We start from the raw sequence: 144,179 nt of genomic DNA on the forward strand, positions 1-144,179 counted from the left end.
GGAAATCAAACTTGGGTAAAAGTGTTTGTTACTAAAAGCATCGACAAAAAGATAAATATTTTTCTGATTAGGAAACAGAAAAATATCCAAGGTTCCATGAAATACATGATTTAGTATTATGTCATTATCTTTTTCTTGTGGTGAAAATAAAAGCGCATGCTTTTTGCAACTGTGATCAAAACTACAATTTCTAAACAATGACCAAGTCAATCAAGGAGGAAAAACAGATCAATGAGTGTTTCTTTTGGTTGTTGTTCAGATATAGTATTCAGATGCATTGCAAAATGAAGAAATTCATTTTAGAAAACTGAAGAAAAATAATTTTGTGACAAATCACCCAAAAATGAACATTCTGTTATCATTCATTCGTCCTCTTGTTGTAATACTTTTCATTCATCCAAACCTGTAAGACTTTTTCTTTCTTTCAGAATATCTACCTTTGAGTTCCACAGAAGAAAGAAAGTCATACAGGTTTGAAACAGCATTTTCACTTTTGGGTGATCTATCCCTTTAAAATCTATGGGTCTTTATGCCACATAATGTGTGTTTGTGTATTACAGCAGCTAGAAATTCGGACTCTTTGGGGAAGCAGGGCTACGGCCTAAAAATACCCCATACACCATCTGCCATTTCTCTGCGCCAAATGTTGCTGGATTAGCCCAGTCTCATTCATTCAGCTGTGCAGGGGCATGAGAAAATGCTTGATAAAAAACAGTGTTGTAAATAAATACTGGCCAGACTAAATAACACTCGCCTTGCAGAAATCAGTAGGGCCTATCAGATTCTATTAAACAAACTAGCATAAGAATATTCAATGCTAAACATTTCCAATTATGTCTAAATCATTGATGCATATCCTGACAGCAAAATTAACTTTAAAAAAACCAACATATTTTAATGACATGCGAGATTCCAAAACCCATCTTAAAGGGATAGTGCACTTAAACATTAAAATTCTGTCATCATTAAAAAAAAATGTATCCACTCCTTTTGTTCATACAATAAAAGTCAATGGAGTTCAAAATAGTGGACCAAAATGTTTTATTCCACAGAAAAAAAAAGTAACAGTTTGGAATGAAATGAGGATGATTAAATGAAATGATGACAGAAATAAAAATGTTGGGTGAACTCTACCTTTAAATACATCCTTACAATAATACTAAAGGACATTAATGCAAAAAAAAAAACAGTGCTGCACAAGACGGCAAAGAGAGTAAAAAAAATAAAAATCTTTAAAATAATTTAAAAGTAATAAGTTAACAATATGCCTGACACCATATTGTAACACTAACCCTTATGAACTCAGAACAAATTACTATACGTAACTGCTTCAGCTGACTGGCTAATCACTCTGTTACATTTTACCTTACCATGAGTGTTCTGCAGTTTTACTGTGTCCCTGCCAGTGCCAGCATTGCAAGAAACATCTCTCTTGCTCTTGTCGATCAGTCCGTCAAACAGATTGCTCCTCTGTGGACTGGGCTTAGAGGCTAATCATTGCGCTTTAGCTCGTCTGTCCTGCTGGATGTGCTTCCAGTGACCCAATTCAAAGGATTTAAAACTGCCAGCATGCATCCACGCCACAAAGCAAAGCTCCTGTGCGGCCGCAGCTGAGGGACAGAGTGCATGAAGGTCTGATATATTAACTATGAGATCATGCAAGATCACTGCAAACTGCACATTATACTGAGATAATAAGATGTGTTTTTGAGGATCTTTGTGTCTCATCTCATAGCCTACGCACTGCCAAACAACTTGCATCTTAAAACCTTAATAGTAATACTGATGCTCAACTATTACAAGACCTTAGGGTGTGGAGCTAAATCAAATGTATGGATTGTCCTCCACAAATAAACTTGATTGATTTATAGCTGTCTGAGAACTTGAACATGCATTTGGCCTAAGGCTGGTCCAGGAGCTTAGTACCTTTTTCTCCATTAGTTGCCATACCTCAAATGAACTGTTCATTTTTCTCGGCTAAACTGGTGGGGTTATACGTGTGTATGGGTTTAGATTAATCAGTTCATCTCAAATGAGCATGCTTATTAAATTCATTTGGACAGACCCTCGACCCCTCGATTTTGACAGAGGGAGCGAGTCTTCTAAACATACACTTCAGACAGATCCATAGACCACAATGCACCATGATTGTGACGTCACAGCAGTTTGCGCTTAATTTACCCCCACTCCACATAAATCTAGTGTATGATATTGGCGTTATTTTGACATTTAACCGCGCATTTAATACTTGTTGTAGCTACCATTAAGGTGACTGTTTTTCAGTTTATTGTATTGTTATTTTCGTTTGTGTTTTTTTATATATTTAATATTTAATTTAAATATATTTATATTTAATATTTGTTTATATTTTAAAAAAAATTAACAGCCCAAACGTACCTACAGGCCTATAGAATGGTGCATAAAACAAATTCATAAGGAAACAAACTGCAGCTCCATAGCGGATTCCAAGTGATCAAGGCAAGTGTTCCATTTAAACACATTTCAAGGGTTCCACCAGAAGTGGGCACTCATGCAACGTAAGCAATGATGTACATCCGAGTGAACGAGACGGAGGGAAGTTAGCGAGGGAAGGGCATAAAAATTTGGACTTAAATGCAGCCATTCTAAGCAATTATTTCCCTCTTATTCTTCCCAAAAGTAGCAGTTTTGGACTTCAGAGTGTCATCTATACATGCATGACGTTTCTGATGCTTTGCACCTTTTGTTTTATTCTTTTTTTCATATTTTTGTTTCATTCTACACATCCATTCGCTGAAATGCAGGCCTTTTATTTATTTAGTTTATTTGAGTAATTTTGTCAATTGCATGACATGACTGGTCATGTGATGTCAACATGTCGACATCCACAAGGAGCGACCCCATAACAGCTTTTTCTAGAAATCAGATGTGGCTGAGTCATCTCATGTAATTGTACATGATTTTAATTACATTTCTCAAATGTAGCTCATTTAGGATAAGTATGTGCAAAACTTTTTAATTAGCAAAAAATTACTATGGTGCACCTTTAAATCCCATTAAACCATTGGCCAGATGAGGTGACGAGGTCTCAAATGGATTTAAACACTACTATTATAGGCTACTACTTCTGTTACTTATAAAAGCATAGAAAAGTGTTTCGACTTTTCTCGTTAAGCACGTTCAAGCATCCTATTGTTGCCTCTGGTGCAATAGCTTACTAAAAACTGATGCACTTCTGCGAATTAGTCTCCATATAAATTGCAGCATTAGATTCCATTATGAGCGCAGCCTACATCATGTTCCGCAACAAGACTGCCATAAGAGTCATGCATTGGCTCTATACGATGATATATTATTATACTAATCATGCATTATGCACCCAATACGACGTCAGCAGAGCGCGGTCCTCTTTCTCAATGTTCATGTTGCACAACCAAATCTTAAGCCCGTTTTGACACTAAATTCTCCATATAGTACCATTAATAAAAGGCTTTTTAATGATGCAGAGTGACATGATTATACAATGAATATACTAGCCTATGTTTCCCACTAAATGGATGACTGATCCTGTGCATGTGCTGGTTTACGTTTGTCGCACAAACACACCTACATTTATCAAATATTGAAAATGTGTATGCTGCATATGCACAAGCTCAAGCGCGTGTAAATGGAAATCTCCACGGTACAGTAGGCTACGCATGTATATCTTATTTATATAATCACGGTGCCGATTGATGGACACAGGAGTAGGCTAAACTAAGAGTTCAGCATCACCATATCCGCAGCCCGTTTCATTCATAAAGAAGATACTCTCCATAGCACTCGTGGTGCGGTCATTCACATGTCTTCTTTGACGGATAGCTATATGTTGGCAAAACGCGTTTTGTTCAGAAGCATATTTCATTCTTAACATTTTTCTTTTTTAATTACTATTTGTTGTCAAAGAAAAAAAAAGCCATAATTATAGTTATTGTTGTCATTGCCGCTAACACATGATGTCCATCCAAAACAGAAAATGCTGCAAGTATTCAACAGTCAAAGTCTAACTGAAATCTCTACTGCTTGCCCGGGTTGCTAATGCAGTGCAATAAAGAAAAGAGGGGGGAAAAGACACAATATAGCCTACCAAAGGCGCTAAATAAATTAATTGATTTCATACGTCGGCGCGCGATTCGACTCACCTACCTGAACTTAACGTAGCCTATCCCGCGTGACTGATCTTTGACTGACAGCACAGATGAATGGCAGACTACGCTAATAAGGTACTAAAGCATTTTAGACTAATAATGAAGACGCGACAGAGTCCAATCTCAACGGCAGTCCTCTCTCTCCATCTCCCTCTCCCTCTCTCTGTATCGCCCTCACTCACACACACACACACACACACACTCCTCCTCAGAATCACCATGGCTTCAGATAGAAGGTGGGAGATTTTTATCATATTGCCTACAGGAGGTGGACAAATTGTAGCTCCTAACAATATAGTGCAGTCTCTCAATTTACCGAATTATGATGAATCCATTCAGTACAATAATAGGCCTGAAATTATTTTAAATGTAAAGCACTGGAACTTAAAATGTCATATAAATGTGAGTTTCATATTATAAAAATACATTTAACAAAATCCACTAATATAACAAAGACAAAACACAAAAATATATAATAAAATGTAAATAAATGTTAGGCCTATATATATATATATATATAGGCCTATATATATTTAACCCTTAAACAGGCAAGAATTTTTAAAACATTTGATATATTTGGGATTTTATGAGTTGTGTCTCCTGAGATACATTGCCTGATTAGGGAATAAAAAAGGACCAAGTCATTAATCTGTTAACTGTTACTGCCACTGTATGTTTACAGTAAAACAATTATATCCCTTCACCTGATCTAATGTTGACAAATTTTAATTACAGTGAAACACTGCGTTCTTTTAATGCTCCTCCCCTTTTGGGCATCGTCATGTTTCATAATTTATGATCAAAACCTTTTCTAATCTTGACAAAACACATATTGTCAGAAAGGTCTGAGTCTCAAGGTTCCATATTTTGTGACAGAAGTGATATTTGGACAGAATTTTATTAATTTGTTATGGCAGAATGCATACAATTAAATTCAATGGAATGTAAGTCACCCGGTGGCTATTTTTGGTATTAGCCTATGCCTATAAACAAAATCTCACGGGAACTTCGATTTTTGTGATATCAACTTCAAATTTGGAACACAACTTGGTTAGATATATGGCTTTGATTTTATAGTAATTTTATAGTAAAAAAATATTTTGTAAAATACATATTTTATAAAAAAGAATAAATATTAAGTACAGTATATTTGATTTAATGTAAGATTTAAACTTCCTTAACTTTTTTATACTTTCATTTTTTAAAGTGCTTTCACTTCAGCAATAATCTGCTGACTGTTTTCTTTAAAACAAGACCAAAATTAGGTCTATATTCCAAAGTATTCTTGAATTACAATCATTTAAGTTTGAATAGTGCATTTTAAATAGAACTAGTTTAATCCCTTTTGTATACCCTAAACAGGCAATGTGTCTCAGGAGACACATAAATTTCAAAATGTGCTAAATAACAACATGAACAACATATTACTTAATTTTCTCCTTCAGCACCTTAAAGGGGTCATATAATGCCATTTTTGTACAAGTTATGAAGGTTTAGGGTCTAAATGAAAACTTTGTAATATACTTTTATTAAAAATTTTAAGAAAACACAAATTTTACCTAGTCAAAAACAGCTCTGTTTTCAGCACGCCGTTTCAGTGCATATGCCTGGCTTTAAATGATAAAGAGCTTCGCTCACTCCACCCCTCTGTTCTGCGGGCTTTGACCACTGATCTATATAGAATAGGCTTGTTTGAGATGCGCCTTGCCTCGCCTGAAATGTAGTCGAGAGTAGGCGGCTGCAGTGAGAGGAGGAGTGAAAAAAGCGCAGGCAAGCCGGACAGATCGCTCTTCTCGCAGTGGATCTGACACGAGATCAAAGGCGGATATCGCGGGATTCACGGGATTCACACTCGTGCACGGTGTTGCTAATAAACTGGATGTATTTTAAGTTTTGTTGCTTGAATATGAAAATAAATATAATGAACAAGACACCCAAGTACTTATTTAATTCCATTTTAAATAGGCATATATGTTTATGAATCATTTTTTCTTTAATACAGATAGGCCTATGTGTGTTTTTTTTTTTTTTTTTTTTTATTACATCACATAGATCGCACTGTCAGAGAGTTTGGGGATATCCACACATTATCTATACACATAAAACATGATATCAGAGTTTTAAAATCAAACATTTTAAAAGAGAACAATACATCACGGTTGTTTAAACCAATGAGCATTAAGCTGTGCCGTCAGCAAGTCGTTTCCCATCATGCTTTTGATCAGCGCAGTCGGTGGAGAGCTATGGCGTTCCGATAGGCTCAAAAATGTAACTTTGTAGCACGCACTCGTCTCAATGAACGTGACGTCTGCGTCTGCCGAACGTGACGTCTGCGTCTGCCGAACGTGACGTCTGCGTCTGCCACATCACTCGTCCGTGTGCCAAACGTGACGTCTGCGTCAAGGGGGTTTCCAGCACATTCCACACACTTATTCGTTCTGTATTATTTTCTCCCACTGATCTTTAATTCTATTTTATTAGCAATGAAGTGATATTACCTTGCTTATACATAGCTTTTTATTATATAGTTAGTAAATATTAATTTACACAAATTATCATGTTAAAATTTGTGTTTGCCATTTTTTCTTGTCAATATGTCCACATATAGCCTACTCAATCATAAAAAGATTAACAATAAAAAGCATGTAGGCCTATGTACTATTCACCACTAGGAGTCTCGTGACCAACACAAAATAACTTAGCCTAGTTGTAAACATTTGGGCTGATTCAACTAACAAATTTGTTATTTGTAATGTTTAATTTTAAAGTTGTAATATTTAGTTTTTAGAGTTTCACCGAAGTTTGATTGACGCCTACTTTTGCCGTGCTTTGCAGCAAGATTTATGCGTGCGCTTGAACATGCATGCACCTAATTAATATAAGAAAAATCTTTAGTCTATGGCTATACTCTAATCAATACATTTATTTTACATTATTTACTTATTTATTGGATATTAGTAATTAGTATCCAGTTATTTAGATTACATTAGTTGAGTTAACATACAGCTAATTAGTAAATGAACGAATAAAATAATAAAATAAAGATTACATTAAGATGCTAACCACATATTTCTAGCATTGCTTGTTCCTACACGAAAAGGACTGTATTGTATCTTCTGTTGTAAAGATGATTGACATTTCGTTAATTAAAAATAATAAGCACAAAATATATAGTAAAAATATTAAATGTAATGTTCTTTATGCGTTTTGACTACTTTTTGTATTTTGTATAATTATATCTCTATGTAATGAAGATAGCCTATTAACAAAAAATATTATTATTATTATTATTATATAATATATAGGCTAATATAAAACTTTTATATTCAATTATAGGCTATAGAACATTTGGAATAAAAATAGGCTGAAAACCCAAACAATAGCATGTGACAAATTTTATTTTTTGCTGTAATGCAGTATATTACAAATCAATTTTCAGTAATATTTTACTTGGTATACATGTTCAGTAACGCTTGCGTTACAACACACTTTTAGTTTTAACTGTTTAATTGTTTTAATTTAATTGCTGTGTTTAGGTGCCATTTTTCATGTTTTCATCACGCAATCATGTTTTTGATGCGGCGGCGCTGTCGATAAAGCACCTAAAAGCTGTCACAAAGAACCGGCAAAAGCAATGATTATGAATATGTCAAATATAGCAAGGAGACATTTTAATTGTTTATTAATAAAGATGAAGTTGACGATGCTGACTCGCGATCTTCAGTATGAACGCGCCAGAGAGAAATGCACATTTCATACAGATTACATAAGCAGAGAGCAGTCTGTTTTCTTTCATTTTTAATTATTCTGTTTACAAGTAGACATTTCAATATAGATATATTTCTCAGGTCTGGGAGGCAAGTATACGCTGAGTTTCGGTTAATTTATGAGACGCGCTCCAGTTCACGCGCGCGCCGGCGCCTCCGTGTCGTATTATCTATTGTCTGCTATATTTACTTCTTATTTATTAAATCCAGATTGACGCCTACTTTTGCCGGTGCTTTGCAGCAAGATTTATGCGTGCGCTTGACCATGCATGCACCTAATTAATATAAGAAAAATCTTTAGTCTATGGCTACTCTAATCATTACATTATTTACTTATTTATTGGATAATTAGTCTCCAATTATTTACATTACATTAGTTGAGTTAACATACAGCTAATTAGTAAATGAACGAATAAAATAATAAAATAAAGATTACATTAAGATGCTAACCACATATTTCTAGCATTGCTTGTTCCTACACGAAAAGGACTGTATTGTATCTTCTGTTATAAAGATGATTGATATTTCGTTAATTAAAATTAATAAGCACAAAATATATAGTAAAAATATTAAATGTAATGTTCTTTATGCGTTTTGACTAGGCTACTTTTTGTATTTTGTATAATTATATCTCTATATAATGAAGATAGCCTATTAACAAAAATTATTATTATTATATAATATAATAGGCTAATATAAAACTTTTATATTCAAGGCTATAGAACATTTGGAATAAAAATACGCTGAAAACCCAAACAATAGCATGTGACAAACGAAACACGTCTGGTTTATTATGCTGCTGCTACAAAAAGTGAATAGGCTAAATAAATAAACAAACAAATGACGTCCTATAGGACATAGCCTAAACTGTTTTGTGTTCATACTTAGCCTTGTGTTTGCAGATTGTAGTAGGCTACCCTATTATTTCGGATATCCGACATTATGTTTTTGTAACCATTTTAGTAGCCTATAGCCTAGTTTTATAGGCCTATTTATAAAAAATATTATTTTTTAATTCTATTCTTCTATTTAAAGGATCTACAGAAACAGTGGTTGTGCGATCGAGTTTTCTGCTTTCTAGTTTACCAAAGTGCTGGCCTTTTAAAATAAATTTTTTTTTAAATCCTATATATAAATCACAGACGCAGACGTGACGTTATAAGACAGACGCAAGTGTCACGTTCATTGAGACGAGTGCATGTTGCAAAGTCATATTAAAGAACCGATCGCAACCGCTGACACACTGCACTGAGCTGTGCTGAGTAGAGTGTTAAACCCGTGTTAGAGAAAAAAACAATTTATAACTTCACTGCTACACGTGAATGACACGTAAACGTCTGACAATACACTTCACTGCCACACGTGATTTACGTGACGTCTGCGTCACGTCTGCGTGACGTCTACGTCACGTCTGCGTCTTAAATTGAATGGAATAAATAGCAGAATAAAAAAAAAATTAAGACGTTGAGTGAGACGTTCATTGTAACGAGTGCATGTTGCAAAGTTATATTAAAGAGCCGATCGGAACGCCATAGAGAGCAACTGCGCGCGACTGCAGAATCCGACACGTGCGCCTTGCGGTCGCGAGAGTTTTTTGACACACGTCAGCATGACATCAGAGCAAGGCGGACCGCACTCGGACACATTTCTAACCGGCATGCATCTCGCGCTGATCACCGGTGATCGGTTCTGCGCAGATTTTGCTCATCTCAAACAAGCCTAGTGACTGGATAGCTCATGACGTCATAAACAGTGACGCCACCGCGCCACCATATTATTATTGTGATTCCCTAGTGAGCTCACGCGTTCTATTGAATCAATAGGAAATATGATTTGACTGAGAAAACATTGCATAACGAGACACCGTCTTTAAATCTAAAGTCTCCCTGAACAGTCTTACAACGCAAACATCCTAAGCATTTAAATGGGTATTTGTTTAAAGTCGGAAATTATTCCTGCTTACTAAAAATTAAGTATATGTGAATTATGAACTTAAAATTTAGCTCTTTCTGATTGTGTTTTACAGATAGATCAGTAGTCTGCTCAAGTATTTGATTAGTTAGCAAGAACATGTCCAGGAAATGCATAGTACAAATTCTATGGGTTAATGTACACCTGTTTCACCTCTTATTTACACCTTATTTACACTGCACACGTCTGCGGCGCGTTTACAGCTGCGACACGGCTACCGGAGCTGATCGCGCCCACAAATCGGCAAATCACGTGGAAATGCTCCCGGTGTGAGTTGACACCGCGTGAATGTAGGAATAAAACATTGTCGGAGCCATAATGCGCCGCAGATGTGTGCACTGTAAATAAGGGGTTTACACATAGGCCTACTCCGTTTGCAGTGCATATTTTTTACCATACCCATGTCAACAGGTTGGAGCTTTCACTGCACGCGGATGCCCGTCCTGTGCGGTGCGTGCAGAGATCGTTTGTGCTGCAGGCGCTGAATTAAAGTGACAGCGCATGGTTCGTGGTCAAACTGAACACGGATTGACATGAAAATATTACATATATGCATTTAATTAAATTTATAAGAAGTAATGCATTGAATAATACGTTTATTGGGTTTAAACTTGAATACGTCTGTAAAAGAATGCATAGTAGGCTATAATTTTTTTTAAACAGCACGGAAATAGCGACAATTGTGCATATAAATTACTATATATGGGCTTAAAGTACAACCTGTGAGCAGTTTTTCAAGATCCTTTGGTGATCTTCGTTTTACACTTGTTGATGCGCAGCGGGTCATCTTAAAAGTGCCGTCGGACGGTCGGAGCTACCTATCTCTGTATAACGGCCGTTGGAGTCCTCTGCTGGTAGGGAATCGTAAGATGGCCGCTCGAACACTTCCGGTGGCTTCACTGCCTGGTGGCAGTTTAGAACCAGAGCCATATTTAACGGCTCTATTTAGAACGTCATGAGCTATCCAGTCATAACGCACGTGGAGTGTTGCCTTGACAACAGTTGAGGGTATATTTTGGAGTAAGAATGGCAGCGGGAGTCTCTGAGGACACATCTGTGCAATTGTATCAGTTTGAACCAGAGTCGGACCTGGACCAAGATGACGGCCGCAAAGAAGTTCGACAATTAAGGCTCGAACAGGACGTTTCTGAATGGTTGGTTAACATAATGTCACTTTGATCTATTTTTGTATGCACTGCCAGGGTACGTTAGTTCATTGACAGATTGACGTTACAAATGGTCATGAAAAACTTTTTTTTCGCGATTTGCAAAGATTAATAAAGGTTAATAAAACTTTACACTCACTTCTTCTGGAGGTGCAGAGGGAACATAAATAGTTGCCACCGATTCTTTTTTCATGAGCAGCTTCTTAGCAAAACCAGCTTTATACTGATCCTCGTTTATAAAGCAGTCTGGTGAGAAATGATTTGCAAACATGAAAGCATTGACGTTGATCGTTCGTGGGGAATATTCCCTTCGAAATCAAAACTCAGCCACTGTGTCTTCAGCGGTTTGGACAGCTGAGCTCGCTCAGTGGGTCTGTTGAAACGCTGCTGTCAATCAACAATCGTGGGAGGGGCGTCCGTTTTATTGACGTCACAAAAACGAACGGCTCAATTTGAGGCAGGGGAAAACATATAAGGAGATTAAAAAAAAAAACACTGGATGGATTTTTATCATTATATGATGGTTGTGTACAGACACTGCCAACACACATTTCAGTACAATCAACTTGTTAGCAGTATTCTTCTTTTTTTCAGAAGAAAAGTAAGTTTAATATATATTTATTTACTTATCTCAAAATCTGAATGTTCTGCACATAGGTTCTGCACCACTGGCAGCCATGTTGGATTTAGGTCAGGCATTGATCACAAAAAATTTGAAGCAAATCATGTGACCAGCATACTCAAGACAGACCAGGCTGTCATAAGTGATAAAAGAATTTGATGAAAAAATCGTTCTAATGCCCCAAAAACAAGACAAAAAAAACGATGTATCTCGTGAGACACGTTGCCTGTTTTAGTTAAATACATTAAAAAGCTAAATGTAAATACTTTGGGGGAAAACACATTTAAATCAACATTTAAAAATAAATTTAAAGAAAAAGTAAAAAATAAAAATTGAAACACTTAAAATACATTTAAAAATATTTAAAAACTATTTTTTGATAAATTAAACACAAGGAGGGTGCACATATCACTATAAAATAAAAAACATACAAATCATGGGGTTTCTTTGAAAGTTTAAAGCCTCAAATACTGTGTACAAAGGATTTCTCAAGTGCTTTTAAATGCATGCCTATAGGTTCTCCATGAGGGTTCAGCCAGCATGGCAATCTGAGGAAACACCAAATGGTGCCTCAAGCACTTTCACATTGTTACAGTGTTTTGTGCACCATCTCGCGAGGTGCTTTGGCTGTGCCTGTGGCCAACAAGGCAGACATAAAAGTGTAGAAGCGTCTCTGTCACAGTGTTTGAATCTTTTTGTCAAATCTTAGCGGGTAATGGCGTAGAGTCCCTTGAGGCAATTCAGTTTTCTTCGTCTGGCAACCAAGGTCTGGGAAGGGTGGTTCATCTTAATCTCAGCTTTATATAATAACCCTTCACAAGGCACATTCTCATAAAAGTAACTGACAGAATATTGTATAAAAGTCTGTATAACAGGTATTGGTATCAAACAGCACAATTACAGTATCAAACAAAGGCAAGGCAGTGTTTCCCCTAGGTTTTTTTTTAAGGGGGGGGGGGGGGGGGGGTGGGGGGGGGGTGGGACTGCTAGTGTTGCGGAGCGGGCGTGTTACGGATACGTGGTGTAAATTTTTAGCAATCAAAAAGCATGTCTAATTAATTGAAATAGTGTATTATGAATCATTAAACGTATACAACATTTAAAAAAAAAATATGAAAAATAATTTCACACTAATTCTGTGTTGTGTTTTTTCTGGTAATAAAATGAAGACATAAAACACAAATTTTATCATTTATCATCAATTTTAATCATATGAAATTAAACTTTTTGTCAAATAACGTGCTGCACAATGAGCTTTACTGTTAAAATTAAAACATAGATTATTCCTTAAATTCAGTTTTGATGATAATTTATTTGGATTAGTGTTAGTATTATTACATTGGGACATATCTAAATTCTACTGTACAACGGTAATATATTTCTGTCAAGTTAAACCGAACTTTTATTTTCGGTTTAACTGCCCCCCCAAAACAATGGTAGGGGAAACACTGCAAGGTATAAGTCAAGAACTTAAGCATTAAATGTGTATATAAACTGGAGTTCATTAAACATGCAGAATCTTTTTGTGTGGAGGGATGGAGGCGGTAGACAACCAAATCCAATCACGAAAGACAGGCTGGGCTGTGCAGTTTGACAATAGCTTGCAGGAAGCAGGAGGCCAGGCCGCAAACAGCGTGTGGATCAGGGATGGAAATTAACTTTTTTGTCCACCGGCCACTGTGGCTGGTGGATTTCAAAATCTACCAGCCACTCAATGTTTTTACCAGCCACTTTCTTGTTTTTAACCGACAATGTGTAACTGCATGTGAAAATTAATACTACAAGAATACTTAAGCAGTTTATTTAATCTCAAGTCTCAATGAAATACTGGCATTTTCTCTTTCTCTCACCCTCGGCCTCATCCACCTAATCTGTCATTTATTTTTGTTTTGATGATAATTTGAGCCAGCCTCCAAAAGTACTTTACCTGTCCTGTGATTTTTTTTTCTCTCTCACACAACACTCTCCAGACACGGATTTATGTGCTATAGTATGTTGGTTGCCTTTACATTAGAATAATATTTAATATAATCTAGATATGAAATGGAATAAATAGCATTCAATACAAAATGAATATGTCTCATATATTGAAATCAAGTTTTATGTGATAAAATATTTGCTTTGTTGTGCATTAAAGCCACATCAGGCATTTAGTACAAAATAATTTATTGAAGCATCCAGATACTTCACCACGTGACAGCAGCTAGGCTCCTGATTGGTTAACGCGGCGCGAATTGACGCCAAAGTTCAGATTTTTCAACTCGGGCCGAGTCGGGCGGCAGACGCGAATTCGCGTCAAACGCGTGAATGCACAAAAACACTCAATAAAATCATGCGCGCGGAACGCGTCTGACACTCGAACTTGCCGCGCGAATGAGGCGTATTCGCATCTACCACGGCGCCCTCTACACCTCATTCGGGCCGTAGGAATTTTTTACGCGCGTAACGCGTCTTTGCATTGATGAAATCACTCGCGCCAGACGCTCTATTCTCGTCTGGTGTGAACGCACCATGATGTTTTCTCTGCAGACCTCTACGCCTGCGATGTAACGCCACATTTTTGTTTGAAGGTGTGCCTCCTCTAAAAGTGTCCGCCGTCCGGGTGAAACAGTATGCTATTTTTATTTACCCGCCACGGTGGCCGGTAGGTGAAGCGAGTTTACCCGCCACAACACAAAATCACCCGCCATAATTTCCATCCCTGGTGTGGATATTAGTCACCTCATAACAATGTCTGTATATTCAATATTCTCCACTCCTTTTATTTCTTTCCCTTGCAAATGAAAATAAATTAAATTGTAAAAACCCATGTCAAATACCAAGCAACCAAACTGAAAATTAGGTTAGGATGATTTAAGTGATCTGTTTGTTTCTTTGACACATTTACATTTATTTTCAATTATGTTTTTTGTCCAATGGGTAAAGATGTATTTCTGTTTCTCTCTACAAATGCAGTATAATGTTATTAAAGTGCCTGATTAATTGTTGGTTTGTCTTGTCGGATTACATCAGACATCACATTAAATCAGTGGTGCTGTTTGTCTCCCTCTTCCTGTAAGAATCAGTACTACACGGTCAAAAAAATAAACGCTCGATTATATTCAGAAAGTGCAAAAGTAGACATTATTGTCAATACTAATAAATATATTCACTTTCCATGTATTTCAGAACAAATGCATACAATCTTGTGTGAATTTATTTACCAATTGCATCCAGGCAGTGCTTATTCATAGACATGGCATTAAACTTTTTGGAGTCCCATCAATTGTCCCTTTCTTAAGCCATTAAAAAAGAAAAGAAAATGATGTTTAAATGGAAACTGTCAGTATTAGTGCTTCAACAGAATGATCATAGGTCAATACAGAACCAGATCTCAGTGAACTCAGATCTACAGTTTGCTTAGAGTAGGCCTACTCACAGGTGCACTGAGACCGCTGTCTCTATTCACATAGTCCTCTTGCAATACAAAGGTAACCTGAGAATGCTGTTCCGCTATAGCTCAGCTTTTAATATGATTAAACAGTCAGACAGGGATTCACACACCCTTGTTTATTTCTTTCACAGAGTCCCCGTGGTATACTTGAATTCCCACTTGCACTACAACTGTTGCCTTCCCTGAACAAATATTACACATACTCAAAGTCATTGCCCAATTAAACAACATTGCACACACTCTGTTATAGCAGATACTTGACCTCTGTATTTGCACACTCTACACTTGCACCGTTAATATGAAAGTGCACATATTATTTGAATTTATTTTATATATTAAATATTACATGTATAGGCTATTAAAAGTGTGTACATGTACTGTAGCTCTTTTGTTTTCATTAATACCACCAAGGAAACATTAAGATCTTCATGCTTGTGCATTCTATTTCTTAAAAAATACTAGTGTAATGGCAAAACAGACTCATTGTACAGTAAGATATAATAGTTATCTCAAGCTAAATATTGAATCTATGTAATTTGGTTATCACATACAGTATATACTAAATATATACTTTCTTATGTAGCATGAGCAGTATGAAAGTACAGTATTTCAAGCAGTGCAAATGTTACTATATGTTGATTTTAAAGGGAAGGGTGCACTGAGAGACTCGTTTAATCAATTAGAAGAACATTTCAAATTACCAAAATAACCACTCAAATTAGACTTTAACAATATAGACATCAACACCAAAGTTTGTTTGTGGTTTCATTTAATCAGATCCTTAAGTTACTTAAATTATTTCAAGATTGTAAACATTTAAGGCTTCAGAACTGACAAAGTAAATTCTTATTGACAATAATTGACAGCCCTGACAGTGCTGGATGCAGTAAAAAGATTAAAAGTACATCAAAATTATCTATTTGATTACTACTTCCAATATCTCCTGTTATAAAGAATGACTCATGAAGCAATGGCCTGTTTTCGTTCACTGATACTTGCAGTGTGAGGAGGTATAATTAGTCTTCTCAAGTTCAGCATACTGAAAGGGTGTAAAATGGCTTCATATTTCTCTGTCCACTATGGGGGAAAAAAACGATTAATATAACAGCTTTGTTGCATAACATCTTAATAGCCAATAGGAAATATTATACTGTGTTTCCTAATCCCCATGTATAATGCTTTAATACCCTATAACTCTAAAATAGAGTTATTCTTGGCAAGGGTAAAGCTGGAGATACTGTATCTCCAAGCTGCCGTACTGGTTTATGGAGTTAAATTTTTAGGTCTCATTTTCTGACCTCAAACCCACAATACTACAAGTATGAATTACTCTAGCAGCAATCTACCAAAATCAACCCCGGACCCCTGTAGTTATGTCTCAAACTCTCATGACATCATCTTGGATTCGTCACCCACAATCTGCATGATGAACCAAACCGAGGCTGCATCTGAAATCACATACTTCCCTACTATATAGTAGCCGAAAAACAGTGTGTCACAAAAGTTGTATGTCTGAATTCACATTAAGAGTAGGCAAAAAACCCTGAATGACCTACTTCTTCCAGCGAGATTCTGAAGTGTGCATAGTATACGATGTCCCACAAGGCCACTGGAGAGGATTTGTGAATGACAGTGAAGCGACACAACTGATGCTGGTAGGTCACATGATATGGGCAACATGGCGAATGTAGTACGTCCAGATTACATTAATACTATATAGAACATATTTTGAATAAGTAATTACTTTTTGACTTCTAAAAAAGTAAGTACCTACTCAAGAGAGCATGCGATTTCAGACGCAGCCATGGTGAGCCGTCAAACTGCCCAGACAGTGCAGAAAGTAGGGGACCCAGGGTGACATGTACACAACTAACACTCAACTAACACTGAAGCCATAAGTGGGCCACCTAGACTCCTACACAAAACTGACCCTACAGGCCACAACTTCAAAAATCTGAAGTTCAAGGTCACACTTTAAAATACCTGCACCTCAGCATCAACCTAGAAGAACATACATGCACGGAACTTGATCTTACAGAAAGGGAAATATGACGCATGGAATTTGACAAATTTAGTTATCATCCACGTGACCCCCAGAGCTAGTCAACATAGCAAATACACCATCATATATCAAAACATGTTGGTCATGATTGAAACTAATACACTGAAAAAGACAAAATTATGAAGACAAGACTATTTAACTTTTCCTGAGACAAAACAGAAGCAACTTAAAGTTCAACTTTAAGTAATATTTGGTGAAAATAAATGAAGACTACTGATATAAATTTGGAGAACATGGTTTATATTTAGGCATAGCTCTTTCCAGTTTTATTTATTAAAAGACAGTGACTTAAACATTTTCTTACATTGGTCAAAGTGCTAAAATAATGTATAGGATGAACACAAAAAATAGTATCCCAAGAACGTTTGTGGACCATTTGAGAAATTTAAGAACATTTAAGGGCCATCCTGGGATGATTGCGCTGCCAGGCTCAGATGCAGTAAAGATGAAATGAATCATTTCAGTGGGTTTTAGTGACTTAATAAATTAAACAAATGTAAACAGGGCTCCTGGTAAAATGATTCTTCATATCCCCACCTTCAAATCACTTATTCTTATCACTGTTCAGCAATGTCAAGCCTGTTGGAAAAAGGCAGAGGAAAACAAACCTAAAATTGGACCATACAGATTGCTGACAATGGCCAAATATCGATTAGCTTACACCAAGTGAACGAATTACATAAGACACAAGCACTAATTTAATAACAGACTGAATATGGATTTCTGAAGAAGTTTTTGTTTACCTTCCCTTGCCACACTCTCTGCTGCACTCTTGGCCTTGCCACTCAAATCGCTGACAACGTTGTCAAATGCTGCTTCATGCTTGAGGAAGAAAGGTCTCACCACACGCGTGTATATGATCTGAGAGCCATTCCATGAGAACGGAGCCATGCACCACAGCAGAAACAGGCACTGAAATATGAAAAATGCAATCCTTTTATTTTTCTTCATAAAGAAATTAAAACTTTATTCCGCAAGGATGCATTCAATTCAACAGCTATGCCTGTGACAGTAAAGACATTTATAATGTTCAGAAAGATTTCTATTTCGAATGCTGTCCTTTTGAACGGTTGTATAACATTTATCAAAATAAATGTTACTTGAGCACCAAATCGGTATATTAGAATGATTTCTGAAGGACACTGAAGACTGGAGTAGGAAAATTCACCTTTGCCATCACAGGAATAAATTACATTTTAAAATATATTAAAATAGAAAACAATTACTGTAAGTTGTAATTTCATATCACCATGTTTACTGTATTTAGCTCCAATAATAATTTGAACTTTTCAAAAACATTCAATCTTACCAACCCAAAACTACAATGCTCTAAAACGTGGTAACATTTGAATTCAAAATTGAGTTTTAAAGTAATAACTGAACATTCCTTGTGGTTTACATCAACACAGCTGGTTATTGACAATTTAGTGCTCGAATAGTCCCTTGGTCTTGACATAAAACTCAACAACCTCATCAAACTAATCAATACATTGATTTAACATCTAACCTGTAACACTTTACACTATGGTATCATTTTGTTAACATTACTTTATACATTAACTAAAACAAAATTAAAAATATATTTTACAACATTTATTAACCTTTGTTAATGTTAGTTAATAAAAAAAATGTCCATTTTCATTTTAGTTCATTAAATAATATTAACAGATACAACTTTTATCTTAAAAATGTAGTAGTAAATGCTGAGATTAACATTAACTAAGATTAGTAAATGCTGTAGAAGTATTGTTGATTGTTAGTTAATGTTAACTTATGCAGTTACCTAATGTTAACAAATGAAACCTTACTATTACTCTTATAAAGTGTTACCATCTCACCACATCCATATCAAACTATCCAAATTCATTAGACAGATCATGCCATAGAGAACATCTCATTAAAAATTATTTTTAATTAGGAATTTAAATTGGAAAAAGTTATCCATATCATGTAAGACCTCAGTTCAACTTAGTCAGCTGCTATTCATTTGTATAAATTGGCTATAAAGCACTCAGTCAAATTTAGAACAAGGATCAAAATTGAAATGAGGCTGTTGGTCAAGTTGGCAGATAGTCAGGCATGCTAAATATACACTATGCAAAACTCAGCATGACCTACATACCAATACATTTACAGTTCTCCTACAGAAACCTAACATACAACAAGGTGGATGGTTTCTAAAACAGATCTCCAACAGGCAAATACAATCAAAGCATAAATGAAATATATATTGATACTGAAACACCATACCTTCCCAGCATAGTAAAAGGGAAACCAGAAGAGGAAGATATCAGAGAAAAATTCAGCCACGCTAAAGAGTCCATAAACCACCCAGTATGTTAGCCATTTGGTGTCGTCATCTTTATTGTTACTCTCTATGGCTTTGATGCTGCATGAGGAACAGAATGAAAACAGACCAATTCAGTGTGGGTTCCTCTCATTATTGTGCTGTGGAAACATACATACATATGCATGTATGTATGCATGTATGAAATCTAAAATCTTCAGCAATAAGCATACTACATTTGTGAAATTTGATGTCACGTATACTTACGAGACATATGCTGGGTATACGAAACCAATCAAGTTGCAGAGGAGAGAGGCACCATATCCAAATATCAAATAGAGTCCCACAATACACACTGCACCTGCAGAACAAACAGAGACACGTGATCACTGCCATTATTCAAATGAAGAACGGCATTTAGGAGCACTGATGACTTTGCATTTGGTCTCATTGTTTACACCTAACAGGATAGAACAAGAACAAACAAACACATTGTTTATATGTGAATGTAAGAGATTTTGTCCCCAATCAGGCTATATAGTCTAGCCACTGCAATTCAGCAGTGACACTTGAAGACTTGTTTAAAAATAACCCTAGGGAGTGGCTATTGGAAGAAGAAATTAGACCCAGAGATGTCTTACGAGAAACAGCCACATCACACATGATTAGAAGGACATTTCAGGTAACCAGTCAATGCATTTGAACCACTGGACCCATTAACGCATCTGATAATGGCACTTTATAGATCATCTGCTTGATGTTTCGCATGCGGTTAAAACAAAGAGAAGTAACTGATAAACCGATGTAAATGCACCAGGGAAATGACAGATAACCCTCGGGGGAAAGCTGTGCATGCAGCATCTGTTCTTGCCACACACACTTGTACATCTATCTTTGTGAGGACATTCATTGACACAATGCAATCTTTGACTCCTTACCCAACCCTATAACAAAGTGCATAACCCGAACCCTTAGCCTAAACCTGGCTACCCTTAAGGCTTAACCTAATTATAACCTTATCCCTAAACCAAGTCATGACCCTCAAACAGGCCTTTAAAGGGGTCTCAGAATGTGAGGACCGGCCAAAATGTCCACACTTTACTTTCTTTGTCTTAGCTTCGCAGGTCTAAAACTCATACCGGGCCTCACAAAGATACAAGTGTAGGCCTACACAAAAACCGGGCCTCACAAATATATTTGTACAAGTGTGCACACACACACACAGTTTGATTCGTGATTGAATCATTTTCAAATCCGGTCTGAACGACAGCATTGTCTGAACTACGGTATTATTTAACGAATCTGAATCGGTTCAATCGAGTCAACAACTGTCCACTGGTAATAAATAAATAAATAAATAAATAAATAAATTAATTAATTAATTAATTAATTAATTAATTAATTAATTAATTAAATTAATATAAAACGGTAACCAAAACAACAGTATAGGCTATTACAAATAGCGTTAATTGTACTGAGAATATAATACCATGTCATGATGTCTGGAACCGCGTAATGACAATCAGAGCGCAAAAGAACATCTGAATCTCGTGTGTGTGTGTGTGTGTGTGTGTGTGTGTGTGTGTGTTTCCAGATCCAACACTTTAATAGAACCGCTTCGGAGAAATGATCGAACTTCCATATTCTACAGCAGACCTAAGTTAGCCTACTGGCAGTTATCAGTAGGCTATGACTCCCAAAGCCCTTGCACTCTTTTGCAACATTCAACAAAGGCTTGACATTTGGATCATAGTAACTTTACTTGTTAAAACAATGAACACATAACAGTTACTTTTCTAAAGAAAATCAATTTTCGACGACGGTAATGGATACCAAGGACTTTAAACTCACGGAAGTCCACCAAAGTCTGACAGCTGACAGTCAAAGCATATAATGTAGGCTAATGGCTTAGGCTACTATCCATGACTAAATAATTAAAGCTGCTTCCAAACGAAGGATTAAAACCAGTCACGTACCTGTTGCAATGTACTGTTTCTGAACTCCAGTTTTTTTCTCTAAAACAGATAGAAAATCCGTTACCACGTTCTTCTGCTTAAAAAATGCTTCGTAACGTTCTGTAATAGTGTTTAACATTTTGTCCCTCCTTATTTATAGTAGTAGGCTACAGCAGCAGACCGTGACCAGAACCAGAATTGTAGCCTAAGCAGTTTTCCAAGCCAAGCAAACTAACTTGGGCAAAGTTTGTCCCTCAGTCTCAGCAGCAGCACGGGACTTAACAGGCGGGCGCTGCGTACAAACTCTATGACAACCAATCGAATCTAATAAAAATATATGATTCCACCTCCCTCACAGCTGATTACGATTCTGCTGAAATGCTGACTAGCTGCGCCTTTGACTGAGAGCACGGTTGCATTGAAAGAAGGAAGGAGGCGTGTAAAATGTTCTCTCTTACAATTTTCCTCTTACTATCTTCATTTTGCCCCCTAAATGCAGCCTTGGTTGTAGGCCTAAGCAAATAGTTGGCCTATAATGCAACGTTTCTAAATTTAAATTTGTTTTTAATGAGTTTTTAGGTTAACTCAAAACTAATCCGCAAGGTTCCCTCAGACCTCATCACTTATCAAATAAATAAAAATAAAACACTCAGAAAACGCACACACAGCTTCTTAAAATTTCACGTTTGAGTTTGTTTGTTTGTTTGTTTGTTTGTATGTAATATTATATTGATTTTACTCATACATTTCAAAACTCAGGAAATTCAAAGGGAACCCATATCTGCATGCCTCTGATATGCGGAACAGCTGGCCTAGATGAAATCCTACATAATGTCAATATAAAAAGTCTGTAATCTTTATTAATCTTCTATTTTAAATCACCTAATGGGTTTTATAAAATGACCTAGCATTCACTGGTCTTTAGCTGTTTATTTCAAACACATCTGACTGGCATTTTTTTAAATGTAGGCCTACCAGAGGAGGGCACTGTTCTCTTCGTTACTTTCGCCATTTAGCTCAGTTACACTGTGTGCTGGTCTCATTTTATGTCCCTAAAGAAATGTTTGCTCTTTTAGAATTTGCATTACTATTTTGATTTAACTTCTACAGATTTTATGTGATATTTCTAAAATTAGTAGGGAGAGTTAAAAATAATCTTTTTTTTTAATGATTGGATGCAAAATAATCTATAGCCTATTATTAAAAAATTAATTTTATTTAGGGTTTCAAGTTTTTGAAGTTTTAATAGAAAAAAAAATGCTTTTCATTAAATAAGGATTGTTTTGCCCCATTCACATTTGAAAATGTATCACTCATATCATAAATTGCTCGTGTAACTCTGTTGTGGTTATACGAGAGTTATACGAGACCCAAGGACCAGATATGATTAATAAAGACCAGGAGTTAGAAGTGCAGTCAATTTAATAAAAATTAAAAGAAATTTTTTACTGAAGATAGTTTGCAGTTTCTCAGCAGAAGTCAGCTTCAAGACTCACAAGGAGTTATAGGCCGCCCCGCTTACAAAGATCACAGCAGTTATACCCTTCACCAAGGTCTAAGCTACGTCCTTGCTTCAGGTTGAATGATTCTGATTGGCTAAGATAACCATCGCGTGGCGGTCGGGGACAGTGCCTCTGGGATGGCAGACCGGGGTGGTGGTCCCTCTTTTTAAGAAAGGGGACCGGAGGGTGTGTTCCAACTACAGGGGGATCACACTTCTCAGCCTCCCTGGGAAAGTCTATGCCAATTGCCAGGGTACTGAAGAGGAGAATACAGCCGATAGTGGAACCTCGGATTCAGGAGGAACAGTGCGGTTTTCGTCCAGGCCGTGGAACACTGGACCAGCTCTATACCCTCTACAGGGTGCTGGAGGGTTCATGGGAGTTTGCCCAACCAATCCACATGTGCTTTGTGGATTTGGAGAAGGCATTCGACTGTGTCCCTCACGGCGGCCTGTGGAGGGTGCTCCAGGAGTATGGGGTCCGGGGTCATGGGCTAAGGGCTGTCCGGTCCCTGTACGACCGAAGCAGGAGCTTGGTTCGCATTGCCGGCAATAAGTCAGACTTCTTCTCGGTGCATGTTGGACTCCGACAGGGCTGCCCTTTGTCGCCGGTTCTGTTAATAATTTTTATGGACAGAATTTCTTGGTGCAGCCAGGGGCCGGAGGGTGTCAGGTTTGGGGACCACACGATTTCGTCTCTGCTCTTTGTGGATGATGTTGTCGTGTTGGCCCCTTCAGACCAGGACTTTCAGCATGCACTGGGACGGTTTGCAGCCGAGTGTGAAGCGGCTGGGATGAGAATCAGCTCCTCCAAGTCCAAGGCCATGGTCCTCAGTCGGAAAAGGGTGGCTTGCCCACTTCAGGTTGGTGGAGAGTTCCTGCCTCAAGTGGAGGAGTTTAAGTATCTTGGGGTTTTGTTCACGAGTGAGGGAAGGATGGAACGGGAGATTGACAGACGGATCGTGCAGCTTCTGCAGTAATGCGGTCGATGTAACGGTCTGTCGAGGTGAAGAAGGAGCTGAGCCGTAAGGCGAAACTCTCGATTTCCCGGTCAATCTACGTTCCTTCTCTCACCTATGGTCATGAGCTTTGGGTCATGACCGAAAGGACAAGATCCCGGATACAGGCGGCCGAAATAAGCTTTCTCCGCAGGGTGGCTGGGCAATCCCTTAGAGATAGGGTGAGAAGCTCGGTCACTCGGGAGGAGCTCAGTGTAGAGCCGCTGCTCCTCCACATCGAGAGGGGTCAGCTGAGGTGGCTCGGGCATCTGTTCCGGATGCCTCCTGGACATCTTCCCGGGAAGGTGTTCCGGGCACGTCCCACTGAGAGGAGACCCCGGGGAAGACCTAGGACACGCTGGAGGGACTATGTCTCCCGGCTGGCCTGGGAACACATCGGTGTCCCCCCAGAAGAGCTGGAGGAAGTATCTAGGGAGAGGGAAGTCTGGGCATCTCTGCTTAGACTGCTGCCCCCGCGACCCAGCCCCGGATAAGCGGAAGAAGATGGATGGATGGATGGATGGATGGATGGATGATTGGTTAAGAAATAGATAAACATAAATTTCCACACATGGACTGATAGACTGAAGCATATCTCCATCGATTATGCGGCTGACACTCGGACCCTGAAATTTAGGCACGTCGTGACCTTCCAGGTCGCAGATCTGGGTTGCTGGGCACCAACATGTCGAAGAAAACAAGCCAGTCAATCTCCAATAATGCCACTTGTTCCTTAACCTGTAACCAAGAATACTAACACACACACAGACGCAGCTTCTTCAAGGTTGGATTTGGCCAGGCTCTAACGATAAACATGAGACTTATGTTTCATGACCAAAACATCCAGATAATGTTCTTTCTCTCAATGAGAGGACACTTTAATCCAACACAGTAAAGTAAAGATTTTAACCAAGAAATGGTCACTCAACTATAGGTTCCAATGACCCTTGTGACCTATAATCGTTGAATATCTTTCTCAAACAAAACGGGTCCATATTTCATTTCTGGAAGCCGGGCTAAATAAGCAAGCACTGTTGCTATATTTTATTTTATTTTATTTTATTTTATTTTATTTTATTTTATTTTATTTTATTTTATTTTATTTTATTTTATTTTATTTTATTTTATTTTATTTTTTATTTAGCTGTCACACTTTTGTCATGGTCAAATCAGCATTAATCCATTTAACCCATTTAATACTCAGCCAGGCCAGTATTAAAACACCTCTGGTACACGCACACTCCTGCAATTAGGTGATCCATAGTTGGGTGTCTTAGTTAAATGAGACTATCATGTGTCTGACTGCAAATCTCCCAACTGCTCGCAATGCAAACAGTGTCACTAAATGGGACAGGTATGTGTATCCTAACTCTTAAAAAGTCATCAAACCAAATTGCAATGGATAACAATGCCACGGTGTGCCGTCAGAGGATGTGCTAATTGTCCAGAGGACTTAATCCTCTTTTCACAGAATTGCGGAAGACTTTATACCTTATCATTAGCACAGCCATTGGCCATACTGTGTTAGAAACTGACATCCTGTTTGATATATCTCTCTATCTCTATTGCTATAAAATTATGTGTATATATGTTTTGTCTGGACAGCATTTCATTTCATTTATTATACAGGAAAGGTTATAACATTAAGGTACAATTTAAATGGGCCTGACTGGTTTCCAGCAGGTTCCTGTTCTGCAGAACATAAAACACAATTTACGACACATGAAGTCAGAAACACTTATACAGGACATTAGCATGGGCTAGACAGATAAAAATGACTAAACACAACAATACAAACAGTGCAAACAGGACTCAGACAATAAATGAACCATCAGTGAGTACAAGTGTAACTGTTTAGAAGAAACAGTTTGTATGCCTTTTTGAAATATGTGATGGATGGTATTTTTCTGATGTGATGGGGAATATCATTCCATTTACATATATTTGACTGAGTACCACTATAACATATGCGTGTTATAGTATATTTTTATTAGACATTTTGTATATATTTGCAGAATATATGAATGACCTCTGTGGTTTCAGGCTGTGATTTACACTTTATGTCTCCCTTTAGCTGAACTTGCCATGACTCTGCACCTGCATAATGATGGTAAGCTCTTCTTTTGGCCTTCAAGATGGGTAACAAAGCCTGCACAATGACACTGTTAGGTCTCACCCTGAACTTCCACCTGCATAATAGTAAATCCTTCTTAGGCCTTCAACATAAACAGGCCATGCCACTGAAGAAGCTAAAAGGTTTGAGAAAAACGGTAGATGCGCTATAATTGAAAGAGTTGGGAAGTACTCAACCGTATGTTTTTGAGCAGACTGATTGAAGATGAAAAGAAGTGACAAACATGTAGATAAGATCATTGGTCAAAAACAGTATAAAAATTAAGAGTTAGGTAATTGTCAGATGGTCAGCTGGCGTCTCGGCTTTGTTGTTTGCTGGAAGTCTAACTTTTGGCATCTGGAACTTCAGCAATTTGTGGTGCAGTCCCATTCACCCTGCAAAATGTTTTTTGTTTCTTTTAGATATTCTAGTTATATTTTTAATATAGACATGGCCTGGTTGGTCTCAACACTCTAATGTGTGGTTGTTTTGACCCCCTGCACTGGACTATCAAATATAAGGCATGGACAGTCCCAGAATAATAATAAAATAATAAAATAAAAAAAATCTTTAAAAAAATAAAGTACACTATAAACAGTGTTGGGAAAAGTTGCTTTTAAAAGTAATGCATAACCATAGTGCATTACTCCCTAGTACTTGTATTACTTAGTTACTTTTTCTCACCTGGGCTTGCTTGTTTTTAATGACTAATATATATATATATATATATATATATATACATATATATATATATATACGTATATACAGTATATGTATAAATGGGGACAAGAGAACTGTCAGTCAATAAATGGAAAAACAAAGTAACTTGCATTACTTATTTGAAAAAGTAACTCAGATATTTTCTTTTAAATTGATAAGTAATGCGTTACTTTAGTTACTTGAAAAAAGTACTCTGATTATGTAATTCGCGTTCTTTTAATTTGCGTGACCCTCAACACTGACTATAAAGTACATTTGGTAACACTTCAAGTTCAGGGTCCAATTCTCACAATCAACTAGTTGCTTATTAGCATGAGCATGAGATTATTACTAAGATATTTGCTGTTTATTAGCCTACTTATAAAGCACATATTAATGCCTACCCTATAGGCTACCTAAACTTAACTACCTTACTATTAATAAACAGTAGAAGTTTACTGAGGCAAAAGTCGTAGTTGTCATGAAACAGAAGGATTCACACAGGTAAAGTAAATAACAGGTTTATTTGCAGAAGTATGAGATCACAACGATGGAAGCAGGTGAGTAACTGAAGAATATTGAGTACTGGATGGATATCTGATAATAACGGATCTTATCTGATGCAGGTTCTGAAATGGGGATCGAGGCCGATGACTGAAGACGGATGAACGTAGCAGATGACTGAAGACGGATGCAGGAAACAGAAGGCTGAAGGTAAATCGTTTAGGAAGATATCACAAAGGTAAGGGGTCAGGTAATGTTCTCTGAGGGAACAACGAGAACAGACAATGGTGAATTGGCTGAGAAGAGTTAAATAGTGCTGGGTGATGATCAGTGAAGATTGGTATTCTGTTAACTGGGAACGAGTGGGTGGAGTGTAGAGTGCTGTCGATGTTGTTGACTCTGTGACAGTAGTTAATTGTTAGTTAATAGTGAGAATTAGACCCTAAACTAAAGTGTGACCAATAATTTCAGGAAAATAAAAACAAAAACATTTACAAAATAAAATTAGAAAAAAATTCAAAACAAGGGACCCAGAATGCACTGGGGCATGAATAAACAATATAGATTCATTGTTTAATGTTTGCCATTTCTATTCACACACAATTGTTCCTGGTTGTGCTGTCACATTTAGCTATTTGTTTTCTTCTGTTTTATGTTGTCTTGTCAGGAATAATTTTTTCATCTGCTCAAAATGATCAGCTAATCACCCATCTCGTGTCTCATGCACCCGTGTCTGATGTTGATGTCTACGTATAGCAAATTGTAAGGCAAAGTGTTTTATGTTCTTGTTTCATAAGTCTTCATTTAGAACATTAGTATCTAGCCTTTTTAAATTGACTAAAGAAATCAGCTTAGAATTACTATTTGCTTTGTTCTGAGTTTGCATTTCAGATCTTGTTTTCCGTTAATATAGGCCTAAGCTCTTTTACCTTTCAGAACCAAAACACACCTCCATTTCCTGGACTGGAGTCCTTCCAATGCTGTCTGGTCATTAAATCAATCCCTGCTGGACACGCTGGTGTCGGAAATGCCTGCAAAGAGCACCCGCAGAAATCCCATTAAGGCATGACGTTCAAACTAATGTCCTTCATCTCCGAATAGCCTCCACGCATGTGTTCTTAGTCAAAGCAGTGCAGCCATAAAAAGCTGTCAAACTGAGAGAACATCCCTTTTCCATGTGAGCTGAGTGCTGTATAGGGAAAGGATAACTTGGTAATTCAATACATTTTAACTCATTCTTATGAATTCCTCTTACTGCATATGGTTTATGTATATATTGTTTATTTGTTTTAATATCTTGAAGAGTATCTCATATATTCTGAATTCTGAGATACTAAAATAAATTCAAGCCCACTCAGAAATAATACACTTTTAATGGTTCTGTAGTTTATCTAGATAGACCTGAGTGTTACATACTACAAATTTTGCCAACTTTAATTACATAAATCTATAAATCTAAATCTATGTTGTGCTACAGGATTTTCTTCCCAAAATGCTAGTTAATGTTATCGCATTGGACTAAAACTTACTGTCTTTGCTCACACAAGGTACATATAAAAACAAATATTTTTTTGTGTTCCACGTGTGGTGTTCCTGGTCAAAAATGAAACCGGCCTACATCTCTCGTTATGCTGTTATTTCCCAATATTTGATATTAAAATATTCTATATAAAAACAATCTATCTTTTTCTCAACTTGTTTTCTTTCAGTTAGGCCAGGTTTTCTATGTCTATTTGGAACTTTTTGGTCTTAGGCCTCATTGATCTGAGCTTATGCACCTCTTTTTTCTGACGTGAATAAGCTTGAGTTAAGTTTTTTCACTCAAACACTGAGGTGCATAAGGTCATATCAATGAGGCCTATACGATCAATCAGATCCAAACAGAAATACAAAATCTGTGCTAATTGAAAGAAAGCAAGTTGACAAAAAAGCAAAAAAAAGAATAATGAGAGATTTACAAACAATTTAGAAGGCTGGTCATTTTTGACAGAGAACACCAAATTAGTGTTCTCCAAATTAGATCTTTTTAAACCCAAAAAGTATTATTTATTGGTAGTGCATAGGTTCCAGCCAGGGGCCAGTTGTTCAAAAGTAATCTGATCGGATTTCGGCTATCGGATTGGATCAAATCTTGAAAATGGGTTGTTCAAAAGAAAAAAAGGATTCTGAAATCAGATTAGATCATAAATTGAGTTGTTTAAACTTTTTAGTAAGATTGGGACACCAATTTGATCCCAAAAATCAGGATGATACTGATCCCAGCAAAAGGGTGGATTTCAGGAACAAAAATGTAATAAAACTTTAAAACTGGTAAAAAAAAAATACAACATTTGTATCATGTAATATACACACATATTATTTTTATTTTCCTCTTGATTAGATTAACTGTTAAAGTAATAAATTAGAAGTAAACATTAGGCTACCTACCTAAGCCTTTCGGTAGCCTACAGTAAATTAAAAAAAGAGATTTTGGCTACATAAAACTACATTTGCACAATCATAAGAGATGAACCACTCAAAAGTTGTTGTTTTTTTTGCAAGCAAACGCAAAGTTTCTCGGGTGAACGCTACGCGGAACTTTTCTGAGAGAACGCAAAAGCATTGAAATCTCCCGATTTGGTAGTGATAAAGTGTGTTTCTGGATCAGGGTGATCAATTCCAATTTTGCTTTGAATAACCGGCACAAAAGTAAGATGGATTACTTGATCCTGGATAGCAAAACATGGTATTTCCAAATCCAGATCATTCTGACCCAGATTCAACTTTTTTGAACAACTGGCCCCTGATGTTCAGCTGCTCATGTGGGTTTGAGCCTGTGTCAAATTCCCAAGTCATTCTTCCCCAGAATGCCATATTGATTGCGTTTCCAAAAATGGTTCTAAAAATGTAACCTTTATTTTCAATAAATATTTTTAACCTCAAATTGTTTTGAAATTGACCCCAAACTGACCTTGGACTCTTAGGATTAGTGCTTCACCAGTTTCCACATTTCCATCTTTCCACAGTCAATGGCCTCCAGACTCGGCTAGGTTATTTTAATACCCTTAATCGCCTCTGACTTTGCTGCCGTGAAGGCAGTGGTTTGGATCTATACTTAATTGCTTAATCTTTTAGAAAAGATTTACACCGAAAGGCACTCTCTCGCAACACTTCCTGCCCACTCAGGTCTAAGCATGGAAGAGAACCTGAGTAGCTCAAGGCCGGCGTCTTCACGGTGCAATTCCCCTCCCGTGAGTCCCTGGAGAAACATGGTGGAATATTTCAAGAAACTTATCAAGAACTCAATATATACAAAGTTGCGAAAGTGGGTAAAGGACTACTGCAAAAGGAACGGCTTGCTCACCTTATCAGTGCTAGCGGTAGTGTCAGGCTGTGCGGTGGGATTCACATTGAGAAGTTTGAATTTGTCAACACAGGTAACACCTAAAGATTCAATTTTGTTATTGCCTTTATGAAAAAAAAAAGAGGACAAAGTCGGTAACACTTTACAATAAGGTTCATTAGTTAACTACATTAGTTAACTAAGAATGAACAATACTTCTTCAGCATTTGTTAATGTTAATTTCAACATTTACTAATACTTTATTAAAATCTTGTTAACATTAGTTAATGCACTGTGAACTAACATGAACAAACAATGAACAGCTGGATTTGTATTAACTAACGTTAACAAAGATTAACAAAAACAGTAACAAATGTATTGCTCATGGTTAGGTCATGTTAGTTAATACATGAGCTAATGTTTAATAAATGAACCTTATTGTAAAGTGTTACCGTGACGATTGACAAATTCAATTGTCTGTGCCTTATCAGAATTAGTGTTCAAACAAGTAGCCTAAAGCCATTATAGTAACTGTAAAGGAAAATTATTTGTTCAAAACAAGTAAAGCTCTATTTGAATGTTAATGTATTGAACACAATTTAGACTCAAATATGAGTTTTTAAATAAAATATAAAATAATGAAAGTTTACAGTTATAGGCTACGTTAACAAGTTATAAGTTTTTTCACCATGTAATTTTGCATGATACACGCAATGTTATCAGAAATGAACTGTTTACATAAAGTAGCCTGTGTAAATTACATTTGTAATGCATAACCAGACATGCATTTACCTGGAACAGTAGTCTCCGCTATAGACACTGTTACAGAACAAATTACAGGATTTTGCACAGAAAGTGCTTTAATGAACTACACATTTTTTTTAACCAGATTAAACTGCAATTTGTTTTAAAGTCTACATTTTTGTTTTCTACAAATTGAGGGATGACTCAAAATTATTGTCTGAAAGTGATATACATCAATAGAGCTTAGCTTATTTAGAAGTTGGAACATTCCTTTAACTTTAAGATGTTGTTGATGACTTTTCTTCTTAAAGAAGTTACATATATTTCCCAGCCATAAGAATGTGGCATACAGACCTTATATAAGGTACTTAAATCCTGGTAGTCCTCCTGCTAAGGATGTGAGCATCTGGGTTTTGTTATCTGTAAATAAACTCCAAACAACTTACAGAGTCAACGAGGATAAACACGCATTACTTAGAATAGTCAACTGACGCAATTCTTCAGGGATTTTACTGAAACAGTAGGCCTAGGAAATGAATTGAAATCTTTACTAGCAAAGTCACTCAAAGTCATGTTATCCCTTTTACCTCAGGCAAAAATCTACTTTTCTTTTCCTGGAGAACTTCTAATGAGAATGCTGAAAATGTTGATTCTTCCTCTCATCACATCCAGGTAACTCACCATGTCAGTTCTGTTTAGTTGCACTTTCATTCAAGATGTCAGCATTTCTGAGGCCAAGCATTCAGACTGTATTTGATATTTTTGAGAAACCAACAAAATATACAACAGAAAAAAATGTTCCATCATAAGAAATGCTTTACTTCTGAGGTTCATCTGTTTTTAAACCCCTTTCAATAAATAGTGGGATAGCTGATTGTTGTAGAGAGTATGCCTATATATTTTAGAGTCTAACATTTAAACATACTTTTAAAAAAACACTAGACACTTGTACAAATTATAGAGGAAAAGGAACTGGTCTGCCTACATGGGTGAAACTGTTAATAACATAGTATGTTTGACTTAAAGCTGATCACGAAACTCCAACACTTTCCTTACAGTTTAATGTCTGGCTTGTCTGCTATGGACACCAAGGCCAGTGGACGCCTGGGCCTTCTCACCATCACATATTACCTGTGGACTACCTTCATTGCTGTTATTGTGGGGATTATTCTGGTGCTGATAATTCATCCTGGAACTGGCACTGAGAAAGAGGGACATAAAGCTGCAGGAGGGCCAGTGATGACGTCTGCCGATGCCCTGCTGGATTTGATCAGGTAACTTTACAGTAATATCAGATCTTAACTCTGTCTCTGGGTTTCAGAAATTTTTTAATTTGCTCTTAACATGGCGGCTGTAGGAAAGGAAGTCCCACCCTTCAATTAAATGAGCCAATCAGCTTATTAAAAGCTGATTGTCTTTGTTTTATTGCTATAGAATGCGAATACACATTAGGTATATAGAGAAACCTGAAAACTATTATTTCAGCATTTTCTGTCAGATTTGATTGGTTATTTCAAATATGTTATAGATGTTAGGTTGTCCATTCAAGCAGAAAAGAACTGTGTGCTTCGTTCCTAGACAAAAAATATATGCCCAAGATCATTGCCAAGATGGCCGTCGAGTGGACTGACTTACCTTGAAAGGGACTTGAAGTGCAGTATTGGAAAAAACAAATGTAGACAAACAAGCTGTATTTCTTTGTCATCATCAAATGGCTTTCAAGTCAATATGAAATCAAAATGGACCACATTTATGTTCATAATTCCTTAATTTTGTTCTTAATATTTCTTTCTTGGTCCTATTGTAATTCATCAGTGTTTGTATTCATAATGTTAAATCAAAATGTAACAACTTGTTCATTGTTTACCTTTTCCACCTCACTTAGGCAGAAATATAGTGAATAGCCTATAGTGTTAACCAGTTGCCAAATAGCTGTGTTTTAGCAAACTAGCATTCTGCTATAATGCCCCAAAATCAAATCAATTCCCCAGAATCCCCACGGATAAAATCAAGTTCTTCTGCCCTGCATTATTTCTCATTGATTATCACAGTTATCTCTGAATTACACACTGACTTCTCTTGACTCTCTTTTGAAATTTAAATATTATTATATATGGTAAAACTAGTAGTCCTCTGGTGGAGACACCTAAAATAGTAGTATTATTTCGTTTGATTAAAAAAGGCAAACAATTTCTTACACTTTGAACTGTAAACAAGTTTTATTTATCAGTCTAAGAAACACATTGAGAAACATGTTGAACTTACATAACTGTTTTCAAGCTGCAATCAAGTCTGCAAGGCTTAAGCTTCCCTTTTGCGCTATCCCGTCACCGGACAGAAGGATTGGAATTAGGTATATTTAGAAAGCCTCTAAAGAGGATGTGAATGACACAGCTTTTCTCAAGTGCGAAAGATGCTCCTGACCAGATTTAATTGGATTTTAGTCAGGGACACAGCAGTAGAATTGGTACTTTATAAATAAAGCATTAGCCAATAGCCTCTGCCCTCCAAGTCTTTCGGCTGAGCTGCAGCAGATCTGCTTTTTGTTTCTTTACTTTTTAGCTAGCTGGCCGTGCCACAGCCTTGTACAATAATCAAATCCAGTGATTCTGAAAACAAACAATGAGCCATTTTTGCAATGCGTTGGCCTCAGAAAACAGGCTAATAGCATATACTCAGGAAAATTAGCTATTTTGCTGAAATATCTATGGTTTTAAATTAAATATATGGCCTTGCGTATGATGGATTTTGTTTCCCCAACAGGAACATGATTCCATCCAATCTGATTGAAGCCACATTTCAGCAGGTGAGAGAAACACATGAAGATCAGAGGAATTAATCCTCTCCTGTTTTTGTACCTAATCCTTGTCCATCTGTGCTCTTCTGTTTCAGTATAAGACAGAACTTGTGCCTAATTTTAAAAACAGTGCAAAATCATCACAAGCCAACTTTGTGTACATTATGCCAGACTATGAAAACCCCAAGATGGGTCACCCAGTGTTTCTGGAACTCACTCCTCCTCCTGAAATCCACTATAAGATTGTACCAGGGAGAAGCAATGGGATGAATGTGCTAGGAATCGTCATTTTCTCTGCCACTATGGGTGTGTATGGATTGGAACTGTTATATCACCATTCAACCCTGCTGAAAAGATCAGCATAGACCAGATTAAGCTTGTTAGTGTCGGTTTGGTGCTGGCAAAAGAGTTCTCCAGTAAAGCTAGCTGGATAAACTAGTTAAAAAGTCTGGTGGGAACGCCAGCATCCCATGTTGGAGACTAATGTCTAAAATACAACATATAATGGTGACCATCAATGTTGATCTTTTCAGCAGGGAAGCAAAGATTTATTGTACAATTTGAAGCATTTAAGTCAACATGAAAGAGTTTTGGCAGCCTATTTACTGAACTAGATATTTAATGAGAAAACATGTAGAGCGGGACTTAATGCATTGATTTGAAAAGTGGCCTCTAAAGGCTGGTGAAAAAAAGAAGGGCTTTGTGATGTCTATATATATTAGAAGTTATATATATATAACTGTTCAAAAGTTTGGGGTTGGTGAGATTTTTTTAATTATTTACATTTAAAGAAGTCTCTTATGCTCATTCGGGCTGCATTAAATAAAAAATAAACAGTAAAAACAGTAATATTATTGCAATTTAAAAATAGCTTTTTTTATTTAAATGTTTTTAAATGTAATTTATTTCCATTGATTAAGTCTTCACATGATCCTTAAGAAATTCTAATATGCTGATTTGATGTTCAAGAAACATTTCTCATGTTTAATCAATGTTAAAAAAAATATAGAAGGTTAAAAAAAAACAGCATTTATTTGATATTAGAGAACTTTTATAACATTATTAACATGTTTACTTTCACTTTTGATAAAAATATTTTTTTGTTGTTGTTGTTCCCCAGGTCTTCTGCTTGGTAGAATGGGATCCAGAGGTACACCCCTGGTGAATGTGTGTCTTTGTGTAAATGAATGTGTCATGAAGATCATCAATGCTGCTATGTGGTGAGTAGATCTGGATCAGATTGCCCAAAATTACCTAACTGGGACTAGGGATTTATAATTTCAAATATAGAACAGAAACACTCACTCAGAAACATCACTTCTAGGACAGTCATCATGTTTTTTCATGCAAACATGTGAAAGAAGCATGTGACTGTCAAATAAAGCAGCATCTCTGACCAAAACAAGTGGAGAGCCAACTAAGCAATCTCTTTAATACGCTCTACAATACATTAGGGTAATAGTTTAAAAGCAGCTTTAAGCTTCCTTATTCTATTAAATGTTGGCAGTGGAAATGTGCTTAAGAGTCAGGTGAAATGAAAAGCTGATTTGGTCAATCAGTAATGAATTTAAATCTCAGTTAAGTGAATGCACCTTCTATATAACTATATATACACTGCTGTTCAAAAGTTTGGGATCGGTAAGATTTATTATGTTTTTGAAAGAAGTCACTTATGCTCACCAAGGCTGCATTTATTTGATCAAAAAACAAAACAAAAGTAATATTGTGGAATATTACAATTTAAAATAACCGTTTTCTATTTAAATATATTTTTAAATGTAATTTATTCCTGTGATCATTACTCCAGTCTTCAATGTCACATGATCCTTCAGAAATCATTTTAATATGATGATTTGCTGCTCAAGAAACATTTAGTATTATTATGAATGTTGAAATCAGTTGTGTACAATTTTTCCCCAGGATTTTTTGATGAATAGAAAGTTCAAAAGAACAGCATTTATCTGAAATAGAAAGCTTTTAAAAATTACATTTTAAAATGTGTTCAAACAGAAAACATTTATTTAAATTGTAATAATATTTTACAATATTCGTTTTTTTATATATATATATATTTTAAATCAAATAAGTGCAGTCTTAGTGAGCATTAGAAACTTCTTTTAAAAACATAAAATCTCAGATCCCAAACTTTTGAACGGCAATGTATGCATGCATGCATGTATATATATATATATATATATATATATATATATATATATATATATATATATATATATATATATAATATGCCGTATATATATCGTTTTAATACCCCAGTCTCTTTGTACAGGTACTTCCCATTTGGAATTGTATTTCTGGTTGCTGGGAAAATCCTGGACATGCATGATCCTGCAGTTCTTGCAGAGAAGCTGGGAATGTACTTCATCACTGTTCTGGCGGGGCTGTTCGTGCATGGTGTGATTTTGCTGCCAATGTTCTTCTTCGTGTTCACCAGGAAAAACCCCTTTAGCTATATCCGTGGCCTCCTCCAGGCTCTGGTTATCGCATTGGCAACTTCATCCAGGTAAGGAAGCCATTTTGAAACAGGCTTTTTGCTCACTGCAACAAACAAGAGTTAATCCACGATTTATTTCAGAGAATAGTTCAGATGAATCATATTAAATTGAATAATTTAAGTGTTTGTTCTACCCAGGGATTCCATGTGAAAATTCACAAATTTAATCTTAACATATTAAATTATAACATTTGAAATAATATGCAACTAATGGTTTTATTCCTTATTCATCTTTCTCCAGTTCAGCTACTCTGCCCATTACAATGAAATGCTTACTGGAAAACTGCCATGTGGATCGGAAAATCGCTCGATTTGTACTTCCTGTGGGTGCTACTATCAATATGGATGGCACAGCACTATATGAGGCAGTGGCAGCCATCTTCATTGCTCAAGTCAATGAGTACGAGCTTGACTTTGGACAACTTGTTACTATTAGGTAAAGTATTTTGGCTACATTCAGAATGATCTACACTACTGGTCAAACGTTTGGAATAATTAAGATGTCTAATGCTTTTGGAAGAAGTCTCTTATGCTCACCAAGGCTGCATTCATTTGAAAGAACTTTTCTAATTGAATTTTCAAATGTAATTTATTCCTGTGATGGCAAAGCTGAATTTTCAGCATCATTACTCCAGTCTTCAGTGTCACATGATCCTTCAGAAATCATTTTAATATGCTGATTTGGTGCTCATAAAACATTTCTAATTATAAATGTTAAAAACAGGTTTTGCTGCTGAATATTTGTGGAAACCATGATATATTACTATTCAAAAGTTTGAGGTTTTTTTTTTTAAATGAAAGAAATCAATACTTTTATTCAGCATGGATACGTTTGATCATAATTGATCAAAAGTGACAGCAAAGACAAGTTACAAAAGATGTCTATTTCAAACAAATACTGTACTTTCTATTCATCAAAGAATCCAGAAAAAAAATGTAACGGTAAATGTAACTATTCACAAAAATATTAAAGAGCAAAAACGGTTTTCAACATTCATAGTAATAAGAATAACTATTTGAGCACCAAATCAGCATATTAGAGTGATTTCTGAAAGGAAAGTGTGACACAGAAGACTGGGAAATTTCATCACAGGAATAAATTACATTTTAAATAAGAAAACAGTTCTGAATTGAAATTTCACAATATTACTGTTTTTAACAGTATTTTTGTTTAAAGGGTTAGTTCAACCAAAAATGAAATTGTACATTAATTACTCACCCTCGTGTCGTTCCAAACCCCTAAGACCTTAGTTCATCTTCGGAACACAAATTAAGATATTTAGATGAAATCCGAGAGGTTTCTGAACCAGCTATAGGTTCATTGCAACTTTCAAGGCCAAGAAAGGTAGTAAAAATATTGTTAAAATAGTCCATGTGACTAGAGTGCATCAACCTTAATGTTATGAAGCGATGATAATACTTTGTGCGCAAAAAATAACCCTTTATTCAACAATTTCTTCAGTTCTGTGTCAGTCTCTTACGCTGATCACATAGTAAACACAGTGCAGCACTTCCAGGTTCTTCGTCAGAATGCAGGCTCATTATTGGCCAGCTCCTGCGTCGTGGTGCTCACGTGAACAGCGTCGGCCAATAATGGGTTCTTATGGATTTGCAACGACATGAGGTCGAGTAATTAATGATAGAAATTTCATTTTTGGGTGAACTAACCTTTTAAATAAATGCAGCCTTGAGCATCTTTCAAAAACCTGAATTATTCCAAACTTCTGACTGATAGTATACAGTAACAAAGCTGCATTTGCCAGTGATCGCCTCATGTGACTTGACCTTGACTCTTTTCTCAGTATCACAGCTACAGCAGCAAGCATTGGAGCAGCTGGAATCCCTCAGGCTGGTCTTGTTACCATGGTTATTGTTCTTACCTCAGTGGGTTTGCCTCCAGATGACATCTCACTCATTGTAGCTATCGACTGGATCCTGTAAGTACAACATACTGCATGAGTGCTACTACTTATAACCCACAATAGAAATAGTCAATCTCATGCGTCTTTTTTTTAATAGGGACCGATTTCGAACGATGATCAATGTGCTTGGAGACGCCTTAGCCGCAGGAATCATGGCTCACGTGTGCAAAAAGGATTTTCAGAAAGACGTCCCATCCACAAACAACTCAGAGAGAGTAAGATATATCCACTATGTGCTTAGAAATATTTCTAACTAGAAAATATGCAAATAACCAAGTATCGTGCAGTAGTGGTCCGTTGTTCACCAGCAACAAGTAGTCAAAACTGTCATATTTGACAACTGAGTAATGGCTGTATTTTGTCTTGCAGAGAGATACTATGATATCTTTTGGAAACCAAAGCGTGCAAAGTTTTCCCACATCTGAAACTCCACTACTGGCTAATAGGGACTACATCTTAGAGGTTATGGGCGATCAGGTGATCGAGAAGCCGACATGTTACAACCTCTGCCAAGTCTAACTTTGACAGATGATACCAAGCAGGAACAGAAGCTGCCTTGACTTCACAAAAACCTTCCCCCTTTGTTATATATATATATTTGTGCCATTATGTCTTTTTACATCACAGATGTTACTGTTACCTCAACATTCGCCTTTGGTGAACTTGAAAATTGAGGACATTTGAGTGCTTTTGACACCTTAACTTGGAGGTTTTGTAAATTACAAAAACGTGTTTTTTTTTTTTTTATGTTCATCTTTTAGAATTGCCTTAATGCAGTAGTTAATGACAGTAAAACTAAAACTAGACCACAATAATAAAACCCTGTACAAACAGGAGCATTACACAGCTAGTAAATCAACTGGGGCTCCAATTATGGATCATCAGTTGCCTTGTCATACAGTGTACGGTGACAACAAACTGATTTTTTTAATGACTGCAAGAACAGCGATTGTGTATCTATTACTTATGTTCAGAGCACACAATCACTGTTCATTTCAAGTGGGATGGAATATAGATTATCATGCTTGGTTATGTTTGTTTATTTTCTTAATAAAATTGTTAAATTAACCTTGTTATTGGTCTTCATTATTCATACTGTAAAAGAAAAAGAACTACAATATGGTTAGTTTATACCTTCTAAAATTTACCAAAATACCAAAAACCACCTATAAAATCCCAAACCAAAAATGTTTAATACTCCTCCTAGATCTACTTCACTAATACCAAGACACAAATTTTCTGATTTTGCAATGATGCCTGATATTTTATTTCACAACTACATGTTAGACAGTAGCTCATAACAGATGTTCAATGTAGAATCAAAAAGTATTTTTAAAAAAATTAAGACACTCATCAATATCAACACATAAAACCATACACAAGCTATATAAATAATTCCACCATTCAATAAACTTCCAGTATATTCTACATAAATTAAGGCTTAAAATGAGCAACCATCCAGTAAATCCTATTTGATATTTCTTACAACTGGCATCTCAGTTGACTCAAACATTGGGCAATATTATTTTTTAAAGCATCAGGATATCAAAAAGACGAAAAGGGAAACGGTTGCTATAATAATTACTACTATTCATTACAAATCACTTTTCAATATTGCACATATGCCGAAACGTGCACAAAAAGAGAATGCCAAGTGTTTCATAGAAATGACATGTAACCAACAGTGGCTGTAAAGCTGCTAATAGGTTCACATGAACCATAAAGTAACAGATGATGCAAGTATAGTAAACTGCTTATTACAAACCTGACAAAAAACAGTGAGTCACTGTACAAAAACATTTAGGATTAGGATTAATGTCAGTCACCAATAATATAAATATATGCACGCACACACAATACCAACCTTAAGTCTTGTAGCAGAGGGAGCCTAAGAACTGTCTGTGCTGAAAATGATCAATTTACACAAGATCATGGAAAATTTATGGGTTTGTGAAACTACAGAGGAACCTATGTGGGGCTTTACAAACTAATATTTGGAAGACCTCAAGAGGAGCCAGAGCTGAGGAACATGACTGTACAACTGTTAGATTGAGTTTCTATCCGTTTCTATCTTCCCCACCGCTCATTAATGAGAACTACAGCTGAAAACCTCTGGAAAAAGTTAAACATGAACCACTGAGAAAGGCAAAATAAATGGCACTCCATTGGCCAAATCAAATAAGTCAAACGTTGTCAGATTGTATATTTATGATTTGGTCCGATGCCTGAAAAATAAATACCTAAGATCTCATACTCAAAATTAAACCATGAAATGTGGTAATTTAGTGTTTCTCGTGAGGTCTTGGGGGCTAAAGACCCCTTCGCACCAAGGGCGATAACCATCAACAAAGATGGTTCTAAATAAAACAATCCTTCTAAATATATATTAGCATGGCACACACCACAACTATAACGGCACAGAGAAACAATATCGTTGAATCACTTTCAGAACGATTTTGATCTGATAAGACATAAAAATCAGAATCAGCTAATGAGAATCCACCTGACTTTAAAAGGATAGTTCACCCAAAAATGAAAATTTGTCATCATTTACTCACCCTCATGTTGTCCCAATCCTGTATGAGTTTCTTTCTTCTGTTGAACACAATATATTTTGAAGAATGTTGGTAACGAGACAGTTGATGGGCCCCATTGACTTCCATGGTATTTCTTTTCCTACTATGGAAGTCAATGGGCACCATCAACTGTCTGGTTACCACCATTCTTCAAAATATCTTCTTTTGTGTTCAGCAGAAGACAGACATAGGTTTGGGACAATTTGAGGGCAAGTAAGTAATGAAAAAAATAGGGATAGTTTTGGGTTAACTATCCCTCTAAGAAGCTTGAGCGTTTAAAATGGCAGACAAAAAGACAAAAAACAAGCACACTTAGATTTAATAAAACGTTCTTTACTACTGGTGTGGATGCTAATATAGTTATGATTATTGTTATTCTTGGTGTGAAAGGGCCTTAAACTCAGCCATCTGCATCTGTAAATATGGAAATAGTCTTGAGTTGACTTACACTGCATTGTACCTATAAATGGATCAAATTAAAGAACTAATTAAAAGATAAAATAAAGAAACAAAACAAAAAGTTGAGCAAAACAAAATAAAATTTAATGATTGTAAATGCCATGTGAAACAAAATGAAAGGTTTCCAAAGGAAACACAAAAGCAAAAAAAGAAAAAGAAAAAAACAACACAAATATCACAAGGCAGTCTTAAAAAGCATTTGCATTAGTACTGGATATCCATTTTCAAATAAACAAACTAAACTTAATGTATTAGCCTAGAGAAACAAAAACAAAAGAAAACGCAAACCATAAACAGAAGATGCTGATGCTCAAATGTGATTACATTTTACATAAATACTCAGTACCTAGTATTCAATGTCCAAATATTTTTGGAATATTTTTAGGGATGTGCAACATGCACCTCTGCCGGGAGAAACTAAACCTTCCATTCATGTCTTTGGTCCTTCTTAGTTCAGTCTTTTCAGAGGGTCCCTTACAAAAGATTAACAAGTTAGTTAAAGATTTTCCCCTCACTAAAACAGGCATTTTCTTTGCCGTTACCTCTTTTCTATGGAGCACTCAGCATGCAGGATTTAAGACTCAGATTTAAACAAACAAATGAACTGTTGTGAGATGGGTAATGAGATTCCTGCCAAACCAAAAAGTGCTACATTATTGAGGGCAAAGTGGAAAAATGACATCAAATTAAGGCATCGTAAATACTGAAGAGCTATATAGGATGTAGATACTGACAAAACTAAAGAAAAAAATCTGAGTTTTAAATCCAGCATCTGGTGAATGAGGTGTCCGACCACATATGGCACATAACAATACCAGGCTAACATCAGAGACAAATTTGAATTAAACGAAAAATTGGTCATATATTGGGATAAACCAGAACGCCTAAAACACTTGCATTTGAAGCATCAAACAGCTTGAATCTTAAAAGAAACTGTCTAAACGAGACTGCGAAACGTGAACATTTGCGAAGACTTGATTACACTAAAAATAATAATTTTCTTTTTCAAAACGTCGTCAATTTCTCTGGCTTCGCCTTCATTTTCCTAGCAACCCTGCTTTCTACTTGTGCGACTTGCTTGTTTTGAACGATACTTGTAAAATCTTGTCCCCGAGGCGGTAGCCGTTGAGGCTGGCAATAGCCATGGCAGCCTCTTCATAGTTTGTCATGGTAACAAACCCAAATCCCTTGCACTTGTTGGTGTTGAAATCACGGATCACTTTGACATTTGTGACGGCACCGAAGGGCCCGAACATCTGCCACAAAATGCCCTCATCTGCATCCTGGCCCAGGTTGTAAATAAAAATACACCAGCCTGACGAGGAGTTTCCAGGCATGTTAACGCCAGACATGCCGCTCATGTGGTCTACACTCATAGGAGAGAACCTGAAGACAGGAAATAGCATCATTTAGGTCAAGTTCATCAGATATGCACACATTTTTGAAACTGAAAGAATTTTCATTTTTGGGTGAGATATCCCTCTAAACTCACCATGAAATAAAATGTTATTGGAATACGGTGGTATTATAAAGGGGTTTCTCTGTGCACTTCATTACTTTTTGAAAATTCATATGCCCTCATAAACTTTCATCAAAATAACTTCCCCTCCCACTTGCAGCGACATCTTTTCTCTTCTCTGATGACATGTTTTTCGGAGTGAGGGCGGGACAAACTGTCACTCACATGAGATCACAGCAATAGCCACCACGATCCAATCAATTGCTGATAGACAAAATGAAGTCCTGCCCTAATTTTTTCTTGTTTGAGAAGCCACTTCACTCAAATATATACATCACAATAGGGAAGAAAAGACAAATCGTAACTTTCGTTTCACACCAACTTTAAGAGCGATATGCTATGGGGAGTACCTGGAGATTAGGGGTGGTTAATCTGTCTGATTTCCCGATTCGATTCGATTACGATTATTGAAGTCCCGATTCGATTACAGTCGATTTTCGATTATTAACGATTCTCGATTAGCGATTATTGATTTTCCATTTCACAACAGTAAACGAAAATACACTAGACCAACATATGATTATATTAGCAGCAACATTTTGGTATTAATTTGCACTTTTTATTTGTTTGATATTCAATGAAAATGTAATGATGGTTACTGAGGACATGCAAACATGCTTGTTGTCTACTACTTAGGCAACCCATTATCTTTAAATTAAATTATTTTTTAAAAGCAATTGTGTTGCATTATAATGCAAAGGCACCTGGTTCTATTAATTGACAGCGTTAAAATGCATTTTGTGATTTCCTTCAATTGAAAATCTTTGAAGCAAGTTTGGGGGATTTGAAGGGCACCCAATTCAGAGAATCACCCAGAAATTCAAAAGAACAGCATTTATCTGAAATAGAAAGCTTTTGTAACATTAAACAATACCGTTCAAAATTTTGGAGTCGGTAAGATTTTTTATTTAATTTTTTTGGGCGAAAGAAAAAAGAAATCAATACTTTTATTCATCAAGGATAAATTAAATTGATCAAAAGTTACAGTGAAGACATTTATAATGTTACAAATCAATTATCTGAATCTTTTGTGTGTGTGTGACTATAAATACTTTGCTTTAAAAGTACAAAGTAATGACCCATAAAGAATTAACGTACAATATATTTTATTAACATTGCAAAGAACCAACAGGAAAATAAATGTGTGCCTAAACTAGGAGCATACTTGTAGTAAATTAATATTATAACGACTGGTACAGCCGAGTGTTTTTCCTCCTCTGGCTGGAAACGTGTCATATGGTTTCTCATATTTGTCGTGTTTCGGTCGTTAGTTTTATTATACAAAGCTTACAACTAGTGTGGCTCTTGTCCAGCTCCTTTCCCCCTTCAACTTCAGAAGCCAAAATATCTCCACACGTCAGCTTTTAACCTAACGCGGAGGGTGTTTAGCGCTCAGCCATCGCGTCTCTGTTATGTGCACGCCACAGACGGTCCGGCCACTGCACTTCCGCGCTTCAGAGTTTTTTTTTTTTGGGAAAATCGATTTTTTGACATTTGTGAATCGATTCAGAATCGTCCACGTCCGCATCGCGATGCATCTAAGAATCGATTTTTTCCCCCACCCCTACTGGAGATGCTGCTTGGTACACTCACTTTACGTGGCACACTTGTCCTACAAGCTGCCTAAATGTAAAATAACACTATCTGTTCACTGTAGAAATTAAATATAGGTTCATCTATGTTAAAGCTGTATTTTATTTTATTTTTATTAACATTGACAGACAACAGTAGGAATATTAGGCTGCTGTCACTGAATACTGACACGCATCCGATTTTTTTCTCAACTGTTCACTTATGACATAACCGAGAGAATACTTGTCGAGATGGGCATTTAGACAATTGTGTGTATGTGTTAGGGATGTAAATTTTCACAAATTCCCATGATCGATCGTCGTTTAAATTAACGATCAATTAATCGTTAGCCTTAATACTGCAATATGTGTCTGCTGCAGTGGCATATGGCCAACAGCATGACAGGGTCTGCAAATGCTGCTCAAAACTCTATGTTCCTCACCAAATGAATGAGAATGGTTTTAAATCTAAATAAAGGGCTAGTAGGATTGTAAAATGTTTCGATGTGATTGATCATTTAATTAAATTAATAATTTAAGGCGAGACACGGCAGACAAAAACATTGGGGGTTTTTTCACAGGTCAATTTTGAGATTTTGGGCTATTTGTGGTGGAAAAAAAGTCCAAAATACACATTTAGGTCTTTATTTTACTACACTTTGTCTGTTTAAGTGTTTAGATTTCACCTAAATTCATCAAAAGTTGAAAGTTAAATCATCCCGGTGCTCCGCGATCGCTGTCTGCACTCAAAATGCGCAATCTCATTGGCTGATGCCAATTTTTGACAACGCGATTCAGAATCGTCACGTGACGCGCTCTGACATTATATACATACATATATACTATACACACTATATATACAAAACAATTACATTGCACAACACATTTCAGTTTTTGTATCTTTAAAAGCCGTTTTCTTAAAATGAGTTTCTCACACTCCTAGTGACGATTTTCCACTTCTGTAGCACCTACGTACACCAAACTTTACAGTCGTATTCCTAACTATATTGTGAAGGTTTGTCCAGAGGGATTTGTTGATATATCATTCTTGGCCTGATTTATATGACATTTTATGTGACATTTGATTTACAGGGTAACAAAAGGAGATATTCATAATCCCCTCTGGTAATGTCTTTTCATTGAATATATTAACAAAATGCAAAAATAATTTTGAACCTTGTTTTTTTCCCCCAATGGTCAGATTCGTCACTTCAAAATATATGCAAATTATTTAATTAGATATAGCCTGATTAGCACATTTAAACATAAAATTACAGAAAACTTGCACAACATTTTTTATCTCCTATTCATGCGAGTAATCAACTGGTAACGTTTCATGGTGATATCTTCAAGTTAAAATTTTTACCCTATTAACCTGTAGTGTCTCGCCTTAATCGAATATAACGACTAATACAACGTGTCACCAACGCCGCCTCAGTGCTTGTCAGAATGTGTGACTGTTGTGGACGTGCTCTTCCTGGAACAATGCACTGAAAACGGCAACTAAACCCATTGAATTCACAACGATTTAATAAAATAGTGTTCTCATGTTATGTAATATGACAGTCACAATCATAGATATTAGTCGTGCATTGCTGTTTGAGCTGCGTGGGCTGAATGAATACTGTTAAACTGGAGCACTTTGCTAGTGCGTTATTTAACTCAAAGAAATGCATCCTATATGAGATTAATGAGATATATACAAAATAAACATAATATTACAAATTATATCTGCACAAAATTACGCAAATGCACAAGTGAACTTGAACTAAGTTACGTGCCATTCAGAATGACTCATGTTGTGGATGCGCTCTTCCTGGATCAACGCGACACGGCAACTAAACCCAAATAATTCACAATGTTTTATTACAATATTGTTCTCTTTATAATGTTATGTAATATGACAGTCCCAATAGTCATTAGTCGTGCATTGCCGTTTGAGCTGCGCGCGCTGAAGCTGTAGAGGATAACCGTACGCTTTACTACATTAATTCTTAACCAAATGCATCCTATATGAGATAAATCAGATATAGATAGGCCTACACAAAATAAACAATATTACAACTTACATTTGCACAAAACAAAAGGCTGCGAATGCACACGCAAACTTAGTCATGATGGTGTAAAATGGTCCCAAACATCTTCGACACGCTCGCTTTACATGTTTCGCGGTTGAGCAGCACACACGCATGAACCTGCTTAATCGATGATCGATACATTTTATCGAATAAATGTATTATATTCGGGTGCGTGATGCTGTGCGCAGAGATAACATCGCGCGACTCCCGATTTTCGCCTCTTCCACGTTTAAAAGCATTTGAATGTGTAAATTGGCAAGACAAAACATCCAAATAACAAATTTTCACTATGATAGTTAAACTTAGCAGTTAATCCGCAAATCACGTGTGCCGGAAAAATGGGGCCTGGTCCGTAAGGATCACGGATCAACTGCAATTTGTTGCACCCCTAATAACTAATGAACACACTTATCATGATTGCCATCTTACCAGAAAAGGAGAAAAATCCTACTCCAGTAAGTAAACATGTACTTGTCCCCAAAAATGTTGGTACTAAAAAAGTGCTTCCCTCCACGTTTTCTGCTGTGCATCGTTTATTTTTTACCATGCATGCGCAGCATTGCGCACCCCTGGATATGCTAACCAAGCAAATAGAGAAATACAATATTGGACTTCATTCACCTGAATCTCTGGGCCTGGTGGTGGACGGGCCCCCCGAAGCGGCGAGGCTGTGTGTGGTAAACCTGGGAAATAATTTGTGAGTTTTTCACTTGGTTGGGACTGGCAGCAAACTTGACAGTGATGGGCTCTGCAGCGCCTGGCGGCTTCTGCCCATTCAAGTCCTTAATTGCATCCTCTGCCTCCGACCTCTTGTCAAATCGAATGAAAGCCACACCACGAGAGAGTCCTGCAATGAAAATAAAAAGGTGAACGCTTTAAAGGGACACTTCACCCATTTGCATTAAGCTTTGTATCATTAGAAACCCAGTCATATTTTTGAATGGTCGTGCATTATTCCCTCATTTCCCCCAGAGACGGGAGAAATAAGGATTTCAGTGTTGCAGTTCCTGCTTATAATGATGTAAAAATCGTCATTTTGCTTCATTTTAAGCAGGAAGTCCCATATCTTTGTAGAGGAGCTGAGACTACAAACACTCGTTCCTCATTTTTCCAGGGGGTGGGACCCACTCACGCTACAGACCTATTACAGATCAGTGGGTGGGACTTTACTTTCTGAAACTAAAAACAATATCCTCCATCTTTTTTGGAAGCTAAGCTAATAGGCGCTGTGGAGCCAGATGTGAAGTGACGACAATGACAAAATGTAGCTACTCAATATGATATGGAAGAAGAGGATTTTGAAAGTCTGATGCTCGAATCAGATGTTCGTGGCTACTTTTACGAGCTGCAAAATAGCGAAGAGCAGCTGAGGCTGATGGAGGAACAGGAGGCGGCTGCCTGTCGCGGACGAGGAGCCCGGACTGGCTCGAGCTGGGGCGGACTGGTGGGGCCTGTGCTCTCACTGGGCGCCTACAGACACAGAGATAGAGTCCGTATGCTGCAAAGAATTTTAACGATGGCAATTTCTCCTGGATGAAATCTCCGATACCCCTTTTCCACCAAGGCAGAGCTGGTGCTGGTTCGGAGCCAGAGCCTAGTTTCAATTCGGTTCTTTGTTTTTCCACACGCAAAGCACCAGCTCCGAACCAGGAAAAGTGGTTCTTAAGTAGCACCAAATCATTGCTGGTCTAGAACAGAGCCAAGTAAGAACCACTTGCGTCAGGGGCTGGGGGCGGGGTTACCGTGACCAACAAGACGAATAGAAACTTGTGACCGCCATTTTTAAATAGCAGCTAGTCGAGCTAATAGCAGCTTGATTATAATATCCGTCTATATAAGTTACGGCGAGCTGCACAAACGCGTTGGATTCCGATGTATTTTTGCAAACCCATGAGCATCCATAGTAATAGGGCTGTGTTGAAAAAAATCGATTCACCAATTCTGAATCGATTTTCATATTAATTTCTAAAGATCGATCCGTAACTCAGAGGATCGATTTAATAATAGGCTTACATTTTCCCCGTGAACTTTAACTTGCCGCGACTGGGAGATCCCTGTATGTAAAGGCTTTCACTCAGCGTGCACACTGTTACAACAACGGGCTTTGAGTGAGTCATTCGTTCATTCAACGAACACGTTCAAAAAAAGCTGATTCATTAAAAGAGATGTAATGAAACAAGGTGTTAATTATTTTTAACTTTGAGTTCCACTTTTCAAGGCTCAGCTGAGCAGCAATGCGTCGCATGGGTAACGCTGAAGCTGATGCTTCACTTATTAGAGACCAATATAGCTTTGATTCAATGCGTGACTCCCTGATTTTATTTCCCCGCGGCTTCCTCGCGCTGTGGAATGCTGACCAGCGCTGCTGCTGACGCGCATTTATGGTAAATACCCGTGACGTGAACGTTAAAAGGATGATACGACAAATATTTCGCTTTCCTTTGACACGGCAACCTTTTTCACGAATACATATGACCTCAAAGACAGACGCAGGTAATCCGCACGGGCTCTGCCGATCTCTCTCATTCACTGTCTGTGCGAAGCCTCTGTAGGCTACAAATCACCACGATAAACAATCTTGTTTGTTATCATTATGAACTTGTTTAACATTCAATACACATGCATGAAGTTCAAAACAAGCAGTTAAATGTCTATAATAGCCTAATAGTATCAATATGTTGAATAACTACAGTCCTGTAATTCAGGTAACAGCTGGAAAAAACAAAAACAACACTTATCTAAATCTCGAAAATCGGATCAGATCGGATCGAATCGAATATAGTGCTGCCGCGATTAGTCGACTTAGTCGACGTAATCGACCATGCAAATTAGTCGACGCCAATTTTTTTAGTCGACGTGTCGTTTTAAGTTTGACCGCATATTTATTTTTGGTCTCCCGTCTCAAACGGCTCACTGTAATTCACCTCCACACACCAGTCTGTGCGCTGTGCGCGCCCTGCTGGTTAATCTGCCATCCTCTTCCTTCCCCCTCCCCCGCCTTCACTGCTTTGATATGAAAAATTGTGGAGGCACGTGACGGTGCTTTCACACGGGGCTCGTTTGCTGCGATCCGAGCCCGCGCGCGATTGTTCCCGGCGCCCCCGCAGCGTTGGTCTGGTTTCACACTCAACTTAATTCTACCGAACCCTGGTGTGTTTGCGTGCATCTTACGCAATCGCAAACGTACACGGCGCATGATAGAAAACAGAACGCGGGTCAATATATATATATATTTTAATTAATTCTGTGCTATTATGCGCAGCTGAGTGAACAACACAGGTGCGTAAGTCGCATAAGGTGGCCTTCTGCTGCTTGCAAATGGACTCTTTTGAGGAGACACTTTTCCAAATGTGTTGCCCTGATTCCACGGGCTAAGCGCGAATACACTGCAGACTCACTCTCGCTCGTATCCAAGGTAAATCATCAACACTATCATCCCTGCTTACAAGTGTTTTATTTAACTAAATACATAATCAGCTAAAACGCGCACCCGAGTCAGTGTTGCTTTCACATTCACGCGAACCGCGGCACGGGCCCGGCATGCACGCAAGTGTAAACGAGAGCTGCATATCTGCGTGCCTGCCTGCTTCAGCGCGATTCATTATAAGGCAGAGCTAAGCGTAGTAGGCTAGTCCAGACTCTTTCAATTCAATTCCAATTGCTTTTCACAATACATATTGTTTCAAAGCAGCTTTACCCAAAATGCATGAGTGCATCTACTTTAGCCTATAATTCACAGTGATGTTTTCAGTTATGCATTTCAGAAATGTACATATAAAAATGTACAGTAAGCTAATGTATTAATTTAAGGCAGAACAAAGAGCTAATTTAAGTAATGAATACATGCATGTTTGTTAATAGAGGATTAGATTAGGACTCTGACTAATGGTAATGGAAATGCAGATACTTATGCTTAGATTGTTAATACATAATGTTTTTCAACAGGTGACATTATATACACTCACCGGCCACTTTATTAGGTACCCCATGCTAGTAACGGGTTGGACCCCCTTTTGCCTTCAGAACTGCCTCAATTCTTCGTGGCATAGATTCAACAAGGTGCTGGAAGCATTCCTCAGGGAGTTTGGTCCATATTGACATGATGGCATCACACAGTTGCCGCAGATTTGTCGGCTGCACATCCATGATGCGAATCTCCCGTTCCACCACATCCCAAAGATGCTCTATTGGGTTGAGATCTGGTGACTGTGGAGGCCATTTTAGTACAGTGAACTCATTGTCATGTTCAAGAAACCAATTTGAAATGATTAGAGCTTTGTGACATGGTGGAAGTAGCCATCAGAGGATGGGTACATGGTGGCCATAAAGGGATGGACATGGTCAGAAACAATGCTCAGGTAGGCCGTGGCATTTAAACGATGCCCAATTGGCACTAAGGGGCCTAAAGTGTGCCAAGAAAACATCCCCCACACCATTACACCACCACCACCAGCCTGCACAGTGGTAACAAGGCATGATGGTTCCATGTTCTCATTCTGTTTACGCCAAATTCTGACTCTAACATCTGAATGTCTCAACAGAAATCGAGACTCATCAGACCAGGCAACATTTTTCCAGTCTTCAACTGTTCAATTTTGGTGAGCTCTTGCAAATTGTAGCTTCTTTTTCCTATTTGTAGTGGAGATGAGTGGTACCCGGTGGAGTCTTCTGCTGTTGTAGCCCATCCGCCTTAAGGTTGTGCGTGTTGTGGCTTCACAAATGCTTTGCTGCATACCTCGGTTGTAACGAGTGGTTATTTCAGTCACTGTTGCCCTTCTATCAGCTTGAACCAGTCTGGCCATTCTCCTCTGACCTCTGGCATCAACAAGGCATTTCCGCCCACAGAACTGCCGCTCACTGGATGTTTTTTCTTTTTCGGACCATTCTCTGTAAACCCTAGAGATGGTTGTGCGTGAAAATCCCAGTAGATTAGCAGTTTCTGAAATACTCAGACCAGCCCTTCTGGCACCAACAATCATGCCACGTTCAAAGTCACTCAAATCACCTTTCTTCCCCATACTGATGCTCGGTTTGAACTGCAGGAGATTGTCTTGACCATGTCTACATGCCTAAATGCACTAAGGTGCCGCCATGTGATTGGCTGCTTAGAAATTAAGTGTTAACGAGCAGTTGGACAGGTGTACCTAATAAAGTGGCCGGTGAGTGTATTTTGGCCCTTCAGTACAAAATAAAATGGACACAACGAAATGACAAACAATGTTTTTTTTTTAATTAGTCGTTTAGATTAGTCGACTAATCGAAAAATTAGTCGTTAGAAAATTAGTCGTTAGTGGCAGCACTAATCGAATAATGATAATCGATTCAAGATCTTGAGAATCGGAATCGAATCGATTCTTGAAATTTGAATCGAAACCCAGCTCTACATAGTAACGCAACGTCCGTTATTGTTGATGGCTTGTTCGAGATGCATCGGAGCGGCGCGGACCGATCGGAGCTGCGGGAGTGTTTGGAGATCATACGACTCCTTGTGCTTTTGGATCGCTTTCGCAGTGCTTTGATGTCATGCGGCGATCGATCTGCGAGAAGCCGATGCATCTCGAACAAGCCTGGGGTGTTTGACGCTACCGCACTAGCGTTGCTGGGCAACATGAGACGAATGCAGTGATGTAAGATCTGGCTCTGTTGTGGCTCTCTAGCCGGTGGAAAGGCAAACCGGTTCTTAGTAAGCTTGTCAGTCGAACCAACTCCGAACCAGCTCTGGCTCTGGCTCTGGACCAGCACCCGGTTCTTGTTGGTGGAAAAGGGGTATGAATCAGACGAGGACACGGACGTTTGTGTTGTGAACCATCCTAGTTTCGCACCGCATATGTTCTGACTGAACATCCCGGTATCATGCAATAATTCACCATTTCAAAAGAAATACAAACGAGGAGTAATTCACTAATGAGTTCGCCAACTAACTAGAAATTTTGTGTGAAATGAATTTCAAGCTCTGGTGGTAGCTAGCCTTGTAGACGGAAGAGTGCTTTCTCTGATAGGCGGATACCTCATAGGTGCTGTTCTGGATTAGTGGGAGTGGCTTGCGGAGCTGTGCACAGGGTATATGCAGGAATCTTGAAGTTAATTTTAATACCTTTTCAAGACTTTTTCAAGACCTTCTCAATATTTTTTAATACCTCACCGCCACTTCAAGCTGTAACCATTTACATTAGTGATACTTTTAACTTAACAGTTTTAGTTTGTGATAAAGACTATAGACCACTCTGATAAAAAAAATTAAAAATCAAATAGGCTGGTATAGTAAATCAAAGCAAAGTTTATTAAAAAACAAAACAAAACTTTGCTCCACCCTCAACAACAATCATGCTGACATGTGCCTCAGTTCTTCGTTTAAAAAAAAAATAAAAAAGACTAAATTTACACACTTTTACGATGTTTTTGGGACTCAAAATGTTGGACAGCTAATTCAGAAAAAATTAGGGATGCACCGAAATGAAAATTCTTGGCCGAAAACCGAAAAAGAGGAACCCAAGGCAGAAAAAACGAAAACCGAAACACCGAAAGAAATTATGCCAATTATTAGTACCATTGCATTTGTGGTTATGACTGTGTACAAACTTTACTAAAATCAAGGCATTGTAATTGCATAAATTAACATTTTCAAAGAATAAATCAATTACAAATTATGCAAATATTTATTTAGCACAATGCACAGTATAAAATAAAATTCAAACTAAAATGTTTAACTTGACCCCACTCATGTGTACATTAAATAATAATCTGCTGGCCTGCAGAAAGGTTTTAAAATGAAATGTTCTCTCATAAAAACAAAGCCGAGCACGAACTTCTCATCACACCAGCACCCAGTTTGCACGTCTAAATTAGTTGATTACATTTTAAAAATGAGCATACACTAGCATAAAAAGCCATTTTAATGGGCAAAGGTCCATGTTTAATACAAATGTACACGAAACTTAATGAAATATGTTTAGTGAAATTTGAAAATATTTAAGAGAGCGTTAATTTAATACATATTCCTATACATATTTTGTTGTAACGTCACAAGTAATAATCTCAGGGTTTACTGGGTTTTACATGATTATTTTTCTATTGGTGGTGGTAGGGGAGACCGGGGACGGTTGTAACACTTTTTTCTTCAGCACCTAAAACGACCTTTTTTTTTTAGCTACACGTCTGAAACTTTTAGGCAAAGTACCCATATTTGTCTACTACAAATGGCAACAATTTAAATTTCTTCAAAATATATCACAGACTTTGTGAGATGATCATGAATACAAGGTGGTCCTTTGTTACAACCTACCCCACTACTAGGGTAGGTTGTAACACATACTGGGGTAAGTTGTAACAGGTAGACAAAATGCACAAAAACTAAGGGTATTCCAAGTGATATGCCACAACATCATTTTTATTTTAAATGAATGGCTGCAACAATAAAATATGTGTGAATATGGGGGGTGTATGTGCATATTTCGTGTTTGTGCATGTGTAAACAATGGTGACAAGAACAAACAAATGAAATGCATTTTTAAGTCACAATGGTGAAAAAGAACAAAGAAATGAAATGCATTTTAAGTCACAATGGTGACAAGAACAAACAAATGAAATGCATTTTACGTCAAATGGTGACAAGAACAAACAAATGAAATGCATTTTAAGTCACAATGGACTTATACACTAACACAATAACACTTTCAAAACACGTGTTACAACCTACCCCGCCACTGTCACAATTGTTTAACTAGCTGTACCATACTAAAAAATAAACATTGTCACGTGTTTATCTTTCTTCTTCTCACCGATTCCTGATGGTTAGAGGACAGTTACTTGAGTAGCTCCCTGTCGTTTCAAAGAATAGTACAACAGCGAGCGCGTCAAGTATAAACGCCTCGACCGTTTGGAGCGGTGCGCGCGCTGTCTGTGGAGACTCGCGCTGCAGAGGCAGGCGAAAGTATAAACAAGGCTTCCGTCTCCTCGCGGGTTCAGATATACTGAAATACGTCCACATCGCAGACATGTTGCTTCAGACAAGCACGTGCAGGTCGCGGTTTCTGTTTGCGTCATCACAACATTTCGGCCGTATTGTTTCGGTGATAAAAGTCTTTCGGCCGAAAACCGAAAATGCACTTTTGGGCCTATTATTCGGTGCATCCCTAGAAAAAATACTTTCAAAATTTAAGACTTTATAAAGCCGTGATAAGACTTTTTAATACTTTTTAAGGGTCTTAATTTTCCCAAAATTGATTTATCACCTTTTAATACTTTTCAAGACCCCGCGGATACCCTGTGTGCAATGTGGGAATTGTTGTCTTTCATACAAATGCGCCCTAAAGTTACCAGGGTACCCCCAGGATCCTCCAACTTAAATTCAAGGCTTTTTAAGACCTTTTTAATACCATTTCAACTGAAATTTAATGCCAACTTCGTACCCATTCCGACAGAAGTATGAGGGAAAATAAACCCTAGAAAATAATTATGTACAAGGAGGCTACTTGAATTAAATAAAACATTTTACTTAAAGTAACAACAGGTCGTTTTTTGCTCTCGGGGTCCCCCTACAGTTGGGAAACAGTATTGTCCTCTACTACTGTCGTAAACTCTGTCATCCTACATGCACGTGCATTTGTTGACAACCATGATAGCCCTGAACACTGTGGGAGGAGGTCACATGCAGGTGTTCTGCTTGCGTCTCGTGTGAAATGTCTTCATCCCAGGTACAGTGGCATATATTTCAGCATGTCATATGAATATAATTTCATGTGTTTTATTTTTTTTATAACGACAAATGATCGCGTTTACAAGCCAGCGTCATTATAGTAGCCTAGTCTATTGGTTACCGTTTTACTAAATCTATATGATACTTCATTGCAATGTTTGAGTGGTTGATAATAACCATATATCGTCAATATTATAATATCAAGCTACCATAAATGAATCTGCAAATTTTACAAATCGATTTGCATTATAGCTTGAGGCAAGACAAATAAACAAATATCACAGACATGTTAGGTATCCTAAAATTTTATTAATAATCTTCCTCCTTTCTTTGTACATGTTGAGTAGACTACACTTTTTAGGTCAAACATTTGCTATTTGCATTTCATCGATTGCAAAGTTCAAATCAGAACGAGAATACTAGCGATAGCTAACCATCAAAAACTAGAATATCGTTTACTAGCTACCAGATTGATAATTCGCTACTACTCTAGCGAATTAGAGAGGTTAGAGAGAGGCATTCTTTTTTCGATGGGGGGTTCGATGCTCCCTGCACACGCAAGGTCTCTCGCTCGCTTTCTCTCTCTGCCGTCCGCGCGCGTTGGAGCACAGTCTCTGTCTCGCGTGCGCGCTCGCTCTAGATTCCGGGAGATTTGAACTAATTTGCGGTATAACTTGTCGATCACGAGTGGCTCAACAGGTAGAGATCTATAGATAAACTCATCTTTCAGGCATTTGACCGACCGGGTTGACAATTTAGCGTGAGAAACCGGGGGTGTGGCGTGTGAGCGTGTGAAACCAAACCAATTAAATGCGGGTGTCTCACGGCCAATGCGTGAGAGTTGGCAGCTCTGCAATGTTGATCCTCGTTCTGCCTTTAACGCGATCAATTTCTCTTTTTCTCTTTTTGCTTTGCTCCGATAAAACCTTTGCTGTCTTGTTTTTCTGTGCTGCTTCGGCCATGACTATAACATTTGGCTCGCAAGTCCGATTTTAAGGAAGTGGGGGTGGTGGTGGAAGTGACGTATATGCCGTAAAGCAGTCGAATTTTGTAGTTCTCTTTGTTCACCGGTTACTACCCGAAACCCGAAGTTTAAAAGTACGATTAAAAACGCTACAGACCCCGTCAGGCTATGGCAGACGTGTCATTCAACCTATTGTAAGTCGATGTACCATCACAAGAGACTTGGAAATATATTATGAAGGCTGAAAAGTTACCTGTTGTCACTTTAAAGTATCAGTCATATTTAATATGCAACAGCATTGTAGCGCGCATGTGTGTGTAGGCCAGTGTTAATTTTGGCAGCCATTTTTTATTTAGTCTTAGTCTTCAGACGAAAATGCTTATTGGTCTTAATCACATTTGAGTCATCCTGTTTTTTATAGTTGTAGTTGACGAAAAGTCTTTGCATTTTTTGTCAACTTTTAGTCAAACTGCAGTTACTTTACAGGTAGTTATTTTATATGTAGTCTTTAGACAGAAAATGTCATAATAATTATTCTCTCTAGGCCAATTCAATTAAGCTGATGAGAAATTATTGACATTGCACTCTTTAGCAGTAGCACTTGTGCAGTTCTACATAATTATCCCTTTTCCTAAGTTCCGTGGTTCTCCAATTTTTTAGAGTGCCGTTCCCCCTGAACCCCCTCTCTTCCACTTAGACTGCAGTCACACCCTTTCCATTAAAGGTGCTCTAAGGGATGTCATGTGTTTTTTAGGCCAAAACATTTTTTGTCACATACAGCAAACATCTCCTCACTATCCGCTGGCTGCCTGTCCCCTGAACACACTGTAAAGAAACGCGATCTCTGTAGACAGCCCATGCTTCACAAACAGCACCAAAAACAAACTGCAGCGACCCGCTCCCCAAAACATAACAAACTGTTCCAGCCAATGACCGACAAGAAGGGTTTGGGGGTGTGGTTTGGGGGGTTAGTGTGCGGATGAGGAGGAGGGAGGGTCTAGCTAGCCTCCGTTTTGTTTGACAATAGTTCGAACGTCAACAAGAAGTGACGTCACCCAGGATCGCTTAGAGAACCTTTAAGGGACCAGATTTGCCCCCTTTAATAAATTTTTCCATTTCATTTTTTTATTAAATTTGCAATGATAAAAAACATTAAAATCGCCAGTAGGTGGCAGTACCTCACTATCTTTATGAGTGAGTCTGAGTCATTCATTCATTGAATCTCACGATTCGTTCAAAGCCACATATTTCGTTGCAAAATAGAGCAAGCCTGATAATGCTGTTTTCAATGTAGTACATCACTTAATGTAACCCTTTTTTCTTTTATTTACTGTTGTATAAAATCAAAGTCACATTTGAAATCGTGTGGATATTCGGGAAACATTGCATTCTTGCTCGTATGAACACTGGTGGATATCAGCCTGCATTTTGATCGCAGATTTAGTCGCACAAACAGCGCAAGCGGCTCGTGACAGAACACAGACCGACTGAATGACACTTTAATTTAAGTACAACATCTTAAATAAAGATCGCTGAACTGCAGCTTGTCTGTGTTTTCAAATCATCCGCACTTCTTCAGCAGTGTAGAGAGAGAGGGCGCGCATGGTTGCCAGATACTATTGAAAAGACGGGTAGAAATATGTTCTTTTAACAGAAAAGCTCTTATTTGGGGTTTAAATTATGTCATTTGTGGCCTCAGCGGATTAAGCTAGGTAGGTACTATCTTGTTCTGTACCTCACTTGCCTAGTAACCATAGTAACGGGTGCGCACGCGATCGCTTTTTCTGCTATGACGTGGAGCGCGAGGTGCACTCAACGCTGCATACATTTTTAATTAGCCTACATTAGTAACAGTTAATTTTGTTACGGTATGAACTTAATCCTAGCAAAGGCAAAAAAAATATATAAGACCTTTGTAACGAAATCCAAGACTTTGTATACTAAATTCAAGGCTTTTAAGGCCTTAATTTGAGATGATCAAATTCAAGACTTTTTCAAGGCTTTTAAGACCCGCGGGTACCCTGGTTACTTTCTGTCTTTCCTCGGTCAAGAAGGCACCAAATTCGAAATTTTACATTTCGACTACATATATGACCCACTTTCAATAAAGATTAATGTTTCCACGGGTGAAATGTTCCTTTAATACACACTAGCTTACAGGACATTCCAGGTGTCAAAAACAACTTTGCTCATCTACCAACCTGACGCTTGATCGACGAGGACACGGGAGTTGATTATTCTGCCATAACGTGTAAACATTTCTTCTACGTCCTTCTGCGTCATTGTTTTAGGTAGCCCACTGATGTAAAGGTTGGCATCCTTTATGGTGTCAGAGCTTGGCCTGGCATATGACACCTGTCAGAAAGAGCAAAGTTAAAAGATCAGATCCTGAAGAAATACCTCCCCTGGAGATTACTAGGAAAATCTCAAACTATGGCTAAATAAAAAATAATAATAAAAAAGGGGATGCAAACTTAGAGTCTCCAATTTTTGTAATTTTTTAAAATTGATATTAATTTATTTTAATTATTTTCAAATAGGGAACACCCACCCAACAAATAGTTTGACATGGGTCCTTTACAAATATTTAATTTTATAGAAATGCAAAAACTATTTCATAGAATTCAAACATTAAAGCAACATGTTTGCAACCTGTAAACCATAGATAATAAAATAAATCTTTAAATGAATCTAGTAAATATTGAAAAGCCTGATAAAAAGGCCACAACCAAGGTTCCATCAGGTCTGAGCAATTCTACTCCAACAACTTTACTTTGTTCTCGCTGCCTTGTTCTCACAACCGGTGTTCTGAAGCAATGACACAATTTAACTTTACACAGGAGCACCTTTTGTCACATTACCTTGATAGTTTTAGACTGTAGTCTCAGTCCATTGAGAGTACTGATTGCTCTTTCTGCATCATTAGGGTTAAGATAGTTAACAAATCCGTACCCTAAACTGTGGCCTAGAGAAAAAAAAAGGAAAACAATAAAACAAACAAAACAAAAAAAAGTTGAAACGTTCCAAATACAAAGGAAAAAAACATCCTAGTATCAAATGTTAAACTTCAGGGGAAAAAACTGATGCCAACAAATAAATCCACGTTGACTTGGGACAGGCCTGAGAAAGGAAACTAAAAATATATCGTTTTTTTTCTGTCAACACTGAAATGAAGAAACACTTCCAGTGCTTCAAAAGTTTGTCTAAAAGCGCAATTTTCTTTAATAAATTCATTCTGTTTTTAAATTGACATCATGGCTACATGCAAACCCTGCAAAATAAAGACACTACATCCCTAAACCAACAAAGACAAACAATATTTTCTCTCAACAATAATTTATGTGTCTGCTTTGAAACCAGTGTGCCAAGTGCTGATAAATACTTGCCTGCTACTTTGTCACGAATAAGTTTAGCAGACTCCACCTCCCCAATGCTGCTGAAGAGACTCCGCAGCTCATCTTGGCTCATATTCTGAGGCAAGTAGTTGACGATGAGGTTTGTTTTGGCATCTTTAGGCTCATCGGCCATGTGATCTTCGTAACCGTTCGACATGTCATAGACCTCCTAGAAATAATCAAAACAAGTTTCTGTGAGGGTTATACATTTTTGCCAATAGAAATTGAATTAGACAATATTGAATATTACCGCAAACTCATGCAGTTATTTTACATGAAAATGTGTTGCTGTTGATACCTGGCTGTACCTGCACAGGTAATACAAAGCCTCAAAATTAGGCCTAGATCTTTCTGAAAATGTTATCAATTACAGCTGGCAAGCCAGTAATAGAATGACAAACACGCAATTAAAGAGAATTAGAATAAAAAACTAATTTTACATCAAATAAAAAACATTTATGTGAGATTACATTATGCTTACACCTAAAGGCTAAATTTCATTGGCTTTTTTCATTGATAAAAATGGAGCACTTCCTTAAATTTTAAAGACAGAAAAGCATCAAATTTGTGAATTAAGGGATTTATATTCTTGCCTAGGGAATAAATAATGCAACTACAAGCATCTGCAAGACAGTTCTTCTAAGGACTTCAAAATGCCTCAATTAAAAAATGACTGAAATCATTTTGGCTGCATTTCTACTCTACATTACACAAATGAGAAAAGAAAAAAAAGAGAGAGAGAGAGAATAAAAAAAAAAAACAACACCTAGTCACTTACCTACAAAAAACATTACATATCGTTAACAAGGAACAGTAGAACAAAAAAATGCAACATATTCCCTTTCAGAGCATATTTTACATTTGTATTATTAATATGCAAGTTTCAAAATGTTACCTTACCTAAACCACAGTGTTTGTTAATCACCAAACATGAAAGTTCAATATACCACAAAAATTAACTATGAGTGATAAGAATATGTACCAAGCTAAAACAGTAAAAAAAAAAAATGTGAGCAAAAGGACAGATGTAACTGTCAACGTACTGTACTGCTGTTCTTTTACATTCTATGATCATCAGCACTGCCTCCAATGGAGTCTCAGTCTAGCTGAAATTGCACATGACCACAATTCATTCAACACAAAACCAATAAAATATGGTAGTGTACTAATGGTATAAAAAAGGGGGTCTTGGATGTCTATGTCTAACCCCTTCAAGGGATTTTAGGTGAAGGAGGAACTGATCACTGTGGTCAGGTCACCATGATTATTTTAATATCGGACAGTGCGTTCCATTCATGTTAGAAGAGAGGTCTTATTGTGTATTCCACATGGGTAGCCACTAGCCAGTCAACCTTCAAGGCTGAAACAAACAGGCATTATTACAGTCCCTCCCACACAACCCATCATTGGAGGTTTTGATAAAGTGGTCTGAATCACTCAGACAATTCTGGTCACTCTCTATCCGACTACTTCGATAGCAAGCTGGTCCCTATAAACATGGTTAAACTTTGCAGCATTTGCCAGGCCAGATACCTTCAGCTGACATTATGCAACACCTAATAACATGTCTAGTGCATTCAGTGAAAACTTAAGTCTACCTCAGATGACAGCATTAAACCTCAAGTATTACTCGCTTTACACAGGCTTCAGCACTATATGGACGAAAACAGCCTACAAGCACTAAACACTACTAACTCCAGCTTACAGGTTCAGTTTATTTTTAAAATCCATTCAGTCCCTGATGGACGCAAATTCTACTCACTTTTAAGTATCTAACGTGTCCCCTTCTGACTGCCATGAAGAGCCGTCACAGATCCCAACTCTGAAGATACCAAAAACAAAATAAGGTAATAAAAATACACGCTGACGAAAAGGGGTGGTAGGGAAGGCAAAGATGGGTTTGGGGGTTCAGAGTAAAATAAATAAACTAAAATAAAAGAAGGGCAAAAAGATAAGATGAGCCACCTTCTGATATAACCTGTGGAAAAAGAATAACAACCATCGGCCATTAAGACTGGTGTAATTTCAGCGTGTATTTTTAGCACCTCACTTTGAGTCTGGACTGCCTGCACAACATCTCAATGTTGACATTATGTGCTTGTTACATTTCTTTACACTGCAAACTTTTATATATATATATATATATATATATATATATATACACACATATACATATATATATATCATTTGTAGTTTTTATAAATGGAAGAAAAAAATACAATACTACAGTGTGAATACTATATGTAGTTAAGAGTTTAAAAGCAAAAATGTTTCATCACTTTGTTTTATCCCTTTAAACAAATCTACATGGCATTAAACATAGGCTAATTATGTGAATCTATTTTGGACTGCACGAATGAAAGTAATAATATTAATAATAATAGGTTAATAAACTTTTTTAAACACAACATGGCTGATTACTAACCTTAATCTTTAACTATGCCAAACTACGTCCACCTTATAAAATGCTGTTGCATAAAATACATTTTAATAACTAATTGATGGTCTAAATAGTGTTCCGGGGAAAATTCCGTTTCATTTTGAACATTCACTCAAGACAAATATTTGCATTTATACGACATTTACACGGGCGGTTGAGCTTATTAAACTTATCAGAACAAAAATGTACTACAATCATAAAAAAATGACAACACTGTTTAGGACTACGTAGGCTGTTGAGAAAACGGAATAAACGACATTTGTAATTCTGCCTAGTCGTGGGGGCGTGGAATTTACAACTAACGTTAACGTTACCCCGCAGCAGGACATCACTCATGCTTGTGTAGATTACCTAGCCATTGTTACGGTTTCGTATCGTAGCTACAGAACAACAACCTTGCGGCATTACACAGCATGTTTGTGAAGAATCAGCGATTCAAATAGGTCTAACATTAAAATACCACACAACACGAGGCCTCGTTCCCCACACACCGTCCCCTTATTTTCGCGATGACTCGCTCGGTAAATCCCATGCAACTCTCGAGCTTAAACTCGAGCAGGCTGCGCTAAGGGGCCTAACTCAAATAAAGTCAGGCCTCAAACACCGAACACATTTATAACCGTTACTAGATCTAAATAAACCAATTTAAGTGCATCATGATGGGAAAAAAAACAAGTTCACAAAATATACATGGCGCCTTACCAACTTAAAAGTCTATCCGATTCTGCAGTAGAATGGAGGGACGCGGAGCTTTAGCAGAACGTGGCTTTTTGGCGCTGCGCTCTCGTGACACAAAAAACACGCCACAATGGAACTATGCCGAGGAAGCGGAAGTCTAAACCCCTCCCACTTCCATAATCCATTCAGATACAGATCAACAGTCACTAATAATAAAACCAGTCATTTTATTAAATATTAATAGATTTATTGTGCAAAATAAAACGCCCTTGCTGTGTGTGCATATAAAATATTCTTAGAACAGGTATTGTGAAGAGACATAGGCTACTTTAGATTAATGTGGAAATTTAGGAAAACGTTAACTGGATGATATTATCAGAATGATTCGAATCTCGTAACACTGAAATATAAAATACATATATATACAGTAGGCCTACCGGTCAAAAGTTTGGAAAAATTACTATTTTTAATGTTTTTGAAAGAAGTATCTCATGCTCAAAAAACAGTAATATTGTGAAATAATGGTTTTCTATTTTAATATACTTTAAAATATAATTTATTTCTGTGATGCAAAACTGAATTTTCATCAGCCATTACTCCAGTATTCAGTGTCACATGATCCTCCAGAAATCATTCTAATATGCTGATTTATTATCAATGTCGGAAACAGTTGAAAAAAATGTATAACCTGTGATACTTTTTTCAGGATTCTTTGTTGAATAAAAGGTTTTTAAAAAGAACAGCATTTATTTAAAATAGAAATCTTTTGTAACAATATAGACTAACAATTCAAAAGTTTGGGGTTAGTAATTTTTTTTCTTTCTTTTTTTTAAAGTTATTAATACTTTTTTCAGCAAGTATGTGTTAAATTGAAAAAAAAGTGAAAGATTTATATTGTTAGAAAAGATTTATATTTTGAATAAATACTTATTTTACTTAATTTATCAATGAATCCTGAAAAAAGTATCACAGGTTCCAAAAAATATTAAGCAGCACAACTATTTCTAACATTGATAATAACTGAGTATCAAATCAGCATATTAGAATGATTTCTGAAGGATCATGTGACACTGAAGACTGGAGTAATGAAAATTCAGTTTTGCATCACATAAATAAATTATATTTTAAAGTATATTAAAATAGAAAACTGTTATTTTAAATTGTAATCATTTTTCACACTATTACTGTTTTTCTGATCAAATAAATGCAGGCTTGATGGGCATAAGAGACCTTTTTCAAAAACATTAAAAATAGTAATGTTTCCAAACTTCTGACCGGTATGTATATACACTCACCGGCCACTTTATTAGGTACCCCATGCTAGTAACGGGTTGGACCCCCTTTTGCCTTCAGAACTGCCTCAATTCTTCGTGGCATAGATTCAACAAGGTGCTGGAAGCATTCCTCAGGGAGTTTGGTCCATATTGACATGATGGCATCACACAGTTGCCGCAGATTTGTCGGCTGCACATCCATGATGCGAATCTCCCGTTCCACCACATCCCAAAGATGCTCTATTGGATTGAGATCTGGTGACTGTGGAGGCCATTTTAGTACAGTGAACTCATTGTCATGTTCAAGAAAACCAATTTGAAATGATTCGAGCTTTGTGCCATGGTGCATTACCCTGCTGGAAGTAGCCATCAGAGGATGGGTACATGGTGGCCATAAAGGGATGGACATGGTCAGAAACAATGCTCAGGTAGGCCGTGGCATTTAAACGATGCCCAATTGGCACTAAGGGGCCTAAAGTGTGCCAAGAAAACATCCCCCACACCATTACACCACCACCACCAGCCTGCACAGTGGTAACAAGGCATGATGGTTCCATGTTCTCATTCTGTTTACGCCAAATTCTGACTCTACCATCTGAATGTCTCAACAGAAATCGAGACTCATCAGACCAGGCAACATTTTTCCAGTCTTCAACTGTCCAATTTTGGTGAGCTCTTGCAAATTGTAGCCTCTTTTTCCTATTTGTAGTGGAGATGAGTGGTACCCGGTGGGGTCTTCTGCTGTTGTAGCCCATCTGCCTCAAAGTTCGACGTACTGTGCGTTCAGAGATGCTCTTCTGCCCACCTTGGTTGTAACGGGTGGTTATTTGAGTCACTGTTGCCCTTCTATCAGCTCGAACCAGTCTGGCCATTCTCCTCTGACCTCTGGCATCAACAAGGCATTTCCGCCCACAGAACTGCCGCTCACTGGATGTTTTTTCTTTTTCGGACCATTCTCTGTAAACCCTAGAGATGGTTGTGCGTGAAAATCCCAGTAGATTAGCAGTTTCTGAAATACTCAGACCAGCCCTTCTGGCACCAACAATCATGCCACGTTCAAAGTCACTCAAATCACCTTTCTTCCCCATACTGATGCTCGGTTTGAACTGCAGGAGATTGTCTTGACCATGTCTACATGCCTAAATGCACTAAGGTGCCGCCATGTGATTGGCTGCTTAGAAATTAAGTGTTAACGAGGAGTTGGACAGGTGTACCTAATAAAGTGGCCGGTGAGTGTATAATCATTGTTTACACATTCATGAGAAAAGTCGCAAGATATAATTTCCAACAGTGACTTTTATTCTTTGTCCAGGATTCGATACTCTTGCGGGGGTTGATGTCCCATTAGCTGTGCCACTGTAATCCAAGACATTACCTGATGATGGAAGGGTCAGAGATGACATTATAAATCTTGTAAAAGATCAGGGAATAAATGAATTATAATTCAAGTCACAGAGCTCACCAGTACAAAGAGAACCACTAAAGAAGTCATCATGATGATGTCCAACACAAGTAGTAACTTCTCCTCAAGTTTATTTTGACAGCCCTAGAATAGAAAGAAAACAATGTTGAATCTGGCTTATAATGCTCATAATTTACAGTCATTTACAAATAAAGCCTAATTTGTTACTTTTTAAACCTTTTTATAGAAATATTTCAGGTAAAATACAAGTTAAGGGGTCATGACATGAGAAATCAAATTTGCCTTGATCTTTTGACATATAAGAGGTCTGTGCACCAAAACATCCTGCAAGTTTCATAGCTTAAAACCTTATCCTCATTCTAAACAAAGCATTTTATCAAGTTTTTCATCATATTTAATCAAAAATGGCTAATTTTGATATTGCGGGATCTGTGTCGTCACACGGGCAAATACATTTGCATATGACTACCTCCAGAGCATGACATCGACGAATAGTTATACATTGTCGCATTACAGGCCCTGCCCACTGGTGTTCAGACGCTTAGGCCATGTGTCCACCAAAGCGTTTTTTTTCCCTGAGGCTAACGTATTTTTCCAATAGTTTTCAATGGGAGCGCCGCATTTTTAAAACGCAAGGAGTGTGACGAGGCGCTAAGCGTCTATTTCACGCTGAGCGCTAAGCACACTGTGTTTTTGTCCATATTGTGACGTACATCTGAGTGTAAAGGCTCGTACACACCAAGGATAACTGTAATGATATAGTTCTAAATATAAAAGAATAGCAGAGTCCACAACTATAATGATTACGGCACAGAGGAACGATGTCGTTGGAATCACTTTCAGAACTATTTTCAGCTGATGAATGATAAAAACATTGACAGCCAATCAGAATCCATCCTGCTTTAAAGAACTTGCGCATTTAAATCAGAAGACGACACAAAACTGCAGCACACACTAAGAATAAACAGAACGATATCGTGCGTCGGTGTGAATGCTGATATAGTTATTGTTTTAGTTATCTTTAAAGTTATCGTTCTTGGTGTGAACAGGCCTTAAAAAGGACAAAATATAGGGTGGGGGTTTCGTTCTATGCATCGGTTGTTGATTGGACCGGAAGGTCCAGTTGTGACAACAACAAAAAAAGAAAAAGAAACATACATGGATGATTCATTCACAACAAGATTAACATGCATTTAGAAAATGCATTTGAATTTTTATTTAATGCCAACTTTAACATAATGATAGAGCCTCAGCTGTAAGTCTAGCAGGAAAATATTAAAAATCTTATACATAGGGTAGCTCAAATGTAATTAGTGTCTGTACCTCATTATAGAGAAGCAGGGGTGAGTCTAAAGTCCCATTGCAGTCGTGAAAGTTTTTGTTGCAGCAGCTTAGAGGAACTTCGTATTTCCTACTGTGATTAAACCAGGGTGTTTCTAACCAGTCTGTGTAGTTGTAAACACCACAACACCGCAACTGTAACAAAAAAAGTGTTACAATCTAATTTTACCAAACACATAGAAATCCTAAAGATTTCTGTGCAAATACCTCACGCTGAAGGGCATTTACTGCTTTGGTATCAGGATCTTGGATATTACCACTGTAGTTCTGAAACACATCTTTAAGGGGAGCCAAGTCCACATCAAGCTAAAAAAGATTACATTTAATATTAAAAACATTTAGTGAAATACACTTTTGTATAGCCAAGTAACTTAAAATTCCAGTTACCTTCCTTTTATGAGTGTATGCCAATGCTACAGTAGTAACCACAACGCAAAACACAATAATGAGAAAATACACAAACTGAAAGACAAGAAATATACAAATATGAACACCACACCTCATTCTTATGAGTAAATTATTATTATTCAGTCCTGTTTTTACTTCATAAAAAAAAAAAAAATCCATCTCACCAATCCATGTAGACATGAAGGTTTTTTGTTGGACACCAGACAGCCAATGCTTCCACTGATAAGGAGGATGGCTCCTCCGACAACAGCCAGCAGTGCAGGGAGAATTATATAAAAGCTGCTAAAGAAAATACTGTAATCTCTGTATTTATGCAGCAAGAATGAACCACCCAGACCTGTAATCCCAGCCAGCTAGACAAAGTAAAGAACGAAGGAATTTAAAAACAAGAGGAAACAAAACAGCAGATGTATTTCCTAAAAGCCATTTCTTGTCATGTGCTGTACATGTGAGCAGCCATGTCACTGTTTTAGAAAAACACATCTTTTTCTATTTTTTCTTTTCACTGTAGTAACACTCATACAAATAATCCTATACTTTTGTTGCCTATACATATTACACAAGGTGTAGGCCTAAATATAAAATAAGGCTATATCCAAGGCTAGTTGTTACACTTTAATATTTCCCAGGCCATTTAAGTTAACACAGTTCAACATTTCAAAAATAATTTTAAATCTACCTCCATCATTGTTGACCCTTGCCTGTATTGTGTTCACTTATTTACCATACAGCCATTATAAAAATATGATGCTATTGAAATTTAGTTTGGATTATAGAATTCTCAAAAAGGCCATTCATCATAAATCTTGTGTTTTATACCAACATATTAAGCCATAGCCACTTCTAGAGAAAACATGGAATTATATTAAAGTGGTTAAGGCAAATGCATTAGTATTATGATGACAAACGAAACAAACAAGTGCATGATGCTGCCTAAACTCACCGATAAAAGAAGAGAAGCAATTATAAGAAAAATTCCGAAAGCTCTTCTCCTTAGAGACATGGCTCTGCTTTAATCGATTCGCGTGAACGCGTAATCTATACACACATATTTACGCAGTTCTATCAAGGTCTCTCGGTCCAGTTCAACCTCAGCAGTGACGAACACTGATATGACTTGATGGATTTAAAAATCGAAACCAGATAAAATTGCGGAAGTCACTGAATCTAGTAAACAAGTAGGGGGCACTGTACCAGAGAAATAAAATAGTCCTCGAATTCTAAAGCCATATAATATAATAATAATCCTAAAAAAAATGAATAAAAAAATACGTCTATATGAATTGGTGGTGTTTTATATATAGGGTAGCCTACATTTTTTTTTTAAGTCTACTTTAAACGGTATCATATAAATTTTATCTATTTTTATTTATTATTATTTTTAAGTAGAACTCATTTATTAACAATTAGGAATAATAAATATTAAAAACACATAAAAATAAAAATAATAACCACGAGGATACTGCATGCTCATAATTATTATTAAACGCATACACAATTGTTATATATATTCAAATGTTGATCTAATAAATCTGATAAATTCACACACACACACACACACACACACACACACACACACACACACACACACACACACACAGACACAAAAACTTTTTACGTTTTTATTGGACGTCATTATTTTGCGACAAATTTGCTGGTCTTGTCATTGAGAAGCAAGATGGCGTCAGCATCAGAACATCAGGGTGCTCCAGACAGCGAACTGGACGAATTATTAGACAGTAAGTTTTTGAGGATGACTTAAATATTAAAATAACAACAGTTAAAATGTGCGAATGTTTGAGCCCTTTTGTAATGTTACTCTTTAATGAACTAATGTTTAGAAGAAGGCGGTTGTCACAGTGCAGTTGCTGCTCCGCTACTAACGTTATGTGCTCATGCTTGTCTCAGTGATTGTACTTTTTTTAGGCATGTGAAAGCATTACACTGTTCGTCGATTAATTAATTAGAGATCCTCATTTTATCTCTTTTATGGTCCCATTAAAAACTCGTAAATTGTGTACAAACCGGGTTTTGAAGTTAAACGGAGCTTTAGGAGCTGCATGTTTACTAGCCAACTTTGCTATTCATGCCGTGTAATGAAATCAGACACGTGATTATATATAATCAAAACAGATGCACGTATACCTCTGGTACACCAATGTTAGTGTTTCCTCAACCTCAACTACAGGTGCTCTTGATGATTTCGACAAGACCAGTGTTCCCCCTGAGGCCCCCACTGCCCCTGATGCAGGAACGAGTGACGAGAAGGTAATAAACACATATTTTAATTTGTATAGCAATTCAAGTAGCAACCAGAATTTTCCTAAATTTTCCGGCACTCTTGCAATTCTACAGTAAGTTTGTTTCATGATTGTTGCTGGTTAATTTTTCTTTTTTTCTCTGTTCATTTCATCTTCAGCCCCCTCTGCTGGAGGACAGTAAGTTCTTTGAGACTCTCTTTGATGGTGAGATGGCCAATCAAGCACGTGAGGAGTGGGAGAAAGCCATGGCTGAGCTAGCGCAAGAAGAACCTGACCTTCTACAACATTTTCATAAGCTGTCTGAGGCAGCAGGTAAAGTAGGTGAGTAATCTGAAATGGAGCACTGTTGGATGAAGATATACAAGCTTTATCCTCCTATATTCCAATTGTTTTGACATTTTTTATTTAGGCACAGATGTAGCTTCACAGCAAGAATTCACCTCCTGTCTTAAAGAGACCCTTAGTGGTTTGGCGCAAAATGCAGACAACCTTCAGGTAAACCCACTTTGAGTTTCTCATATTGCAATGTAAATTAATTCAAGGAAATGGTGTGACATGGTTTTAATGATACACTACAAAAGTTTGGGATCGGTATGATATTTTTTCTGTTTTTGTAAGAAGTCTGTAATGATCGCCAAGGATGCATTTATTTGATCTAAAATACAGTAAATGTATAATCACAATTTTAAATTAAAAAACTGTTTTATATTTTTTTTAATGGAATTTATTCCTGTAATGACTTTCAGCTTCAGAATGTTCTCTTTTGGCTCGTGCGCACTCTTCACACAGACGAGCGTGTCAATCTATCACTTAATGCCGTTGTCCCTGTTCCCTGCTCTTGATATACAATCATTGATTAACATTTTGATTTTAATGAGTAAAAATAAAAAAACTATACTAGGATGGATTAGGACCCCCAAAAGACAGCTTTTATCTGAAATATAAATATATTGTAACATTATAAAGTACTTGAAATCACTTTTGATCAATTTAATACATCTTTGCTGAATAAAAGTATTAAGTTTTATTTAAAGTATTAATATTAACTTAACAAAAAATATCTTACTGATCCCAAACTTGAAAGGTAATGTATGTCAGAAAAAAATGAAAGGAATGTGATGAACAAAAGTCAGCCTTTTAACAAGAGGCTGCTCACTGTAGAGCCATGGGTGGAGCGTGAAGTTCAGCTCCCCCTTTCTGGACGTAATACGTGGAGCTAGATGGTCCAACCAAATCACATAACCCTATCCCTCCACCCCTTAGTTCTACAGAGGTAGAGCGGGACTTGGTCAAGCTCAACCCATGACATCCAGAGAGGGGGATCTAGATGTCATTTGGCTCTGCAGTGAGCACCACTTGCTTTTACCTTTAAATGCAGAGTGCAGGACTGGCTGGAGATGATCTGGTAAAGACTTTGGAGAACCTGGGATTGAATGAAAATGGGGAAGGAGGAGGAGAAGATGGCAATATTCTCCCAATTATGCAGTCCATCATGCAGAACCTTTTGTCTAAAGAGGTTCTCTACCCTTCTCTTAAAGAGATAACGGAGAAGGTGAGTTGTTTACAGCATCTGTCTTACTGATTGTCCAACCTTTTTGTGGTACCAGTGTATATGCCTATCATCAATGCAATATTTATTGTCAGAAAATCTTGGGACACATTCCATTTAATTTTTGGTGTGTTTTTTTGTTGTTTTTACTAATGTCATGCACACTTTGCATTTAGTACCCTGAATGGTTGGAGGGCAACAGGCAGTCCCTCCCCCCAGACCAGTTCATGCGGTATGAGCAACAGTACAAGATCATGGGAGAGATATGCAGCCAGTTTGAAAAAGATGGAGACAAAGACAGCACATTTGAAAACATTCTAGAACTCATGCAAAAGGTAAAAAAAAAAAACCTTTTTAGTTTTAAAATTGAGTAATCCGTTTATTTTTATAATGATTTCGAGCCATCTTTTAAGGTTTGTTTATATGTATGAATGATTTTATCTTTTTCTTGTACCCTTTTTACTTAAAAACATAATAATATAACATTTCAGTAACAGCAATGTTAATATTTGTGTTAATAATGTCTTACCCCTTAGCTCCAAGACTTGGGTCAACCTCCAAAAGAGCTTGCTGGAGAGGCAGTGAGTATTTACATTTTTTATTATAATTATTATTTTACAATAGATATGTAATTTACATAATAAAAATGTTTGTTCTCTTATATTTTCAGCCTCCTGGCTTGAATTTTGACCCAGAAGCTCTGCACCTTCCTGGAGCACAAGGTCTTCCTGGAGCAGAGCAGTGCTCAGTCATGTGATCTCAATGAGGTCAATTTATGTATGTTTAAAAACTATACAATTTGGAGCTAATTATCTGAACCTGAATTGGACACAGTGGATCATGCTCCGCTTTTAAAGGAGTTTGTTTTGTGTCTGCACTGAAACTGTGAATTTCACTACATTAATTTGACCTTGTAGTTTTTGTCCACAGAGGTTCTTTTCATATTCATCCCTAATCCATTTACTGTTGTCACTGTAGAGCAGCTCTTAATGTTTTGAGTGAAGCTTGATATCTCAAGTGTGCCAACAGCTTTGTAAGAAAGAATCAAGGTCTTCTGAATTTACTTCAAGCTCATTTGACAACTTGTGCGGTGAATTGTTTTGTATAAGTAGACACAGATGCATGGAGTGACAGGGAAAGTATTTCCAGTTTAGTTTTACTTTTAAAATCTCAGAAGAATGGTCAGAGGCTACAAATAGCTTTCATCAGATTGATGAAATCATTTTAATATAAAGTGTTATATCTATTCTATTCTCATACTATATCATTAGTTTCATTTCTGTGATTTGATAACTAATCAGTGACAAATGAATCTCTCAGATTAAGATTAATTAAAAAAACTAACTGCAGGCACTTCAGATCCAGGTTCAATATATCAATATATTCTTAATATCATTGTGTCAAATATAGGCTGCATTTGTGTTTGAGTGGAATAATTCTCTCTACTTGTGTCTTCTAATGGTTATTGTATCTGTCTGCATATAGATCAGTTTGGAGTAGTGAATTGCCATGTAGATCTAAATCATTCCCATCATTCCTGTGGTGGTGCCTCTATGTGATGTGCTATTGTCATAATAATAGTCCTAATTTGCCTTGATTAAAAGAAAATGGTTTCATAGTTCAAAATTAATACTCTGTATTAACACTCAAAGAACATCACCTTAAATCCCAGGATACCTGAAAAAGGTTACATTTTGTAGTCATATGCTTTTGAGGGGATGTTTACAGGCTTCTTTTGCAAACAGTTTTGAATGCCTGTAAATGGGATCCTTTCACAGGATCAAGTGTGGAACTGATAGTTGACTTGCTTTCTTGACACATCTCATTGGTTATATGTAGTATGGTATGGTAGTATCTGGCCAATATGAGAAGGATAGAATAGGTATGATGAACAGGACAAAAAATATCCAATGGTTACAACACTCAGGGGTTGCTCAAACACCCAAGCACTCAAATCAGCTCATCAATATTCTTTATCATGTTAAATATTCCCTTAAATGTACAGTTCATTGGTCTTTTAACTACATAAAAGTCTAATAAATGTTATAAACTTACATTATTATTTGCCTGCTCGTTTTTATTCCAGTTACATATAAAATGAAACTAAGACCATTGACTATACACAATTGTCTATGGTTGTTAATTTATATTCTAACCATTTTACAATTTTTGTGGCTTTAAAACTTAAAAAAAAATGTAAATAACCAGCAAGGAGGTAACCTTTGGACATTTTGTGGTTTGTTTATGGCCCTGTTATATATGATGTATGGAGTGTCTATGTGGGTAAATACTTAGATTTGCTGTGAATGATTACGTCATTATGATTATTACGTTACGTTTGATCACCTTATTATTACGTTAACGTCGTTAAGCACCAACCGATTTATCATAAAAATAATTTGACTTTAATAGCAGTTTTTGTGTGTGTGTGTGTGTGTTTTTTTTTGTGTGTGTGTTGTTTTTTTCCGAAATCCTTATTTAATCTTCTAATATCTTGATTCAATGAAACAAATAGTGGGACAGCATTCAAATGTTGGATTGTTTCCAAAGTTCCAGGTGAAATGTGTCAAAATTGGAATTTTAAATAGAATAGTATTTTCTGTCTTAAGACAGAAGTAGAATTGTTTTCTCTAGAATAATGTGATCATGAGATAATTTATTTTAGGGTTACTAGGGAAACTAATAATATGGCAAAATATGGAAACAACCACCATGATGACTAAAACCGCAACAAATAACAATGCAATATACTATTGTTTACTTATACACGCAGTGTTCCTGATTATTATTTCCGTTTATTGACAGTGGTCTGTCTTTCAAGTGACTGACCGATAAAAATGCGTTTTTCATATTTTTAAAATGCAGATGACGAAGGCTCCATGACGTGGACTTTGTGATGTTGGCATTTGAATCATCAAACTTTATTTGTTCGCACACGGGAACACGCCACGGCCCGGGTTGTGTGCGCTGTGGATTGAGTAGACGTGTCAGCTACGGAAGTGGAGCCGCAGAATCATACACGCATAATCCCTTCCTAACGGGTGATGGTTTTAGGATTTAAATGAACGTAAACTGATTTACATCTACATAACGCATTCCTATTCGGTTATTATTGTCAGTGGAAATGTTGACCAAATTCGAGACAAAGTCGGCCCGAGTGAAAGGTAAGATATCTGCTCTGGCTAACTTCCCTTGATTGCCTTTTAATATAAGTTAATGATTATGTTTCTCTTTATGTACGTTTGTCTGATTTGCATCTATTCTTAATCATTGTTGAATATAATCCACTGTCTTTTTCAGCAAGCATTAAATTAAAATCGTGCTGAATACTGTAACTTATGTCATTCGGCGTTAGCACAACGCTAGTAAGTTATTTGTTGTTACGTTACATGTTAGCCATTCAGACGTTGCAGTAAATATTCTCTTCTCTGATGTTTCAGTATTTTTGTTTGATTGAGAACGCGCTGATGACATTATCTAGACCAGATTATTATCATTTATAAAGTAATAATAATCTGGTTAAATTAATGTCAATATGATTGTTTTCATAACACCATCTTGTTGACTGCCTCTTTATATTAATAAATAGCTGAATTGATTGTTTTGTCTTTTTCTGTAGGGCTGAGTTTCCACCCGAAACGGCCCTGGATTCTCGCAAGTCTGCACAACGGCGTCATCCAGCTGTGGGACTATCGCATGTGCACTCTTATCGACAAGTTTGACGAGCATGATGGTATGAAACAGCCGATCAACTATTTCATTAACTGCTGTCATTTATCCTGCGGTCTAATGATGATGTGGATTCATTTAGGTCCAGTCAGAGGTATTGACTTCCATAAGCAGCAGCCACTGTTTGTGTCGGGAGGAGATGACTACAAGATCAAGGTTTGCTTGCTTGCTTCATTCTCAATACTGTTGTTTAAGAAATTTGTCACCTGGCCACTGCTACTTTAGTTGGATGGAGTAGGTTAGAGTTTCCAATTGTTACTAACAATAAAGAACAGTTCTAAAGCATTTGTTACATTTTAATGTGTTTTAACAGTTAATGGACCTGAGCAAACATGAACTTAGTTTTTAATTTTATTAGAGTTAGTTCACTCAAAAATTAATTTATTCCATAATTTACTCACCCTCAAGCAATCCTAGGTGTATATGACTTTCTTCTTTCAACCAAACTCAATCGGAGTTATATTAAAAAAAATATTCTGCCTCTTCCCAGCTATATAATGGTAGTGAATGATACCTTGATTTTTGAAGCCCAAAAAAAGAGCATCCATCCATCCATCCATCATAAAAGTAATCCATACGGCTCCAGGGGTGTTAATAAAGGCCTTCTGAAACAAAAACTATTTGTTACCGAAAGCCAGTCAGTACAGTTTATATATATATATATATATGAACTGACCTTCGCTAGAAAGGAAATATAGAGACCGGACCTCTCTTATAAAGTGTTACTGAGTTTTTGTCACATGTTTTGATGTACTGACAGTTATTTGACTGATTAGGTGTGGAACTACAAGCTGCGGCGGTGTCTTTTCACTCTTCTTGGACATCTTGACTACATTCGTACCACATTCTTCCATCATGTGAGCCCTACTCTCCTCCAACTTTATGATGCTCTTTAATAATTATTTTAATAATGTTTATTTAATTAATGCCACAATAGACTAACTTCTAGCTATCTTTTTCAGGAGTATCCCTGGATCTTGAGTGCTTCAGATGATCAGACCATTCGCATTTGGAACTGGCAGTCCAGAACATGTGTCTGGTGAGTCTTTAGACAGCTCATGAACTAGTGGATGTGCAAGTAATAAAAATTTTTTGCTTCCACTTAATTCTGATAACCCACTTTAGACATTCTACTAATTATTTATAAATAACTTTGCAACTACATCTCATCTAACTTTGATTAGAGAGTTAGTATGTTAGAGTCAGGTGTTCAGGTTAGTAGAATAGTAGAAAAAACAATGTTACGGACGTGTTCTCCGTTACGGACGTGAGCGCTCTGAAAGCGGCACTAAGATGCTTTAAAACTTTCACATCAAACAGAAAGCACAAAACCTTTCTTTAACCTGAATTTCGTTTTGTATTAATTGTATCTTAATTTTAATCAATGTTTCATCAACCAAGTGCCTGGATTTGATAAATAAGAAGTAAATATAGCAGACGATAGATAGGAAACTGGAGCTCGTCTCATAAATGAACCGAAACTCAGCATATAAGGTAGCCTACTTGCCTCACATGTCTACTTTTAAACAGAACAATTCAAAACGAAAGAAAACAGACTACAGACTGCTCTCTGCTTATGTAATCCTTATGAAATGTGCATTTCTCTCTGGCGCGTTCACTAGGCTACTGAAGATCGCGAGTCAGCATCGTCAACTTTATCTTAGCCGACAAAGAAAACACTTGTTTATTATTAAACAATTAAAATATCTCCTTGCTATATTTTACATATTCATAATCATTACTTTTGCCGGTTCTTTGTGAAGAACAGCAGTGGCTGTTACTGGCTATTTAAATCTAGCGGGTTTGATATCTCGCAAATACAATGACGCTGGTAGTGACGATTCTGTCTGACCAATCAGTGATCTGCAGTGTGTTCACGTCACATTTTAGTATCGGTACGGTACGCTTGGAACCTCGACAGAGGTGGTACCATTTAAAGCGAGCCGTACCGTGCCGTACCATGCAGTGGAAAAGCGCCACAGGTGAGCCGTACCGAGCCGAGCCGTACCATACCATGCAGTGGAAATGCGCCAAAGCGTGCCGTACCAAACCGTGCCGTACCGTAGCATGCAGTGGAAAAGCGGCATTATAGTAGAATGTCTGTTGGGGGGAACATCAAAATAAAATGTGAGCAGATATTAAGCAGACAGTCTACTAATACTCGTATGATTGATTGGTAGTTGACAAGTTGCAAAGTTACTTATACTTGTATTAATTGTCTAAAATGGACCATCGAAATAGTGTTACCAAATTTAATTAATTCATTTATTAGGATATTGAAATTAACCTATTTTGGATTATTAATGATCTATCTTTTGTGAATAAAACCAAAAAATAAATTTAATGTACAAAAATTACCTGAAAATGCTCATCCCTTTTAAAAACAAATTGTTTGACCTGAGCAACACTATTATTACCTTTAGCTAAGTGAAACTGAGTTGTTCATTTTATCTGTGCTGTCTCTTCTCTGTAGTGTGCTGACGGGGCATAATCACTATGTGATGTGCGCTCAGTTTCATCCCTCTGAGGACCTGGTGGTGTCGGCCAGCCTGGATCAGACTGTGCGCGTGTGGGATATTTCCGGTGAGGAGGCTTGGGACAGGATTGAGTGTTTTGGGAAGGCTGGGGAGGTGGGAATGGAGAGAGAGGATGGAGGAAGATAGAGGCTGCCTAATGGCATTCTCTTCCTCGTGTCCTCTCTCTTACAGTGTGTACAGAACAAAACTCTGTGGGCTTGAAGCAAAAACGCCTCTCACACTCATGCATCAAGCATTTGTCTAGTGATTTAATACTATGGTTGGGCGATGTCCCCTAAATTGGCAGTTGACGATGTTTACAGTAAAACATTACGCAAGATTTCCTGAGACACTACAATAGGCTACTAATAATTCATTAATACAGGCAGTTTTCTTGTACAAAATTAAATATTTTAAGTTAAATGTGCAGTTTAAGACATGTAAAAAAGACAAGATGCTAACAATGTCAAGATCAATATTTGTGTAGCCTGACACGGTATTTCACACTGCATGCGGATGCGGTCCGGCGATCCGTTCCAGGAGCGGCGCGTATACAGCAGTGCAGAGATCGTTTACGCACCTATTTCCTGAGTCTATTTCTGCTGTGCTGCATGCACAGCTTATGAAACCCTAAATTCAAAATTAGAATATTGTGAAAAGATTTTCATAAGCTGTAAGCCATAATCATCAAATTTATTACAAATAGAGGCTTGAAATATCTCATTTTGCATGTGAGTCTATATTATATATTAGTTTCAACTTTTAAGTTGTATTACTGAAATAAATTAACTTTTGCACGATATTCTAATTTTTCGAGTTTCACCTGTACATGGAACAAATAATTCATGAAACACTTAAAATAAAGGGAAGTTGAATGTGAGAGGTGTTTTTTTTGAGATTCTGCATGTTTTAATGATGTTGTCAATGTCTGTGTCCTTTGCTTTTATTGTTCTGAACCTCTTTCTTGCTCATTAACCTTTAACACCACTGCTGTCTGCACTGACTGAGAACAAATACTCATTCCTTAACACTACACAAGTCTGAAGCCTTAACACAAGTTCTTTCTCTGCCTATTTTCCCTTCACATAAAATATTAAATGAATATGTTACTGCTGCATGGATAATACAAATACATGCAATGTAATTGTATTAGGTATTGAAAACTAATAATTCTTCTTGAATGTTCTTGAATTTAACAGTGGTTCTCTCAGCCTTTTTCACCCCAAGGTCCCCCATTGTCCTAACAATATTTGAAGGCAATATTCGATTAAAAAAAAGTTTTTATTTATGTTTTTACCCAATAAAAAATGTAAAGCATAAAATAACTAGAAAAGGTTTTTTTATATATATATATATATATATATATATATATATATATACATTTTATTTTATTTTTTAAATACCCAATGGAGTTATACAATTTTATTAATTTGCATTACTTTTCTAGGTGTAGACTTATCTAGGTTTTCTAGACGGTAGGAATCCTGGTTCTTTTATGCTTCTTATAGATCAAACATTTGTTGGGGTCGGATTAAAATAATATCTTGATTTTTAGTTGTTTTAGCTTATTTTAATGCTTGTTTTGTCGTCTTGTATTAATGTAAATCATCTTGAATCCCCCTTGGAAGTTCACTGAGGCCCCGGCCCCCTTGTTGAGAACCATGTTTAACATCTTTCAATCTTTTACATCAATTTAACATCTTTCTCATTAAGTCTCATTAAAACTATCAACTTTTCACATGTACAGGACCCTAGTTCATATCTTGCTTGATGGCCTTTGTCATCCATAGATAATGTTAATGTTAAAGACCTCCAAGTTGATGCAGCTCTACTCCAATGCAACTTTTAGATCAGTAACATGAACCTAGATCTGTCATTTAATCATTAAATTGACTCTTAACACAACATGAATGCATGATTGAAGTCATGCTTACTGCATTAAAATATGCAATAACAAATGCATGACTTATCTGGAGTCTTTCTCGCTCCTCTAACATCCAACGCCCCTCCAGAGAACATTTGGACACGCTCCACCCCATCAATCCACCAGTCAGTTCCATCCCTGCTCTCTTCTTGTACAGCTCCTATGCCCCTCTGGAAACATCCACATCTGTACATTGGTTTCCGGAGCACCTTTTGTTGGGCTTTTATTCATTTAGCAGACATTTGGAGTGCTGAGATATTAGACGCACATTCTGCTCTCCTTTCCTTTTCTCTGCGTCCTGACCTGAGTTTAGCCAATCACCTCCCTGTCGTTGATTTACATGCATCAAACCCAATCTGAAGTGATTTTAAGCTCTGTGATCACGTTTAAACTATTCTGTTTTGATTGATTGTTGTCTTTGCTGTTAGTCTGGTGGTGAAGTTTACTATACTTCCTTTACTCAGGTTTAGACCTAATGGAGGACATATGTTGTGTTTGTGTTCTCGAGCACCTGCGAATGTTTAGCAGCCCAACAAAATGTTTGTGTGTTTGCTGTCTCACATATCATGTGTCTTTGAGTAGCAGTTTTAATGTTGTTCCTCTGTTTTCCCTCCCTGGTATGTGGTTGTTCCTGTGTAATTTTCAAATGGGTCCCCTGTGCGTGTCGGACTGTAAATGTTGCTTCCAGGTCTGAGAAAGAAGAACTTGTCTCCGGGTGCTGTAGACACAGAGGTGCGTGGCATCTCTGGTGTTGACCTGTTTGGGGCCTCTGATGCTGTCGTGAAACATGTTCTGGAGGTAAGAATGTGGTTGTAGTGGTCTTGGTGCTGTAAAGTGTGATTTTTGTGGTTAAATGAATTTTGTTGTTTGCTTGAATGAAAGTTTGTTTTCTCTTGCTCTGGTCTCAGGGTCACGATCGAGGCGTAAACTGGGCAGCCTTCCATCCCAGCATGCCTCTCATTGTGTCAGGAGCAGATGATCGGCAGGTCAAAATCTGGAGGATGAACGGTACGTGCAAAATAACTGTTTTCTCAACTAAAGCTTTACATGTTAAACAGTGGGCAGAATAAAATTAGTCACTTAACCTATTAGATTTTAAATAACTTACCCAAACGGCAAACAATTCCAGCATCCAGGGGTATCGCTTAATTGCTGTGGTTGAAATGCTTTAAAAAGCTTTGGCTTTCTGCACAAAATTAAACTGGTGTAGGTCTTCCTTTGCCAATTAACTCCAGCTTTTCTTTAAAAGTTAATCTTGAAAATGGCGTGGATAATAAATTAGCAACAATGTCCTCTTCATCAATGGTGCTTGCGGTTTCCTTAGCAAATAGTGCTAGCTATTTTATCAGCATTTTATTTTTCCCTGATCGAGTTCCTCAGAGCGGGCGGTGTGCGTCATAAGCCTTGTGATAACAAGCCCCACCCATTTAGAGGGACGATATGATTGGGAAATTTTTCTGTCATTTTAAATTAGTCTCTCATTGACTTGCTATGGCTTGGCCCTCTGTAATTTCACAGCTGGATCACCAATCACAGAGCTGAAAGCGTTAGGAGACGAATCCTAATATGGAAAAAACAGACGTCTCTATGAGGGCCTAGATTTCCCTGACGGTTCCCCTCTGATATAATGAATAAAATGTGTTATTTTGTTTTGTAAATTATCCCTTCTTCTAGAGTCTAAAGCGTGGGAGTTAGACACCTGTCGGGGGCACTACAACAATGTGTCCTGTGCGGTGTTTCACCCTCGTCAGGAGCTCATCCTGTCAAACTCTGAGGACAAGAGCATCCGTGTGTGGGACATGTCCAAGAGGACTGGCGTCCAGACCTTTCGCAGAGATCACGACCGTTTCTGGGTTCTGGGGGCTCACCCCAACCTCAACCTGTTTGCTGCTGGTAGGTTACTGTTAATAACAGACGAATGGTTTTGGCGATGACATGATATGCATTAACGTGTTATTCTGTAACTTCTCAGGCCATGACAGTGGGATGCTGGTGTTTAAACTGGAAAGAGAACGTCCAGCTTACGCTGTGTATGGTAACATGTTGTACTATGTGAAAGATCGCTTTCTGCGTCAGCTCGACTTCAACAGCAGCAAGGATACAGCTGTCATGCAGCTACGCAGGTTTGTGAATTTCAGTGTCTTTTCTACTTTGAGTTTGAAGACCCTAAATGTGCCCCTACAACAGGTTTGAACTTTTCAGTTGAACGGTTTCTTTTATATTCACAGTGGATCCAAATTCCCAGTTTTCAGCATGTCCTACAACCCTGCAGAAAATGCTGTGCTGTTGTGCACTGTGAGTATTGTAGAATCTTTTTAGTCTGCTCAATTAAATCAAGGTGCATTTTTGTACTTTTACATTTCTTCTTCTTTCCCCTCCAGAGAGCTACTAACCTGGAAAACAGCACATATGATCTATACTCCATTCCCAGAGAGAGCGACTCCCAGAATCCTGATGGTAACATTTGATCTTTTCTCTTTAGAAGTCCTTAATCCAATGTGCAAAACGAAATGTTCAATTCTTCGGCCTGTTTTCAGCTCCTGAGGGAAAGCGCTCCTCTGGTCTGACTGCAGTTTGGGTGGCTAGGAACCGGTTTGCTGTTCTTGACCGCATGCACTCAGTAAGTGAATCAAGCTAAATTTATCTGAGAGAAAAGAGTATTGTTGTATTGACTTATTTTTGTAGGCCATCCCGGAAGTTAGCAACATCCTGGATCCCTCGACAAAACCTAATAGGATTTTTCCATTGGCTTTTGGATTATTGCTGAAAATAAACTCTGTAAAAAGTTTAATTCTTGCACATTTTGTTCATCATGATATTAATCACAAATGAACAACTTTTGAAGCATAAATACAACTGCCAAAAGTAAAGAGCTAAACGTAGGCTATAAACAAACTACACCACGGTTGCATGACTTCAACACCATTAAGCTTCTGACTCTCTCAGACATTGATTAAAAACATTTTAATTTAAGTTCAAATAGTTTGCAAGAGTGCAAGTATAAAGTCAACGAGGCTGTAAAAGCGGACTAGTGAGTAGATTATTATTATTTTTATTTTTTTTGCCATGACGTTTAATGTTCCTGACAACCTCCGTTTAGCAAGTTGTTAACTGTCTTTTTCAAGAGAGGTAAAAGCTTTAGAAAATCACAAAGGAGTAAAATATCTTGAGCTTTATTTAATCTCCTTTATTTAATGCTGCAAATATCCTTGCAGCATTAAATAAAGGAGTTATGACCATGTACTCAAACTTTTTTGCCTTACCGCAGCTCCTGATAAAGAACCTGAAGAACGAGATTGTGAAGAAGGTCCAGGTACCAAGCTGTGAGGAGATCTTTTATGCTGGAACTGGGTCACTGCTGCTGCGTGATGCTGATGGAGTCACGCTGTTTGATGTGCAGCAGAAGCGCTCCCTTGCCACGGTTAAAATTGCTAAAGTCAAATATGTGGTGTGGAGCTCAGATGCCAACCATGTAGCCCTGCTGGCCAAACACGGTACTGCAAACTCAATAATTGGTTGTATAGGCTTCAGCATAACAAAAATCTCCACCTTTAAAGGTTGTATCAGCGATTTCAGGCCCAAACATAAATGATCACATTCATCTAATCTTTCCTAACGATCTGCTAGCTGCCCGCCCCATAAGCAGGCTGTCAAAAAAACGCGTCTCTGTAGGCAGCCTAGGCTCTGAGATCTGCACACAAAAACAAATGGGTACAACCACCACTCAAAACCAAAATAAACAGTGTTCCAACCAATCACCGACAGGGGCGGGTTTTGTTTGTTTTTGCGCTCGTGCACGGCGCCTGCACGTTAAGTCAGAGCTGAAGAAGAAGCCAGCGCGTCTATCAACAGACCAGATACAGTGAACATGGAAGAGGCAATCCCCAAGAAGAGAAGGAGGATTAGGGCGAGGGAAAACCGTCGTTATTCTTTAAAGAAACTAATAATAATTGGGAAGGCTTTTGAGCCGTGGAGAGAACTTAAAGATTTGAACATTTTTAAATCGGACGCTGAGGTTGCACTGTTTCTTCTGGACAGGTGAGTAGCTTCTAGTGCTGACTTTTTCCAGATGTGAACTGTGTGTGAAAATATCCTTCTTTAAAAAATATGAGTGAGGCTCAACTAAACTTGGATAGCTCTAGCGAATATCAGATTGTAGGGATTTAGTGTGTGATGCACGAAACGGGAGGGAGGGGCGAGCTAAGTTTGTTTGGGATCTCGCTTCAAACACAAACAGAAGTGACGTCACCCACAATCGCTGATACAACCTTTAAGGGTTGTTCAAGCATTTTTGCCTTGTAACAAACAAAATAATCCCACATCATATCACGCACATCTGACCCTCTGCTCTTGCTTGTTCAGCCATCATGATCTGCAACAAGAAGTTAGAGAGCCTGTGTAACATCCATGAGAACATCAGAGTGAAGAGTGGCGCCTGGGCCGAAAACGAAGTCTTCATCTACACCACCTCCAACCATATCAAATATGCCCTCACCTCCGGGTAAAGCTCCAAAAGCCTGACACACAACTCTTTCCATTAAGAAAACCATACTGTTTTTGTCTAACCTGATAATGCCATGTTATTCATATTCCTTTTTTTTTTTTTTTTACAGTGATCATGGTATAATCCGTACATTGGATCTACCCATCTATGTGACAAGAGTCAGGGGCAACAGTGTGTACTGCCTGGATCGTGAGTGCAGACCGCGAGTGCTAAATATTGACCCAACTGAGTACCGTTTTAAACTGGCTCTGGTCAATCGCAAATACGAGGAGGTTAGTGTGTATTTTCAGCCATGAGACTTGTTTTATTTATTTTGTTTTATTTCAATTTTATTTTCTAATTTATTACATTTTTAATTTTCCATTTTAACTTTTAATTTAATTAAATTTATTTTTAAATGCCACAAATGAAATGTTCCTATTACCTGACAGATGTCCCTGAAACAGGTGTTTTGTTTCTTTAAGGGTTTTTATTTTATTTTTATTTTTTTATAGTCAAAAACTCTGCCTGCCAGTCATTTTGCACATTCGGATTTGCCTTTTAATTACTTTTTTCTACCAACACCCTCAGGTTCTTCATATGGTGCGTAATGCTAAACTGGTTGGTCAGTCCATCATTGCTTACCTACAGAAGAAAGGTTACCCCGAGGTTGCGCTGCACTTCGTCAAAGATGAGAAGACCCGTTTCAGCCTGGCACTGGAGTGTGGAAACATTGAGGTATACATTAGTGATATTTATGGAGGTTGAAGGCTTCAACACTTTTACCTGAACAGGTGTTTATTTTTGATTTGTTTGTTCCTGCAGGTGGCGCTGGAGGCTGCAAAAGCCCTAGATGAACGAAGCTGCTGGGAGCGTCTCGGCGAGGCTGCGCTTCTACAGGGCCATCACCAGGTGGTGGAGATGTGCTACCAGAGAACCAAGAACTTCGACAAGCTCACCTTCCTGTACCTCATCACTGGAAACCTGGCCAAGCTCAGGAAGATGATGAAGATAGGTGAGTGACGATGAAAATAGCAGTAAATTACCGTTCAAAGTTTTGGGGATGGTAAGATGTTGTTGTTTTTTTTGGTTTTTGACAGATGTATTGTATGTTTAATAAGGCTGTGTTTATTTAAACAAAAATACAAACTGTTGTGTTGTTAAATATTACAATTTAAATGAGCTGTTTTCAATTTTAATATACTTTAAATTGTAATTTATTCCTGTGATGGCAAATTGAATTTTCAGCAGCAATTACCCCAGTCTTCAGTGTCGCATAATCCTTCAGAAATCCTTCTAATAAATTGATTTGCTGCTCAAGAAACAATTCTCATTATTATCAATGTTGAAAACTATGGTTTCCACAAAAATACTAAGCAGCACAACAAAGGCATGATATAGTGATATACCTTTGCAGCGCTGTACTGTTAGCGAACATCCAGACTCCCTAAAAGCGGTGTGTAGAAGAATGTTAATATGTGCTTCACGTTTACTCTCAATGACAAAATAATTGCACAACAAAAATGACTGCAGTGAGAAAACAGCAATTAAGAAAGCTGAATAAACTGCTATTAAACATGATGTGGATGTTTGCACAAGCTCTGCAATTCAGCACTTCAGTCAAGTAAAGTCACGTTTATTTATATAGCAAAACATTTAAACCAAACAGCTTTACAATATTAAACATGAAAAACTGTCAGTGTGGCTTACAATTAGAATCGCACTTCAATTTCTACTATAAAGCAGCTCTCCAGTGTTTTTCATTTGCGGATGTCTGACCTTGACGGACTCAACAGGAAATGAACCGGAGAAGATTTCCTCATCAAAGAGGGCGGAGCCCCAGAGTGCATCTACCTATAATGTAATCGCCTCGGACCAATGTTAGTTCGAAGCTGTTTACCAGCCAGAGCGAACTTTTCGAACTCCCGGAACGAACTTCAAACGAACTTCATTTTGGCCTGATTTTGTTCGAAAAGATTCTTCATTCTTCGATTATGCTTGAAGTAAATCGGGGCCTTAATATATTTTTTTAAGGATTATTTGTTAAACAAAAAGTTAAAAGAACAGCATTTATTTGAAAGCATTATACATGTCTTTAACTTTTAATCAGTTTAAAGCATCCTTGCTGAATAAATGTATTAGCTTCTTTCAACAACAACAACAACAACAAAAAAAATCTTAGTGACCCCAGACTTTTGAATAAGACTTTGAGAATTCATTCCTGTGGATTGTTTGAATGATGTTAATGATTTGTTACAGCTGAGATAAGAAAGGATATGAGTGGACACTATCAAGGTGCTCTTTACCTGGGTGATGTCAGCGAGCGTGTGCGGATCCTGAAGAACTGTGGACAGAGTGAGTACCATCACATTTTCATTCACATGATTGTTTTGATGTGATTCATTTAATGAAAATGTATCACATTCATTCTCAGAGTCTTTGGCTTACCTGACTGCTGCCACTCATGGGATGGATGAGGAAGCTGAAGCCCTGAAGGAGACCTTTGACCTGGAAAAAGAAATGGTATGATCTGTTCTCATTACTAACAGAGATGCACATATTCCTAGATGAATGATTGAACGGTGGGTTCATGTACAGGTGCCAGAGGTAGACTCCAATGCTCAACTGTTGCAGCCGCCACCTCCCATCAACCCCTTAGACACTAACTGGCCTCTGCTAACCGTCTCCAAGGGCTTCTTCGAGGGAGCCATTGCTGCCAAAGGTGACAGACTGTTTTTTGAGATGCTCATACTCGTTAACAGTGTGTTACCTGGATTTATAAACTTAGATGGATCTAATTGTTGAAGAATAACAACATGAATTGTTGTGTATGTTTGAATAGGACGAGCAGGGCAGATGGTTGCTGACCTGGACATGGATGCTCCAGGAGATGAAGGCTGGGGAGAAGATGCAGAGCTTCATCTGGATGAAGGTATTTACTGTAGTATTTAATAATAAAAACCTGTTATGCAATAAGACGATATTTTTGAAGCAAGAACCCAAACCATACTTAAGGGGTGTTCATACCAAGGACGATAACTATAAAGTTTTAATAATCCACCCAGAACACTTTAGCAAGTAGCAACACCCTGGCGACCACCTACACCCACTGTCTAAACACTCATCTATCATGCTCTCCTCAGATGGATTCATGGATGCTCAAGAGGGACTGGGCGATGAGGGAGCTATTGGGAAAGATGAGGGAGGAGGATGGGAGGTTGAAGAAGATCTGGATCTCCCACCAGAACTGGTAAGTTTTATGTAAAACTGCAATTAAAATCAGTTCTGTCTGTAAATGAAACTAGATCTTAAGTAACCTCTTCTTGTTGTCTTTCCTTTAACCAATAGGATGTACCTTCTGTTGGAGGAGGTGGTGCAGAGGGCGATGGTTTCTTTGTGCCGCCTACCAAGGGCACAAGCCCCACCCAGATGTGGTGCAACAACTCTCAGCTGGCTGTGGATCACATGTTAGCTGGCTCTTTTGAGACTGCTATGAGGGTAAAAGGATCTCACAAAACCGATTAGGGCTGCACGATCTTGGGGGGAAATTCGAATTGCTCTTTTATTTTATTTATATATATTTATTCAAAATAGTAAAGATTTATATTGTTTGAAAATATTTATATCACTTTTTTATCAATTTAACAAGTAATCTTGCTGAATACAAGTATTAATTCTTAAAAAATAAAGAAAAAATTACCGACCATAAACTTTTGAACGGCAGAATATACTGTTACAGAAGATTTCTATTTTAAATAAATGCTGTTCTTTTTTTAACCTTTTATACATTGATAATAAGTCAGCATATAAGAATGATTTCTAAAGGATCATGTGACACTGAAGACTGGAGTAATGACTGATGAAAATTCAGATTTGCATCACAGAAATAAATTATTTTTAAAGTATATTAAAATGGAAAACCATTATTATAAATAGTTATAAAATCTCACAATATTACTGTTTTTTCCCTGTATTTTTGATCAAATAAATGCAGGCTTGGTGAGCATAAGAGACTTATTTCAAAAACATTAAAAATAGTAATGTTTCCAAACTTTTGACCGGTACTGTGTGTGTGTGTATATGTATGTAATTTTAAATTAAAAGAAAATTGTAAATAAAAATATTAAACAAAATATTAGTATTGTAATATTGACAAAATTGTTTAAGAAAATATGATATAGTACATCAGTAAAATTATATTACTAATATTCATGTAATAATATTAGGGCTGGGCAAGTTAACGCGTTATTATTGCTTTAACGCATTTATTAATTAATGCCGACAATTTTGTTATCGCACGTTAACGCAGTTTTTTTTATTTTTTTATTTTAAAAGTCCGTTGCACACTGGCTCTGAATAAGACATAGGCCTACAGTCAAACCATGATCACAGGAGGGGTGGGATGTTGGTCAGCCAGCAAATAACCCACCCAAACCAGCAGTGGAGGGGCTTTGGCAGGTTCTCTCAGGTGAACAGAAAGGGAGACAGCGCTCCGCGAGTGAATGACAGGCGCTCTATGGATAGTAACCACGGCAACGGCTTCTGTGCGCTACGCAGCTGTAGTCTTTTTAACTTAAATTAAAATTATACATAACTTTACCTGATGTGCCTGCGTGTAGTTTAGCGGGGATGCTCTGCAATGTGAATTCCCTTCTGTTGATGTCCTGATAACTTTTAAATATTGGAAACTCACAAACAGCGAGCCGATGATCAGTCTCTCTTCCAATGATTTGTACTGCGCGTCGTGTACAAAAAGTTATAGACAATCAAAGTCCTTTTAGACAATTCAACTTCGGCAACGCGCGGGCGCGTGCGTGAGGCGAGCGCGTGAGGCAAGCATGACCGCAACAGTTTCACAGAACGCACCTGCTTGTCGCTGCACCTTGCGCTCGACCAATTCACCTCACTCTAAAAGGCTGATTTATACTTCTGTGTCGTTCGTAGTGTATTGTATTGTTCGTAGTGTCGCTATACACTACGTTGGTTGATTTTACTTCTGCGTCGTTGTCCGCGTTGACGCGCAATTACACATGCAGAGGGAGCATGTGAAACCCGTGGAGCGGTTCTAGCAATCACAGCGCTTGCGGCACGCGTAGAATTGACGCGTTGTTACATTTTTGGAGAGGTGCAAGTCAGGGTACGACGTAAGTTCGACGCAGAAGTATAAATTGGGCTTTATCTCTGTTTAATGCAATCTTAGTGTACGTGGGAAACCATGGCATGACCAAACGCTACTATCAGAGAAGTAACGTTGGTCGACTTATATCTCATGACATCTGACTACACAGACTGTTTCTGCTGCTAAAAGACACCTGTTGATACGTGTTAAGAAAAAAACCAAGAAAACTGGACTCGTTTTAACAAGCTAGATAAAAGGTAAACTGCCCTGGCAGTGGCAAATAGCTTTGTTTTAATATTTGATTTGATTACATTAATGTTTAGGTTGAGATTTACAATAAATATTTTATTGCTGTGTAAAGGGAATACCGCTGGTATAAAGCACCTTATTTGTTTAAAGTTTTTGCAAACCACATGTTATTACACTTTTGTGTATATAGCAGTACATTTAAATCAAAAGTGAGTAGTACACTACTTTAGAATTCATTATTAAAGTTTGCGCGTATCAACGCGATTAATCGCGATTAATCGCAAGAAAATCATGCGATTAATCGCGATTAAAAAATTTAATCGTTGCCCAGCACTAAATAATATATAATACAGTTTCAAATGTTAAACCATCAAGCTTCTATTCTGTCTGAAAACTACAGAACTTACAGAGATACAAAACACTGAAAACACGGGAACATGTGTAAATGGCCACACTTCACGCTGTAACACGCTCTGCATGTATTTGTTAGTAAATGTCAGGAAATCTGACAAATTTCTGTGAATTTCAAGGGTTTTGACTTTTGAGGCAGGAAGGAATATACAGTTATGCACCTAAACTACAAAACTGAAATGTGCCATATGTTTTTTCTGCTGTCTCTAATGCACTTCATTCTCTTTTCCACAGTTACTACATGACCAAGTTGGTGTGGTTCAGTTTGGACCCTATAAGCAGCTTTTTATGCAAACTATGTCTCGTGGCCGCACCTGTTACCTGGGCCTGCCGTCTCTGCCCTCCTTGCACAGTTACCCGCATAGGAACTGGAAGGACAGCGGGGCTAAAGGGGGTCTGCCAGCGGTGGGCCTGCGTCTCGCTGATCTCATTTCACGCCTGCAGCAGTGCTATCAGCTGACCACATCAGGACGCTTTGAAGATGCGGTCGATCGTTTCAGAGCCATTCTGCTCTCCGTACCACTGCTTGTGGTTGACAACAAACAAGAGATCACAGAGGTGTGTGATTCAACATGAGTACTTTTATCAGGGTTTTTGTAGGGTTTGAGTACTAAACATTCTCTTTACTTTCACTTAGGCACAGCAGCTGATCACTATCTGTAGGGAGTATATCGTTGGCCTCACCATGGAAACAGAGAGGAAGAAACTTCCTAAAGACACTCTCGAACAACAAAAGAGACTTTGTGAGGTAGGTGCATTTCTTTACAATCATTAAAATATATAGATTTAAGATTGTAGTAATGTACATTTAAAATTTCTTTTTTTGTTTCAGATGGCTGCATATTTCACACACTGCAGTCTGCAACCTGTCCACATGGTTTTGGTGTTGAGAACAGCTCTCAATCTTTTCTTCAAACTGCGTAACTTCAAAACAGCAGCGGGTTTTGCTCGCCGTCTGCTTGAGCTGGGCCCCAAACCAGAAGTGGCACAACAGGTAAACAAATAATGCTTGTTTTGTCATTTTCAATTAATACAAAATATTACTTCTTAATATATTTAAACTATCTTGTGGCCCCTTTGGAAGTGTGTTGAGGCCCCCTAGTGGGCCTGAGAACCACTAATGCAAAAATGAAAAATAATATAAATGAAAAATAATATTAGAAGGGAAATGATTGGTAGATGGGAATGTCTTTCAAGCCCTTGACCTTAGATCTAAAATGTGATTTTTTTATTATTATTATTTTTATTTTATTTTTTGGATCAACAATTTGTATTAGGGTAATTCAGTTAAATTACATTAAAGGATTAGTTCATCTCAAAATGAAAATTTCCTGATAATTTACTCACCCCAATGCCATCCAAGATTTTCTTGCCATTCATGTCTTTCTTTCTTCAGTGGAAAAGAAATTAAGTTTTTTGAGGAAAACATTTCAGGATTTTTCTCCACACAATGGACTTCAATTGCAACCAATGTTTTGAAGTCCAAATCAATGCAGTTTCAAAGGGCTATGACGTGCTTCAAACGGCTCTGCACGTTCCCAGCTGAGGAATAGGGTCTTATCTAGCGAAACGATCGGTCATTTTCTAAAAACATTTATATACTTTTGAACCACAATTGTTCATCTTGTGCTGGTCTGTGACGCGCCAGGGATTACGTCATCACGTTGGAAACGTCACGTTTTTTTATATATTTTTTTTATAATAATAATAAATTAAAACAAAGATGTCAGACGATTTTGAAGTTGGAGGAGAAAACGGGAGAAAATGAGATGGAATGTTTCGCCCTTCCCTGCCTTTTTTAACCGGAGGAGTACACAGACAAATAACTTGGATAGATGACGTGACGTGTGACGTTTCCAACGTGATGACGTAATCCCTGGCGCGTCGCAGACCAGCACAAGTCGAACAATTGTGGTTAAAAAGTATATAAATATTTAGTTATTTTAGAAAATGACCGATTGTTTCGCTAGATAAGACCCTATTCCTCAGCTGGGAACGTGCAGAGTCGTTTGAAGCACGTCATAGCCCTTTGAAACTGCATTGATTTGGACTTCAAATCATTGGTTGCAATTAAAGTCCATTGTGTGGAGAAAAATCCTGAAATGTTTTTCTCAAAAAAATTAATTTCTTTTCCACTGAAGAAAGAAAGACATGAACATATTGGATGGCATTGGGGTGAGTAAATTATCAGGAAATTTTCATTTTGAGGTGAACTAATCCTTGAAACATCCAATCTTGTCGTGTTTGAATCATGTGCGGGAAAGATAAAATGACTTACTTTAAGCGCTTTGGAATAGCGGATTTTATGAAAACATAACTAATTTCCAAAATCACAGGACCGTTCGTGCTGATGTTCGACGAAAATACTATCTTCAGTTTGAATATATTAAATTACTTTGCAAGTAATTTTGAGACGCGTTTCCTTTGTACGTTATTTTTTATGTCGTGATATAGGTCTTAAATTTCATTCATAATGGTCTTAAAAAGGTCTTAAAAAGTCTTAAATTTGACTTTGTGAAACCTGCAGAAACCCTGTTTTACGCATGTAGTGTTGTCACAATACTGGAATTTCAAACGTCGATACGATACCTCTAAAATAAAATTCCGGTATTTGATACCATTTTCGATACCATGGGGAAACCTACCATATATATATACTTCCATACAGATGTATGTTTTTGACCGTTTAAGCGCAAAAAGCCACGAAAAATAAGTTAAATTTGGACTTTCGATCTGTTTGAGGCAGCTTTATGAGAGCACAACTTTTACATAGATCAGTGATGCGCACGCTTTTGGTGTGAGCGCAAAACCTGCGGGCTCAAATTATGTGCAATACAAGCACTATTCACCTGGAGCGAATGAGATGAGTGAGTGAGAGGAGGCTGGTGTGTGTCAATTTGCAGACGGAGATCGGTGTATCGATACTGCAGAAAAGCAGATACATACTGAAATATCAATATTTTTGACAACACAATCCCAATGTGTACATTATCTGTTATTCATAACCTGTTCTTCCCCGTCTTTATTTACTCAGACACGAAAGATTCTTGCAGCATGTGAGAAGAGCCTGACAGATGCTCACCAACTAAACTACGACCCCCACAATCCCTTTGACATCTGCGGTGCCTCCTACACTCCCCTGTACCGTGGGCGGCCAGTAGAGAAATGTCCCCTGTCTGGAGCCTGCTACTGCCCCAAATACAAAGGAGAGGTCTGCAGGGTCACACAGGTTAGTTCTAAGCCTTTGTAATGTCAGTGTTTAATAAGTGTTGGTTTATTGAAGGGAGAAAGTCTTATGTTGTCAATAAGTGAGAAAGCAACTTTACTTTACTTTTCCCTTTGTTCAATGGTTTATCTCATGCGGTTCTATAAAGGGAAGAATCCATTTCATTGGCTGTCTCTCTCCTGTTTTTTTTAGGTAACCGAGATTGGTAAAGATGTGATTGGATTGCGTGTCAGCCCGCTGCAGTTCCGTTGAACATGCATTGCATAAGCATGGATGAAAATAAATATGCTCTCTGTTTTCTCTCACATGTACTTTTCCTTTATAAGATGAAGTAACAACAACTTTGAGATCAGAAAATTATAGAAATTACCTTATGTGACTAATCTCTCTGTGACTGTCCTTTCTATTATATATCCAAGGTATCTAGTCTGTATTCTAGCGTTTCATTAATCTAAATAACTAATTGTACATCTGTGACCCTTTCAATCAGTGAAAAAAGTTTCAAATATTGAAATAAAATTCTGGTGATCAAATGTTTGGCCACTTATTTTTTTTCTCCATCATGTAGGGTTATTGTCGTTAACTAAAACTATTAAAAAAAAATATTACTTGAAATAAAATGAATATTTAGCTACAATTTTACTAAAAAAAGGCTCAGGAATTTCAAATTTTTAAGTTAAAGTACTAAAATAGCTAAAACTAGGTAGGCGTTGTTTTTTTAATAATAAAAATGACATTATAAAATTACTAAAACCTTAAAATTAAAACAAAAACTAAATTTAATTCAAAATATTAACAGAAACCATAATATATCAGTGATTCTAAAATAACACAATGGCATATATAGTTTTCTCGTTTCCAAATGGTAGTAAGGAGTGAATGGAAGGTACTTGTTTATTTCATATATATATATATATATATAATTTATTATTATTCATTTATTTATTTTCTTTGTGACCACAAGGAGGTGCAAAATGTCACTGAGAATCAAGGCAAGCAAGTTCACATGGTTTTGGTTAGTGCTCTAATTTATTTTGATCAATTGGAAACTTGTGTTTTCAATTCAGTACAAAACAGATGGATTACATTTCTGGTTCGCAGAAACTTGGGAAAAGTAATAAATCCAAGACTTTGTTAAATTAAACACTTTCATAATCCAAGCAGTGTTTAAAAGGAATTGTATACTACTTTTATAGTCCGCAGGTTGTTCAACACAATACATCACAATATTGTAAACCGGATTTTCCAGTATAAGACAGTCATTTAAAGGTCTTTGTCACATCCCTGCTGTCTGCTTAAGATCATCCTGCTCACATCGATGTTGTTATTGCTAAAAACCTCTTTTCCATGGTCGACGGTGGCAGCAGGCAGGGATCGGGTGCGGCCCAGAATCCAAGCGAAGTCTACATGAAACAGTCTCAAGACATCAGTGCATGAATATACCAGTGCTGAATTCTCATAGTCCGTGGACAAAATCCAGTATGGAGTGTAGGGCAAAACTGTCAATTCAAGTAGAGAAGCAAAACATGAAATACGATTCGAAATGAATGAAAAATATACATGGCAATGGCATAGCATTTGGTCCAGCAAATGCTCAAAAAAAGAAAATCAGCTTCGTACCATAAGAAAAACTGATTCCAAGCTTTGCAGGATTTTTTTTGTCTTCCACCACAGCTGTCCCATCAATTGTTCTTAGCTCTCCTTTTCTAATAAAATAAAGTTTATGGTTTAACTTGGTGTATTTATTATACAATTGTGTAATTCAATAAAGCATATGAAATTATATCAAAGTGACTCCACTTGTTGGTACTCACAGAATTTCTGAGCTCACTACCTGAGCCGTTCCATCCAGCTTAAGAGTAAAGTTAGTCTCAATGCATCTCCCTCGCTCAAACTGCGCTGGAAGTTTAGCGATCTCAAACCACCTGCCCATAAACTACATTAGGATGCAGACAAGCAAACTATTAAAAAAATTAAGAGCAGAATAGAAGACCTGATCATTGCATATGTTGAGGTGTAATAGGCTACCTTCTTTAGGTTAAAGGCAGGTTGAGTAGTAGGTTCTGGGCACGGCCCCCAATGAGGCACCTGGGCATTTATGATGGGCAGAAAAAGGGCCAAAACAACCAGAAAGGCCTTCATTTTACTTGCAATGCCCATTGCAAAAAAAAAAGAGAAAAGAATAGAATAGTAAAATATTTGTGTTGATAACTAAATATTTGCATGCATTCTCAACAGCTGACACGAATAATTGAAAACATTTTCTAAACTTAACTGTCATACAATTTAAAACAAACTTAATTTATATATTATTAATTCAAGTTGTATAGCATAATTTAAGGCTTCTAAGATGCATATACACTACCATTCAAAAGGTTGGGTCGTAAGATTTATTTTTATTAATTATTTTAAAGAAGTCTCTTATGCTGAACAAGGCTGAATTTATTTGATCAAAAATGCAGTAAAAACTAGTATTGTGAAATATCTTTACAGTTTAAAATAAATATTTTCTATTTGGATATAAATGTAATTTATTCCTGTGATGGCAAAGCTGAATTTTCAGCATCATTACTCCAGTCTTCAGTGTCACATGATCCTTCAGAAATCATTCTAATATGCTGACCTGCTACTTAATAAACATTTCTGATTATTATCATTGTTGAAAATAGTTGTGCTTTGATAAAAAAAAAATTACGATTCTTTGATGAATAAAAAGATAGAAAGAATAGCATATATTTGAAATAGAAATCTTTTGTAAAATTACAAATTTCCCAACAGTACTGTACATATTCAATTTCTTGGTGAACAACATTGTAAAGAAGACAGTTTGACAAATACAAATCCTTACCTCTTAAAGATGTGCTGAATACTGGATGGAGTGTGGAGCTCTGAGTATTTATTTGAATCATTCTCTCTCTGGGATCATGTGACTGCAGAAAAGACGTGTCATGAAGGAGTCTTTGTGGTGCCAGTTTATTCCCAACATGAAGTAAGTGATTAGGCAAATTGAAGTCATGAGAGGATGTTCCATTAATGAATATCTAAACTACTGTCGCTTTGTCTAAATGTTTTTTTTTTCTTTTCTTTATAAGCATTCCATTTGTGTTTTTGAAGTTCAGGTTTAGGACATAACTGTCTGGGGAAAAGTAACAGTAAGTTGTGATGATCTGTGACAATGAACCTGTGCTTCCAAATTGAGCAGCAGACTGAATGTAATGGTGATGCTGACAGATAGAGGGCGCTATATGTAACTGTTATGAGGATGCTCTTCTGATCTGTCTGATTTGGATCACAAACGCTTCGCTGCCAAAAACAAGCGGTGACACTTCATCATAGCTTTTATTTGTATTTCTGAATCAACTCTCAATTTTTGTGGAATATGAGCATTGATTAAACTGAGGAACGTTCTATTGTCCCTCTTCTCAAGGCCCATTAGGAGCGAGGGAAGGGGAGGCACACCTCATTAACTCTCTTTCTTAAATTCTATAAAAACTGCCACGTGTATTTCCCCCGAAAATTTATGCCGTATACATGTGTCTTTACATAAGGACCGTATCCTCACGTGTTGTGGGTTTTGCATGTGGCAGGTGTTTGTGATAACTCAAACAACAGTGATAAGAACAGTGTGAATAATTCACATGCGACTCAACCTCCTGTTGAGTACTCAACTTTCATAAAAGGATGAATGGAAAAATATTGAATAACATCTTTGATGTTATGAGAAGAAATAAAAAAAACTTCAAAAATGCGATGTAGGTGTGTTAATTATTTATTGGCCAATTAATTTTTTCATTTTTGTATATCATGGGTAACAAACAAAACATAGAATTCAAATTTATGAAGTAATGAGAATAAAGTTATCAGACTTGAAAGCCAAGTGCTTTCAAACCAACATAAGATCTGTTGAATTCTGGAACTATAAAGCTTGTTGGATTCAGGCAGTTTCTTGAGAAAAACAAATCAGTCATTGTTATGTGTGGTCGTTCAGAAATGATGGCTATAGGATCCAATTGCAGTAAGAAAGTGTCAGGATTCTGCCCTGGCATGTTTGTCTGTGTTGTTTTTGTTTCATGTCTCTATGTTTGTGTTGTGCTTGAACATATGCTCTGTCTTTGTTTGTGTTGGCCATGTGTCACCTATTCCTCATGTTCTCTGCTCCCTTGTTGAGTCCTCGTTTTCCTGTGTGTTCACCTGTTCCTTGTCTGAATGTTCTCACTTGTTCCTCTTGTTCTCAGCTCCCTTTATATGTGTTCTCTTGCCCTCATGTTTTGCCAGTTCGTTGTCATTGAGTGTGTTGTGCTACCTGTTACTTATTGCTTATGGTTACAGTTGTGGATAGTGCCTGGATACCTTGTCTTGTGTTTGTTGTGTTCCCTGTTTGTTCCAGCCCTGCAAGCTGGCTGCTTCCTCTCTACCAAGCAGGGAGACCGGTACAGTGACTGATCGTGCCCTGCGAGTCCATCTGCGTGTGCTGTATTATCCTGTCTGGCTCTTGCTGCATCCATTGGCCTTGTGCTACACATCTACCTCAGTACACCAGTGTGTTCAACTTGGGCTGGTCTCAACTGCCACCCTCTCAGCTTGCCTGTCATTGTGATTTGTTCCCTGCCTACTTTTTGTACTGTTATCACCTCCTCACCCACCATCTCTCATCTTGTCAACTGTCTTTCAATAAAACCCGTTACACTCATTCTGCACTTGAGTCCTCCCTCATAGATACGTAACAGAAATCTTTATTGACAAACATAACCAAAGTAAATACAAACTGAGCGAAAGCAGCAAAGGGTAACTCCAAACAACGAGCAAAGAAAATCCGAAACAAAAGCTGAAAAGGGAAACAGAACTGAAAGTATCTCACACAAAACATCCACAATCGACAACACCAGACAAAGAACACAGTTCTTATATAGGTAAACATTAACAAGATAAGACACAGCTGAACGTATATTACAACATAAGCACAGGCAATGGACACTGGAAAATGTTCACAATGAAAAAAGCACAGTCGAGGGGAAAATCAAAACCAGTCGCTGGAGATCAAAGGCAAGTGGTGGATGTAACATCAATTAAGGAGCAGATTTCAGACGCTCCTTAAACAATAACATAAATCCAGGAGGGAGGTGAAGCGGAGGCGGATCCGGGGGTGGGACGGACGGCCAGGTCTGTGGAATGAAAGCAGGACTGGAGACTGAGGGGCGGAGCAGAAGACCACCACAGCAGAGTAGAAGGGACTGAAGATCCCCACGGCGGAGCAGACGAATCCCAAAGCAGAGTCGAAGGGACTGAAGATCCCCACTGCGGAGCAGAAGACCACCACAGCAGAGTAGAAGGGACTGAAGATCCCCACGGCGGAGCAGAAGACCACCACAGCAGAGTAGAAGGGACTGAAGATCCGCACGGCGGGGGACTGAAGATCCCCACGGCGGAGCAGAAGACCACCACAGCAGAGTAGAAGGGACTGAAGATCCCCACGGCGGAGCAGAAGACCACCACAGCAGAGTAGAAGGGACTGAAGATCCCCACGGCGGGGGACTGAAGATCCCCACGGCGGAGCAGAAGACCACCACAGCAGAGTAGAAGGGACTGAAGATCCCCACGGCGGAGCAGAAGACCACCACAGCAGAGTAGAAGGGACTGAAGATCCCCACGGCGGGGGACTGAAGATCCCCACGGCGGAGCAGAAGGGACTGAAGATCCCCACGGCGGAGCAGAAAACCACCACAGCAGAGTAGAAGGGACTGAAGATCCCCACTGCGGAGCAGAAAACCACCACAGCAGAGTAGAAGGGACTGAAGATCCCCACTGCGGAGCAGAAAACCACCACAGCAGAGTAGAAGGGACTGAAGATCCCCACGGCGGAGCAGAAAACCACCACAGCAGAGTAGAAGGGACTGAAGATCCCCACTGCGGAGCAGAAGACCACCACAGCAGAGTAGAAGGGACTGAAGATCCCCATGACGGAGCAGAAGACCACCACAGCAGAGTAGAAGGGACTGAAGATCCCCATGACGGAGCAGAAGACCACCACAGCAGAGTAGAAGGGACTGAAGATCCCCACGGCGGAGCAGAAGACCACCACAGCAGAGTAGAAGGGACTGAAGATCCCCACGGCGGGGGACTGAAGATCCCCACGGCGGAGCAGAAGACCACCACAGCAGAGTAGAAGGGACTGAAGATCCTCACGGCGGAGCAGAAGACCACCACAGCAGAGTAGAAGGGACTGAAGATCCCCATGGCGGGGGACTGAAGATCCCCACGGCGGAGCAGAAGACCACCACAGCAGAGTAGAAGGGACTGAAGATCCCCACGGCGGAGCAGAAGACCACCACAGCAGAGTAGAAGGGACTGAAGATCCCCACGGCGGGGGACTGAAGATCCCCACGGCGGAGCATAAGACCACCACAGCAGAGTAGAAGGGACTGAAGATCCCCACTGCGGAGCAGAAAACCACCACAGCAGAGTAGAAGGGACTGAAGATCCCCACTGCGGAGCAGAAAACCACCACAGCAGAGTAGAAGGGACTGAAGATCCCCACGGCGGAGCAGAAAACCACCACAGCAGAGTAGAAGGGACTGAAGATCCCCACGGCGGAGCAGAAAACCACCACAGCAGAGTAGAAGGGACTGAAGATCCCCACTGCGGAGCAGAAAACCACCACAGCAGAGTAGAAGGGACTGAAGATCCCCACTGCGGAGCAGAAAACCACCACAGCAGAGTAGAAGGGACTGAAGATCCCCACTGCGGAGCAGAAAACCACCACAGCAGAGTAGAAGGGACTGAAGATCCCCACGGCGGAGCAGAAAACCACCACAGCAGAGTAGAAGGGACTGAAGATCCCCACTGCGGAGCAGAAGACCACCACAGCAGAGTAGAAGGGACTGAAGATCCCCATGACGGAGCAGAAGACCACCACAGCAGAGTAGAAGGGACTGAAGATCCCCATGACGGAACAGAAGACCACCAAGGCATAGTTGAGGACCACCGCGGTGGAGCAAGCGGGACTGTAACAAAGGCCACAGAAAGGGTTGGCTTCTGGGACTGTGTCAAAACAGGCAGAAAGTTCAGTAAATGCCTCTGTGGCCATAGCAGGACAGGCTGGGAGTTCAAGGGCGACTCCCATGGTCCTTACGGGACAGGCAGAGAGTTCACTGACGACCTCAGTGGTCATGATAGGGTAGACAGGAAGTTCATGTCCTCTGCATTAATGTCAGGGCAAACAGAGGGTTCAAGGACAACCTCTGTGGTCGTATCAGGGCAGACAGATAGTTCATTGATGACTTCCGATGACGACGCCTCGGACGAGCTGAAGAAGTGTGTACGACCCACACGCACAAGATGGCCACCACCATCACTGGCAAACGCACTCAACGGTAGAAGAGTCTCAGAGACCCCCGGACTTGGGACTATCTGGCTGGGGATGCTAGCCGCTCGTACTGCTGTTAGCGGTGGGTCTGCCACACGGGAAATCAACCCCAAACGCCCATGGATAGTCTTCCTCAGTTCCAGAATTTCGATCATGATGGTTACAGGTTCTGGCATGGTGGCCGTGACAACAGGAGAATCTGGCGTGGCGCTCATGACGGCTGGAGACACTGGCATGGTAGCCGTGACGATTGGGGACTCTGGCGTGACGGGTAGATCATGAATGGTACGTTCATCCTACACGACACCCACAGTTAAAGCAGACCCACTCTGCAATGCTTGGTTAACATAAAACCAAAATAACAAGAAACAGCAGAACATAATCACAACAATCATGAGCACAGGCAATGGACACTGGGAAATGAAGTTCACAATAATAAAGTACATCCAAAAAGAGTGCCCACTGGTGTTGATCAAAGGCACTCCAACTGGTGGATGTAACAACAATTATTCAGAGTTGGTGCTGGAGAATTCAATTCTAAATGATAAATTGCTACCCTTTTTATCAGTATTTTGATTGTCTTTAGCTTAAAATGCATTTCTTCCGGCTAAAATGTTTTTGTAGATTATGTAGATTATCACATTCACACAAATTAAAGCTTTTATGTGTTCTGTCACAAAATTATTGATTTTATTATTTCTTATATAAAATGTACAATCATGTAAAATAAGCAAAATAATTGGTCATTAAAATACTGAATATGGATTCTCTGGAAACCTTTTTATTTTTATTTTAAAGCTTTAGTTTCAAAGATGTGGAAAGCTATACCAGTGACTCGTTGATCACCTTCTTCTGTGATGTTCAACTCAAGGTGTGTTTACTTAACCTTCAACATCTGTTTGAGCAGATGCCCAGGTTCCCCAAACCTGTTCTAATGAGGTTTTTTAAGTTGAAGGGGGTGGAGTTAGTGATATAACCAAAAGATGTAACGGTCTATATATACTAAAATTTGTCACTGTTCTTTACCTTCCACTCTTGAGTCCAAACAGGTAAGGTGATTGCTTTGAGTCTGCAACTATCCAACCTTTAATTCACATTTTCTTGTTATACTTATTAAGTATGTATTTTTTTTATTTTATTTTTCAGGTTCAAACTGAAAGAATGCAGGCTCTTCAGGTTCTGTCTCTGACTTTGCTGTCCGTGCTGGCGGTCAGCGCTCAGTCCATCAGCTCTGGAAAATGTCCAGAACCTCCTGTTCAGCAAAACTTTGATCCTACTAGGGTAAAATTTTGTTTTCCACCTATTTAAAAACTTAAGGTCAGCTGCTGGCTATTAACTTGGTTGTACAAGTCATTTCAACTTATATTACATTGAACAGACTTTTTTTTTTTTTAATTGAGTTGAATCTCATATAACTTACAAAAAAAGTTGAAATTGCTTAAATTATTTTGATGAGTTAATGTAAAAACATAAGTTACCATCATATCATTTTTTACTATTATTATTATTATTATTTTTTGTAAATGTTTCTTATATTTACTTTTTTAGTATCAGGAGCATACAATAATTATGACCACTTTATCATACTAGCCAAGAGGAACACTAAATAAATCCCATATTGATAACAAAAATTATAGCAAAAATAGTAGAATTTTAGTATTTGTTCATTTGAAACTTCATTTTCATCACAGGACAAAATCCTGTTGCATTACTTCTGTCATAACTTTTGTTCTTTTATAGTACATGGGCAGATGGCATGAGATCATGAAGATTCCATCCCCGTTCCAGTTGGGCGAGTGTTGCCAGGCCACTTACACTCTGAGTGACGGCATTGTCCTGGTTCGAAATGATGAGCTACTGTAAGTATTGATGAGAAAATAGTACAATATATAAAATATCATACATTTGTTAAAGGATTAGTTCACCTCAAAATGAAAATTTCCTGATAATTTACTCACCCAAATGCCATCCAAGATGTTCATGTCTTTCTTTCTTCAGTGGAAAAGAAATAAAGTTTTTTGAGGAAAACATTTCAGGATTTTTCTCCACACAATGGCCCTCATTTATCAAAAGTGCGTACACCAAATTTCCAGCGTACACCTGGCGTACACCCAAAACCACGGTGACTTTGAGATTTATCAATATGGACGTTGGCGTACGGCACGCTCAAATCCTACGCCAGCTCAGGAGGTGGTGTACGCACGTTTTGAGTTAGTGCGGAAATGCGCAGAAAAACAATTCCTAACACCACAAAACGCACTGACAAACTAAAAGATATGATATATTATGACCCACTGTAAAACAAAAAAACAACATCACATCACATCATCATCATCATCATCATCACTATTGTACACCCCAATAATACATGTAACGTGATTCGAAATTGAATGCTAATTCAAAAGGCGTGCTGTAAAATATTGCATTGTGATTGGTCATTTCGGCTCCACGTCAGAGAAGTTTCTCTTCTTTGCCGTCTTCCGTGTGTCCATGGCGTAAAATGAGGGCGTGGGGGAAGCGGAGACTTGAATATATAGGGGCGTGTTATTCTAATGACGATCGTTTTCAGCCGCGGCATTTATCAAGGGCAGGTATTGCGTACACCTGGATTTCAAAGGTACGCACAGCTTCATAAATCAGGCGGTGAGAGGAGTGTAAGCATAATCTTACGCCAACATATACGCCCGTTTCTACGCAAGAATGATAAATGAGTGCCAATGGACTTCAAGGGCAACCAACGTTATGAAGTCCAAATCAATGCAGTTTCAAAGGGCTATGACGTGCTTCAAACGACTCTGCACGTTCCCAGCTGAGGAATAGGGTCTTATCTAGCGAAACGATCGGTCATTTTCTAAAAAAAAAAATTTAACATTTAGCAGCTATATACTTTATAACCACAATTGTTCGTCTTGTGCTGGTCTGCGACGCGCCAGGGATTACGTCATCACGTTGGAAACGTCACGCGTCACGTCATCTATCCAAGTTCCAACCGGTTCCAACCCATAAAAAAAGATGGACGACGCCCCTTCGCTCTTGTCCATTGGAGAGAACCAGAACTGAAGCCGCCAGTGTCCCGACCCGATCATGGTCCCCATAGACATAATAAATACATAGACGCCCTATTCGGTTGTTAAGTCTGACGTCACGCGTGACGTTTAGCCTCTTCCGGGCCCAAGCGCTCCGCTCGTCCACTCCAGATCCTAGACTAAGGCCCTGTCCCATTTCTCCCCCCTTAAAACTTCCACTTGGTTTTGAGTGCCCTCGAAAGTAAAGTCCCCTCAACGAGGGAAGTGGAGTTGAAGATCTTTCCCAATGAAATGGGACACCACTATATGCAAATTAGCGCGGCAATCCTCAATACGTCACGCGCAGCGTCAAAGTGTCTACTACTTCTACTACTATTTTCATTCATAAAATTGCCGGTTCCAGTTGTTGTGTTGCCTGTTGTGTGGGCTGTTTTCGTTTATCTACATCTGATGAATCAACAGAGAAGACATGTGGAATATAGAAGACGCATTTCCGGTAATTTTGCCATATATTTGTTTGTATCTGATCGTTTAGAAGCGCACACAAAACCCAAAGTTTGCTTGTCTAACGTTAGTTGCAATCCGTTTCCGAACGCGCGCGCGCCGGCAACGTCTCTTGCGCGGATCATTGTGCTTTTAGTAGCTGTTTTTACCACCAACGTCCCGCAATTTAGAAACCGCAGACACTGCACTTTACAACAATCACCGATTGTGCTCAGTGCTGATTCTGACGTTAGGTTTGGGTTTAGAGAGAAATGACAGCGCGCTGTGAAGGGAAGATGATGCGCTAGACGAACGCAGCTAGTTTTGAATAATTTTACCTCACATATCTTTTTATAATCCTTGGAAGCCAAAATCGAAAATAAAATTAGATTAACTAACTTACCCAGATCAGATGTATATTTGATTTGCTTTTGAAGCACTCGGCAGATATCATATGAACATCGTCAGATAGCTTCGTGAAATATTTTCTAACATTAGTGTTGAAAACTCAACAGTCCATTGGATGTGCATCCAACTAACATATTCCAACATATTTCGACATTTTAACATGCGTATTTGCGAAAATATACTTCAAATAAAATTGTTCCTTTCCAGCGGTGTCCGCCATCTTAGTTGAAAAATTTGACCGGCTCGCTGAGTTCGCAAGGTATCCTGGGTAATTTCATCTTCCACTTCGTTTTAAGCCTGCATCGGACCGCACTATGTTTTGAGGGTTGATTTTAAGGGGAGAATAGCACTCCCCCTTGCTCTTTGGAGTATTGGGACACCCTACCCCAACACGAGAACGCGCAAAAACAAGGGTTAGGGTAGAAATCTAGGGTAAGGGGAGGTATTGGGACGCAGCCTAAATAAACCCTTTTCTTAAGGGCTTTTTTCGCTTCAGTGCCAGTGGGTGTTACTAGGGATTAAGGGATAGCACCCACTGGCGCCAAAGTTTCTTCATTCGTTTAAGATTTGTAACTTACCTTATCAACTGCAGCCATTTTCTCTTATCTTTCTCGTCACAGGGAAAGCGGTAGAATGACAGTTGAATGTCACTTGTTTTTTAACTCCGATCTATTTAAACAACACGGGAACACGTTAAAACTCGGGCGAAAGCGGTAGGTAGGTAGAGAGGACCCGGCCTTTGGACCCGGAAACAGTATTATCGGAGAGTGGTTACGTCACGACTTAACAACCGGATTGGCCGCTTTGGAACGTTGCTGCGATACGTCAACGGGTCCGCCATTTTGCGGAGGGCAAGACTGCGCTGTGAACAAATGTAAGTAAACGGGGGAGCTGCGTTTTTTCTGGATAAAAACAAACTGTTTTTACATTTATCAACCGATTTCAGTGGTTTGAATGTGGTGTACAAAAAGCTCCATCTCTAGTTATTTAAAATCTCGATAGTTAGACTTGTAAAATATTTTTTTTCAATAAAGAATGGTCAATTAAGCTCAGGCTTGTCATGTATCTGGCTTTTTATTCTTGGATAAGAATGGTGAAGACCCCCATACTGAGATATAATTTAAGTTTTCTTATTGTGGAAAAAGCATTTTCTGTGATTGACCAGATTTTAGCAATAACAAAGATAACTGATGGATCCTTTATAATAATACGTTATGGTACAACTACAGTGCAATGCAAATAGTAAATATAACATAAAGTGAAAAGTAATAGTAAATAGTTTAGTCAATAAAATAAACAAATAGTAGCCTATACAGCAAATAAAATAGTAATGATTAGTATAATTATATAATATCATAAGTACAATAATACAATCATAAAAATATTGATAATAGCAGAGTTTATTAATAATACTAAAATAATAGCAATAGAATAAGAAATATCAATTACAGAATATGCACAATAAAAAATAAGTTAAATAGTGACTTTAATATTTAACTCTTTTTGTTAAATTTCAGTTTTATTGATCAGTAATAGCCAGTATAACAGAAGTAGCTTCAGTCAAACATACAGCAGGATACAACGTTAAAATAGCCTAAATATAAAGTTATGAAACTTCACTTTGCCCTCAGCCAAAACGATCTACCAGGGAACCATTTATAGATTAATGAGACCAAAGATCGCCCGTTAGATATACACAAGATGAATTATATCTCATATTTAACCACTAGACTACAGACATCCGAGTCAGCGGCAAAACTTCAGAAGCACTGGCCGAGGTACGGCTGTTCCAGACGGGGTAGACGAGCGCTGAGCGCATCTTACAACTCCGAAAACGTCAGATAAAATTTTTAAATAGGCGCTATCTTTATAAACAAACCACATATTTGAGCTTTAAACAACTACATTGTCGACTGAAAAACTATTTAAACTACATTTCGTGACACAATAACAGTAGTATTTTTAAATGTATCCTCTGAACGTTACTATTACTAATTAAATCATGACCAAATACAACCAAAAACAAACGTTCAGTCTTGCTTGTGAAAGGTAATTCCTCGAAAGCTGTTTTCAATTGTGTGGCGATGTGTACAGCCCCCAACAGCGCACAAAACAGGCATTTTTCTCAATTCCCGGTATGAGAGGTATGGGAAAGTTGCCATCCCCAACATGGCGGCGCCGTTGACGTACGCTCCAGCGGCCAATAGGGCGTCTATGTATTTATTATGTCTATGATGGTCCCGATATGGCGCTGACATATTGGAACTTGAGTATGCGCAGTAGCGTTTTCGGGACCAGTCATGCGCAGTCGTGAGCAGGAAGTAAAGCCGCGAAATCAAGGCCCCGCCCTCACTCACGTTGAATCAATCGCAAGCACACGCCCTGCACTTTTCTTAAGTGGCCTTGTCTGCTCCGTTCCTCTCCAATGATGCCTGCTGATTGCAGTACCTCGTTAAAATAAGGTAAATACAACCACTGACCACATAGTCAACATTATGAAAAAAAGTCCGTTGGTGCTTCAGTGACTACTTCACACAGAGAACCTGTCAATCACAGCTGTCAATCATGATGTCACAGCACCGTTTTTATAGCATCAAATAACTAACTAAAAACTAACTTATTTTAAAAACAAACACTTTAAATTACATCAACGTGATAGAAACTACAGTAAATGACAGAAACTATCTTTAGAAAAAAGATATGTGAAGTGTAATTTAATTATTTAGTTGGTCTCACGTCCCGTTGAATAACATGGGGAGGCGGGGTTTATGACCTATACTAGGACCGGTCACCGGGGGGCGATCGAGACGTTTTGGCTTCACTTTTGAGGGCTTGTGCTGCACGCTTGTTCTGGCTTGTTCCTATGAAGGTAAATCAGTAGCTAAACTCGAGAGCACGTAGATGTGAATTTGAGAACTTGTACAATAAATATTCGTACTTGTATGTGAACATTTACACTCACAGCTCCGATGTGAAAACCTGTAAAATAAAACTCTGAACTTGAACGCTGAGATTTGCACTCGCAGACAATAGTCACAAACCTGTATTCTGAATCTGAAGCTGCAGACAAGTAGTCACAAATGTGTAAAATGCCATTCACAGAAATACAATGACAATCACAAACATGTAAAATATATTTGCACTTCTTCTAACATTCAAATTCGCAGTACAACCTCAAATTGGCACTTGCAACTTCTCAAATCTGTCACTGCAAGTTCAAATTTCGCGCCTTGACTTTTGCTACTCTTTTCGCGATATATGAGGTGCAAAACTGATTTGTGCACTTGTAACTCAGTGGCGGTGAGAGCGGAAGGGGGGCGGGAGCGGGGGTGTTGGAAGGAGCCGTTTTATTGGTTGGGGCCTAGCCAATGAAATGGGACTTCTATTGTACGCGATGATGTCACGAAACCCGCCTCCTCGTGGAGGTTCTGAAACGCTAACATGGCTTAATGCATTAGACTGATTTAAAAGACATAAATGATATTATCAAACTTAGTGATATTAACACCATACTAATAATGCATACTACAGAAAAGCAGATGAGCACAGAATATGACAAAAGAAAGCAAATTTGTGTTCAGTGCAAATAAACCAGCTGCCTGTGTTTTATTAATAATGTATAACGAATATATATATATATATATATATATATATATATATATATATATAAACTGTTGATCCATTAAGCCTCATTAAGCGTTTTCTTGGTTTTCTATGAGAGGAAAATGCTTAACGTACAATTAAACGAGTTGCGTTCATTTTCTGCTCAATTGCTTTTCTGTATGCTTTATTTATGGTGTTTCCTGAGTTTGGTCTTTTAATACCACTGTCTTAAGTTAACGTTTTGCGTTCATATTCTGTGCTCATCTGCTTTTCTGTAGTATGCATTATTGTGTTTACTAAGTTTGATAATATAATTTATGTCTTTTAAATTAGTCTAATGCAGGGTTTCTCAACCTTTTGCCTACTGTGACCCACTTTTCTTTTGTATGCCAGTCATATGACCCACTAAATAAATCAATAACTGAAATGCCTCTTTAGATCTAGGCTACACCGTAGGCCTATATGCTTATTATAATTAATGATAATCACGAAAACACACAAACATTTTCAATAATTAGGCAGACTATGAGGCAAACTGATTTTTTTACTCACGTTAATGTGATAGCCTACTTGAGACTGCCGCTCTGAAATGATTATATCCAGACGCGGTGGAATTTGGAAAAGTGTGACTCACTACGAGTCGCACACAAATAACTGTTATCAGCCTATTCCTGCTTTTTGTTTTCGTTGCAGTCACTGTTGAAAATCCCGACTCACAAAGATAGGTAGTGCTAAATTGGAAGAGAAACTTCGTTGCACAATCTGCGAGTTGTGGATATTCATTTCTGGTTTGAATCCAAGGAATGAAAATAGCCTACGATTCGTTGGAGGATCGGCTCTACGTTTACATGCACAACTTTTGTTTCAATCGGACTGAATTCAATCCGATTAATGAATCTGAATGTAGTGTTTACATGAACGCTAAACGTGATCGGGTTAATGTGCGCGTTTATATGTCACAAGATTCAAATCGAATTATATTTTTTTGACATGCGCACACTGCACGAATATACAGAGTTTTCCGCTGTTTGCGCATACTAACTATTCTCTTACATTGGTTCTTTATTTGTTTTAAACAGCAGACTTAATATTTATCCATTGCTGGTCATAATTTGGAGACAATGAGCATATGAACCGTTGTGCCGTGCTGCTTATTTATCACGCAGTAAAAATGCCCAGCGCCCAAAACCAGTCGTCTGTGAATGAGAGTCTGAAACAAGGACTGGTGGGACGTTGTCCTGCTCCACTTCACAGACGCTGAGTGAAAGGAGAATTTTAGCATGATGGTACGCTCATTTATACGACACTTTACTCAACAGGAAGAACAGCTCGTTCAGCGCGTCATACACCATTATGCTATGAGCAGTCCTCTCAGTTTCGGTTTTCAATCCGATCAAGTGTTTACATGTCCTCCCAGTTGGATTAGAAAAGGAATAAAACCACTTTCAATCGAATTGAAATTTTATTCGGATCGAGCTCAATCGGATCGATTAAGGTGTTTACATGAAGGCTTTTTATAGTCCGATTGAACCGTCAATGCGTTTACTAATGGATTATTTGGATTTGGTTGCATGTAAACGTAGCCTGTTGCAATGAGCCTTTTGTGAAGCCCACTTATTGGCTGTGCCGGTTAACACAGAGAAAGTCTTGCGACCCCCTATAGAACGAACAACGACCCACTGGTTGAGAAACACTGGTCTAATGCATTAAGCCATGTTAGCGTTTCAGAACATCCACGAGGAGGCGGGTTTCGTGACATCATCGCGTACAATAGAAGTCCCATTTAATTGGCTAGGCGCCAACCAATAAAACGGCTCCTTCCAACACCCCCGCTCCCGCCCCCCTTCCGCTCTCACCGCCACTGAGTTACAAGTGCACAAATCAGTTTTGCACCTCATATATCGCGAAAAGAGTAGCAAAAGTCAAGGCGCGAAATTTGAACTTGCAGTGACAGATTTGAGAAGTTGCAAGTGCCAATTTGAGGTTGTACTGCGAATTTGAATGTTAGAAGAAGTGCAAATATATTTTACATGTTTGTGATTGTCATTGTATTTCTGTGAATGGCATTTTACACATTTGTGACTACTTGTCTGCAGCTTCAGATTCAGAATACAGGTTTGTGACTATTGTCTGCGAGTGCAAATCTCAGCGTTCAAGTTCAGAGTTTTATTTTACAGGTTTTCACATCGGAGCTGTGAGTGTAAATGTTCACATACAAGTACGAATATTTATTGTACAAGTTCTCAAATTCACATCTACGTGCTCTCGAGTTTAGCTACTGATTTACCTTCATAGTTCCAACCAGAGCCATAGAGAGAAAGAGTTGCGACACGCTTTGATGTCGCCGCGACGGCTGTCACGTGGTTCATGTAAGCCCCAATAGTTCCAAAACACACGCGGGCTGTCATGTTCTTCTATGGACAGACAGCAGCGATTGCATTATTAAACGGTAAATATAAAATAAAACACACACCCAAGTACTTTTTCAGCTGTTATTGCATTTTGTTTATGTCAGTTTTGCATTTGGAGAGGCAGGGTGACAACTTAGATAAGTTTTAGGCTATATTTTTGGAGGGAAACGCTAGTGTTCATGTTCGCATGGGTAGTAATAGCACTGGCTTTAGCGGCTCTAACTTAACTTTTCCATGTCATTCATCTGATGATGGACGTCTCATGATATTTATTTTAGCACAACTGGGCTGTATTAGGCTATTGATTCCCGTGATCTTGCTTAATTCCGCTTCGTGATCACGCAAAGAGGTCTGCAGTCCGTTCAGAATTCCAACCAACATAAAATATAAATAATTACGCTGTGCATGTACAAATGAATGATTTAGGAGGGAAATAGACTGCTCCCATAACGTAGAAAGCAACGACTATATACAGCAATGTTCGGTAAATATTCAACCGAAAAATATTCTTCATAAAATTAAACCGGAGAGATAGTTAATGAGTGAATTAACTATGTTCCTAAATACATATAAGCACATATATGCATAACACTAACCCATTTAAATAAATGAATTGTGTGTGTATGTATATATAATATTATATATAGGCTATATATATATACATGCATATAAAATATTATATATTATATATACATCAGTTACCGTAAGTTAGCTAACGTGAAGTGTTGGTCACGTAAGCTAACTTATAGCTGCATTTAACCTATTATCTTCCAATAAACATTTACTAAAACTGGCTACATAAAATATAACTAAAGACTAGATTCATGAGAGGTCGGCTAATGTGTGTAGAAGTAAAAAAATACAGTAATTTCATTAATTTACCAGCGAGCGTACTTCGGAAGCACTGAAAATGACTTTGGAAATGATTTGGACTTCAAAACGTTGGTTGCAATTGAAGTCCATTGTGTGGAGAAAAATCCTGAAATGTTTTCCTCAAAAAACTTAATTTCTTTTCCACTGAAGAAAGAAAGACATGAACATATTGGATGGCATTGGGGTGAGTAAATTATCAAGAAATTTTCATTTTGAGGTGAAATAATCCTTTAATATTCAGAATATAACAAGTATATAAAATAACACATAAAATAAAATGGATTCTGATATTCAGAATATTCAAAAGAGTTTTGCACTTTTTTCTGAAATGGCTTAAATGAACCTAATATATTTTCTCTGAACATCCTCACAGTGCTAATGGCACTATCAGCTTCATTGAGGGAACTGCCAAGATTGTAGATGCATCAGAGCCTGCCAAACTTGAAGTCAGCTTCTTTGAAGGTAAGTCTAAACAAATCATTCTTTTCAGCTGGTTTATTTGATTTTATTTAGGAATCTTTGATTTGAGTTATCCATGATGTTCTATTTCAGATGCTCCTCCTGGCCCCTACTGGGTGCTGGCTACTGATTATGATGAATACACCCTGGTTTACTCGTGCTCTGATTTCTCCGGTCTCTTTCACATTGAGTATTCCTGGATCATGAGCAGGACACGCACACTTCCCAAGGAGACCGTCTCTGAGCTGTTAGACATCCTCAAATCCCAAGGCATCAATACTGATGTTTTTACTGAGACCGACCAGAGACCGGGACTGTGCAGTGGGATGCCTTAATACTTGAATAATGAGCTACTGAGATGTGTTGTGATCTAATTACTTTTCAGTTGACATTATAAAGTTAACCAATATTCAACTAGCTTTTGAAGAATTTTTGTATACTCTTGCAAGAAATGCATCCTTTCTAAAATTTTGCCAATAGTTAACTATTTTAATAATGACATGCAAATTACATTAATACATAATTTGAAAAAGAAGTGTTACCGATAAGATACAATGAAATGCTCTCAAAGGTAAACTTAACCTTCAACCAAAATTATACCTTTTTAACTTCTGTTAACATAATTGCAAATCAAACCATAAACTTTATGTTTGTAGTGTAATCCTTTCAATTTTACTCAGAGAGAAAGTTTCCAACATAGAAAGACACTGTGTAAATGGAACTTTTCTTGGAGTGGCCTGTGGGATCATCTGCTAAATTCCATGGTCTGCATTCCACGAATACTCTAAATTGAGCCCAATCACTGCTCTGATCAGATCATTTAGATTTCTTTGTGATATATGTTTGAGTTGTGCAGCTGTGAAATTGATAAGCTAGCGATGGATAGTACTTTGCAGTCCTTTGACATGGGCTGATGACGACTACTGGATGTTGTGGAACAAGTGGGATGAAGTGATAAACTGGGGCCAGAAAGAGAAGCCCATTCCATGACCGCCCAGTTCATACAGTGCTTTACAAGAAACATATTTTTATAAAGTCTATAATATTATTAAACTGTGGGACAGGCCCTTGAGAAAAGAGCCTCACTGCTTTATTTACAGATGTTTTTATCTATTGGTATCAAGATTTGACATCTTTTGTGACTGATCACACAAAGTTTACATGTTGCATTTGAAAAGTAGCTAAATACGTTGCTACCGTATATTGAGCCTAATTGATTTGTCCCGTAGCCTAGGCTACGTGACCTCCCTTTTCCCGTTTATTGACTGCTACGCTGATCTAACCACTGGGCACTGACTGATACAACAGCAGCAGTGCTGATCACGACACCTGCATCATCCAATCACGTGCATCAGACCATACGAATAACAAACTCTAAATTGAGAAGTAATCATTCTTTTGGGACAAACATTGTTTGATTTGTGAACAGAATCCTCTGCCGTCTTGTTGTTCCCGCTTCGAACGGGACTCGCGCTAACGGCAAACGGCAAATCCCTTTCACTGTCCGTGTTTTGATTTCGGCAAATCAGTTTGGGCGAATCCAAACAACGTGATTATTGTTCATGAGTCCAACATCCAGCCACGCAAGAAAACATGCAGTCTACCTGAGGAAATAATAAGCTGATGTGATTTGTTGCTCAAGAAACATTTCTGATTATTATCAATCTTTTTTTTCAGGATTATTTGATTAATAGAAAGTTCCAAAGAGATTTCTCTGAAATAGAAAGCTTTTGTAACATGATGTATTTACTGTCACTTTTGATTAATTTAATGCATCCTTGCTGAATCCAACGTCACGTTCTGGGCGGTAACGCGGATGCGCGGCCATTATGGAGGCACTCGGATGTAAACAACAGCATGGATTGCACTGTTTATGTACTACTGAACACATTGTTACACTAATAAACCACTGAAAAAACACGTGGTAGGTGCGAAATCATATAGAGAAGGACTTGGGAAGCAGGAGAGAGCGCAACATTTTGACAAACTAAAGTTAATATGTGGTAAAGATCCGAACGAGTTAACTTAGCTTCTCTAGCACGTAACATTACTGCAATTGACCGTTCGCAGTCCCCTCCCACAAAACGGCCATTGTCCAATCACACATCATAGCAACCGTTACTATGTGAGCAGGTCCGTCAAACATTGACTCCAAGCAAGATGGTGAAGCGGTGCGCCCACGGCGTTTGTAAATCGGACACTAGGTACCCCGATAGATTGTCTGGAGGAGTTGTGTTCTTTCCGTTTCCAAAGCCGAAAACACAACGTGATACACACTACAATGGATAAAACAGTGTGGACGGCCCCACTCCCAGTTAAATGTGTCGAACATTACATGGTTAACTCGCGTGCAGCGTGCGTGAGACTGACGGTAGAGATCCACTTTTGCGACACGACTGTCGCTGATGTCGCGACGCCTCCCCACATTTGTACTTTGATGGGCGTTCCTCAAGTTTACCGCTATGGGCGTGGTTTTGAGCCAGCGGCCAGTCTAGGACAATCGACCCTCGAGAGACCCCCCCCCGTCTTCACCCTCAGGGTGCGGATCCACTTGTCCGTGCGATAATTCTGTCGCGCCGCACTCCGCTTTAAGCCCCGTTCACACTACACGCGACCAAGCGACGCGATACCATTCATTTCAATGGGGAGCTGGCGATTTCCGGCGACACGCGCGATAGCGACCGTTGGCGACCGGATGGGGCGTGTCTGGCGACGCGACAAAGTTGAGATCTGTTTAACTTTATGCAAATTAGGAGCGACTTTCGGGAGCGACAACCAATAGGAGCGGAGCGCGTATGATCCTTCTCCACATCATTGGATGTCATTCATAAAGGCAACCAGTAGTGGGAACTCCCACTAGCGACCTCATCGCCAGCCACTGGCGACATGCAGCGACAAAGTTGCTTGTAGTGTGAACGGGGCTTTATTCCTATGGGTGACGTCACACGACTTTAACGTGCCCGCAAAGCATCCCGGGAAGGCGGCGCTTCATTTGGAAAAATGCTGGGCGTCAAAAGCTGGCCGATGCCCATCTTTATGCAAATGAATTCCGTTGAACGCGACGCGACTATCCAATAAAAGTAGAGCATATGGAGACGGAGGGAAGTCTCTCGCAGGTCCTCTGTTCTAGACTGGCCGCTGGCTCAAAACCACGCCCATAGCGGTAAACTTGAGGAACGCCCATCAATGTACAAATGTGGGGAGGCGTCGCGACAACACACGACTGTCGTGTCACAAAAGTGGATCTCTACCGTGAGACACTGAGATTAGTCAAAGAAACATGGAGAAACCAGATCAAGAGGATCCACAAAGGAATTTTCTAAAGGGTTGTTGTTAACATGATATTCTCAGGGGAAAATGAGCAGCAGTGAAGCACCCGTAGACTAACGTTAACGTTACAGTTTAGAGGAGTGCACGTTCGCCACGGGGAAAGCATGAAGCTTACTTGACAACATCAGTTCATATATCAATATCGTAACGAATAGAAATAACCTTAAATAATATAACGTTATGGTTATCTGCATCTTTCCGTCTCTTATGTAAGTTATAGTTACTTTTTAAACACGAAAGCGGTTGCCGTGGTAATGAACAACCTGCTTGTTAAAGCGAATAATCCTGTATCTGTGGCAAAATTAATAAATATGCAGCGCGAGTTATATATTTCTAACTCCAAACAATTAGCCACTGAACCAGCTTATAAAATCTTCTTTAAGGCTGTGCTGGTTGCATTTGAGGTAAGTTACAGGTCATGGGGTTTCTCAGATTTCGCTTGAGACCGGTATAGTCCATGAGCCAGGGCCCCAAATTTGGTCCATCGGTATCATCTGGGGGGACAAAGTCTCGTAGTGATTTTTGGCAAGGTATACACCCCTAGTACTAGAAAAATCACGATAGCAGTGCAGGGGTGGTAGCGGAATCACTTTTTTTCTGCTCATGAAGTTACTAACCCCCTAAAATAAATTCCGTTTTTGAAATCTGGTGTATATCTGGTTTAGGCTCATGCTAGGGATATTGTCAATATTCTATAATATCGTGCTTGGTATCGTTGGATAGGGGACCTTTTAGGCTTTCATTTAAGCCCAGTACTGAATCTGTCTGACAAACACAGAGGTCACATGACTTCTTTAAACCAGAAATAACACACATTTTTTCACAATTTCCGCCTAAACTGTATGCTTTCTTTTATCCCTGTGGCATGAAAGAACACCAGGGACACAAAACTCAACAACTTCAATACTCAAGGCACTCCGATGAGTCAGAAAATGTATAATATACCCATACTATTTATTTGTGAGAGCCTTAAATTAGAATTGTGCAGCCAGCACAATTCTTCAAAATAGAATAGAGCCAATAGAATGGACAATTAGAATACCCTATTAGTCCAGGACCAAATGGCTTATTTATTCATTTAAGATTGTAATAAAAAGTAATTGTTTCAATAGTGTTGTCAACATTTACACTTGTAAGTGGTTTAACAAAATGTTTCTATCATGTATTTTTATATTCACCCACTTTCAGTTAGAATGTCAGAAAGTAGCTCATGCACGGAATGTTGATGGATTTTGACAGTTTGACAAGGTTTTGTCGGGTTTGTGTGAAAAGATTGTTGGTTCAGTTGACTGGTTATAACAACACTACCAACTATGCCATCTTCAATCAACTTCCATTGAGTTCCAGGGGTATTAAATGTAAGTACAAAATACTTTTTCTCTTGTGCTTGTGAATTGGTGGGGAATAGTAGCTAATGTAAGCTTGGTGTTTTTAGCAGGCTAGCTAGCTTGCAGGTTAAACGGTGTAACAGTCAGGGATGTGATTGTGCGAGTGGAAAAAAAGCAGGACATTTTTTTAAGACCCAGCATAAAGCACTTTTTACTTTTTAAACACCTGAATCAGCCATTTACTGCATGAACTACCAGGAACTGTGATGAGTGACACACATGGAAATATATTTAACAGCTATAATTTATTTATAGTAATGCAAACCAGGACGTCTTAACTTATCTTTGGGGAAAATGTAAGGGTGATAACTGTTCTGTAGTTCTGTAAAGAAAACAACTGTGTTTCCAATACCGATCAATCTCATTCAGTAAATAAAATTCAACTCAAACTTCTACAATAGGAATAGGCAACATAAAATGTTTTTTTTTTGTGTTTTGGTAAACTGCACATCATATTCTGTCTACACAGATAAAACTACCTAAGAACCATTTATGAATTATATTAATGCTTTTTATAGACTACATAATCTTATCAGCATGATGAATAAATGATATTAACTGGAATAAACTGTACACAGAAAGGGAGCAGAGAATGTGACCAATCGAGCTTTGCGTGCTCTTTATACGCATAAATGACCTTTTACATATAAATGACCTTTTACGTGCATCCAATAAGCAATTTAGTGCCGTAGGCTACATATGATACGCACTTTCTTTGCCTACCAGATGCACGTATTACTTTTGCGTATAAAGAGCAAGCCTAATAAAAGCACTCGTGCTATAGGCCTAGATACGCAGTGCCAGCCCAGGAACGATCGTGAGGCTGTCCATAACTTGGGTCTAGCGCGAGTTTAAGCACGCACAAAACTCCCGTGTAAAATCACAGAAACGTGCGACATGAATCTCTTACATCGAATCTGCACTTTGTTGTTTATGATGGAAGTCAGAAGAATTCAGTCAGCGTACTGAACAAAACAATTCGTTTCAGCGATGACTAATCTGAACGCCTCTGATTGGTCATCACACTCATAAACTCAACGGAAACGTGTGCGATTGGTTAAAATGCTCAACACTGCAAAACGAAATCTGATGGAAATGCCGTAGTCGGATGGATCGAATGAATTGTTAAGTATTGTAGTTTGTTTAACTAATATTATCACTTAAACATATTCTATTATATAAATATTTTGAAACAAATTACAATGACTTTCCCAAAACTTCCAAACACACCCCACCACCCCCGATTTTATTTTTATTACTGATCTGCATGATTCACGTGGCTCATGATTTTAGGCTGAAATAACCGGAATTTTTATAATGGTTTATAAAGGTTTATAATTGACGCGCACTGCTGTGGAGATGCTGCAGCACATGTGTCGCGTTTGAGCTCTGTGTATTTCTGCTGTAGTTTCGGGTTCCCTTTCGAGAACGTCTACTTCGTATATCGTAGCTATACGCAGTGGGGAAACTCATTTTCCTCGAATTCGGAAGCCTAAAATGTAAAACGCATTTTGCAGCTGCACAGCTAGCACAGTGAGTGTCTGGCTCACTCATTGGCTGTGCTGCGGCAACTGGACATCCAATGGCGCGGGCGGCTCCAGCGTGTGCGCCAATAAGCTATCATTACGTCATACACGTCAGAGCCCGCCACAAGGCCTCCTCGGAGTCGGCTCGACGGCTGGTTTCTGCCGGGGTGCCAGCAGGCCCCTCGTCACAGGCCTGCTTCGTTCTTCCCCGAGCTCCATCAGGAACTGTCGAAGACGTGGCACGCTCCCTACTCTGCACGCACAGGATCCTCTGTCTCCGCAACGCTCTCCTCCGTGGACGGCACGGCGGAGAAGGGCTATGAGTCTTTGCCGCCACTCGAGGAGGCCGTGGCTGCTCATCTCTGCCCAAGCACCGCGGCTAGTTGCCGAACTAAGGAGGTGCATCCTGTGAAGCCATGCAGATACACCTCAGCTCTCGCTGGACGCACTTTCGCCGCCTCCGGCCAAGCTGCTTCAGCCCTGCACACGATGGCGGTGTTGCAGGTCTACCAGGCCAAGCTTCTCCAATCTATGGACGAGACTGGCCCGGAACCCGAGTCCTTCCGGGAGCTGAGGAGCGCCACGGACCTTGCTTTGTGGGCTACCAAAGCTACGGCGCAAGCCATCGGGGAGGAGTATGGCGAACATGGACGTGCTCGAGCGCCACCTGTGGCTCACGCTCACGGACATCAAGGAGGCGGATAGAATGGGGTTCCTCGACGGCCCGGTTTCCAGTTCAAGGCTCTTCGGCCCGGCGGTGAAGGGCTTCTCCGAGAGGTTCACTGAGGCTCAGAAGTCACCCCAGGCGATGCGACACTTCCTCCCCAAGCGTTCTAGCTCGTCCTCGAGCAGGCCCAAGTCCGCGCCTTCTCCGTCTCCTCAGCGAGCGAAGCCCGCCAAGCAGGCCACTCAGCCCCGCCCTGCGGCTGAAGCCCGCCAGCCCGCTAAGCGCCACCCGCAGCCCCGGCGCCAGGGTCCTCGTCCCAGCGGCACGTCGGATCCCAGGCCTCCAGCTTCCTCCTAGCATCGGGGGGAAAAGGGAGGGCTCGTGTCTCGCGCTAGCCGGACCACCCTCCAAGAGGCCCAAAAAACTTCTCACAGCTCCCTGTTTAGTTCAGGTGGCTGGGCATTTAACTACTGTAAACAGGCCCGCTGCACTGCGCAAGCCTTTGCAAACAAACGCCGTTTTCACAGTGGCCCAAATAAAGCACAAAAAGAGTATGTTTCAAGCACGGGTTCACAGTCCCCCTTCATTAGGCCCCCTGTTTTTACAGCCGCTATTTTCTAGTTCCGAAAAAAGACGGCGGTATCAGACCCATTTTAGATCTGAGACATTTGAACAAAGCTCTCATGAGACGGCCATTCAAAATGTTGACCATAAAACAAATTCTCGCGCAAATTCACCCGGGCGATTGTTTTTTTACTGTGGATCTGAAAGACGATTACTTTCACATTCAGATAGCCCCCCGTCACAGGCCATTCTTGAGATTCGCCTTCGAGGGTCAGGCTTATCAATACACAGTTCTGCCCTTCTGCCCGTCTTTAGCACCTCGCATGTTCACGAAGTGCATGGACGCGGCGCGACGATTGGCTGATTCTAGCTTAGTCGAGAACCGAACTGTTACACTGTTACCATTTGCAGTGTCTGGGTCTCAGAATCAATCTATCCAAGAGCAAACTGAATCCCAGCCAGAGTGTGATCTTTCTGGGCACAGTTATCGACTCAAATGACAACGAGAGCGCGCCTCACAACAGAGCGCGCACTCTCTATTCAACAGCTCGCAGCCTCTTTCAGGGCAGGTGAACGCTCACGCCTAAAAAAGTTTCAGAGACTTTTGGGGCTCATGGCAGCTGCATCATCAGTGCTCCGTTTGGGACTACTGCGCATGCGCCCGTTGCAACACTGGCTCAAGCACCGTATGCCAGCGCGCTTGTGGCGGTCAGGCAGCCTATTAGTCACGGTGAATCACGGTCTTCGGACACTGATTCCCTTGCTGGCTCAAGACTGGTATCTCAAGGGTGTGAGTTTGGGTGTGATTTCCACTTGGAAGGTGGTTTTCACAGACGCATTCCAACCAAGGTTGGGGAGCGTTACACGAGGGCAAGCCTGTCTCCGGCCTCTGGTCGAGCACGAAGCAGAGCTTACACATCAACTGCCTGGAAATGAAAGCAGTTTGTCTGGCCCTCAAAGCTTTTCTGCCAAACATCAGGGGACACCAGGTGTTAGTCCGGACAGACAATACATCTGTGGTGTCTTACATAAATCGCCAGGGCGGCGTTAGGTCGGGTAGCCTGTGCGCACTGGTGAGAGATCTCCTTATTTGGGCACAAACCAATCTGAGCTCCCTGAGAGCAGCACAAATCCCAGGCATCCTCAACACGGGTGTGGATATGCTGTCACGGGGCAACACTCCCCTAGACGAGTGGTCCCTGAAACCTCAGACGGCGCACCTGATATGGAAAGTGTTTGGCGAGGCCGAAGTCGACCTCTTTGCCTCGGAGAACAACATTTATTACACAGTGTTCTTCTCGAAAAGCAGGGATGCGTTGGCCCATCGTTGGCCCAACCGCCCCCTTTATGCATTTCCCCCGTCTCAGTGATACCCCAGGTTATCGAGTGGGTCAGGGAGAGCGGATGCCCAGTCCTCCTGGTGGTCCCCCTCTGGAAATCCAGACCGTGGTTTCCGGAGCTGGTTCAGATGGTGGACAAAGTCCCCTGGCCGATTCCGTTGAGGAAAGACCTCATCACGCAGGCGGAGGGGACGATATGGCTTCCACGACCCGATTTATGGGTTCTCCACGTGTGGCCCCTCAATGGGTACCCGAGGACCTTCCTGAGAAGGTCCTGAGCACGATCAATGAAGCCAGGGCCCCCTCTACCAGGCGCCTGTATGCTTCTAAATGGTCAGTGTTTTCTAGCTGGTGTCTGGACAAACTAGAGTGCTTTCTACTCCGTTTAGAGCACAGGTTATCACTTTATTGGCCCTTCCCCCTTCCTCAGAGGATGGGGAGGCTAATCTACTCTGTCCTGAGAATTTATCTGGAGTGTTCTGTGTTATCAGAACAGCTCTTCGTCTGCTTTGGTGGCCGGTCCAAGGGGTCGCCCGTCACAAAGCAGAGGATATCCAGATGGATAGTTGATGCTATTTCTCTGGCATACACCTCAGTGGGTCAGGTTTGCCCTATTGGTACTAGAGCCCATTCGACTAGAGGCATGGCCTCTTCTTGGGCTTGGTCTTCTGGGGTTCCCATTCACGATATCTGTGCGGTGGCCGGTTGGTCCTCGCCTTCTACATTTGTGAAATTCTATAATATGGAGGTTCCTTCCCTGCAGGCAAGGGTCCTTTCAGTGGGAATTCAGACCCGACAGGTGTCCAGTCTTACCCACATATTATGTCAATGTCATAAGCACACATTCATTCATTCATTATAAAACCCGCCTCTGGCCGGTTATCATTCCCTTTATTTTTAAGATCCGACTGTGTCTGGTCTTATGTTAGGGGTTTAAAAAAAATGAATGTTTGAACATTACATTATAGAAAGGTATATTATGAGGCCCGACCGTGTCTGGTCTTATTTTTATACACTGGTTTCTGGCTGGCTCTGTAAGCTCAGAGTTCTAGAGCTGCAGTTCAACCAGCTACTCGGTGCGGCGTTTTGCATGGTGTCCCCACTGCGTATAGCTACGCAATACGAAGTGGACGTTCTCGAAAGGGAAGGTACTCGGTTACTGACGTAACCTCGATTCTCTGAGAGTAAGGGAACGAGTATTGCGTAGCTGGCCGCACTGAGTAGCATGGCAATATGTCGAATACCACGCTTACATTGGCTACTGAAGGGTTGGTCAAAATCCCTTGCCTCTTCAAATACATATATAATCATATATCATTTTGAATGGTTATATACTTCCTTTATAAAAATCAATAATCAAATATATTCATTATCACATAATAATTTTTATATTCTTGTGCCTGTGAAATTATATTTTCTTAAATGCATGGATGCAAGTAACCAGTTTCTTTTAGGTGCCTCCCAATCTTACTTTGAGATTGCACGTAGTACACGCAGGACACGAAGGCCACGTAACCCACAAGGCCGTTTGTCTCTTTCTCTGGGATCAGTAGAAAGGTTAGAGGGTCCTAAAGGCAGCGTGGGCACATATGATTCTTCGCTGGACATATAGTCAAGCTATATTGAGCGTTACTATCAAACTTTAATTGTTGTATTAAAATGTATTCTTTCCAGTATATTTCCTTCCTTGGGAGTAAATGCCAGTGATCTGTTTTTCTCCCAAACGAGTGAATGTTTTAGCAGTATGTTTTGGTATACTTAACTGATAATAAGGAGCTCAGACTCTCTTCAGCCTTGATGGGAGCTGTTATTTGCTAGTGTCTGTTATTTGTGTGTGTGTGCGTATGACATTCTATGTAGGTTCTGGACGGTCGGACCAGACACCCCGGCGCCCTTCTCTAACCTGCGAGGCCACCACAGACCTAAATCCAATGAGTGGACGACAACTATCTTTACTAATGGCGATAGGCACCCCTATCTCCTCACATGTGTTAAATTGTTTAGGCTCTTAATGTTTCTTAGCCAATGAGAATCATTCAACCTGTAAGCAATGACGTAGCTTAGACCTTGGAAATGGTATAACTGCTGTGATCTTTGTAACTGTAAGCGGGGCGGCCTACGAACTCCTGTGTGAGTCTTGAAGCTGACTTCTGCTGATGAAAATGCAAACTATCTTCAGTAAAACTTTTCTTTAATTTTTTATAATTCTGACTCCGGGTCTTCATTCTTCATATCTGGTTCTGGGTCTTTGACTGTATACCCCTTACAGTTATGGTGGAGGATGCGCTGGCAATTATTCTCGGTGACACCCCTGGCAAATCAACAAACAAGGTAGTAAGCTTTTGTTAATTGTTAGGGCTGTCTGACTGGAAGAGATTTTGAAGGAGAGCGGGAGAGCTTCACTCCGATGAGGCGAGTGAAGCTTCACTCCGATGAGGCGAGTGAAGGAGTAAGTTAATTATACTGCTGACAGTATAAGAAGTCGCTGAGAGCGTCGTTAAGGGTAACGGCAGCAGACAGCGCACACGAAGCGTGCTCTGTGGGGGCCCCGCTGGGCATTACTGGTGTAGCACCACCCCAGCAGAGCACGTCCCTGGGCTAGAGGTCCAGTGGCACCGTAAACCTGCTCAATCTCTTCCATCTCAGATAGGGGATCCCCGAACTTAGTGAAGTGAATCAGGCAGTTAGGGATACTAACAATAATAGGGTTGTTTGCCAGGGATACATCAGGAACAATTCCGAGAGAAAAATTTAAAAAGTTGTGACCCAAATTGGCATGGACCAGTATATGTAACTGTGATTTTGGAGTATACTTTGCAGTTTCATCACGCAGAAGCCAAGCTGTGATGTTCAAAGATCGCCGCCTCCATTTCTGCAATAACTTCAGGTGAGTATGAACCATGATTAAGATATGGCAGAAAAATGTAATAACTTAATCAGTAACCTGAAGAGTCCTGAAACAAATAGTGAGACAGGAGAAGCAAACGCTGTAAGCAGCTGTGCTCTAAAGCCCTTACTTTAAATAAATTTGCAGAAATGATTAAGTAAATGGTAGTCAGGATTTTGATTCTGATTGGAAATTTAAACAACTTGACTGGCTACAACCAAACAAAGAAACTGAAAAATTAAAATGTTTAGCCTCGTATTGCTTACGATGATTACAAGAAGCAAGTGAAAGAAAATCTGGGTCAGGGATAATTTCCCTGGACAAGCGACTAAAGTTAAACAGACACTTTGTGAAAACAACTTAGAATATTTTGCAGCTTATGAAAATTAATGTTCTGCCAATAATAATGATGAAGATTATGATTGGGCTATTATGATTAAATCCGCCACTGGTGGACTGTAAAAGAATACAGAGAACTGCTTAATCAGTGGCTCTGTTTACATTCCTGAATGGGACACACACTGCTTCAAGGGCGTGCTTGTTGGAGCCGTTGAGGCTGACACATGAACCCTTTTGAAGAAAAGATCTATAATACTAATTTTTATAAGTGAATTGATGAATACAGGTTGATGTAAAATTAATGACTCCAACAAATGTGAGTTGCAAAATATATCAAAGTAACTAAAAGGATGATTGTGTTGTAATTCAACATTTTAAAAAGGTTTTAGATGATATAGAGAGACTAATCTCACAGATGATTTACAATAACTGCAAAAGTATCACAAGCAGAGAGTGCTTGCCTCGTCAAACTTAGTGTGAATCCTAATTGGAGATTGATAAACTCCAAGAGAAAACTTAAGTCAAATATTAAACTATGGTTGAGAACTTGACAATTAAAATTGAGATTGAGAAATATGAAACGTTATTGAGAACTAGAATAATTATTTTTATGTAAGAACAAATAAGCAGAAGCCGTACTGGATTAACAGTTGCTAAATGCTGATTAAACAAACAGCTTGAAAAGTTGACCATGAAAGAACTAGAAGCTGATGTTTTGCTTTCAAAAGATAAGTTTGTTATTGGCTGTAATGAAACAGTTTGCTTATCTGAATCTGATGTGTGCTGTGGCTGAAACTGCCAGTGCAACAGACTCAATCTGAGTGGAAATTTGTAATGCCTAAATTTCCTGATGTGTGGGCAAAAGACAAATATAAATAATATGTTTATTTGAAACCGTATGTAATTTCTGGCAAAGATGCCTTAAGCTGGGATAGAGTTAAAAGATGGTAGATAAAGTTAGACGTTCAGAGTGCAGTGTACCAGTCCCTCTCTCATTCAATGTCTCTCTCTCAGTCAATGTCAGCTAAAAGCTGTTACCTGAGTCGGTGTCATAAGTGATAATAAGCTATTTGTAGTGACATCTTTAGTTAATTTAGGACCAGTAACTTCTTTGTCTGATCTTAGTCCCCACCATGAAACGGGGGAGGGGCCGACGGAAATGTACACTGAATGTACGGTTGTGATCTAAATTCACTGAGTATAATCCAAGTAGCTAGGTTTCTGCTTTTAAGATGGTTAATGGATTTAAGTGATTAAATACTGTTGTTATTAATCTGTCTCCCTATGTGAACACTATTAGGCAATCCGAATGGCTCTGGTGACTCTTGAACGTGCCTTTCCTAAGCTCTAGAAAACAGCTGAGTTCTGTTGAAGCAAACAGCCTGTGATGGGAAAGAGCGGTCACCAGTGGGCACGAGTGGCTACTCAATGACGGGTAAGACCTTCTATTGGCCAGACAGGGGGCAACCCAAGCCAGAGTGGATCACGTAAAGTCACTGGGCATCTCAAGATGGAGGTGTTTATGTGAGAAAGGTATGAGAGTGGAACGGATGACTGTGAGGCCAGCAGCATCCTTTATCGTTAGGGCGGATGAGCTGTGAGGAATTACAGACAGTCTGACCCAGAAACGTGATGTTCCTCTAAAACCAATCACCAGAAACCGCATTCATTGTATGGCTTGTTTTTTTATTGTGACAAGCGTCTGCAAATATGCCAGGGGAAAACACCCTGATGGAGATTATAGATAAAGGGCTAACAGGAGTGGGCTTTCAAGAGCCAGCTGAGGCCATGAAGTGATTCCCATTAGTTGTTGTGGAGACAGTAGCAAAACTTTTTATGTACTGGTTTGCCTTATGGGCAAGGAAAATCATAGTGTTGATTTTGAACTAATAGGTCTATGACATAGTTTTAACTCCTGAAGGTCGTTAGACATGGTGGTGGCTAAAGAGGAAGACAGCTTTTGATTTAAGAAAAGTCTGGATAACAAAGGTGAATGGTCAAAGATTATTGTAACGAATTTAATATTACATTTTATATAAGTTACAGTCTTAGAAATTTATTTATAGTGAGAGAGACTGCTTGAGCGGAGGAAGGGATGGTAACTGTGTCTGTCTTTCCATTATTGGCCTGCTAGAGCAAGCTGAAGCAAAATAATGATAATGAAACAAAACAACCCAGCTGACCTTGTTAAATTCTAATGAATAATGAACAAGACATGCTTTGAAACTGGTTGGGAGACCATGTAAAATTAGGTAGAAGCTACCGGAAAATGGGAAGTTTAAAATCTTATTTAAAATTTAAATCTTTTAGCAATAATATAAAGAAAAATGAACATTGAAAATGAACAGTTAACATATGTGTGTCTAGTATGAGTGCGTATGATGGTGACAGCACTTTATGTCTTGTATGTATTAGTTTGGGGTACTATTATTTCCTGATTTTGAGGATATTGTGTCATTAACCTCTGGAATTAGTGTTTTATCATTACAGATGGGTTAAGTGAAATGACCAACTTTAGAAAAGTTGATAATTCTAAGTCAATCTGATGAAAAGACAATGCAGAACATGGGACGAGCTTTAATTGGAGTGGTTTTCCAGCTCTGTCTGCTATTGGTAATTATGAATGCTTTTGTCATTTATGATATTGAACTGAATTACTCTCTGGATTAGTATTTTATATAAATTGGAATTGTAAAGAAGATTGCCGTCCATTCTGGGGTAAAACTCTTGTCTAAATTCAACTGAGGGTCTAAATTTAAATAGACAACTAGGTGGGATCATAAGGATAAACGTAGGGAAAAAAAATATATATATATAGACTTGACGGCAGAGAGACAAAGTGACACATTGGCTAAGTCACTATCCAAATTATCCAGAGTGAGCTCCCTCATTTTTATTGAAAGGCCGGAGGGCGAACAAAGAAGGAGTGAATATAACTTCTAAAAAGAAAAGGTTTTATTTCTCAATCCCTTGAATGTATGTATGACATTAGATGTCTAAGAAAACTACAATTTAATAAAGGTAAAAAGAGAAAGCAGCTATATGGCTGTGGGCTGGGATCTGAGTAACATAATATTTTGGTTTCTGTAAAACTGTAAAGATAAGTGGAACTGAGACAAATACTGTGAGAAGTAGTTATAATGAAAAATAAAGTTGAAGTTAATGATAAGAAAACAAGAGTATTGAAGAATTAATAAAATACCATGATTCCCCTAACGAGGGAACTTTAAGTGTCACTAGGCTGACAGTGGTGAGAGACTCGGATGCAGAAGGAACTGGCATGTAGGGCAAGATGGAAGAAATATAGTAGAAGAAAATGTATGTTATGAAAATACAATTTCTGATAGGATTTATGGAAGTCAAATTAAGTTTAAATGGTATGAAAAAGGTTAGGGTTAGACATTGTATGATTGACAGGGATTCAAGTGATATAAGGATAAGGAATGAACAAAAGCTTTATTAAGCAGAATGGGGAACGATCCTATATTTTAGTGGTAAAATAATGACTGAAATGATGATGTGAATTTGTTTTATTTTATTTCTATTTTTTGAAACAAACAAAAAAGGGTATAAGATGTTATACAATTAAAATGGTACATGCTATGTGACTGTAAACTGAAGGATGATTTCAGTAAAGACTTAAAGTGCTTACATCGATTATTATGGGTCTTAATTATTAATATTTTATTGTTTGTTGTTTATTTTTAGTTAGACAACCATTGTGTTTTAAACCTAAAGGGTCTATAAAAGGGGTAGTGAAAATAATGGATTAACCATCCAACTTTGTTTATAATAAAAGGATTTGGAAATCATAATATTTTTTTTTTTTTTTTTTAAACTAGTGCATATATTCTGGTATTCATGATTATAGACAATGTCTTTATTTAGGATCTGAGTAGTGACTGTGGATCTAGCCCATGCTAGTAGGAATACAGCAATAGTGCTTGCTTATTTAGCCTGGCTTCCAAAGAAAAAATATGTACTTGTTTCGTAATCAGTTATGTGTTTTATAAAATTTTAACCTGACTGATAAACTGAGGAAGAATGACATTGATGTCCTGTTGTGAGTGGAAGGTGGGAGAGCCTCTTAATGGGGACTGGAATTTTTAGTATCCAGCATGTCCGTGAGGAGGTGAAGAGACAAGTGTGACCCGTCAGGGGAGCATGCGTCACCACTCCTCCCTTCCGTAGTGACCTCACTGGTTAGACCAGACGTGGCGGTATTGGACCCCACATTGGTCTAAAACGGGGGACTGAAGGGTTGGTCAAAATCCCTTGCCTCTTCAAATACATATATAATCATATATCATTTTGAATGGTTATATACTTCCTTTATAAAAATCAATAATCAAATATATTCATTATCACATAATAATTTTTATATTCTTGTGCCTGTGAAATTATATTTTCTTAAATGCATGGATGCAAGTAACCAGTTTCTTTTAGGTGCCTCCCAATCTTACTTTGAGATTGCACGTAGTACACGCAGGACACGAAGGCCACGTAACCCACAAGGCCGTTTGTCTCTTTCTCTGGGATCAGTAGAAAGGTTAGAGGGTCCTAAAGGCAGCGTGGGCACATATGATTCTTCGCTGGACATATAGTCAAGCTATATTGAGCGTTACTATCAAACTTTAATTGTTGTATTAAAATGTATTCTTTCCAGTATATTTCCTTCCTTGGGAGTAAATGCCAGTGATCTGTTTTTCTCCCAAACGAGTGAATGTTTTAGCAGTATGTTTTGGTATACTTAACTGATAATAAGGAGCTCAGACTCTCTTCAGCCTTGATGGGAGCTGTTATTTGCTAGTGTCTGTTATTTGTGTGTGTGTGCGTATGACATTCTATGTAGGTTCTGGACGGTCGGACCAGACACCCCGGCGCCCTTCTCTAACCTGCGAGGCCACCACAGACCTAAATCCAATGAGTGGACGACAACTATCTTTACTAATGGCGATAGGCACCCCTATCTCCTCACATGTGTTAAATTGTTTAGGCTCTTAATGTTTCTTAGCCAATGAGAATCATTCAACCTGTAAGCAATGACGTAGCTTAGACCTTGGAAATGGTATAACTGCTGTGATCTTTGTAACTGTAAGCGGGGCGGCCTACGAACTCCTGTGTGAGTCTTGAAGCTGACTTCTGCTGATGAAAATGCAAACTATCTTCAGTAAAACTTTTCTTTAATTTTTTATAATTCTGACTCCGGGTCTTCATTCTTCATATCTGGTTCTGGGTCTTTGACTGTATACCCCTTACACTACTATTCCCCACCAATTCACAAGCACAAGAGAAAAAGTATTTTGTACTTACATTTAATACCCCTGGAACTCAATGGAAGTTGATTGAAGATGGCATAGTTGGTAGTGTTGTTATAACCAGTCAACTGAACCAACAATCTTTTAACAAACCCGACAAAACCTTGTCAAACTGTCAAAATCCATCAACATTCCGTGCATGAGCTACTTTCTGACATTCTAACTGAAAGTGGGTGAATATAAAAATACATGATAGAAACATTTTGTTAAACCACTTACAAGTGTTATGTTGACAACACTATTGAAACAATTACTTTTTATTACAATCTTAAATGAATAAATAAGCCATTTGGTCCTGGACTAATAGGGTATTCTATTTGTCCATTCTATTGGCTCTATTCTATTTTGAAGAATTGTGCTGGCTGCACAATTCTAATTTAAGGCTCTCACAAATACATAGTATGGGTATATTATACATTTTCTGACTCATCGGAGTGCCTTGAGTATTGAAGTTGTTGAGTTTTGTGTCCCTGGTGTTCTTTCATGCCACAGGGATAAAAGAAAGCATACAGTTTAGGCGGAAAGTGTGAAAAAATGTGTGTTATTTCTGGTTTAAAGAAGTCATGTGACCTCTGTGTTTGTCAGACAGATTCATTACTGGGCTTAAATGAAAGCCTAAAAGGTCCCCTTTCCAACGATACCAAGCATGATATTATAGAATATTGACAATATCCCTAGCATGAGCCTAAACCAGATTTCAAAAACGGAATTTATTTTAGGGGGTTAGTAACTTCATGAGCTGAAAAAAGTGATTTCGCTACCACCCCTGCACTGCTATCGTGATTTTTCTAATAGTAGGGGTGTATACCTTGCCAAAAAAGAATGAGAGCATTTGTCCCCCCGATGATACCGATCAACCCCCCTGGCTCATGGACTAGTATAAGCATTAGCCTCGATAGTAGTCATGTGTCTCCTTCATTGCGTATTTTTATGTTTTGAATATATCCCTCCACTGCACACTGTAACCCCTTTTGGATGGTGGAGGATATCGCTGAGGTATTGCTCCAAAAAAGGTCACTGACACGCACGGGTATACCTCTTCCCATCATGGCAATCTGTCGCGCTGGTCATGTTTGACTATTTGTTTGACGGGCGTAGCAACAATAACTAGGGGGCGTGGCTTTTGCGAACGGTCAATTCTTCCATCTATTTATTATCCCGACATAGTTCCCACAGGCCAATTAATGTCACGTGACCTCCCCGGAGACACCATCTTTGAGGGCATAAGCTGCTCTGTTTACAAAGTTTTACAAGCAAATTTTGAATATTTCTTTCGGTTTATAATGTTACAAAAATCATGAAGAGACAAAGTGGCAGAGATTATAAAGAGACTCTATTAACACAAGACAGAGAGAGGTACAATGCGAAAATTTCAGTCATAAATGGTGTGGAGGAAGCACCGAGCACTGATTATGCAGCTTTGCCTCATACAGTATTATCATGTGTAACGTTACCATTATCTGGTATTTTATACACATGTGAGCAATTCCGAGCCTGGAAATCACTGGAGGCGTACAATCAGTTTGTCGAGGGTTGGGTTGGTGACGTTTGCTCAAGTGCAATCAATGGAAAAGTAGTCATCATAGCGAATGTATGTAGCGTGATGCTAGACTATCTGTCTATTAAAAAGCAATAGCCTTCATAACAGCCCTTATAACAGTCATCAGTGCTTTCTGTAATATGTATGTACTTATGTGTACACTTAAGAATAGGGTTGGAACGGTACATGTATTCGTATCGAACCGAAACTGTACGGGCGTCACGGTTCAGTGCATGAATATACACGGTATAAAAACAAATAAAACTCGCGTGCAAATTAATTAATGTAAGTTAATGCGGAACTACTTTATACGCGGGTTCTTTGGGGACATAATCTGAGATTGCAATGCTTGAGTGTGTGTGTGTGTGTGTGTGTGTGTGTGTGTGTGTGTGTGTGTGTGTGTGTGTGTGTGTGTGTGTGTGTGTGTGTGTGTGTGTGTGTGTGTGTGTGTGTGTGTGTGAGAGAGAGAGAGAGAGTCGCGCGCGCGATCGAACAGTGGAAACTGTTGTTTTTAATACCTCGTCATTATGTTAATACAGGACATCATTCAAACTGCAAAGTGTTAACTTGTTTATTATCCTCGCACCCATAACCTCCGTCGTTGTTCTGACAAAAGCTTAGTCTTCTCACATTCTGAATGAAGTCTAAAGACGGGTATACTGTAAAATCCAAATTTAACTGAACATCCGGCAGGAGATGACCATTTTCACTTTTTATCACGAAATTAACTCGTTTCAGCTTCTTCTTCTAATATTCTGCCCGAAACATGCCCACAGAAATGGCGCCGGGTCGGCAAATGCCCGTATGTTGTGACGTCATGTGGGAACTATGTATAGGATACGTTCAGATTGGATTGTCAGTCCAAAAAAAGCACATGAAATCCGTTTCAAGTTACATCCATATGTGGTTTGAAATCCTATTCAAATCACAAATCAGGACATCAGCCTCAGTCTGAACGATCGGATTTCGCGTGGTATGTCTTAAAATGCAAACGTCATTTATAGGAAACATGCTGAAAGTCACTGCCGAAACAATGCTGTGTTGTTGCAAAGTGCCGGACGAGCAGAAAAGTATTATTTCTGAAACCGGCGCAGACGAGCGTGGGAAAAAAAGCAGCAACGTTACATACCAGCCTCCTACAGTTCTGCCGTAGTAGTCCAGCGCGGCGGCTACACATTTCCATGTTGTAACATTTAAAAAAGACAACATCTAACATTATATTGCAAATGCAACCCCTCCATCAACGCAAAGTCATTGCCATATTACCAAATAACATGCATGGACACACACGTCGGATCTGAACAGTTGCGATACACAGTGTGGACATCATTTTAGATCAGATTCCAATTTGATACAAAGATAATCGGATTTGGACTGACAGTGTGAATGTAGCCATAGTTAACTACGTCGACATTTTAGCCATAGTCAACGCTTCATTTATACGTGTCTGATGCTGTACCTCTCTCAACCACAAACGCCTTCTTTCATCAGTTTTTTGCACTCTTCTCTTTAACTTTTGACAGTCTATAGACCAATTTTCAGCCTACGTCACGGCGCTAGCTGGTGGCAGAACAAAGGGAAAACTGGAGGCGGCAAATACAAACCAGCACAGATTCGGCTACAAAATAAGGATCTTAAATTATTCTTCTTATTATTAAATGTCATCTTGTTGTGTTGTTGGGTGCAAGAATCAATGAAAAATTAATATGCTTTATCTGCAATTTTTTATTTCTAGAAATATTCGCCTCATTAAAATTGCACCGTAATGTCCCTCTTTACATTGTCGTCTTCTCGGCGCTGGCTAGGCAGAACTGCAGATCGTACCACACAAGTCTTGTACATGACCATTCAGCACATAGTTATAGGCATCTAAAGATTTACATGCCCTCCGTTTCTCTATCAGGTAGGTGTAGAAGTCAGGCCACTCAACCGGAGGTAACGTTAACGTTAATCCTGTCAGATCCTCAATGAGTGTACGGGTCGGCCAATCTGGTTCCGTCCGATTAAAATTAACTTTTGCAAATAACAATCGTGGTCCTGGACAGTGAGTGACCTTGCACATTAAGATAAAATCGGATTTTCTCCAGTCATTGTTAAAAACAAGCTAACAAAACTTGCAGACTTTACGTTAGTGAAGCGGCCAGAGGGATCGTTCTGCCACCACTTAAGCTCCGCCCACATAAAAACGTCACCATGTTTACCAACTGAAAATTGGTCTATAGCACTCGACATGTTTTTTCCCGATGTAACCGATTGGTACAGGCCAAAACTCGACCATTTTTCAGCAGCAATAATCAGCCAAATTTGCGAGTCCATTCAGTTCAGTGGCATTATTTACGTTCTTTGCCTCCAAAATGGCCGACTTCCGGATTGATGACGCGTCGTGAAACCCCTCTATTACTTTCTTTCTTTCAAAAAAAAAATCTTACTGACCCCAAACTTGTATAACGTTAGCCTAGCCTACTAGCCTAACTGTAGTGTATAATCCCAGCAAACACATACGTTGACACAACGTACCCAACCTTCTAACAACGTTTTAACAACATGGCCAAAAGGTTGCTATAACTACATTGTGTGGTGAAGTTGTTACAGCGTTGTCACAATGTTGACATTGAACCACCGTTCAGGGCCATTGCATAAGGTTGTGCCCCTGTCTATGGTTGTCCCTATAGGGTGTCTGGACAACCACTTGACGACATAATGTAGGCTACTCGTCACTGCCCTGAAGCGCGAATCAGCCTTTTAAATTTCAACCGCCCGTTGGGCCGTCTCATTCTTCATCAAGCAAGGATACGTGAATATTGCCTTTAATTTACCTCAGCTAAATAAGATACGTAATTATTCAAACACAACCTACAACTTCCTTGTCTAATGTGACATTTATTTGTTCTGTCTAACACTGAAGGTACAGAATAACGTTAACGGCTGATAATTCATGGAGTTTGCTATCTTGTGTGAACAGTAATTTAGCCTACTATGTAATGGCGCTTTTCCACTGCATGGTACGGTTCGGTTCGGTACGGCACGCTTTGGCACTTTTCTGGCGCTTTTCCACTGCATGGAACGGTACGGTTCGGTTCGGTACGGCACGCTTTGGCGCTTTTCCACTGCATGGGACAGTACGGCTCGGTTCGGTACGGCTCACTTATGGCGCATTTCCACTGCATGGTACTAAAACTGGATCACTAAAAAAACACTACTATCTGCAGTGGAAAAGCAAACCGAGCTAAAGCGAGCCGCGCCGTGCCGAGCCGAGTCGTACCAAGCAGTGGAAAAGCGAAGCGAGCCGAACCGTGCCGCGCCAAGCCGAACCGTACTGAGCCGTACCGAGCCGTACCAGCAGTGGAAAAGCGCCATTCCACTGCATGGTACAGTACGGGTCGGTTCGGTTCGGCTCACTTATGGCGCATTTCCACTGCATGGTACGGTACGCTACGGCTCGCTTCGGCTCGCTTTAAATGGTACCTGGTCTGTTGAGGTTCCAAGCGTACCGTACCGGTACTAAAATGTGATGTCAAAACACTGCAGATCACTGATTGGTCAGACAGACAGAATCGTCACTACCAGCGTCATTGTATTTGCGACACGAGACACTAACCCGCTAGATTTAAATAGCCAGCAGTAGACAACAGCCAACGCTGTAGCACCTTTTTTTAAAGTATTTGCTTGAAAACTTCAAAAAAAGAAATGGCTGAATCGTGGTCAGTGGACGAGGTGCATACGTTCCTCTCGTTGGTTGCCGAGGAGTTGCGCAACTATAACGATCAGTCCCACCCACTGAAGCGGTACTACTGCAGTGGAAAAGCAACCGAGCTAAAGCGAACCGAGCCGTGTCGTACCGAGTCGAGTCGTACCACGCAGTGGAAAAGCGAAGCGAGCCGAACCGTTCCGCGCCGAGTCGAACCGTACCGAGCCGAACCGTACCGAGCCGAACCGAGCCGTACCATGCAGTGGAAAAGCGCCATAATATGCTACGTTAGCTAGGCTATATTTATTTTAGTATTCATCCTTTAATCCTTACTGTTAGGAAAAGTGTTGAACATCTTCTGGTCAGGTATGACAACTACTTTAACTTTATGCCAAAGTTATAAGCCATAATGAAGCCAAAATTACTTTAATGATGATGAGTCATTAAATTTCAGTGGCCTAACTTACTCCTTGAACAGACAGCGACTTAAGCGCGTACTTGTTGCACGTTAATGTTTTTTTTTTTTTTTGGAAATGCACAGAGGAAAAACAAATGTTTGTAACCACTCGTACACCTGTTTAGTTTTTCCTTTTGATTTGTCTGCTATTTAGTGCCATTCGTTTCTTTGCTCCTCTGGATTTGTTGATGTCTAGACTGATTTCGGTTACCGACCTTTATCGCCCGGCTGTACAGAACCCGGTTTTGTTCATTAAATGTTCTTTGCTTTTTATGTTTTGTTTATTATACTTAAAAGAAATTTGTTTATTTATTTATTTTTTCAGAAATAACTTTTTGAAGTGCAATTTGATTACCATATGCAGTTATAATATAGTTGAAGTATATAATAACGTAACCTTCTGTCATTTTTCTCTTCAAAGTGTACACTTGCAGGTGTTGATTATAATTAATTTACTGTTAGGCCCATTAAATAATAATAAGGATAACAATATTTTAAAAGTAGGATATAATTGTCTAACATCTGACTAATTAAAAAATTAACTTCAAAACATAACATGCTAATGGGTGATATATCTATATCTAGAATATATATAAAAAATTTGTGAGAACGTCATCTCTCAGTTGCTGAATGTCGCGCAACAACGTTGCTGCTACAGCCCTGTCGCGTCTTACAATTCTATGCAGTTACAATGTTGCGAGCACGTAGACAGCGCCGTTGCCATAGTAGAAATGCAACGTGCCACAGACGTTGCCACAAAGTAAATGTTTGCTGGGATGTTACAAAAGCTTTGTATTTCAGATAAATACTATTATTTTGAATGATGGTTTGTGTGTAATGTGACACTTTTTTTTACAACATAAAAATTATTTTGAATTAAATTGTAGCCTACATAAATAAGTTAAGCAAAAAAAAAGTGTTTTTGTCCGAGAACCTTTTATACACATCGGCTACTTAACTGCAGACACTGAAATGGCACTCTCTGTGGTACATTACAAATTTTTTTGAGTGTCCCTTATTTTCTTATGAAGACGATTGTCCCGTATATTCCTTTTCTGAAGTTGCAACCCTACATCCAGATAGCAATCACTAGTGGTCTAAATGTAGCTTTTTATAGGCCTATGAAGGCATAGGAACATAAAATGTTCGTCCAATCATTAAATTCGGTCCAAATGCAATGATACGTGCTAACAGCCTGTCAATTAGGCTATGTATTTTCATACCTTAGCGCACCCTGCTCGCGCAGACATCACACATGCTATGCAGAGTAAGATCAGGCACCGCAACTGAAACAGGAGCAACAGTTCTTCCTGGACCAAAACAACGAGCTTATGCTGCTTTCACACCATAACTACTCTAATTTGGAAGAGATGGAAACCTGAGACGTTATCAGAGCGTTCGTAAATCGAATATATGCATTTTAATGGCAACACTATCAACGGCGAAACAAATATGCAACAGTCACAGTCAGGTGGTACCGGTCAGTGCTCTTTACTTTCATTATTATTGTAATATTATGTAGACATGGGGTAATTTAACGCCATGTCTTCAGTTTTGTTTTGTCCCTGCTGTATGGGTTCATCTGTTTTTGGAGGAGGAGTTGCTTGGAGAGCACTCTGAAGAGCTCTGAAGGGAGGGTGAGCTAGCTCGATATTGCTAGCCGCTCCGAGAAATGCCGTACCTTTAATATATGCACACAATCACTTTTACTCGTTCATATGCCTATGTCGAAAACGGCTCCATTAATGTTTCTTGTCTCCTCACATTCAGTTATGAATTAACCTACCACAGTTTATTCCTAACATGAAGTAAGTGGTTTCATTGATGAATATCTAAACTAAACGTACACTGTCGCTTTGTCTAAACAGTCTTTTTTATAAACATTCCATTTGTGTTTTTGAAGTTCACCTAAGTTCAGCGCATAACTGTCTAGGGAAAGTAACAGTAAGTTGTGATGATCTGTGACAGTGATCCTGTGCATCCAAATTAAGAAGCAGACTGAATTAATGTAATTCTGATGCTGACAGATAGAGGGCGCTATATATTTTATGAGGATGCTCATTGCTCATCTGTCAAACGCTTCGCTGCCAAAAACAAGTGGTGACACTTCATCATAGCTTTTATTTGTATTTCTGAATCAATTCTCAATCAACCAATTAACTATTTTTGTGGGACATGAGCATTGATTAAACTGAGGAACTTTCTATTGTCCCTCTTCTCAAGGTCCTGTATGTGTAGTACTCCCTTTAGTGATAAATGAGAGTAAGAGAGACAAAACTGTGTTTTATTCCAGTGGTCCTCTCTGTGTTGTTTGAGGATGCGCCACAGTCGGCATGGCAACACTCAACTCCCAACTGTCACTCAGAATTTAGAAAATGCAACTGGACTGTTCAGTGCAAACTCATATAATTAAAGTAATTTAAATAAAACATATATATACTGTAAATAAATTGAAATAGACATATATAAATACAAAATAAAATATATACAAATACTTCAATATTTCGAGACCCAAATATTCTGGGTGGTCACACTAAAAATATGTAGTACTCCCTTTAGTGATAAATGAGAGTAAGAGAGACAAAACTGTGTTTTATTCCAGTGGTCCTCTCTGTGTTGTTTTATTTAATCATAGTTTTCAATACCATGAACTCTCAATAAATAAGTAAACAAATATACACACTATCAAACAACAACTATAATAATAATACAATAGTTCAGACTCTCTCACAGTTGTTTCACACAGATGATACACTAACAGACTTTTCTATTATAACTATACCAAAATCATTCATGAAACAAACACCCAATTGAACTAATATAGTAGACGCATCTGAATAACTGTTGTTTTCTTAAATTTGATCATTTTTACTAACCTTTAGTGATAAATGAGAGTAAGAGAGACAAAACTGTGTTTTATTCCAGTGGTCCTCTCTGTGTTGTTTGAGGATGCGCCACAGTCGTCATGGCAACACTCAACTCCCAACTGTCACTCAGAATTTAGAAAATGCAACTGGACTGTTCAGTGCAAACTCATATAATTAAAGTAATTTAAATAAAACATATATATACTGTAAATAAATTGAAAGAGACATATATAAATACAAAATAAAATATATACAAATACTTCAATATTTCGAGACCCAAATATTCTGGGTGGTCACATATGTTTCTATTGTTATAAGCTACTCATTGGGCCCATTAGGAGTGAGGGAAGGGGGGAGTACAGGAGTACACCTCATGAACGAGAAAACTGCCACGTGTATTTCCCCCCAAAATGTATGCATTAGACGTGTCTTTACATAAGGACCGTATCCTCACGTGTTGTGTGTTTTGCATGTTGCAGGTGTTTGTGATAACTCAAACAACACTAGTGTGATAAGAACATATGATGTGTGACACAAGTTTCGTAACTAAAGGATGAATGGAAAAACATTGAATAACTTAATATTATGTGATAAACTCTCAAACTTTTGAGTTTTATTAATATATTGGCCAATTTATTTTTTTATTTAAATATATCATGGTTAACCAACTAAACCGTCATTTTCAAAGTTTCGAACCTTTATTGAAGACTAAAAAGTCCAAATGTTTAAACTTTAAGGCGGTTGTAATTTAATTCTAGAAAAGGAAAAACAGTATTATTCACCCTGAAGGTTGCAAGATGCAATGTGACAAAACATAAAATCCAAATTCATGGAGTAATGAGAATAAAGTTATCAGACTTGAAAGCAAAGTGCTTTATCATAAACCAATAACATAATTGTAAAACTATAACGCTTGATGGATTCAGGCAGTTTCTTCAGGAAAACGTAAATCACAGATGTGCACAATGATTCAGAGATGGTGCTGAATTACATTTTAAATGATAAATTGCTACCCTTTTATATTTTGATTGTCTTTAGCTTAAAGTGCATTTATTCAGGCTAAAATGTTGCTTACGTGACAGATATGGGACTAAGCCTAGATTATCACATTCACACAAATTAAATTTTTTTTTTTCTTATATAAAATGTACAATCATGTAAAATAAGCAAAATAATTGGTCATTAAAGTACTGAAGGCACATGGAAACCTTTTGAGTTTTATTTTAAAGCTTTAGTTTCAAAGATGTGGAAAGCTATACCCGTGACTCGTTGATCACCTTCTTCTGTGATGTTCAACTCAAGGTGTGTTTACTTAACCTTCAACATCTGTTTGAGCAGATGCCCAGGTTCCCCAAACCTGTTCTAATGAGGTTTTTTAAGTTGAAGGGGGTGGAGTTAGTGATATAACCAAAAGATGTAACGGTCTATATATACTAAAATTTGTCACTGTTCTTTACCTTCCACTCTTGAGTCCAAACAGGTAAGGTGATTGCTTTGAGTCTGCAACTATCCAACCTTTAATTCACATTTTCTTGTTATACTTATTAAGTATGTATTTTTTTTTTTTTTTTTTCAGGTTCAAACTGAAAGAATGCAGGCTCTTCAGGTTCTGTCTCTGACTTTGCTGTCCGTGCTGGCGGTCAGCGCTCAGTCCATCAGCTCTGGAAAATGTCCAGAACCTCCTGTTCAGCAAAACTTTGATCCTACTAGGGTAAAATTTTGCTTTCCACCTATTTAAAAACTTAAGGTCAGCTGCTGGCTTTTAACTTGGTTGTACAAGTCATTTCAACTTAAATTACATTGAACAGACTTTTTTAAAAAATCGAGTTGAATCTCATATAACTTACAAAAAATATTATTTTGATGAGTTAAAGTGATGTAAAAACATAAGTTACCATGACTCATTAATCATATCTTCTTTTTTTTTCTTTTTACTTTGTAAATGTTTCTTAATCTTTATATTTACTTTTTTAGTATCAGGAACATCATTGTGAACCACTTTGTCATCATAAAATAAATCCCATATTGATAACAAAAAAAATTTAGCAGAAATAGTAGAATATTAGTATTTGTTAATATGAAACTTCATTTTCAGCTACAAAATTACCTGTATTATCACAGGACAAAATCCTGTTGCATAACTTCTTATCATTTTGTTCTTTTATAGTACATGGGCAGATGGCATGAGATCATGAAGATTCCAGCCCCGTTCCAGTTGGGCGAGTGTTGCCAGGCCACTTACACTCTGAGTGACGGCATTGTCCTGGTTCGAAATGATGAGCTACTGTAAGTATTGATGAGAAAATAGTACAATATATAAAATATCATACATTTGTTAATATTCTGAATATAATACGCATATTTACAAATAAAATAATAAATAAAATGGATTCTGATATTCAGAATATTCAAAAGAGTTTTGCACTTTTTTCTGAAATGCATGGCTTAAATGAACCTAATATATTTTCTCTGAACATCCTCACAGTGCTAATGGCACTATCAGCTTCATTGAGGGAACTGCCAAGATTGTAGATGCATCAGAGCCGGCCAAACTTGAAGTCAGCTTCTTTGAAGGTAAGTCTAAACAAATCATTCTTTTCAGCTGGTTTATTTGATTTTATTTACGAATCTTTGATTTGAGTTATCCATGATGTTCTCTTTCAGATGCTCCTGATGCCCCCTACTGGGTGCTGGCTACTGATTATGATGAATACACCCTGGTTTACTCGTGCTCTGATTTCGCCGGTCTCTTTCACGCTGAGTTTTCCTGGATCATGAGCAGGACACGCACACTTCCCAAGGAGACCGTCTCTGAGCTGTTAGACATCCTCAAATCCCAAGGCATCAATACTGATGTTTTTACTGAGACCGACCAGAGACCGGGACTGTGCAGCGGGATGCCTTAATACTTGAATAATAAGCTACTGAGATGTGTTGTGATCTAAATTTTTTTTTTTTTAAAGACCTTACATTATTATTGTTTTTTCCGTAATATTCCCACAACATATTCTTAATCAGTGGTCTGTGGCATGAGAATGTGAATAAATATTTTCTGATTCATAGGTCGCGATGTAAACTAAAGCTTTTAGTTTAATCCTATTTATCCATTGCTGATGTCACTTTTCTTTCTTCAAACAGTTGAATGTTGTCTAATATATATTGTGTGATAAATCAAAGACTTTGGATAAGACTTTGAATAAAGGACAAAATATCAAAATGCTGCCTTTTGTCATTTGTTTTGTTATAAGATATTCTTGGCATTTGCTTTGCATAAGCTCCTGTTAGTAGTAAAACATTTGCTTTTTGACCAAAACTATAAGGTAATAACTTGCTATGCCTTTCAGCTGACATTATAAAGTTAACCAATATTTAACTAGCTATTGAAGAATTAATGTAGGCTATACTCTTGCAAGAAATGCATCCTTTCTAAAATTTTGCCAATAGATAACTAAGTATTTTAATGATGACATCCAGATGACATTAATACAATTTGAAAAAGAAGAAGAGTTCAGGAGCAGAGGAGCTTTTAAAAGGCTGATCCGCTGTCCTGACAGGCGCACTGTGAATGGACGAGAGCTATGGGTGCAATCTATTGCAAAAATGGTTGAGGACAGCGGTGATTCCATGCTTGATGAAATCTCGTCCCAGTCGACTGCTGTTATCTGGGATGAGGACCTCGACTGGAGCACATGGGATGATGGCTGGAAGGAGACAATCAACTGTGCTGGAAAACTAGAGAGCCATGTGATGTGCCCACTGCAACTGCGAAGCCTGCTGTGAGTGCTGGGTCGAGTGGGATGACATAGATGCTATTCGCTCCTTTTATGATGAGCTGGAACACAAGTCAAAGGAAAGAAAGAAGGCAGTAAAGAAACCCTTCAGGCTCATAAGGGATCCGAACCCTTGTCCATTGGTGAATAGCCAGCAAAAAAAGACCCCAAAGATTTCCTTAGCCACCTCGAATGTCCAAAGGCATGCCAAAGCCATGAACGATGGGATGAGTGAAGGGATTTGACCTGCTGAGATGGAGAGAGGCAGCAGCAGAGAAGATATAACCTTCAGAAAATCTAAGCTGTGGTTGGCAGAGCTCAATGAGCCTAAAAAGCATTTTTTTTTAAGCATTAAAAAGCATTTCTTCCTTGCTCTTAACATTTTAATGAATAAATGAGTAAATGAAAATAAATAAATAATATGTTTCCCTCCTCTACAGAGGTAGCTATCATTAAGGTAGGTAATGTTTGTGAATACATGGAGCTTCAACACACTTTTTAAAACTTTTAAAACTTTTTTTGCTTCCTGCAGTTGACTTTGCTCATAAAACCCCATACAAAATAGAAAAACACATTAAAATGTACATGTGTGTTAACATAAAATATAGATATGAATTAAAACAGACCAGATCACGGTAACTAAAATCACTAATGATAGCATCTCCTGGAGAGATGAACGTGCAAATGTAAATTGTTCAGATCAGTACTTAAACAGCAACTATTTATAATGATTTATTATTATTTTTATCTGAGGTGTCTGAGAGTATATTGTGAAGATAAGTTACAAGATCTTGCTTCAGTATTTTTTTTTTTTTTTTTTGTCACATGTCACATTTTTTTGTCACAGTATTACTTTGTGTGAATGCAATGTAACACACTTCTTTCATTAAAATAATCTTGAATGACACATGGATCTCTGCTTTGGTAGACTTTCTCTGACCACACAGTTCACACAGTGCTTCACAAGAAACATATTTTTATAAAGTCAACTGTGGGACAGGCTCTTGAAAAAAGGGCCTCGCTGCTTTATTTACAGAAGTTCTTTTGACATCTGAAGACAAAGGCACTTCTTTCATGAAAATGATTACACAATAAAGTTTACATAGGTTGCATTTTAAAAATAGGGCTATAGCAAACCAAAGTTACATTAAACTGGAGCGTTCCCTTTCGAAACGGTCTCTCGTGCTAGTGCTGGCGGGAAGGATTTGAGAGCCAGAAAACCGGCATCATTTCGAGGCAGTTGATATGCAGGCGTTGCTCCAGGCTGGATCAGGAGCCGAACTCCGGTCTGCCCTCGCACAGAGTTCCCCAACCCGAGTTGGAGGCAATTGGACGCTTGCCCAATATAGACAAGGGTCCTTCCAAGGGGCCACAGCTGTGAAACAGCGTTGGTCCACCTTGAGGCGATGGAACTCAGGCTTTTCACTTTTTCTCATTTTCCATCACCAAACCTATTCTGCTCACAGAAAATCGGAGGGTTATGTTGTAATTTGATGATTTTTGTAAAATAACGTCTGTTGTTGCTTTTCAAACTCCGAATGGTTTCAGTTTAATGTCAGGCTCATTTATTGATAATAAATAATTAAAAATAAATAGGCTTTTTTGGGGGCTTATTTTTGAAGCTGCAGTTGCTTATTTGTCTTGCGAGAGTTGGCAACACTATTCAGGAGCCTGAGGTCGAGGATAGGCCTGAGCCCACCTACTTTCTTTGGAACGAGGAAATAGCAGCTGTAAAAGCCTGACTCATGAGCCCATCGCCAGCAGACACTGCACTTCAGAGTGGAGAATGTGAGCGTCGTTGTCCTGAACAGAAGTTTGAACCACATCCCTGAAGCGGGGAGGCTTGGGAGTGAAGCGAGTTGCCTCGTTTTGTAGTCGTCCCCGTTAGTTTTGGCAGGCTGAAACACCATAGACAAACGTTAACAAATCAGGCTTTAGAATTCTGAGAAAAAGGAGTTAAACTCCTTTTTCTCAGAATTCTAAACTCTTAAACTCTTCTCTTTTTTCCTGTTCAGTAACTGATAGTTCATCAGTAAATCACTGACCAATTAAGATTAAGAGTTTCAATTAATAGCTAATCTCTAAAATTCTGAACAACAGTTTTAAATTACAAAAAAATATTGAACTATTAAAAACCAGCTCACTGTAAAAGCAAACAAATAACATTCAGTCAGTAACTCACTCATTCACTCATACTCTTTTTTAGTCTATTTACTATGCAGTTATTGTGGTATTAGATTAAGTTGTTCATCCCAAATGTCTAGGCTTTAACAGCATCCGAGACAATATGATTCTACAGCAGGTACAGTTGATACAGTGGCTTTCAGCTATACCCCACTGACCATAGCACATTTCTCTAAATTGCTAAATAACACTAAAATAAAGTAACATCAAACATGATTCAGTCTTTGCAATCAAATCATTTGCATAGATAAAATCAATTTATGAATTGTTCTTATTTTAAATTATATGAAGACAGATGATCTTTTCTATATGGCCACATTTATAACCCTTCATATAAATATGTCTATAATCTTACAAATCGTCTTTGTCATTTTTAGTTGGGCTCAAATGAAGGGATAAAGGCATTTAACGAGAAAACTTTCGGGATGCATGCCAAAAAAGAGTTATGTTATACAACATGCAAAAATAACTTTTTATGTAATGTACGATTACACAATGTTCAGAGTAATGTTTTATGGCTAGATGTCATTTATTTATTCATTCTTCAATGTCAGTTGGATGGGATAAAATGTATATAACCAGCTCTTCTTGAAAACTACAATTGTGTGACATTCCCCTTATTAGAGAATGAAAGGGTTTGAATGACCTGTGTGAAACAAGCCCCCTGTATGAACAGATGTGAAGAGCCCCAAACTTCCCCAAGAGAATCAATAGTCCAGGGGGAAGGGTTTATGCCTTCACGTGCTATGGAATAGATGATATTTTCAACTTGTGAACTGGTATTTACCAGTGTTGTGTTCAATTGCTTTTGTTGTCGTAATATGGTGAAAAGATGGACTTTCAGATCCAGACCTGTTAT

The 144,179-nt window shown here is 38.5% G+C and overlaps 10 protein-coding genes across 13 annotated transcripts in view; 5 read left to right on the forward strand and 5 right to left on the reverse strand.

Annotated features, from left to right (window-relative positions):
* The window catches only part of diras1b (DIRAS family, GTP-binding RAS-like 1b), a 9,912-nt gene extending 5,587 nt beyond the window's left edge, over positions 1–4,325 (reverse strand). The window contains exon 1 of the mRNA XM_056236449.1: positions 4,165–4,325. The gene's annotated coding sequence lies outside the window, so the exon portion shown is untranslated. The remainder of the gene's footprint in view (positions 1–4,164) is intronic.
* Positions 4,326–17,406: 13,081 nt separating this feature from the next.
* Positions 17,407–21,617, reverse strand: zgc:101744 (Receptor expression-enhancing protein 6-like). The gene is made up of 5 exons (XM_056236407.1): positions 21,451–21,617; positions 19,742–19,835; positions 19,438–19,576; positions 17,931–18,099; positions 17,407–17,766 (listed from the first exon to the last, which is right to left on the reverse strand). Exons 1-5 carry the CDS (start codon positions 21,566–21,568, stop codon positions 17,732–17,734), a joined length of 555 nt encoding a protein of 184 aa, XP_056092382.1. The 5' UTR covers positions 21,569–21,617; the 3' UTR covers positions 17,407–17,731.
* An 8,798-nt stretch (positions 21,618–30,415) lies between these two features.
* slc1a8b (solute carrier family 1 member 8b) lies at positions 30,416–39,598 on the forward strand. The gene is made up of 11 exons (XM_056236447.1): positions 30,416–30,660; positions 31,903–31,982; positions 32,369–32,584; positions 34,074–34,116; positions 34,203–34,413; positions 35,228–35,327; positions 36,395–36,628; positions 36,861–37,055; positions 38,422–38,556; positions 38,639–38,756; positions 38,911–39,598. The coding sequence occupies exons 1-11, from the start codon at positions 30,418–30,420 to the stop codon at positions 39,058–39,060; spliced, it is 1,725 nt and encodes a 574-aa protein (XP_056092422.1). The 5' UTR covers positions 30,416–30,417; the 3' UTR covers positions 39,061–39,598.
* Positions 39,599–42,610: 3,012 nt separating this feature from the next.
* elavl1a (ELAV like RNA binding protein 1a) lies at positions 42,611–63,075 on the reverse strand. Of its 4 annotated transcripts, none has more exons than XM_056236397.1 (7): positions 62,941–63,075; positions 61,561–61,620; positions 59,790–59,967; positions 59,265–59,368; positions 58,605–58,758; positions 47,366–47,591; positions 42,611–42,962 (listed from the first exon to the last, which is right to left on the reverse strand). In XM_056236397.1, exons 2-7 carry the CDS (start codon positions 61,594–61,596, stop codon positions 42,638–42,640), a joined length of 1,023 nt encoding a protein of 340 aa, XP_056092372.1. In that variant the 5' UTR covers positions 61,597–61,620; positions 62,941–63,075; the 3' UTR covers positions 42,611–42,637. The 4 variants fall into 4 exon arrangements, with proteins under 4 accessions (XP_056092372.1, XP_056092373.1, XP_056092374.1 ...); XM_056236398.1 differs by having other exon boundaries at positions 61,561–61,776; positions 62,941–63,071; XM_056236399.1 differs by lacking the exon at positions 61,561–61,620 and having other exon boundaries at positions 62,941–63,070.
* Positions 63,076–65,432: 2,357 nt separating this feature from the next.
* tspan37 (tetraspanin 37) lies at positions 65,433–68,383 on the reverse strand. Its single transcript, XM_056236405.1, has 7 exons — positions 68,306–68,383; positions 67,527–67,715; positions 67,342–67,416; positions 67,162–67,260; positions 66,937–67,089; positions 65,653–65,736; positions 65,433–65,565 (listed from the first exon to the last, which is right to left on the reverse strand). Exons 1-7 carry the CDS (start codon positions 68,363–68,365, stop codon positions 65,488–65,490), a joined length of 738 nt encoding a protein of 245 aa, XP_056092380.1. The 5' UTR covers positions 68,366–68,383; the 3' UTR covers positions 65,433–65,487.
* A 610-nt stretch (positions 68,384–68,993) lies between these two features.
* Positions 68,994–72,684, forward strand: pex19 (peroxisomal biogenesis factor 19). The gene is made up of 8 exons (XM_056236435.1): positions 68,994–69,101; positions 69,551–69,630; positions 69,782–69,944; positions 70,033–70,118; positions 71,002–71,175; positions 71,349–71,507; positions 71,709–71,753; positions 71,843–72,684. Exons 1-8 carry the CDS (start codon positions 69,041–69,043, stop codon positions 71,927–71,929), a joined length of 855 nt encoding a protein of 284 aa, XP_056092410.1. The 5' UTR covers positions 68,994–69,040; the 3' UTR covers positions 71,930–72,684.
* Positions 72,685–74,120: 1,436 nt separating this feature from the next.
* copa (COPI coat complex subunit alpha) lies at positions 74,121–93,362 on the forward strand. The gene is made up of 29 exons (XM_056236468.1): positions 74,121–74,336; positions 74,792–74,905; positions 74,984–75,057; positions 75,678–75,758; positions 75,864–75,940; positions 77,375–77,484; positions 80,030–80,139; positions 80,250–80,349; positions 81,016–81,234; positions 81,314–81,464; positions 81,570–81,636; positions 81,723–81,798; positions 81,879–81,961; positions 82,610–82,835; positions 83,704–83,842; positions 83,955–84,117; positions 84,416–84,562; positions 84,650–84,839; positions 86,084–86,179; positions 86,259–86,347; positions 86,423–86,546; positions 86,667–86,756; positions 86,968–87,074; positions 87,173–87,322; positions 89,838–90,161; positions 90,241–90,351; positions 90,436–90,597; positions 92,638–92,832; positions 93,022–93,362. Exons 1-29 carry the CDS (start codon positions 74,297–74,299, stop codon positions 93,079–93,081), a joined length of 3,675 nt encoding a protein of 1,224 aa, XP_056092443.1. The 5' UTR covers positions 74,121–74,296; the 3' UTR covers positions 93,082–93,362.
* A 477-nt stretch (positions 93,363–93,839) lies between these two features.
* On the reverse strand, positions 93,840–95,749 carry apoda.1 (apolipoprotein Da, duplicate 1). The gene is made up of 5 exons (XM_056236488.1): positions 95,678–95,749; positions 94,858–94,975; positions 94,644–94,765; positions 94,450–94,535; positions 93,840–94,328 (listed from the first exon to the last, which is right to left on the reverse strand). The coding sequence occupies exons 2-5, from the start codon at positions 94,969–94,971 to the stop codon at positions 94,093–94,095; spliced, it is 558 nt and encodes a 185-aa protein (XP_056092463.1). The 5' UTR covers positions 94,972–94,975; positions 95,678–95,749; the 3' UTR covers positions 93,840–94,092.
* A 5,415-nt stretch (positions 95,750–101,164) lies between these two features.
* On the forward strand, positions 101,165–111,814 carry apoda.2 (apolipoprotein Da, duplicate 2). Its single transcript, XM_056236487.1, has 5 exons — positions 101,165–101,241; positions 101,339–101,473; positions 101,933–102,051; positions 111,370–111,458; positions 111,549–111,814. The coding sequence occupies exons 2-5, from the start codon at positions 101,354–101,356 to the stop codon at positions 111,788–111,790; spliced, it is 570 nt and encodes a 189-aa protein (XP_056092462.1). The 5' UTR covers positions 101,165–101,241; positions 101,339–101,353; the 3' UTR covers positions 111,791–111,814.
* Positions 111,815–138,772: 26,958 nt separating this feature from the next.
* On the forward strand, positions 138,773–140,296 carry LOC130071627 (apolipoprotein D-like). The gene is made up of 5 exons (XM_056236486.1): positions 138,773–138,846; positions 138,943–139,077; positions 139,534–139,652; positions 139,852–139,940; positions 140,031–140,296. The coding sequence occupies exons 2-5, from the start codon at positions 138,958–138,960 to the stop codon at positions 140,270–140,272; spliced, it is 570 nt and encodes a 189-aa protein (XP_056092461.1). The 5' UTR covers positions 138,773–138,846; positions 138,943–138,957; the 3' UTR covers positions 140,273–140,296.
* Positions 140,297–144,179: the final 3,883 nt, after the last annotated feature.

The sequence above is a fragment of the Rhinichthys klamathensis genome, unplaced genomic scaffold, assembly GCF_029890125.1.
Source record: "Rhinichthys klamathensis goyatoka isolate OS25496 unplaced genomic scaffold, OSU_Roscu_1.1 h1tg000446l_1, whole genome shotgun sequence".
NCBI lineage: Eukaryota > Metazoa > Chordata > Actinopteri > Cypriniformes > Leuciscidae > Rhinichthys > Rhinichthys klamathensis.

Coding starts and splice junctions, on each gene's coding strand:
- apoda.2 (XM_056236487.1), top strand. CDS start 101,354: ATGCAGGCTCTTCAGGTTCTGTCTCTGACTTTGCTGTCCGTGCTGGCG. Junction 102,052..111,369: donor GTTCGAAATGATGAGCTACT/GTAAGTATTGAT, acceptor ACATCCTCACAG/TGCTAATGGCACTATCAGCT. Junction 111,459..111,548: donor TGAAGTCAGCTTCTTTGAAG/GTAAGTCTAAAC, acceptor GTTCTATTTCAG/ATGCTCCTCCTGGCCCCTAC.
- copa (XM_056236468.1), top strand. CDS start 74,297: ATGTTGACCAAATTCGAGACAAAGTCGGCCCGAGTGAAAG. Junction 75,941..77,374: donor CAGTCCAGAACATGTGTCTG/GTGAGTCTTTAG, acceptor TCTTCTCTGTAG/TGTGCTGACGGGGCATAATC. Junction 81,637..81,722: donor ATGCTGTGCTGTTGTGCACT/GTGAGTATTGTA, acceptor TTTCCCCTCCAG/AGAGCTACTAACCTGGAAAA.
- pex19 (XM_056236435.1), top strand. CDS start 69,041: ATGGCGTCAGCATCAGAACATCAGGGTGCTCCAGACAGCGAACTGGAC. Junction 69,945..70,032: donor TGAGGCAGCAGGTAAAGTAG/GTGAGTAATCTG, acceptor TTTTTTATTTAG/GCACAGATGTAGCTTCACAG. Junction 71,754..71,842: donor AAGAGCTTGCTGGAGAGGCA/GTGAGTATTTAC, acceptor TTATATTTTCAG/CCTCCTGGCTTGAATTTTGA.
- LOC130071627 (XM_056236486.1), top strand. CDS start 138,958: ATGCAGGCTCTTCAGGTTCTGTCTCTGACTTTGCTGTCCGTGCTGGCG. Junction 139,653..139,851: donor GTTCGAAATGATGAGCTACT/GTAAGTATTGAT, acceptor ACATCCTCACAG/TGCTAATGGCACTATCAGCT. Junction 139,941..140,030: donor TGAAGTCAGCTTCTTTGAAG/GTAAGTCTAAAC, acceptor GTTCTCTTTCAG/ATGCTCCTGATGCCCCCTAC.
- tspan37 (XM_056236405.1), bottom strand. CDS start 68,365: ATGTCTCTAAGGAGAAGAGCTTTCGGAATTTTTCTTATAATTGCTTCT. Junction 67,417..67,526: donor CTTCATGTCTACATGGATTG/GTGAGATGGATT, acceptor CTTGTCTTTCAG/TTTGTGTATTTTCTCATTAT. Junction 67,261..67,341: donor CATACACTCATAAAAGGAAG/GTAACTGGAATT, acceptor AATCTTTTTTAG/CTTGATGTGGACTTGGCTCC.
- apoda.1 (XM_056236488.1), bottom strand. CDS start 94,971: ATGAAGGCCTTTCTGGTTGTTTTGGCCCTTTTTCTGCCCATCATAAAT. Junction 94,766..94,857: donor CTGCCTTTAACCTAAAGAAG/GTAGCCTATTAC, acceptor ATCCTAATGTAG/TTTATGGGCAGGTGGTTTGA. Junction 94,329..94,449: donor TGGAATCAGTTTTTCTTATG/GTACGAAGCTGA, acceptor TTGAATTGACAG/TTTTGCCCTACACTCCATAC.
- zgc:101744 (XM_056236407.1), bottom strand. CDS start 21,568: ATGTTAAACACTATTACAGAACGTTACGAAGCATTTTTTAAGCAGAAG. Junction 19,836..21,450: donor GAAACAGTACATTGCAACAG/GTACGTGACTGG, acceptor TTTGTTCTGCAG/GTGCAGTGTGTATTGTGGGA. Junction 17,767..17,930: donor AGAGAGTGTGGCAAGGGAAG/GTAAACAAAAAC, acceptor TTTTTCCAACAG/GCTTGACATTGCTGAACAGT.
- slc1a8b (XM_056236447.1), top strand. CDS start 30,418: ATGGAAGAGAACCTGAGTAGCTCAAGGCCGGCGTCTTCACGGTGCAAT. Junction 31,983..32,368: donor CTTCCTCTCATCACATCCAG/GTAACTCACCAT, acceptor CTTTCCTTACAG/TTTAATGTCTGGCTTGTCTG. Junction 38,557..38,638: donor GTAGCTATCGACTGGATCCT/GTAAGTACAACA, acceptor TTTTTTTAATAG/GGACCGATTTCGAACGATGA.
- elavl1a (XM_056236397.1), bottom strand. CDS start 61,596: ATGGCAGTCAGAAGGGGACACGTTAGATACTTAAAA. Junction 59,968..61,560: donor GACACGTTAGATACTTAAAA/GTGAGTAGAATT, acceptor GATTATTTCTAG/GAGGTCTATGACATGTCGAA. Junction 42,963..47,365: donor CACCAGGCCCAGAGATTCAG/GTGAATGAAGTC, acceptor TCCTGTCTTCAG/GTTCTCTCCTATGAGTGTAG.